Below are 130,909 nucleotides of genomic sequence, written 5' to 3'. Positions count from 1 at the left end.
AGTATGTGATGAATTGATTATAATTCTTACTAATTCTTCTTAAATTGATTAAATTCCCCCCCAATCTACACACAATACCCCATAATGGCAAAGCAGAAACAGGCTTTTAGAAATGTTTGCAAATGTAGAATTTTTTTTTTTTTTAATGAAATATACATTTACATTATTCAGACCCTTTACTCAGTACTTTGTTGAAGCACCTTTGGAAGTGATTACAATCTTGAGTCTTCTTGGGTATGATGCTACAATCTTGGCACACCTGTTTTTGGGGAGTTTCTCCCATTCTTCTCTGCAGATCCTCTCAAGCTCTGTCAGCTAATTTCAGGTCTCTCCAGAGATGTTCGATTGGGTTCAAGTCCGGGCTCGGTCTGGGCCACTCAAGGATATTCAGAGACTTGTCCTGAAGCCACTCCTGTGATGTCTTAGCTGTGTGTTTAGGGTAGTTGTTCTGTTGGAGATGAACGGATGGTGGCAGACATTTTTTTTGGTACCCTTCCCCAGACCTGTGACTCGACACAATCCTGTCTCGGAGCTATTATCCTCAGCATAAATGAAATATCTTATAGAATTCTATACAGCAATGTTGTTTGTGATTTACTGATTTTTTTACTATGTCAATGTTTTGACTGAATAGCTGAATAGGGCCATAAATTCACTCCGTTGTTTTTGTGTGACAGTGCTCTCTTTCCAGGGGCTGAAATTAAATTTAAATTCCATCAAGTCAGGAGATAAATTGAAATGTATGAATGAAAAGTGTCATTCCCTTTCAATGAGAAAGTTTTCCATTTTGGAACTAGAATTTAAATTTGCTTTCACCGGGTGTCATGGAGGACAGGTATGTTTGTCAGGAGGGGTGGAGGGGGTATTACTGAAATAGACCCCTGTAGTTAGTGGAAAAGTTTGTTGGTCAACGTGACTTCTGCAGGAGCTCTCCTCCCGGTGTAGTGATGACCTCATACTAGGGAAAATAACACAGCAGTGAAGAGTAGATATTGGATATTGAGACAGAAATCAGATTTACACAGATTAATTGAGCGCAGACACAGCAAATTCGCATAGACAAGTGAATCAAGCCCAGACAGGCAGACATGACAGACCGATAGACAGAGACCACAGACAGACAAGAAAAGAAAGACAGACTAAAAATAAAGACCTTGTGGAATTCAATGAGGTTGGCCAGTGACAAAGCTGTTCTGGTCAGCTTTCTCCAGAGACATCCACCAGGAAGTGTTTGAAGCCACAGGTGGTGCAGTAGCTCAGGGTGTAACCCATAGAGATTGATAGAGGACTCAACATAGATATTTATTTTGTTTTTATACTTAACCAGGCAAGTCAGTTAAGAACAAATTCTTATTTACAATGACAGCCTACCACAGGGAAACCTGGATGACACTGGGACAATTATGTGGTGCCCTATGGGACTCCCAATCACAGCCAGATGTGAAACAGCCTGGATTTGAACCAGGGACTGTAGTGATACCTCTTGCACCGAGATGCAGTGCCTTAGACCACTGCACCACTCAGGAGCCCTCACTTATAACTATTTTTTCGCATGGACATTGCCATTGAGGGCGTCCACCATTTTAAAGTAGTCAACTGGCAGGGGGTTCCTTCGGGTTGGGAGCAATCAGCCAATGACTTCCAATTTAAATTGGGTGCTATGGTTTGTAAATGGCTTTAAACTATATAACCACTATATAGTGGCCACAATAAATGAATGACACACAAGATTTGGTTTCAGGACTAAATCAGCAATATTAGCTTTACACTTTATTTAAACACAAAATAAGAAGAAAATTGATTACTTTAAAATTGAGATCGTGTCAATGGCGCTGCCCATGCTGTTGCATACGTTATAAGAGCAGGTATGCAAAGATGAGTCTTCTATCTATCTCTATGGTGTAACCCCAGATCTGCTCCCTGGTTCGAACCAGGAAGCATCTCTCTGAAGCATTCATCAGCAAAGACTCAGACTCCTGGCAAGAGATAATGCCTACAGAGAGAAAGAGAGCCAGCTATGACCTTATATCTGTAGTTATAGGGCCAGATTACAGTAATTTCCATGTGTATCTTCTTGGGAGTGTACTGTCAAGGGTGGGTATCAGTGCCTTTCAAAGTGGTCCTATATAGGCTAATTAAGAACTAGTAGGCCTACACTACACATATGCAAAAACGTACACAGACATACATGCACAAATATATGTTTGTCTGATGTCTAGTGATGGCAGAAGAGTAGGGCTCATGTGAATATTGTTGAGAACCAAGAGGTGTGTTCAGGAGATAGCAATGTTACAGAATGTTCTGAGAAAAAAAGTATAAAAAAAGAATATTCAGATTCAAATATTTTGTGTGGAGATACATGATTATCTTTCAGGTAGAATAGGGAATCATATTAGCTCTATCCATTACCGTTCTACCTGAAACATTCAAAACATTTCACCTCACTGAATAGACCCATGACTCCTTACCCAGTGGGCAAAACTGGTTCAAATTATGTCATAATGACGTCGAACCAAGAGAGAGGAAGGAAGGAGGAAGCTGGGAGATGTTGGTTCATAGGTGAATGGCAATATTGTGCTACATTTTTGTGATGTAGGAAATGCAGAAGGAAAACCATGTGGATTCATCGTACACCAATCATAGGAGTTAATCCATTTGTTATGATTAAGACATCATTCATTTTGTTTGTTTAGAATTGTCATGTCTACACCTGCTCTCTCCACCGGTCCTGGCAACCCATCTATATGCACATCTGTCAACCTTCATTACGCACAGCTGCGCCTCATCATTAGGCACACCTGGACATTATCACCTCCTTGATTATTTCCTATTTATCTAGTACTCCATTGTTACCACCCACCAGGCAATGTTGTTTATTTTTCCATGTTATACGCATCTCTTGTTTTGTACTGTGCGATGGTCTTAGTCAATAAACTCACTAACTGCACTTGCTTTCTGACTCCCTGCATCTATGTTACAAGCATTTAATCAGCCCAGATGTATCCTGGCAAACAAGCTTTCAAAATAATTTTTGGAATGTCATGAAAACACTTGTGCTCAGATTTAAGTTGTTTATACTGCTTGGTTATTATTTATTACTATAAGTGTAACATTTTATGTTATATAATATTAATCCAAACTTTTCCAAACCCACTTTTTTCTGAAATAAATTTTAAAATTCAAGCGTTGGCTCAACTGAATAAAAACGTCCTTCAAATAAGCAATTAAGTTCAACTAAATTATTTTTATGTATTTAATTATTCCTTTTTACCCATGTCTTATGTAATGTATCTTGGCCCTCTTTTATACATTCCTTACCGGTGTTGTATCTTGTCTTATCTTGTGGACACTATTATGCCTCTTTGGGGGTTTAATTTAACATGTTTATAACTTGAACGAGTATTGTAATAAGATCAAAATGAATAAAAACAAAAGTCATGTGACCTGTGACCTACCGATGAGGTGAATCCACCTGCTTGTCATGCTAATGTCGTGCGAATGACTGACAAAACATCACTTAAATTAAATGCACTAATCTTCTAAGCTTGTGAAATAGTCCACGTGACTCTGTGATAATGCGACACTTATAGCTCAGACACACTGGTAGGATTGTCAAACGTTTGCCTGCCCACAGTTCTTAGCACCTCTGAACAGTGTCAGCAGTCAATATCTTCTGTGTTCACACAGCAAAGACCTTGAATTCATCAGCCACCTTGTTAAAATACTCCAAACCAGAAGGTGGCAGTAGCATTGTATGGCAATGCATGTCTGTGTGTTTTGCTTATGGTTTAGATTGAGCTAATGTTGCTATTTTGTAGAAAGCCTTGTTTATACTAGCCAGATGGCCACAGATAGATAACTACCTAGCAAGATGATGAAGAAATAATTGAATTCAATCTCCATAATCCCATACTGCCAGTCCATAGCCGAATGTTTAGCTAGCTAGCTAGCTAGCTAACGTTAGCATATTCGCTAGCTATCACAACATAAATGACACCACTAACTTGGCATCTAACACAGGCAGCTGTTTCATGGAAACTAGCTAAATAATAGTGATGTAATTATAATGTCAATACTAGCCATAGTGGTTTGCTAGCTTGGAGGAAGTATTTAGTTCAGATTCAGTTTCAGAGTGTTTAATAGTCACATGCACATGGTTGCAGGTGTGATTGTAGGGTACAGTGATAATCTTAGGCTTCGATCTCTAAGTGGACTAAAATAATGAAAATTGTAATAAAAAACAGCAATAGAAATAACACTATATACATAACAACTGTGGCAGTGGTGAATGAATAAATGTCCTTTGGGGTGGAGGCAGAGTAAAGACTGTTGAGGGGGTGGGGGGGAATGTCCATAGTGGGAGTGTTGTGTGCATTGTGTCTGTGTCAACTTCCACAAGAAATATAATCCATAAAATATTTACAATCTTCATTATTTTATAGTCCTAGTTATATTCAATAAAGTTTTTTCATGATTATTGTATTTATTATTATTATTTGATTTAAGATTCTGTGTGTCCCTGATATCACTTCCCACCCTGTTAGTTTGTTGTTCTCCATTTAAGAAAACAACCCCTTCCTAAAATGACACCACATTCAGGAAGTGTCATAATTTATTTGGTGTGAAAACAATGGTGCAAAGCTAAATAAATACAAACCCTCAGTTTTATCTATTTGACCATGTTTCATGTTGTTTGTATGTCCCACTCATTCATTTCCACCCTGCTTGGCTAAAGTATAGATAAAATTAACAACATTTAAAAATGTTAAAATATGTTTGATAGAGAAATTAAAACGATGTTTTAGTGTTCACCATTATGCTAGCTCAATCTTGCCCATTCACAGAGCTACGGCTAATTTAGGCTCCAAATTTCCTGAGCTTGACCAATATGTTTTTCTGAGAGTCAAACATTACCTTTTTTTGATAGAATACTAAAAAATTTAAAAGTAATTAGGCAAAAAGCAGTGGTGGTAAAAGTACTCAATTGTCATACTAGAGTAAAAGCAAAGATACCTTAATAGAAAATGACTCACGTAAAAGTGAAATTCACCCAGTAAAATACTACTTGAGTAAATGTCTAAAAGTATTTGGTTTTAAATATACTTAAGTATCAAACGCAAATGTAATTGCTAAAATATAATTAAGTATCAAAAGTAAAAAATCATTTAAAATTCTTTACATTCAGCAAAACATACAGCACCATTTATTTTTTTGTTTACATTTACGGATCGCTATGGGGCACGCTCCAACACTCAGACATCATTTACTGCATGTGTTGAGTGAGTCCACCTATTCAGGGGCAGTAGGGTTGACCAGGAATGTTCTCTTGATAAGTGTGTGAATTAGACCATTTTCGTGTCCTGTAAAGGATTTAAAATATAACGAGTACTTTTGGATGTCAGGGAAAATGTATGGCGTAGAAAGTACATTATTGTCTTTAGGAATGTAGTGAAGTAAAAGTTGTCAAAAATATAAATAGTAAAGTACACATAGCCCCAAAAACTACTTAAGCAGTATTTTCAAATATTTTTACTTAAATACTTTACACAACTGGCAAAAAGCTACCATCCCATAGCCTACATTGCATATGAAGTGTGACTGGCTCATCCATTGATGTAGAAAATGCCCTATTTTTTTACTTTTTGTGTTGGCTCCCCCACGTCTGGGTTCGTGCTCTCTGATTGGCTCAAAGTCAAGTTGTTGGCGCCTATTCTACAAGTAGAATTGGTAGGTTTGTCGCTACGGGGGCGATTCGCAGCCGATACCGCTTTTGTTGTAGCAAGAGCCTAAACACTGCGATAAGAACCGAGTGATACCTAGTGATATTATAGGTGTGTTTAATGGTTTAAGTATTAAGGGTACTTCCAAAACATAAAGAATACACTACTAGGCTTTACAACACCTCAAATGGCCCCCATTTCTGGCACACACAATGCAACATGTGATCGATAATAGCTGTCAATAAAATGTGATTGATAGGGTCTCTAATCAATAGGGTTCAAATCCAGGTCGCATTACAACTCTTGTGAGGTGATAACTATCTTCAATTGATGTCATCTGGCTACTGGAAATGCATCAAAAAGGTTTACAAGTTCATATGATTTTGGAATCTTGTTCAACTTTAATCTAATGAATTCTACATACAAGTGAGGTGAGTAAATATAAAGTATACATATGCACATGTATCTGTGCATTTACCAAATCAATTTCTGCCATTTTTCTGTTCCAATAAATAACTAAATAGCCACATAAAACAAGTTTGCCCTCTTTTTATGTCACAATTACTATAGTTTGAATTAATAACAATTGTACTACTTGTGTGAGATTCAGTAAAACTTTTTTTAAATTATCTCAATTCCTGAATGTGTTTTATAAATGTTGTTTATGACTGACTTATTTACCATTGTGCCTATGTGACTCACCACCTGGATTCGGTCTTTATGTAGCAAAATTTGAAATTGTGTTTTTTACATGGGTTAAAAGAAGAGCTACAAAATGGTATATCATACACTACATTTGAGGAACAATGGGTAAGTGATTCTGCATTGAAAGTTGATCAACTTGCAAACTCACTTTTGAGAAATTGGCCTTGAATGTCTTTGTCTACACCCATTCAGCGTCGTTCACACCCATCTAGTTTCACTCTCGGAGCACACACTTGACGCTCTGGCGATTATTTGTTTACCTATGGATAACATGAACACAGCCTAACCGGCTCTGCTGGCAACAATTTCATTACATTTTTTTGCAGACGTTTACTGACACCGGCCATATTCAAAGGGTGTTGTACACACGTCACATAATATTAGCTAACGAGCCAGCCAGCTAACGTTAGCTAGTTAAACAACAATGCCACAGTGCTGGGCATTTAAAAATGTATTCTGATTGTGAATTCATTCAGATTCTGGAACACACAGATATTGATCCTCATTTTCAGTCGTAGAAAAACAAATTTTACTCAAGTATGACAATTGAGTAAACATATCTTAATAGAACATTTACTCAAGTAAAAGTCACCAAGTAAAATACTACTTGAGTAAAAGTCTAAACGTATCTGGTTTTAAATGTACTTAAGTACAGTGGAGTAAAAAGTACTCAATCATCATACTTTTGTAAAAGTAAAAATGTTATACATTTAATTCCTTATATTAAGCAGTGGTGGATGTACTTAAGTATCAAAAGTATGAAACGTTAGAGCCGGAAACACAAAAAGCAAAAAAGACAGACCTTTTATTCATTTTGAGCTTTTCTAAAGGTAACAGTTTTACTTATGGATGCCAGAGCTCAGATTTAAAAAAAAGGAAAGTGGATTCTCAAATAGGAAACACTTCAAAATACATCTCTTACAGACAAAATAGAATTATGCCTTAATAATGAAGGAATATAGCCAGTACACATAAGCACTTACAATCACTGACACTTTGCTTTACAAAAAAACATCCTATAATAGAACCCTATACATAAAAATAAAATGTTTAGCTCATCCAAAATACACACAACCTCACTGTAGGAATATGAGGACATCACCACTGATGGAACTGTATTAGAAATCAGTGTGTCAGGTCATGCCTTTAACAAGGACACCTATAACTTGTGAATTTTAAACATAAATTAACAAAACGCATAAGGCATCCGTGTCCGTGGGCTTGCTAGTGTTAAGCTGTCATTACTTGAAGAATTTACGGTTCATCTTCAGTAAAATATTGTTTTCAAAGTTTCTGGAATCCAACCTTGATCTCCTGGGGCTGAAAACAAGTCATGCAATGCCGAACAGCCTTTCACAGGCAGCTGATACAGGTAAGGGTGCGTTTAACCTCAGAGACAGCTTACAGACTGCCGGGAAGGACTTGAGCAACTCCATATGATCAGCTGAACAGGCCAGGTATCCGTCCAGCTGTTTGGAGCTTTCTTATGCTTGAGATGTTTTCATGGCAGAGAAGTCGTCCTCATCTGATGAACTGGTGCCATAACCTAGCTGCAGCAAGGGTTCTTCCAGGTGGTCCTTTATGTAGTCCATTCCTGAAATACAAGGAAGATGACAACGGAAATCATGCTGTTATGAGCCTACATTAATCCATCCCCATCTATATAAACCAGGCAACAGGGCTAAATAGGCTACCCATTGGACTGAACCACAAAGTCAGGAATTTAGTTTAAATGGGTGGTTCTCAAATCTATGAAGAGTCATTGTACACTATACACAGTTGTTTATGAATAATAAAATACTGTTAATTAACCACGTTGTCTTACCCATTCTAATGGTGGCGTCATCCTTTGTCCACGTTGTTTTGAATTTGGGGAGAAGGATTGCAGCTGGTATCAGCTCAGGGTCATGAAACATGTGGCCGAAGCGCTTCTTCTGTCCCAGTTCTAGTGCATTCACCAGAGGCTTACAGTACTTCAGGGACAACTTGAGTCGGTCAAGTTTTGTGATCAGCAGGTTGATAGTTGGAAGAAGCCACCCCATCTGGACATTGGTTTCAGCCTGCAGGATGTTGATGGCCTTTGCGACTGGGCTCATGGTGGCAGTATACTCTGTGAGGAAGGCGAGTTCAGCTGGATTGAACCTATGAAAAAATACACATATAATAATACTGTGTTTCCTAACCCTATACAAACAGGACCACTAACCATTTCACCTGATTTAACGACAGTAATCAATGGCTGGATGAGTAGTTGACTAAATGGATCGATGGTGGTGTATGGCTACAACATGTGAAACAGTTATTAGTCCCCAAGCAAAGGGTCAGGAAACACCAACAGATTTAAACAACATTCAAGATCTTAAATTATGACAAAAATAATACATAATCCTTACTTACATTGGAACCTCGAAGTCTTTGCAGAGTATACTGACGGCCGCCTCTCCTTTGTCTTTGACGATCCTCAGGAGTCTTTCTACAGTCATGAACCAGGAGTTCCACCTTGTAGCATTTAGGCGCAGCAGCTGGAGGTCGCTAGCATCTTCAACCTTTTCGGCTGCAGGTGTGGATCTTCCGCATTTGTTCCAAAGTGCTGGCACTTGCCAAATGTTGAACGGGACACTTTTTTGTAAGCCTCACTGGATGTTGCTTTCAGGGCATGGACTGTAGACACTAAGTTGAGTAGGTGGCAAGCACAGAGCTGGTGCTTCGGCAGCTGGTACTCAAAACCATCATCTTCATTCAGGATCATTGCCACATCAACAAACTCCACTTCTTCCTCTTCACCATCTTCCTGTCCTGGCTGAGCTGCTTCACCACACACTGCCTCGTTGTTTTCATTTTCTCCAAAAACTGGGAAAGCTTTCAAGAAGTTAGAGCCGTTGTCTGTTGTTCTCACAATCTTAACTCAGATTTCAAACTCAAAATAGATGTCATTTAGGGCACCTGCCAACACATCAAAGGTATGAAATCCTCTCAACCGTTTACAGGCCAGGGCTGCAGAGCATGTGTTGAGACTGTCAGGGTCTATCGTGTGGGCTGCAACACCAAAGAAACTCTGGCTTCTTGCAGACCAGCAGTTGGTGGTGGCGATTTGGTCAACTCCTCTCATGCCCTCAGTCACCTTCTTCTTCATTTCCTTGGAGGCTTCAATCCTGAAGCGCAGTGGGGGCCTTGATAAGATATTTGAGTTAGGCTGCAGATAATGGACAAACTCTCTTTATGGTTCGTGTTCTACAACATCGAATGGTTGGAGCCCTTGGACCACATACTTCACCACAGCTTTGTCGATGGATTCTTGTGACACTGTCTTCAGTAATGTGCTCTGCTTGATGGTGGAAGGAGTCTTAGGGGCATGTTCTCTCTTCAGTGTGTTTGCAGTCAGTTCTCTATACTTCTTAAGATTGTATACATGCTTTCTCTGAAATAAGAAAAGGAAAAAAGAGAGACAATTACTTAGCTAGATAACTACCATCACTGAACACTTAAGGTTTAGGAGCCTAATTTTAAAGCTATAAACAGTTAAGTGAGAGTTTGTGACCACCATTTAATATTACAATGAGAAAAAACGATGTTAATTGATTTAGCAAAGTAAGAACAACTTTATCAACTAACACAAGGAATAAAATGGCCAGCTAACTGGGTGTTAGCTAACATTCAAAAGCTAATATTAGTTAGCTAGCTAACTTGATCAGGTGTTTAGAGAAAATGTATTTGGCTAGACTAATGTTAACTGTTAAAAATGTGCCCAGATTCGGAAACTACCAGTTAGCTAGCTTGTTAACAAGTTAGCGCATGTCAGTGTAGTTAGATTGCGTTAGCTAGCAAAGCTTTCGAATCTGGTCACATTTTAGCCAGCTAAAGTAGGTAGCTACTAACTAACTAGTGATCTATTTAGGTATAGGTATAGGATTAGTTAGCATCAACTAACACTGCTTGTTGCATTAGCCAATGTGGATTAGTATGCACACGTTATTCTAGCTAGCTAGCAAGCTAACAGTAGACTTTAAAAAATATATATATAAAAAATTAACTAACAGTAGACTTAGCTCAATGTGTTTTGTAGGTTCGACGGCGAGTTCAACGCTAGTATTTCCTAAAATGTTGGTAAACATAACATACATGTTATCCGGTAGGATGAATCCTTCATTCCGATAAACTAAAACAACATTTATTGCAGATACAGCCAAGGGTGTTCGTTCTCATCAGGAGGTGGTGGTAGAGCGATGTCGGACACGCTTGGACAAAGTGCTGCTGAGAAAACATTTGTTGTAGATACAGTCAAGGGTGTTCGTCCTCACCAGGAGGTAGTGCTAGAGCCATGTCAGACATGATTGTGCGTTGATGGCTGTTTTGCAAGTGACAGGCTCCCGGTGGGTAGGGTTTACACTTTTAGGACCCTTGGATTTGCCAAACTGATGAGGATTGGATCAACTCTGCATGTCGTCGCCTGCTGCCTAGCAAAACAAGTTCACCCATTAGTGTGCCGACTCGCCGATGTTGCTTGCATCTTTTTTTCAACATTATTCGTTTTTTTCTTCCAGTTTCAGATTGATTTGATTTTGTTGCGAGTAACGTGTTTTTTATGTAGGAAAGTAAAGTAAAAGTCGACATAAATAGTAAAGTACAGATACAGCAAAAAACGACTTAAGTACAGTAACAAAGTATTTCAACTTCGTTAGTTTACACAACTGATTTTCATTTGTTTTCAATGAAATATATTTCAAACCATACTTTGCATACTGTACATGCGCTACACACAAAATGATAAAATCAAGATTACATGGTCTCGAAACAAGAAGGCACCATTCACACCTGTTAGCTGTTTTAATCTGTTTTATTGTCTCCTCCATTAAGTCAATGAGCTGTAAACGTATGGACAGTACCTGAAATAAAAAAACATTAATGATGCAATGATTGTGTTGAGGAGAGGGTGGGGTAAGTGTTAATTTTGTATGTGTGTCACATGGTTAAGGTGATTAGGCCAGGGGAGGGGGGAAGTGTGTTGCAAATGACCTCCTTGAGAGATGAAAATGTCTTGTCTTCCAAGGGAACACCACACCCCACTATTCCAACTTTCTCTTTAGAGTTTGGTATAAAAACGGCACTGCTGACCTCCAGTGTCAGAGCTCTATAGCAAGAAACATATCTTAGATCCACAAGTTATTCAGTCACAGAGACTGAGGACTAGACCAAGACTAGAGCAACCGACACAGAGCTAAACAACAGAAATGTCGATGGACTGCAGCATTGGTGAGGATAAAATCAATGGATTTTGGGCTTCTGGATTTAAGCTTTTTACTTTTAAGATCACAGTTGTGCTGTTTTTACCTACATTCTCTAAAAATTTTTTATAGTCTAGTTACAATCAGGTTTGCCTTGTTGCATGCATCTATGTGCAGCCTAGTGGTTAGAGTGTTGGACTTGTAACCAAAAAGTTGCAAGTTCAAATCCCCGAGCTGACACAGAGGTACAAATCTGTTGTTCTGCCCCTGAACAAGGCCGTGTTCCTAGGCCGTGTTCCTAGGCCGTGCTTGAAAAATAAGGATTTGTTCTTAACTGACTTGCCTAGTTAAATAAAGTAAAAAATGTCATTGGAAAGACTTTATTTGGCTAGTCTGTCTGTAGATGCTCTACAATCCAGCTCTACAATCTATCAGTAACATTTCTACTAACCCTAGCGCTAAACTTAACCCTTACCCTTATTCTAAACCTAATCGTAACCTTAGCAAGCAGTTGCTTATCAACAGATAGTTTGTTGACAGTATTCACACTATCCAAGTGTTTGTTTCTGTCTATTCGTAGTATTACATACTTAATATGTGAACTGTCCTCAGTGACTTGTATGTATCAACTGTCTCGACATGTTTTTCAATGTTTGATACTTACCACTGTTTGTCTTATACTTGTGATTCATTCATCCTTTACCTTTTGTCTGTATGTTTGTTTTGTTATCTCTTTGTACTGTTTGAAGTGTGCGTCTATACCAGTAGGAGATTGGGCAGTGAGGAAGAGGATATTTCCCTCCCTGATACACTTCCCTTTGTCCCATTGGCTCCCGCATTGATGTAATCATTGGGATGCCTGAGGTATTTAGAGATGTAGTGGCCGTTTCGTTCTATTATTCAAAATACAATATCTAAATCAATGTGAGTAACATTGGTACTGTTCTGCAGGTCAAGACAATGCCGCACAGACGGGTGCTAGGACCATGGGACGCAAGAAGAGAACTATCTTCGCCAAAGAGCACCTGAAGCTTCTGCGGGTGGATTTTGATGTTGATCCCTACCCAAGCATTGCCGTGAGGGAGCGCCTATCCCAGGCCACTGGCCTAACAGAATCCCGCATTCAGGTAAGTGGTTGCACACGCACACACCTTTCCCATTCAATTACGTTGTAAAAAGCACATTCTCATCTAGCTATCCCAATCTGTTTCAGGTGTGGTTTCAGAACAGGAGAGCCAGAACAATGACGCACAGGGAACACAAACTCTCCCCTCAGCCAGAGTTAGCTCACCATATCCCCAGTCCCTTTCTACCTACACAGTCTGTCTCCAAACTCCTCCATGGGATCAAAGATGTGACCCACCAGGTCGACATAGAGGAAGTCTCTTATTACCAGCCGCTGAGCCACAGCCAGATGCACGAGGAGGACTGCTTCTATGGTCCCTCATCTTGTCCCCCCACCTTCCCGCTCTCTCCAGGGGATGCCGGATACAGCAGTCCCTCATTCAGTGTGGGAGTGAGACAGTACCCAGGAACCTGTCATATCTCTCCAGGTGCTTTGCCAGAAGCTCAATGGTGCAACGTTGCCCAGGAGTTCACGTTCTGCTCCCAGGGGGAGGGCCAGGCCTTCCGCTACTCACCTCCATCTGGACTTCTTCATCCCCAGTACGCCCACGGTGGACTCCAGTCCGTTCGTGCCAGCAGCACCTTCGACCCGTTCTCCAGTTGCCCAGCCACACCGGACTCAGCCAGCTGGGACATAGGACTTGAGAACCCCTATCCCATCGACCGGGGTTTCCCGTACAGGGAAGTCTCCGATGAGTACTCAAGTCCTTCTGGGCTCTTTGATGCAATGCAAGAAGCCCCACTACCTGAACTGTCTTCCCAGTGTGTGGAAGACTTCTTTGAGCAGATGGAGTAGAGTTCAGTGGCAGGACCAGTAAACACCCCTACAATATTCTAAGTTGCCAACACTCCAGGTTTGAATAGGTCTAGCTCTTGTGAGAAGTAGTGGACGGTTTCAATGAAACAAATAATGAACATTTTAATTATGTCGATGGACTTATAATCAATCCCAAAATGAGTTCGGCAACATTAAGGCAGACCTGAATGTATTAGCCATGTACAATAGGACTGTTGCATGAATGAACATAGCTGCTGCGTTATGTAGGGAGGTACATTACTACTATAATATAGGGTTAATCTATTTATTTTTAAAACATGTATTTAACCAGGCGAGTCAGTTAAGAAAAACGCATATTTACTGGCTATAAAGGGTGTATAATATGAGTAGAATAATACATTGACAATTTATTTTACATAACGTATCACTATTTATTCCAAATAAACACCTACTTTGTGAACTGCTATTTTATTCTCTCATAATTGACAATAAAATAGGACTACCAGACCCGCAGTAATTTGAGTCAAGTGTCCGGTAAGTAGCATGTGACTCCCATCTAATTTAGGAGAAGGCTTTTAAATCACTCTTTGTCATTGATAGATATATTTTTGCAGATATTAGACGACAACCAAATGGCGGAACGTGTTAGGAGGCGGAACGTTTAAATTGGTGTGATGTTTCCTAGACGCCTGGAAATACAGATGGCCATCACTTCCGGATTCTCTGTACGCATGTGAGACAGTTGGAAACACGTTTGTTTTGCAACTCTTGTATTTGTCCAGATGAAGTAAACAAATGCACTTCATTAACTGACTGGAAATCAAGTCCTTTGACGTAGCTATCTCGCAGGTAATGTGGCTTTATTTCTCCCTGCCTTCATAAATTGCAATTAGCTTTGACAAGTACAGAAAACTGGTCTAAGAATATTTCGTATTATTCTGTATGTAAATCCGACACACTCCATGTATACTGAACAAAAATATAAACTCAACATTAAACTATTTCAACGATTTTACTGAGTTACAGTTCATATAAGGAAATCAGTCCATTTTAATTAGACCCTAATCAATGGTTTCACATTACTTGGCAGGGGCGCAGCCAGGGGTGGGCTTGGAATAGCATAGGCCTACCCACTTGGGAGCCAGGCCCAGCCAATCAGAATGAGTTTTAACCCCACGAAAGGGCTTTGTTACAGACAGAAATACTTCTGTTTCATCAGCTGTCCGGGTGGCTGGTCTCAGATCCCGCAGGTGAAGAGCCGCGTGTGGAGGTCCAGGGCTGGCGTGGTCACACGTGGTCTGCGGTTCTGAGGCCGGTTGAACGTACTGCCAAATTCTCAAAAATGACATTGGAGGCGGCTTATGGTAGAGAAATGAACATTCTCAATTACCTGGCAACAGCTCTGGTGGACATTGCTGCAGTCAGCATGCCAATTGCATGCTCCCCTAAAACTTGAGACTTCTGTGGCATTGTGTTATGTGACACAACTGCACATTTAAGAGTGGCCTTTTATTGGCCCCAGCGTTTATATTTTTATTCAGTGTATGTGTTACATTTCATATGTATTAATTTGTGAATGTCCATTTTGTATGATATATTACGAATTACAATTCGTATTATAGCTTACGAATTTGCTGAACTTACAACCTTCTAGGCTAGGGGTAAAGGTTAGGAGTTAGGTTAACATGCTAAATAGTTGCAAAGTAGCTAAAAAGTAGTAAGTAGTTGAAACATTGCTAAAATGCTGAAGTGGTCCATGATGAGATTGGTATCTATGGGTGAGCCATCCCTTAAGTAGACTGGAATTGTGCCCATTTTTTTCAATGGTGAACTACCTGAGTAAAACATCATTTATTCACCAGCTTTGCTTCAACTCCTTCAGAGTTGAGAGTAGCCCACCTGCCGGCTGATGGAGCTAATATTCCTTTTAGGTTGTTTTTCAACTGCATCCAACTGTAATCTATGCAGTCGGCTATTCACTTGTCATGTCCCCCGGTGACCGGCTCGTACATAAAACATCCTCCATTCAGGCTGCAAGGGTGTCGATTTCCTTCTTACGTAGCTTTAATGGCGAGCCGTAAAAAAAAGAGGTAAAATTGGCGTACTGTTAAAAAATAAAATAATTCCACCACCATGCTAGTCACTATTGCTACTTCCTGATTTGGAAAAGTGTAGCGATGACAATTACAACAATACTGAATGAACACTTATTTTAACTTAATATAATACATCAATAAAATCAATTTAGCCTCAAATAAATAATGAAATATGTTCAATTTGGTTTAAATAATGCAAAAACAGTGTTGGAGAAGAAAGTAAAAGTGCAATATGTGCCATGTAAGAAAGCTAACGTTTAAGTTCCTTGCTCAGAACATGAGAACATATGAAAGCTGGTGGTTCCTTTTAACATGAGTCTTCAATATTCCCAGGTAAGATGTTTTTAGGTTGTAGTTATTATAGGACGATTTCTCTCTATACGATTTGTATTTCATATACCTTTGACTATTGGATGTTCTTATAGGCACTTTAGTATTGCCAGTGTAACAGTATAGCTTCCGTCCCTCTCCTCGCTCCTACCTGGGCTCGAACCAGGAACACAACAACAGCCACCCTTGAAGCAGCGTTACCCATGCAGAGCAAGGGGAACAACTACTCCAAGTCTCAGAGCGAGTGACGTTTGAAACGCTATTAGTGCGCACCCCGCTAACTAGCTAGCCATTTCACATCGGTTACACCAGCCTAATCTCGGGAGTTGACAGGCTTGAAGTCATAAACAGCGCAATGCTTGAAGCATTGCGAAGAGCTGCTGGCAAAACGCACGAAAGTGCTGTTTGAACGAAGGCACCAGCAGGCTCGTAAGCATATCATCGCTCAGTCAGACTGCTCTATCAAATCAGACTTAATTATAACATAATAACACACAGAAATACGAGCCTTAGGTCATTAATATGGTTGAATCCGGAAACTATCACGTTTATTCTTTCAGTGAAATATGGAACCATTCCGTATTTTATCTAACGGGTGGCATCCATAAGTCTAAATATTCCTGTTACATTGCACAACCTTCAATGTAATGTCATAATTACGTAAAATTCTGGCAAATTAGTTCGCAACGAGCCAGGCGGCCCAAACTGTTACATATACCCTGACTCTGCGTGCAATGAACGCAAGAGAAGTGACACAATTTCACCTGGTTAATATTGCCTGCTAACCTGGATTTCTTTTAGCTAAATATGCAGGTTTAAAAAATATATACTTCTGTGTATTGATTTTAAGAAAGGCATTGATGTTTATGGTTAGGTACAGTCGTGCAACGATTGTGCTTTTTTCGCAAATGCGCTTTTGTTAAATCGTCCCCCGTTTGGCGAAGTTGGCTGTCTTTGTTAGGAAGAAATAGTCTTCACACAGTTCGCAACGAGCCAGGCGGCCCAAACTGCTGCATATACCCTGACTCTGTTACAGAGGTGACACATTTTCCCTAGTTAAAAGAAATTCATGTTAGCAGGCAATATTAACTAAATATGCAGTTTTAAAAATATATACTTGTGTATTGATTTTAAGAAAGAGATTGATGTTTATGGTTAGGTACAAGTTGGAGCAACGACCGTCCTTTTTCGCGAATGCGCACCGCATCGACTATATACAATGCAGGACAGGCTAGATAACTACACATGGTTGATGATATTACTAGTTTAACTACCGTAGATTCCGCACTATAAGCCACAACTTTTTTCCCAGCTTTGAACCTCGCGGCTTAAACAATGACGTGGCTAATATATGGATTTTTCCCGCTTTCTTTTCAAAAAAAAAACACATTCTGTGACGTGCTCAGTTTTTTGGCGGCATGAAGCTTTCATTAGACCAATGAAATTGCCGAACGGGCTAAGGTCAAACAACTTTTTTGTTTACTGTTTAGACTAAATCGAGCGCTCTCAAACTTCCCATCATTCTGATTACGGTAGTCATTTTGTCACCCTCATCATGGCAAAGACACGAAGAAATGCATATGATGCAGCTTTCAAGTTGAAGGCGATTGATCTGGCTGTTGGAAAAGGAAATAGAGCTGCTGCACGGGAGCTTGGTCTTAATGAGTCGATGATAAGACGTTGGAAACAGCAGCGTGAAGAATTGACTCAGTGCAAAAAGACAACTAAAGCTTACTGCTAATTTTTAATTTTTTGTTACAAGCCGTGTTTCGTTAAAGCCTGTGTAAAGTTCATTTGTTTCAATGTACCGGTAGGCACCTGCGGCTTATAGACATGTGCGGCTTATTTCTGTTCGAAATAATATATTTTTTTTAATTCAGTGGGTGCGGCTTATATTCAGGTGCGCTTAATAGTCCGGAAATTACGGTAGTGATAATGATTGATTGTTTTTTATAAGATAAGTTTAATGATAGCTAGGAACTTACCTTGGCTTCTTACTGAATTCGCGTAACAGGCAGGCTCCTCGTGGAGTGCAATGTAAAGCAGGTGGTTAGAGCGTTGGACTAGTTAACCGTAAGGTTGCAAGATTGAATCCCTGAGCTGACATGGTAAAAATCTGTCGTTCTGCCCCTGAACAAGGCAGTTAAACCACCGTTCCTAGGCCGTCATTGAAAATAAGAATGTGTTCTTAACTGACTTGCCTAGTTAAAAAATATTTATATATAAAAAAAAAACGGCAAATCGGTGGCCAAAAATACAGATTACCGATTGTTATGAGAACTTGAAATCGGCCCTAATTAAAATCGGTCGACCTCTACTCATTGGTTTTTAGGAGCATATACCTACGTGGGTGATTTGAAAGATGAACTGAGGTCCACACTCAGTTCATCTTTGTGGTAATGCACTGTAAAGTTGTTTGCCAACCGCCAAAGTCCAAAGAAGAAAAAGAATCCTGAAGGAAGGAGGAGAGATGACGAGAAACTAATTCGGCTTACCATTTTATCTGTGGATTAATTGTCGGAGTAGAGGACCTTGTTCATTCCATGTAAAATAACAACCCAATGTTGATATCCCAAGACAAAGTAGCTTGCAACAGCAAGCTAGCTAGCTAAATTGCCATAATTGTTTAATGCTTTTTGACCTGTCCCCAAATTCTATAATATAATTGGTTCAATGTGTTTTGATATTTCAACCTTTGTGTCCTGATCGCATGTGGCGTGGGTGAACAAAATCAACTTGCCCGCAATGGCGGACGGACGCACGGTTTGGTCAGCATGTAATGCCCAGTAATGGAAACGTATTATTAAGTTATCTGGCGTACAAACTGTAGCTTAGGTTGAAATGAGCTCCAAGCTAAATCTGTTTGCATGGTAGCTTGCTGGACATGCAGTTAGTGTATTAACAGTCAGGTTTTCTTTAAGAAGTACAAAAAGAGACTCCTCAACACTTGAGTAAATATTGTAATGCAAAGACGACTACTTAATGGTCGTCAAATGAGGCAAACAATTTATGATAATGTTGTTACATGTAGTTGATTGTAGGTAGTGGTGCTCACAAAACACCCACTCTCTTAGGGCCGGGACGATACCAGTATCTCAATCTTTTTTCCATGGCAAAAATGAAAACATGATGCTGGTTACTCTTTGGTCCTTTAAAAACCTGCTGTATGTAAAATAGTGTGCTATAGCTTGGAAAATACATAAATATGACTGGATGACTACATGTTTGTCTCCAACATTAGGACTGTTTTCCGAAACAAGTTAAATCGGCTTTGTTTTGTTTCCTTGCTACGATACTGAGTATTGCTATACTGGTATCGTTCTGGTCCTACTAGCTATGTTGTGAGCTGTGGAAAATGCTTGTACAATGTGTAGCATAGACCAAGTTGCTGCAGTTACTTTTATATTGTCAGACAAAGCCATCACCTCTTACTGATACTTATTTCAGATTTCCATGAGTTGAGTGACCCTGTTATTACTAGCGAAATAACTACAACCATTATGGGCAAGTTTCTTGAGATACTGTAGGTAGTTCACTCCCATACACGGAGGTAGTTGGAACTATCTAAGTGATTGTTACATGAAGCACCTAATTAAGTGGGATGTGTGTAAGGAAAAGCTACATTTGATCCTACAAGCTTCAGTTTCTGACCTGTGTGTGATTCTCAGAAAGGAGAAGATGGAGGGGAAGGAGCCAAAGAAGGAACAGAAGCGGCACCAGCAGAAGCACAGCGGGCCCAAGGCGGAGAGGAAGAAGAGTAGGAAGCAGCTGGGAACTCCAGCCGGAGATGATGAGCGCAAGAGGAACCCCAAAGCGTTTGCGGTCCAGTCAGCAGTGCGCATGGCCAAAACCTTCCACAGGTCAGCAGCATTCGTATACATGCCCCACTACACTACATGAAAAATCATCCCACCATCAGCTTTCATGTTTGCGTTTTTAGCATTTATTTTGTTTTGTTTCATACGGTTTACATAGTATATTGTTGTCATTTTAGTTACTGTGACACTAATCTGTGGTTTACAAGTTCATAGAAATAACCATAGGAGTGAATGCTGTTAACATGTATCTTGAGTGGTTCAGACAGAAGGACAGACATGGAGATTTAGAAAAGCATTGTAGAGGAGGCAGCACAAAAAGTGCAGACAGACACAGTTCAACATTGGAGGAAACTATAAACACTGTTCTTTCCCCCTCTCCCAGAGCCCAGGACCTAAAGGCCAAGAAACATCACATACCCCTGGTGGACCGCACCCCTTTAGAGCCTCCCCCGATAGTGGTGGTGGTGGTAGGACCCCCCAAGGTGGGCAAGAGCACCCTCATCCGCTGCCTGATCAAAAACTTCACACGGCAGAAACTAGGGGACATCTGCGGGCCTGTGACCATTGTCTCTGGTGAGCTGAGCTTGGATGTTTCTTACTGTATTACGATCAGTTAGGTCGTATTCATTAGTGCACACCATAGCAATGCAATTTGCAACCGAAAATGAAAACAAGCACTTCTTATTGGACAAGTTAAGGTAGTCCCTCCCCGTTTTCTCACGTTTGCTTCCATTTAGTTCCTAGTGAATACAACCTTGCGTGACCACAGAGCTGTCATTTAATGTGTTGTTTACCTTGTGTGCTAACGCCGCCACACCACCATCTTAATTTTCCTTTCAGGAAAGAAGAGGCGTCTTACCTTCATCGAGTGTAGCAATGACATCAATACAATGATTGACTTGGCAAAGGTTGCTGACCTGGTAAGTTCATTTGTGTATGGTGGTTAAAGCCAAAATGTTATCAATCCCTTTAAAATTCTGACAAGATAGAATTGTACTTATGATATTGGAGTGTGTACAGTGTCTGTTTTGATGCCTTATTGTTGGCTTTTAAGTATATTTTATCATGCTACAAAAATGCAATGTTGGCATAAACACTATTAGTGAGTCCCAAATGATATCCTATGCACTATCAAGTACACTACTTTTGACCAGGGCCCTTAATGCACTACTTTTGACCGGGGCCCATGGTGCACTACTTTTGACCAGGGCCCATAGGGCTCTGGTCAAATGTAGTGCACTATATAGCAAGTAGGGTGCCATTTGAGATGCACATATCTGAGACAATTGAATTGAACCCAGACTTCCCTACCAGACAAAAAATAGACTTGACGTGAGGCTATCAATGAGCTAAAGACTGACATCCCTGTGGTCCACCAGGTGCTGATGCTCATTGACGCCAGCTTCGGCTTTGAGATGGAGACCTTTGAGTTCCTCAACATCTGCCAGGTGCACGGCTTCCCGCGCATCATGGGCGTGCTCACCCACCTGGACTCGTTTCGCAATAACAAGGCCCTTCGCAAGACCAAGAAGCGGCTCAAGCATCGCTTCTGGACTGAGGTCTACCAGGTCAGAACCGAATTAGAATGAGAAACTTTTTATCTTTGGCCTCACACCATAAATCGTATTAGCAATTGTGTATAAGAGTGAGTGAGTCCGTGCAAATAGTCTCTTAAAATGCAGGTGAGTACAGGTAGATTGGTCTGTACAGGTAGACAGCTTAGGGTTAGCTGCTCAACAGTCTTATGGACTGGAGGTAGAAGCTGTCTCGGAACCTGTTAGTTCGAGACCTGATGCTCAGGTACCGCCTGCCGGAAGGTAGTGGAGAGAGCAGTCCGTGGCTGGAATCCTTGGCGATCTTCCGAGCTTCCTCAGAGACCGCCTGGTGTAGATGTCCTGCTGCCTAAATTACTGGGCAGTCTTCACCACCCTCTGTAGAGCCTTGTGGTTCAGGCCGGGTAGTTGCCGTACCAGGCGGTGATGCAGCCAGACAGAATGCTTTCAATGGTGCACCTGTAAAGGTCCCTGAGGATCTGAGGGGCCAAGCCAAACCTCTTCAGCCATCCTGTAGTCTACAATCATCTCCTTGGTTTTTCTGAGGTTGAGAGAGAGGTTATTGTCCTGGCACCACTCTGCCAGGGGTCTAACCACCTTTCTGTAGGCTTTCTCGTCATTGTCGGTGATCAGTCCTATCACCGTCGTGTCGTCAGCAAACTTGATGATGGAGTTGGTTTCACAGGTTTTTTTGTGAAGTATTTTTATTGGTTTTCACAAATATACTCAAACGGTACAGAGCATGGATAATACCAAAAGCAACAACAACTAAACACTATACTGTAACTAAATATATACAATCTATAGCTAGCACATTTCATGTTTCATTTCTTGGCAAGAGCTGAGATATTTCTGATGTGCTAGATAAACCTTGGAGGTAAATTAGGAGAGTTGGCCAGTCTGTGCCAACCCTGCACGTCCCCTTCATACATCCTGCAACTCAGCTTTGTTCTCTTGTGCTATCGAAGTGACAAGTTGACTTGTGATTTTCTTAGGTTTGTCTTGATAAGATGTTTAAAAAAGTGTACACTATCTGTCAGAGCTTGTAAATGTGTTATAGTTATAAAGGCTAACAATCTCATGAACATGGCATATGGTTATTCTCTGAACCTAATCCAACACAAGTCCCTTTCCTGAACAGTGTTCCACGTTCCCTCTTTGTTCCCACAGGGTGCCAAACTCTTCTACCTGTCCGGTATGGTGTACGGAGAGTACCAGACCCAGGAGGTCAAGAACCTGGGTCGCTTCATCTCCGTCATGAAGTTCCGCCCGCTGGTGTGGCAGCAATCTCATCCCTACGTCGTGGCCGACCGGTGAGTGTCCAGACCTTTTTAGAGCAATGTGTTTGTAATGGAACGTAGCCAGAACTGATTCAGAGTAGGGAAAGTGACATGGATCAAATCAGTTAACTACCAGGGAGAAGCAGTACCTGGACTTTGGGCAAATGGTGTGTACTGGATGTTGCTATTATTGTTTTGTAAATGCTATGCTGCTGTTGAATGATGTCATGTATGGTTATTGTGTGTAACAGAGCTGTTTTCTTATAGAAAGAATGTTTATGGTTTGTGCGGGCGCGTGTGTGTTGTGCACACTTGCGTGCCTGTGAACGATGGATCTTAGCACCCTGCTTCCGTTTTCAAATGTTCTTGTTGAACTGTACCCCTTCACTGTTCCTCGATCACACTCGCCATCTACACAGCATGGAGGATTTGACGGACCCCGAGATGGTGAGGGTGGACCCCAAGTGTGATCGTACTGTATCTCTCTATGGCTACCTGAGGGGGACATACTTGAAGAATAAAGGCCAGGTCCATATCCCTGGTAAGTATGCTCATTGGGTTAAAAGCAAATAAGAATCTGAGCCCTTTTGAGGAACATTAACTTGTAGAGAAGAGAATAATTTAATACTGCATCAATACTCTCAAACCTAGTACATATTGACATGCACTATTCACTTTCACCAATGTATTTTGCAAATAAACATAGCATGTGGTTACTGCGGTGGTGTGTTTGGGAAATGTTTCACTCCTACACAGTTGTACAAAAGTGGGGTTTTGAAAACATTGATTCTGAAAGCTATATTGTCTTAACATTGGTCAATTTGGTTTGAAACCTAACACATGATGGCACCCTCTGCAGGTGTGGGGGACTTTGCGGTGGCAGACATCAGCTTTCTGCCAGACCCCTGCGCTCTGCCTGAAGCGCAGAAGAAGAGGGCGCTGAACGAGAAGGAGCGGCTGCTCTACGCTCCCATGGCGGGGGTCGGGGGGGTCGTGTACGATAAGGACGCAGTGTACATCGACCTGCCCGGCGGCCACGTCAATCAAGAACAGGTCAGTTCCAACCCCTGGGCCATGTTCAGTAAGACACAGAAAAGGAAAATGCTTTGAAACATTTAACAAAAAATAAAAAAACTATGTATTTCTATTGGTCAAAGTCAGATAGTTGATGGATGTGATATGGAAGTCCTCCTGAATATAATTGACTCCTGTTCTATACAATGGCTTGAGACTGTTGTAATGAGTGTACTAAACCAAAAGTGTCATGGGCCACTGAAAATTCCCTCTCCCCTGAACCTAGATAATGTCCAGAGGATTTTGGTAATGTGTGCACACGCTCCTATAATCAGTTATTTCTGTCCCGTGTCCACTAGGAGGAGGTCCGTCCCACCACAGAGTTGGTCCAATCCCTCATCGGTACACACACCACCCTGGATGCCAAGATGGCCGCCAGCAAAGTGTCACTGTTCACAGGGGCGGCTGCCCTGACCCCCGGGGAAGTGGAGGAGGAGGAGAACGGGTGAGTGACGCTCACGCAACAACGTCTTGGTGATCTCAAATGACACCCTATTCCATATATTGTGCGCTACTTTTGAAAGCCACTATGGAATCATTTGAGACACAGCCTCATTGTTAAAATTGGTTAAAGACTAATTGTCAAGAGTCGCAGCCCTAAAATCTGTCAGTCCTTGCAATTTGAGAGTTGCTACATTTCTCGAGTCCTAATCCTCAGCTTTATAGCAAACCAAGTGGCTGCCGTTTTGTTCTTTTTATGAAATAAAAAGTGGACCCTTAAATAAAGGAATAAAGAAGATGATATACATTTTTGCCTCTGACTTGTGTTGGTCTCCATCTTGTCTTACAGGCTGATGTCAGGACCCCAGGAGAGCCGAGTCTGGGACCCTGAGACACAGAGAGAGAGGAGGAAGGCTGTCTTCACTGAAGAGGAAGATGATGACGATGACGACAGCGAGGGTAGCAGTGACGAAGAGGGGGATGAGGAAGGAGAGTCTGAAGAAGAGGATGAGGGGGGAAACAAAGGGGGGGAAGAAGAAGAAACTGTTTTGAAGAAAGAGGCAAAGGACAAAACGGAACCAAAAGAGAAGCAAGGAATAAAGACCGTCCCTCCGGTGAAGAGACAGAAGATGGAGGAAAGGAAAGAGGAGAAAGAGCCAGTGGTGGAGGTACCTGCCTTTGCAGACAGTGAGGATGAGCTGGAAATGAGTGAGGAGGAGGAAGAAGAAGGGGGGAAGGGAGAGCGTGAGAGTGAAGGAGAGGAAAGTGATTCGGAGGGGGAAGAAGATGAAGAAGACGGTGCAGTGGAAAAGGGTGATCTCAAACCAATAGACTCGGGTCATTGCTCGGAGGAGGAGGATGCGAGTGATTCAATAGAAGATGACTGTGAAATCAATATCTCGGGCAAAGAAAGCGAGAAGTCAAATGCCACCTCCAAAATGGAAGAGGAAGATGAGGAGAAGGAGGGAGGAGAGCTGTGCTATGAAAGTGCAGGTAATATTCTGTCTATTCAGCGCAGTTCCATTGTGGCCCCTCCCCCTTGTCTATAATACCTCTTCAGGGTCCACAGATTTTTGTTCAATAATGCTGCTCTGAATTGAATACCAAGTTGAGTACTTGAATCAGGTGTTAGTGGCAGGCTGGAACAAAAACCTGCACACACTGGTGTAAGCAATATTGTGATGGATGCACCTTACCCCAACAGTTGTCTGTTGAATTCAAAACCAACCTAGCCCTTACTCTCTAGGCACTCCTGTAGATCTGACAGGACTAGGTAGGTTTCTTGCCTTGTGATAGGATCATTTGACCTATCCAATCGTATTGAATTTACATGAGTGCCTAGGAGCTAAGGGTCGATTTAGCATTCAGAATGCGTGCTTCTGTCTGCCATATTGCTTTCACCTTGTGAATACTGATGGGGAGGGGAAGTGGTCAAATGGAACAAGAACTTAAGTTGGAATAAATAATTAATGACCTTTGACCCTAACCCACCTCATGTTTCTCAGGGGCACTGCGGTGGAAGGAGGGTCTGCAACAGAAAGCATCAGAGGCATTTCTACGGCAACAGCGCGCCGCCCCCAACCTGCGTAAACTGGTGTACGGCACAGGTAATGTCTCCTCCTGGGTTTCAGTAACAATATTATCATTTTTTGTTCTAAAGGAATATTTTTGCTATTAATTTTACTGACATTTTCCCTTTCATCCTAATGTCATGGCGGTCTTGTTTGTTGAGCACTAGTGTATTCATTAATGCACACTATAGCAAAACGTTTGGCAATGAAAATGATCATTTGTTATTGGACTATTTTGCCCCATTTGCTTCTGTTTGTGCCTAGCCTTGATTTCTGACTGACTACGCTTGTCTCCTTCAGTGGCAGAGGATGATGGTGATGGGGAGGAGGATGAGGAGCTGGGAGGGCTGTTTCGAGTCAGCCGCCCCGAGAAGGGCAAGAAGCATCGTGCGGACGGTGTGGATTGCTCCCGTTTTGACCCCGATGCCGCTCGCAATTGGGACCTGGAAGAGGTAAAATAAATCTACAAAACCATATTGTAGCGCCCCTTTCCTTTGTCCCATCTCTTTTACTACAGGGTTTATCTTCCTCTGGGACCCCAAGGGTTACACATTTTTGTTTTAACCCAGCACTAGCACACCTTATTTGGTACTGGACATTTTAAAATGTGGAAAGACCAACAGTTGGAAGAAAGGCATTAAGAAAGACTTTAGAAGGAGCTGCAGATGGAGGCATCCATACATTTCATATTCTTACCTGGGTTGGGGTCAATACAATTTCGTTTCCATCAATTCAAGAGATTAATTAAACTTATTGAGAATATTCTTTACTAATTGACATATATTGTTTCCTCAGATGCTGGACTCGATACGGGACTGTTTTGTGACGGGGAAATGGGAAGACGATCAAGATGCTGCTACATTGCTGAAAGAGGATGGTAAGGAGTTGCTGCTCGTTGCTCAATAATGTTGGGATTGTTTTCATGACTTTCTTGGTCTTTATAACTGCAATCTGTCCTATTTTAAATGCAATCTGTAAAGGTCGACTCCTGTGTTCACATCGAATATGGTAAACAGAGAGCAATTCAAATTCATTTTCCCCAATTCTAATTATTTTCAGGAGCTCCGGATATGGGCTCATATTCCTAACAGAGTAGTCCCAATCCATCAGGGCTATGTACTGTATATCAGAAGTCCACTGTTCATTATCACCCCCTTGCTAACTCACTCTTCTTTTCTCTTTTAGAGGAGCTGTATGGCGACTTTGAGGACTTGGAGACGGGGGCAGTGCACAAGGGGAAAGCTGGCAAGCAAAAGGACCAAGCCAAGGAAGAAAGTGATGATGAAGATGGGAGGAGGAGAAGCTGATGAAGGTGGACGACGAAACCCAGAAGAATAAGCGTTTGGAGAAGAAACGGCGGCTGAAGGAGCGTTTCGACACGGAGTACGACGACGGAGACGCCACCTACTTTGACGACCTCAAGGAGGAGATGCAAAAACAGGCAGAGGTGAGGGGTTATGGGGTCATAGGTAAACGTTTGTTATGACAGGAGGCAGAAGTCTCTGGCCCTCTTCGAGTACTTCAGAAATGCCTCCTTTGTCCTTTCTTGATGTGGGGGTTAGAGTCAGGTGGGAGAAACAGTGGGAAGGGTGGATGCAGGCAGTGTTCCCTAAAAAATGTAGTCACTGAGTGCAAACTTGAACCTTGAACTTCCGGTGCACGTTTACTGTGCACACTGAAGCTGTACCCGCTTTAAGTTTGTTTTAACAGTGGCCAAGTAGCCTACTGTAGCTATTTGATCATAATGTAGGCCATACAAAAATAATGGAGAAAAACGCATCCCAGAACATTTTAACATGGAAATAGCTGTTCTATCATTCAGCCTATAGTAGCAGCCAATATGTGGTGTTCCATGCCTACATTCCATTACTTTATAAAAAAAAATACTTTTGAAGTCGGAAGTTTACATACACCTTAACCAAATACATTTAAACTCAGTTTTTCACAATTCCTGACATTTAATTCTAGTAAAAATTCACTGTCTTAGGTCAGTTAGGATCACCACTTTATTTTAAGAATGTGAAATGTCAGAATAATAGTAGAGAATGATTTCTCAGTTTGTACTTCTTTCATCACATTCCCAGTGGGTCAGAAGTTTACATACATTCAATTAGAATTTGGTAACATTGCCTTTAAATTGTTTAACTTGGGTCAAATGTTTCAGGTAGCCTTCCACAAGCTTCCCACAATAAGTTGGGTGAGTTTTGGCCCATTCCTCCTGACAGAGCTGGTGTAACTGAGTCAGGTTCGTAGGCCTCCTTGATCGCACACGTTTTTTCAGTTCTGCCCACAAATTTTCTATAGTTTTGATGTCAGGGCTTTGTGATGGCCACTCCAATACCTTGACTTTGTTGTCCTTAAGCCATTTTGCCACAACTTTGGAAGTATGATTGGGGTCATTGTCCATTTGGAAGACCCATTTGCGACCAAGCTTTAACTTCCTGACTGATGTCTTGAGATGTTGCTTCAATATATCCACATAATTTTCCTCCCTCATGATGCCATCTATTTTGTGAAGTGCACCAGTCCCTCCTGCAGCAAAGCACCCCCACAACATGATGCTGCCACCCCTGTGCTTCACGGTTGGGATGGTGTTCTTCGGCTTGCAAGCCTCCCCCTTTTTCCTCCAAACATAACGATGGTCATTATAGCCAAACAGTTCCTTTTTGTTTCATCAGACCAGAGGACATTTCTCTAAAAAGTACGATCTTTGTCCCCATGTGCGTTGCAAGCCGTAGTCTGGCTTTTTTTATGGCGGTTTTGGAGCAGTGGCTTCTTCCTTGCTATTTAAAGGTACAGTCAACTTAGTATATGTAAACTTCTGACCCACTGGAATTGTGATACAGTGAAATAATCTGTCAATAAGCAATTGTTGGAAAAATTACTTGTGTCATGCACAAAGTAGATGTCATAACCGACTTGCCAAAACTATAGTTTGTTAACAAGACATTTGTGGAGTGGTTGAAAAACTAGTTTTAATGACTCCAACCTAAGTGTATGTAAACTTCCGACTTCAAATTTTTTTTTTACATGCAGGCTTGAAATGAACCTGTATCCAAGGAGGTGACTGAAAAATGTTGTTTGATGCAAGAAACCACTTTACAAAATAAAATTCATTATTATTCCCATACCATTATTACAGAGAATCAGACAAATTATGCTATTGGCTACTTATTCAAGACTGTCTCAAAATACACTTCCTCCTTAAGAGATTAAAAAGCTCAGTACCTGACTTGCTTTTCAAAGATGGCTAGAAATGTACACATTTTGTGCTCTTGTTGGAAGCAACCAATCCCCCATTGTTGACTAGAAATGAGCTATAACTGGGCTAATAACTCACTAAGTAGCCAAGAATATGAACAACTGAACACGTGGCAACATGCAGCTCTCACTTTGATCTCAAAACAAGCTCATCTACTCAAGACCGCTCATACTGTAGCCTAAACACTGTCCAGTTCAAAGTGAATGGCACAGATCCATATGGCTATTTGCATATAGGCCTACTGCAGCTCTGATTGGTTATGGTGCATCGGTCTGTGTAGAATACTGCGGAGTCATGCCTGTCAATGCAATAGAATCCTACTCCAAGAAAATCTCTTGCACGTTTAGTTTTGCATACGAAATCTTGCATAGTTAGTTTTGTTTCGGTACATTACATTGAAAGTGGCTAGTATTGCGTTGATGCGTTCATGATTGCCACAGTAGAGCGAAACGTTGATAGTGTTAACTAAAGGGGAAAACTGTAGAAAGTTGAGTGACGTTCAATCTCAAGCTTCTGGACGCACGTTCATATTTCTTCTGCACGGCTACACACACACACAGCTTAGAGGGAACATTGGATGCAAGGTATTGTTTCCAGTGGGGAGCTTCGCATATGTGACATGGCGGGAGTGTTACCACTCAACCACTGCGCGTAATCACAGATCTGAATTGACTGGATTGGGGCGTGAACAGGGTGGTAAACTTACTTGCACCTACCCAACCACCAGATCTGTGCTTATGTCTTAAGAAACAAGGAAGAATGCATTTGGAAATTATTCATACAGGGTCAAGGTAACATCTTATTATACCCAAAAGGAAACCAAAGTTGTCAGTGGCATTCCAATCAGACATTGGGTCATGTTCATCAGGCACAATGAGGGAAAATCAGTCTTAAAATGCAAGACAAAATTGTGCATGCTCTTTTTTTAAATCCACTTACAGGACTGTCAACCTTGGCACTGACACAAAGTATATTCAGTATGTGGCCCGTGTGGGTTTCAAACCAACAACCCTGATGTTGACAGCACCATGTTCTAACCCACTGAGCATTTCATTACACCACAATCTCTAAACCTTTCTCCTCTTCCTAGCTGAACCGGGCTGAGTTTGAGGACGTGGATGACGAGACACGGGTCCAGTACGAGGGCTTCCGGCCTGGCATGTATGTCCGTCTGGAGATCCCCTTCCTGCCCTGCGAGTTTGTCACCAACTTTGACCCCCACTATCCCATCATCCTCGGGGCTCTAGGTGCCAGCGAGGGGAATGTAGGCTACCTGCAGGTAAGTGAAGGGTTAACGAGTCAGGCTCCGTTTCATTTCAATTGAAATAGAGTGAATTGGACTTCCAGTTCAAGAACAAACTCCTTGGCTGGGTCTGAAATATCACCCTATGAAATACAGGGACGTCTCATTGAGACCAATGTCTCTTTTGCAAGGGAGCCCTGAGTCACAAAAACGCCTGACACAATTATAACAATCCAAGACGGGAGCATGAAACACACAAAAATACTATTTTGAAAAACACATGCATTCCTCTGTAAAAAGGTAATTTACCAATACCCTGAAATGTCTGAAAGGCAATGGTGCGTCCAATTGTAGGGTATGTTGAAATGTGTTCCATGTATGTGGCACGTAAAAACTAAAGGCTGTTTTACCTAAATCAGTAATGAGAACAGGAATTACTGTGAGCGAGTAAGGTATTTGTACGTCTGTAGGTCAGGAGCGATGTAGTATGGTAGTTTCTGCACGAGCGCTTTATAAATTAACAGAAGGCAATGCTCTCTGCGTTGCCAATGATGGCCAGCGTACTTCCTGATACAGATCACAGTAATGAAAAGTCAACTGAACTATTTATTCTATCAAGCGAAAGGCACAATCTGTTTCTGTAGAAGAAGCCCATCTTAATTCTGTTTCCTCGTTAGCTCATCTACATGTTTTAAATGACTACTTGTCATCGATCCAAATGCCAAGGTATTTATGAGTGGACTTGCTCCATTCAGCGTGCAGATATGTCTGAGCTCTAGAGAACAGAATATACGTTGTTTTATCTGCATTCAGTACCAGTTCGTGGTCAACAAGTGCTTTTTGTATGACATTTTAAAGCAGTCTGCAGATCAGCTATAGCCTGGTTTGAAGAGGAGGCAGAGAACAGCACAATGTCATCAGCATAAGTGTAGCTTACAGGTTTTCACTAAGGAACCAATATCGTTTATGTACAGGGGGAATAGTATTGGCTGTAAATCAGTGATATAGTGGTGCCTGGAGAAGTGGGTACATAGGCCTAAACTTGCTCTCACACTTTCTTTTAAACAGAATGTTTTAAGTCCACAACAATGCTTAAACCATATCAGGAGACCACTTTTGAGGTCTGGGGAAAAATCTAAGAAATGTTACATTTTGAGTGTAGTTACCATTTAATTCAACTGCAGGCATCTAGCACTGTTTGGTTAGCGGTGTTTCTGTATTGCACATGAGATGGAGTTTGCAAAACAAATGGCCACTGGATTGATATCATGATATCATTCTGCCGGGTAGGCATAGGCTACTTTGTAGCTAGTTAACATTTAATCTTCCATCTACCAGAAGATGGTTAGGCCCATCATTAGCGTCGCAAACTTTTTCCTGTTCCTTAATTGTTTGAAACCTTGAAGTTTTATTAAGTACCTTGCTTCAATGTCTCGTATAGCCAAAACATTGAAAAAAATTATTTTGCCTTTATTTAACTAGGCATGTCAGTTAAGAACAAATTCTTATTTACAATGATGGCCTACAACGGCCAAACCTGGGCCAATTGTGCGCCGCCCTATGGGACTACCAATCACGGCCGGTTGTGATACAGCCTGGATTCAAACCAGGGTGTCTGTAGTAATGCCTCTAGCACTGAGATGCAGTGCCTTAGACCGCTGTGTCACTCGGGAGCCCCAAACCCACTATAGAAACGTGGAGGTCATTATTTTAAAGACTTCGCTCTCCTGTGGTATTGGTTTTAAAATCAACTTTCTTTCATTGTTTAGTAGCCAAAAGCATTATCATAGTCATATTTGCAACCCCTGATAGTTGTTGCATATTTAGAGCTCCCCTCCTCCTAAATTTCTCATCCCTTCTGATAGTGCCTCTTTACTGCATCACATCGATGTAAAGAAGCTAACTAGCTACATGGAAGTAAGAGGGAGAGTAAACATCATTGTTTCTAGTTGAGGTTAGTGACAAATGAAGTGTCCTGGCTTCGCATCAGTTCAAAAGATTGACGAGTGACTGAAGAGACCACCTAAGAGCTGTGTGGGAGAGCCGCACAGATCAGCTCAGTCAGATTGCGCAACTGAAAGATGTAAATTCTGCTAATGAGAAGATGGCATAAAATATTCTGCAAGCATCCTTCTGATTGGACAAAAAAGATGAAAAGGAGCTTTGTCAAATTAAATGTCCTTTAGTCTCACATGGAATTCTCGTCTCGTCACATTTTTGTTGACTAAAATGAAAAATAACTTGTAATAATTATAGTTTTATATTAGGTTCTTGGTCACCACCCTGACAAAGGTCTTTCTTGCCTGGTTGCTCAGTTTGGTCGAACGTTCAGCTCTAAGCAGAGTAGTTCCATATTTTTTTCAATTTCCCAATGATGGAGGCCGCTGTGCTCCTGGAAACATTAAACACATTTAACAGTTTTATACCTTTCTCCAGATATAGTGCCTTCGGAAAGTATTCAGACCCCTTTACTTGTTCCACATTGTTACGTAAAAGAGCTCTTTTACGCCCTCTTCCAAATGGTAGCTATAAATGCAGAGGATGCGCACAGTGCAACAATATGATGAAGTGTGAATATCTCTGCCACCCCCACACAGGAAAACGGTTCCAAATAAATGACATTATTACGTGTTCCACCACCCATGTTATTTACATTATTAAATGTCCATGTGGGCTCTGCTATGTCGGTAAAACCTCTCGTTCTCTCAGACAATTAGTGAACATAAAAGTTCAATCAGGATAAACGACAGGGATTATCCAGTCGCAGTACATTTTAATGACCTAAAGCATGACATTTCTACCTTTCAGATTTTGTGGCATAGAGAAAGTTAAGATATCAGACAGGGGAGGTGATATTAATAATACTCTGAGTAAAAGAGAATGTTTTGGGATTTTCACCCTCCAGACATTATTTCCTAAAGGACTTAATGATGAAATGCCTATGTATGTTGTGAATTTGAACATGAATTATGTCCCTATTTAAGATTTTTCGTACGATGTACCCAATGATTAATGAAAACTTGCTATGTCCTAATTGTGATTCTACAGACGTGTTTTATACGTCTTATTTACACACTTTATTCTAATATTTATGAAATGCATATTGTTATATTTGGTAGCACTTATTTGTTTTTTCTTCGCCTCCAACCCCTTTCGATGCGTGGAATGGATGTGGCTAGGTCTACATTAGGGTGCTCATTTTAAGAAATTCACAAAAGCTCTGACGAAGGCCGATACGTAAGCTTATTAAAGATCAGTGATACTATCAAGAGCAGTGTGCGGTTTCCTTTTTCAACTGTTGCCATGCACCTGCAAAAATGATTGCTCAGATGTGCGACTGCCTTTTTGAATTTAGAATAAGGCTGTAACGTAACAACATTTGAAAAAAGGGTCTGAATACTTTCCGTAGGCACTGTATATGCCTCATCACACTTCTAAACACAGCAAAAAAAGAAACGTCCCATTTTCAGGACCCTGTCTTTCAAAGATAATTTGTAAAAATCCCAATAACTTAACAGATCTTTATTGTAAAGGGTTTAAACACTGTTTCCCATGCTTGTTCATTGAACCATAAACAATTAATAAACATGCACCTGTGGAATGGTCGTTAAGACACTAACAGCTTACAGACGGTAGGCCTTTCTACTGACTCTGAAAAACACAAGAAAGATGCACAGGGTCCCTGCTCATCTGAGTGAATGTGCCTTAGGCATGCTGGAAGGAGGCATGAGGACTGCAGATGTGGCCAGGGCAATAAATTGCGATGTCCGTACAGTGAGACGCTTAAGACAGCGCTACAGGAAGGACAGCTGATCGTCCTCGCAGTGTCAGACCACGTGTAATAACACCTGTACAGGATCGGTACATCCGAACATCACACATGCGGGACAGGTACAGGATGGCAACAACAACTGCCCGAGTTACACCAGGAACGCACAATCCCTCCATCAGTGCTCAGACTGTCCGCAATAGGCTGAGAGAGGCTGGACTGAGGGCTTGTAGGCCTGTTGTAAGGCAGGTCCTCACCAGACATCACCGGCAACAACGTCGCCTATGGCAAAAAGTGCTCTTCACTGACAAGTTGTGGTTTTGTCTCACCAGGGGTGATGATCGGATTCGCATTTATTGTCGAAGGAATGAGCATTACACCGAGGCCTGTACTCTGGAGCGGGATCGATTTGGAGGTGGAGGGTCCGTCATGGTCTGGGGCAGTGTGTCACAGCATCATCGGACTGAGCTTGTTGTCATTGCAGGCAATCTCAACGCTGTGCGTTACAGGGAAGACATCCTCCTCCCTCATGTGGTACCCTTCCTGCAGGCTCATCCTGACATGACCCTCCAGCATGACAATGCCACCAACCATACTGCTCGTTCTGTGCGTGATTTCCTGCAAGACAGGAATGTCAGTGTTCTGCCATGGCCAGCGAAGAGCCCGGATCTCAATCCTATTAAGCACGTCTGGGACCTGTTGGATCAGAGGGTGAGGGCTAGGGCCATTCCTCACAGAAATGTCCGGGAACTTGCAGGTGCCTTGGTGGAAGAGTAGGGTAACATCTCACAGCAAGAACTGGCAAATCTGGTGCAGTCCATGAGGAGGAGATGCACTGCAGTACTTAATGCAGCTGGTGGCTACACCAGATACTGAGTGTTAATTCTGATTTTGACCCCCTCCTTTGTTCAGGGACACATTATTCCATTTCTGTTAGTCACATGTCTGTGGAACTTGTTCAGTTCATGAATCTTATGTTCATACAAATATTTACACATGTTAAGTTTGCTGAAAATAAACGCAGTTGACAGTGAGAGGACATTTCTTTTTTTGCTGAGTTTATCACGGAGCTCTACGAAGAGTTCCTTGGACTTCATGGTATAGTTTCTGATCTGACATGCACTGTCAACTGTGGGAACTTATATAGACAGGTGTGATTCTAAATCATGTCCAAACAATTCAATTGGCCACAGGTGGACTGTTGTAGTGATATCTCAAGTATGATCAAAGGAATTTGGATGCACCTGGGCTACATTCAGGCAGAATTGTTTGGGGGGGATATGTCAAGGGGTATGAATATTTTCTGAAACCACGGTGACCATCTTAGCTAGCTTCTTTACATTGATTTGATGCAGTCAAGACGGGCACTACCAGATGGGATGATAGATGACCTATGGAATCTACAAGTTTATCTAACTAGCACCAGTCTGTATAGCCACTCTCTCCCTCCCATGTAAAACTCACCGACTCCTGCCCATCATACTGCTGCAATCAAGCGGCACCTAAGTCGTGCAGCAAGCTAGTTCCCAGGTTGAAACAATGTTATTAAAAAAAAAAAAAAAAAAAAAAGTGTACATGTATTTTGACAATTCAGATATTTGAAGAAATGTCATGATATTTGAATCGAGAAATTATTTAAAATTCCCATCCCTAGAATAAGGTGCATTTCGGACGCATCCCTTGTTTCCAACTCTTTTATTTGACTTAAGTAATCGTCTTCTGAATTTGAATGGACTTGACCCCAACACTGCAAATGGTGATGCAGTTCTTTTGAGAGCACTAAATGTAATGGAAGGTTTGTTTAATAGTAGATGTAAATCCCCTCAGATTATTTGGGGTCAGCTAAACTGCTTAACAGACTGGGCCTAAGTAATGGGCCAAGAACCACGCTTCGTCATGCATACTGAACTTTCCTATGTTCATAATTTGTCAGAAAGCAATATGGTGCAACACATCCCATTGTTGATTTATGATTAAAAAAAAATATTTGCATCTGTCCCATATAAATGAAGATCGAAACAAATGACAAACTATTGCTCAAAACTCTGAAAGTGTCATTGAGACTAATTGATAATGAGTAATTTGTATAGAACTTTTCCTAGTGCCTCAAGGTGATCTTACTCTTGTCCCAGATGCGGTTAAAGAAACATCGGTGGCACAACCGTATCCTGAAAACGCGCGACCCTCTCATCCTGTCCCTGGGCTGGCGTCGCTTCCAGACCATCCCCCTGTACCACATCGAGGACCACAACGGGCGCCACCGCCTGCTCAAGTACACACCGCAGCACATGCACTGTGGTGCCACCATCTGGGGTGAGAGCAGTTATGCGGCTGTAGTTTTAGTATCTGTTAGTTATTTGATTCAGGTGGCACCTTTTTCCTCCATTGCAACTATTCATCAGAGGGCTGTATCACATAGCAGGATCGCTACGTTAACCAGCTGAATTTGATGCACATTCAGATATAGCTTTTAATTACCTGGTTCCTTAAAGAAGACAAGTTGTAAAATGTTGACTGCGTCGATCCGGTTATACCATGCCTATAGAACTACATATCTCAATGAAGTCAGAAATATTAAGTTATTTCAGTTAACTTAATAAATGACATGCCCCCCTGGTCAGAATGACATGGATCCTAAATCAACTTACCTGTTAGAATATTGTCAAATAATGAATAAAATCTGAACCCGGTCCTTCTCTGCTGTGTTCCCAGGTCCCATCACACCTCAGGGCACTGGCTTCCTGGCTGTGCAGTCAGTCGCAGGAACTAAGGTAAGAATCACAGAGGCAGGCCACAAAGGAAATAATTACATGTAATCCTTTTACACTTGTGGGAATTGGGCTATATGTATAGGGCTAAATTGAAATGTTTCTTATAGAAGAAATATAAGATGCATATTGCATAACCATGGTAGAAATTGAAAGGGAACAGGTGGGAGATTGTGGAATGTATTAGACCAAAGGTGAGAACAACAGTTACCTGACACAAGACTGAATCCAAACATTACATTGTTGATACTGTTAGGTTCTAAATAAACAGAGTCAAAAAATTCATGGACACTCAGTAAAGCTCAAACCAAGTTTATTCACCCACTGGGTCATACAGCTGCATAAGACAAATAACATTCACACCGCACTGGTATATAACTCTTTCTCCTATGCTGAGCCCCTCCTTACACATATGAACAGCCAATACACCTCTGTTGCTATCCAGAAGATTGGTGATAGGTTCTTCCTCACTTCATCTAACCTGACCTCTGCCCAAATTCCTCACTCCTCCCCAACTCACGGCTGACATGTTGACTTGTACCAGACCGTGGCTCTTCTCCCATAGGATCTCTGATGGCTAACAATAACATATCCTGACAGAATGTAAACGTTCTACATTCCCCTCTCTCCTTGTGATACGGTTAAGGATATTTCATATTTTCAAGTTTAGAAGTCAGAACCCATCAATACTATGTTCATTTTACATGTACTGTACTTTTTACAGCATTTGTTGATAATGAAATATGAAAATACTCGGCATGCATTCAGTAACATAATAACCCAAATTTACCATGAATACTCTTATCAGCCACATACAGTGCATTCGGAAAGTATTCAGACCCTTTGACTTTTTCCACATATTATTATGTAAAATGCCCATCAATCTACACACAATACCCCATAATGACAAAAAAAATAAATGAAATGACACAATTACATAAGTATTCAGACTCTTTACTCAGTACTTTGTTAAAGCACCTTTAGCAGCAATTACAGCCTCAAGTCTTCTTGGATATGACGCTACAAGCTTGGAACACCTGTATTTGGGGAGTTTCTCCCATTTTTCTCTGCAGATCCTCTCAAGCTCTGTCAGGTTGGATGTGGAGCATTGCTGCACAGCTATTTTCAGGTTTCTCCAGAGATGTTCGATCGGGTTCAAGTCTGGGCTCTGGCTGGGCCACTCAAGGATATTCAGAGACTTGTCCCGAAGCCTCTCCTGCATTGTCTTGGCTGTGTGCTTAGGGTCGTTGTCCTGTTGGAAGGTGAACCTTCACCCCAGTCTGACATCCTGAGCAGGTTTTCATCAAGGATCTCTCTGTACTTTGCTCTGTTAATCTTTTCCTCAATCCTGACTAGTCTTCCAGTCCCTGCCACTGAAAAACATCCCCACAGCATGATGCTGCCACCACCATGCTTCACCTTAGCGATGGTGCCAGGTTTCCTCCAGACGTGACTCTTGGCATTCGGGCCAAAGAGTTGGTTTCATCAGATCAGAGAATCTTGTTTCTCATGGTCAGAGTCCAAGCGGCTGTCATGTGCCTTTTACTAAGTAGAGGCCTGATTGGTGGAGTGCTGCAGAGATGGTTGTCCTTCTGGAAGGTTCTCCCATCACCACAGAGGAACTCTGGAGCTCTGTCAGAGTAACCATCAGGTTCACCGGTACCATCACCTCCCTGACCAAAGCCCTTCTCCCCGATTGATCAGTTTGGCCAGGTGGCCAGCTCTAGGAAGAGTCTTGGTGGTTCCAAACTTCTTCCATTTAAGAATGATGGAGGCCACTGTTTTTTTGGTACTCTTCTCCAGATCTGTGCCTCGACACAATCCTGTCTTTGGGCTCTATGGACCATTCCGTCAACCTCATGGCTTGGTTTTTGCTCTGACATGCACTGTCAACTGTGGGACCTTATATAGACAGGTGTGTGCCTTTCCAAATCATGTCCAATCAATTGAATTTACCACAGGTAGACTCCTATCAAGTTGGAGAAACATCTCAAGGATGATCAATGGAAACAGGATGCACCTGAACTCAATTTCGAGTCTCATAGCAAACGGTCTGAATACTTGTGTAAATAAGGTATTAATGTTTTTTTTATATACATTTGCAAACATTTCTGATAACCTGTTCACTTTGTCATTATGGGTTATTGTATGTAGATTGAGTAATGTTTTGTTTACTCCATTTTAGAATGAGGCTGTAATGTAACAAAATTTGGAAAAAGTCAATGGGTCTGAATACTTTCTGAATGCACTGTTAGTCAAAACAATGACGAGGGTTTGAGTGAGAGGTGTAACTGGTGTCTCCAAGTGTCTACACACCTCTCCAAAGTGTGCACAGTTCCTAAGTCATTTCAATGCACTTTCATTACTCAAGGAAAGAGCCTTAGCGGAAGGCCTCGCCAATATTCATGGTAGCGCCTGGCGCGAAATACGAAAAACCCTAAATGCTATAATTTCAATTTCTCAAACATGACTATTTTACACCATTTGAAAGATAAGACTCTCCTTTATCTAACCACATTGTCCGATTTCAAAAAGGCTTTACAGCGAAAGCAAAACATTAGATTATGTCAGGAGAGGACCCAGCCAGAAATAATCACACACCCATTTTTCAAGCTAGCATATATGTCACAAAAACCAAAACCACAGCTAAATGCAGCACTAACCTTTGATGATCTTCATCAGATGACACTCCTAGGACATTATGTTATACAATACATGCATGTTTTGTTCAATCAAGTTCATATTTATATCAAAAACCAGCTTTTTACATTAGCATGTTTTGTTCAGAACTAGCATACCCACCGAAAACCTCCGGTGAATTTACTAAATTACTCACGATAAACGCTGACAAAAAACATAATTATTTTAAGAATTATAGATACAGAACTCCTTTATGCAATCGCAGTGTCCGATTTTAAAACAGCTTTTCAGTGAAAGCACATTTTGCAATATTCTGAGTAGATATCACGGCTAGCTATTTTGACACCCACCAAGTTTGGCCCTCACCGAACTCAGATTTACTATAAGAAAAATTGGATTACCTTTGTTCTTCGTCAGAATGCACTCCCAGGACTTCTACTTCAACAACAAATGTTGTTTTGGTTCGAAATAATCCATAGTTATATCCAAATAGCTCCGTTTTGTTCGTGCGTTCAGGTAACTATCCGAAGGGTGACGCGCCGGCGCGTTTCGTGACAAAAAATGGAAAATATTCCATTACCGTACTTCGAAGCATGTCAAACGCTGTTTAAAATCTATTTTTATGCGATTTTTCTCGTAAAATAGCGATAATATTCCAGCCGAGCGATGACGTATTCGTTCAAAGAGAGAAAGAAAAACATGGAGTCGTCACATGCATGCACGCGCCAGTGTCATTGTCCTCAGAAGGACCACTCTCCAAAACCCCTGCTGTTTTTCACCCAGAGACTGCAGAGCTATCATTCCACGTTCTGGCGCCTTCCTAGAGCCAATGAAAGCCTTAGAAAATGTCACGTTACAGCACAGAGGCTGTATTTTCGATAAAGAGGCTAAAGAAGGACAACAAATGGTCAGACAGGGCACTTCCCGTATAGAATCTTCTCAGGTTTTGGCCTGCCATATGAGTTCTGTTATACTCAGACACCATTCAAACAGTTTTAGAAAGTTTTCTATCCAAATCTACTAATTATATGCATATTCTAGTTACTGGGCAGGAGTAGTAACCAGATTAAATCGGGTACGTTTTTTATCCGGCCGTGAAAATACTGCCCCCTATCCCAAACAGGTTAAACTATTAGGTGCTTTTTTGAGCTCTCCTAGCTGTGCTGTTGAGGAAGTGAAGTAAGCACACTTGTAGTTTTTGTTTGGAACACCGCCTTGGATCCTAACCATCACACAATTACTGTTTACGCAGTCCAAAAATTGTCCATTTTATAAATCCCAATCTGAGTCTGCTGGGCATCATTTGAAAGCTTATTCTCTTGCCAACATGACTAGCTAAGATACGATCTCAGTTTTAGGCTTTCACAAGGCACTTCAGAGAAACAGTCATTTTGGTGCGTATAATGGAGTTGAGTGCGTGTTCTGCTGCAAATTTTCTTCACAATATGACAAACAAGCTCATTCTGTTCCAAACAACTCATGGTATTGATGCCTTGTCATTCTTGTAACTGTACATCAAAGATGGCGATCATTGACGTTTGTAATGTAAATTATGAGTTTTATAATATGGGAATGTGAAGTGCACATTTGGACTCACGGGAGTGTGATTGGCTTGTATGACATCAGTGTGGTATTTATTATAACCCTCAACGTCTTTTAGAACAGATAGAGTCCCCTTCATTTACAGTATCCTCACTCAGACAATTATTTTGTGTGCAAAAGTAGCCCAGTTAGCTGCAGGGACAGGGACATCTTGTTTCAGGTGGTGCTCAAGTTTAGAACATCTGTCAGGTGAATCCCGTAAAGCGGAGACCCTGAACTCTGACGTCATGTATAGCATATTACTGTACAGCCACTGTGTTACAATTAAGTCTTATCGGTGTCCAAATCTAAAATGTTATGACCCATATACGGGTAGAGGGTTATCATCCCTGACTTGGATGCACAACAGCAGTCAACCCCGAGGCTACGGCTGAGGACACAAACGCGTACAAGTAGTCCTGCTACGACCTCCGCAGAGCCATCAACTTGGCAAAAGGACAATATCGGGAACAGGGTGGAATCCTATTATACCAGCTCCAATACATGTGACAGGGGCTACAGTACATTAGACTACAAAGGAAGCCCTAGCCGTGATCTATCCAACGATGTCTTTCTACAAGACAAAGTCAATGCATTTTATACAGGCTTCAACAAAAACAACACAGAGCCCACACTAATCCAGAGGACTGGGTGATCTCTCTCTCGGGCTGACGTAAGGTTTTTAAACGGGTCAACACTCTTAAGGCCCTGGGCCAGACAGTATTCTGGGGCATGTCCTCAGGGCATGCGCAGACCAGCTAGCAGGCGTCTTCACTGACATTTTCATTCTCTCTTTGTCCCAGTCAGTAATTCCCACATGTTTCAAACCAACTGCCATCATTCATGTTCCCAAAAACTCTAAGGCATCTTGCCACAATGACTACCGCCCTGTAGCACTCACATCTGTAGTAATGAAGTACTTTGAAAGGCTGGTCATTGCACACATTAACTCAATCATCCCAGACACCCTGGACGCATTACAATTTGCATAGTGCCACAACAGATCCACTGACAACGCAATGTCAATTGCACTCCATTTTGCCCTCTCCCACCTAGAAAAAAGGAATGCATACTATGTGAGGACGCTGTTCATTGATTACAGCTCAGCGTTCAACACCATAGTGCCCTCCAAGCTCAGGACCTTGGAACTGAACACCCCCCTCTGCAATGAAGCGATGAGACAGCCTACAGGGAGGTGGTCAGAGACCTGTCCGTGTGGGACCAGGACAAGAACCTCTCCGTCAGCAAGACCAAGAGGCTGATCGTGGACTTCAGGAAGGAGGGGTGGGTGCAGATCCACATTGACGGGGCCGCAGTAGAGGGTCAAGAGCTCGGTGTCCACATCACTGAGGACTTAACTTGGTCCTCTCACACCAGCACAATAGTGGAGAATGAACGGCATTGCCTCTTCTCCCTCAGGAGGCTGAAATGATTTTGCAAGGCCCCTCAGATTCTTACCTTTTACAGCCGTTCCATGGAGAGCATCCTGACTGGTTGTATCACTCTGGTATGGCAACTGCACCGGCCTTGACCGGAAGGCCCTACAGTGGGTGGTGCGAAAGGCCCAGCGCATCACTGGAAGAACATGCATGCCTGGCAGTGTCTGAGAAAGGCCTGAAAAATTGCCAAAGACTCCAATCACCCGAGACATGGACTGTTCTCCATGCTCACGTCCGGTAGACAGTATCGATGAATTAAGGCTCAGACCAACAGACTTCTTAACAGCTTCTATATCCTGGCCATAAGACTGTTAAATGGCTAAACAACTACCCCCCCCCTCCCCCCGCTGTTCAATGATTATTGATTGCCACTACCTTTTATTTATTTTATCCTGCTACCGGTTACTATTACTCTTGTTTACATGTATATATTGCCACTAGTATATTACCATAAGTATTTATATATTCCTGCTACCAGGCACTTTTCAGCCCTGTTTACATGTACAGTGCGTTCAAAGTATTCACACTCCTTTACTTTTTCCACATTTTGTTGTTACAGCCTGAATTTAAAATTGATCAAATTTAGTTTTGTCATTGATCTATACACAATACCCCATAATGTCAAAGTGGAATCTTTGTAGCTGAAATGTTTTGAGTCAAAAAGTATTCAAACCCTTTTATGACAAGCCTAAATAAGTTCAGGAGTAAAAACGTGCGTAACAAATCTCATAAATTGCATGGGTTAACATGATTTTTGAATGACTACCCAATCTCTGTACAAAAAGCAGATGCTAAATATCAATTTGAGTATGGTGAAATTATTAATTATCATTTGGATGGTGTATCAATACTCCCAGTCACTACAAATATACAGGTGTCCTCCTAACTCAGTTGCAGGAGAGGAAGGAAACTGCTCAGGGATTGCATCATAAGCCCAATGGTGATTTTGAAACAGCGTAATGGTTGGGATATGAGAACTGAGGCTGGATCAACAACATTGGTAGTTACTCCACATTACTAAACTAAATGACAGAGTGAAAATAAAGGAAGCATGTACAGAAGAAAAAAAATATTCCAAAACATGCATCCTGTTTGCAGCTAGGCACTTAAGTAATACTGCAAAAAATGTGGCAAAGCAATTCATCACATTTTGCAAGCATGGTGGTGACTGAATCATGCTGTGTTGTATGCCTGTCATTGTTAAGGACTGGAGTTTTTCCGTATAAAAAAATGAACTGAATAGAGCTAAGCACAGGCAAAATCCTACAAGAAAACCTTGTTCAGTCTGTTTTACACCAGACACTGGGAGATTAATTCACCTTTCAGCAGGACAATAACCTAAACCACAAGGTCAAAATCTATACTGGAGTTGCTTTCCAAGAAGACTGGGAATGTTCCTGAGTGGCCGAGTTACATATTTGACTTAAATCTACTAGAATCTATTGCAAGACCTGAAAATGGTTGTCTAGCAATGATCAACAGCCAATTTGACAGCGCTTTGAAAAGAATAATGGGCAAATGTTGCACTATCCATGTGTGGAAAGCTTACCCAGAAAGCTTCTACAAAGTATTGACTTAGATGTGAATACTTATGCAAATGAGAGATTTCTGTATTGCATTGTCAATACATTTGCAGAAGTTTCAAAAAATGTTTTCAATTTGTCATTATAGGGTATTGTGTGTAGAAAATAAATATATTTAATCCATTTTGAGTTCAGGCTGTAACACAATTTTTTTTTTTTAATAAGTCAAGGGGTATGAATACTTTCTGAAGGCACTGCATGTCTCATTCCGAGACGCTGTGTGCTAATGCCTCAATTGGTCAACTCTGCTGTCTAAAGAAAAGAGCGGGTTGTAGGTTGATTCTGCTGCTACGATCGGGTCACATGTAGCTGTGCTCCGAATCAATAATTACTTGGGTGCTGCCAGCCACAAATCTCGGTTTTGGAAGATATTGACTTTCTACCACTTACACTTCAGTCAATTTTGCATCTAGTACAAGTCTTTACAACTCATATAGATGCAATATCTTTTTCAACCAGAGAAGTTGTTTTGAGTTCAGCTCCTCTTTAAAATGTTACCATATTATGTAAATACCCGGTAAATAGTGAACTGGATATTTGTATTCATTTATTAGCACAATACGTACGTACAGCTGTTACACCAAAGATGGCTCATTTGCATTTGTCAAGAGTAACCTACAACAATGCACCAGTACACAGTATCGGTTACTTCAAGTAGGATCTTTAAGTTTTCCATTCTCTCTTACAGACCAGTTTCCGCATCGCAGCTACAGGAGTTGTCCTTGACCTGGACAAATCTGTGACCATAGTCAAAAAGCTCAAGCTGATTGGCTACCCATACAAGATCTACAAGAACACATCCTTCATCAAGGTAGGATGCACCTCATAGCACTACTGACATACCGTAGTTCAGCGACAATATATTTACTTTTTGTGGTAGACATTTGTTAATTTGTTGTAGAACAGGATAACAGAAATAATCGAACACTATGGACCAACTGTGTGTAAGTAATGGTGTATTAATATATAATTATTATTATTATTATTATTATTATTATTATTGTCTGTCGGGATAGCTTTCCCTCCATCTTGGACATTTTGGAAAAACGTATTCTCATAAACCTTAAATCCAAATAACATCAAATGATGTATGTATGCCCATGGTACATCTCTTAACCAATCCCTTAGCTTTTCTCAAACTAAGTTAAGAAATGGCTGGGTTATTGATAAATTAGGAAATACTTTAAACATTTTATGTTCATTACCATGATGAACCATGTTAAGTTTGGAATTAGTTTCCTTATTTTTTTAAGATCTCATTTAACAATTAACTTTAACTATGCTTAATCATAAAAAATCTTAATGGACTAAAATCAGATTCACTCCAAATGTGGTCTTTGGACCGATCACAATAGTCCCTAAAGAATGAGAAAATAACGTTGATGCATTCAAAGATGGCCACACTATACCAGTAGATGCATATTAGCACTAATATACTAAAATACTTATTTTTTAATTTTCAATAATGACATTTTACGTGTCTATTTTAACCACTGTAAATCCACTCCGCAGTGGCCTATCAACTTGAAACTTGTAATCGCTATCATGGACTTCCCTAAGATGAAACACTGTATTTGGTATTGATATCTCAAAAAACAAGGAAGCTATTTACTTATTATTTGCATATGTAACGCTAATACTTAATCCCCTGCAATCATCTTCTCATGAACCATGCATCAGATTCACTCCAGATTTTGTATTTCGACTCATTACATCAGTCTTCAATGGGTTAGAATTTTTGTTGTTGCTGCATTCATATGGCTGCACTGTACCAATAAACACACGTTAGCACATATGCTAATGCTAAAAATACTTTACAAATCTTCTTATGAACCATAAATCAGATTGACTCCAGATTTGGTATATAGACGGGTTGGTTGCTATGGGGCAAAACAAACTGGGTTGGCTTAGATTGTCGACAACGTAAACTATATTTCTTCTCCAATGGTTAGTATCTCAAAAACATTGTTACAGTTGTTGGTTAGCTAGCTAGTCAATTTTAGCCATATTAGTATTGACTTGAAATCAGTCCAAATACCTCAAAACAAGACAGGGTATCAATAACAAGATTAAACTAGCTGAAACGAGTCACTTACGATTCCCCACATGGCAGTTTCTTGTCATTGTTGGTAGCTATCTGGCCATCCAGAATCACAACTCGGGCTTCTGCCCCATTGATGCGTGCACATAGTTTTCGTGACGTTGTCAGCTAACCCATCTAATGAATTAGCCTCTAATGAATTTGAGAATGATTAGTTGCTGCATTCAAAGTCGACCACACTACACCACTAAATGGCCCTTATAGCCCTGGTGTGATAACTGAACCGATGAACATTGGGCCATGAAATTTGGTATGTAAACCTTATGTATATGTCCTTATTAGTTGTGTGAATATAAAGTCAGATCAGCCCTACTACTCTGAGTATGAATGAGACTCGGGTCCACCCCAAAAAATTAAGAAAAACATGAGCTTTACACCTGTTTTGTTCCCAGGGGATGTTCAACACCGTGCTGGAGGTGGCGAAATTCGAAGGGGCTTCCATCCGAACTGTCAGTGGGGTCAGAGGTCAAATTAAGAAGGCCCTGTCAACGCCGGCGGGAGCCTACAGAGCCACGTTCGAAGACAGGCTGCTGATGAGTGGTGAGCAACTGGCACAGTCTAGAGCATTTCATAGTCCCAAAAACAACCCTTAGCCCCCTCACCCTACCCTCTATGTGCTTGTGGATATCTGAAGGCTTGGATAGGAGAAAGTAATATGGTGAAAATTCCAGGAGTAGTAGGATTTACACAATTTGACAAATTCATGTATTGCCTGCAGCAGATTGCTCCTACTGTTTTGGTTGAAGCATTTTATGGAAACTAATATGGACGTTACAGTAATTTGCACGGAATACTGCCTTTATATTCCTAGCTAGTACTTCTGGGTGTGTTTACACATTGCGTCCCTGTGCTCCTGGTACATGTTGTTCATTACTCTTGTGTAGATATTTAATTGTGTGTTTGTAGATATTGGTTACCTGTGCTCCTGGTATATGTTATTTAGGGCTGTCCCCGACTAAAAAAAAATATTGGTAGACCGAAAGTCGTCTGTTCTTTTCACCAATCGACTGGTCAAAATTTGAAACCGTGTATTTTTCCATATAGACACACCCTATGTGCTTTTAATAAAATCAACTATATATGCATTGAGCTTGTCTGATGCTTTAAACTCAGTTTGATGAAATAAGACACATGACTGAGGGAGCCAGAGATCAAGATAACCAGAAGAAAAAAACCTTAACCTGTCCTGACCATCCTCCTACTAGCTTTTACAGATTCTGCTGTTACTCATCTGAAGTTTCCGGTAATGGGCTGTAGGAGGAGTTAGCAAACTTTCTCATGTGGAATGCAACTTTATCTTACCATTTCTACTGATCTGCATGCCAGTTATGTTTTTTGTATGTACATTTTCATGGAACAGTTTCATTTTATTTATAATAATGTCTTTGTATCTCTAAATCATTGTCATGTGGTTAATCAAAATTCTATCCAACTGAAAATGATGAACCTAAAAAGTAACTTCTGCCATTGCCAATTATGTAAAAATAGCCTATGAAGCTAACAAATAAAAACCTTGCAGCCTGCAGGTAGAAAATATCCTGATAAAAAATAAATATCCTATAAATCACATTGGCTACACGTGGCCTTTCTGCAACGAATTTGAAGCATTGTATTAACTTAGGTCCGGCCCAGTGTTGCCAACTAATTTTCAGGGTAAGTTGCTAGAGCTAGAGGCAGGTTGATTTGTTGCTAAATGACGTTGTGATGTCATTGCGTGATAACGTAAAACTGCGTCATTACGTAGAATACACAATAACGTTACTCAAATTGCCTGGTCATCTCGGCAAAAAATATGATTTGACATTTTGTTCAGGTACAGACTTACACTCTTTTCTGTACAATGTTTATTGATGTTGTACGTTCTGTTCAAGATCAAACATTCGTGACCAACTATATTCATTAGGTTTGGCTCGTCGAACCCGTACTGCTGCTGCAGTCAGCCAACAATGATTTGCTGAAATTGCTGCTGGTTGTGCACGAGCTGAGCGCCTGCTGTTGACGTCACTCACAATGCACTTCTGCAGCCAGGCACGTGTGTTGTAACATAGAATCGTTTTTGTGTCATATAGAGAGAAAATGCGTGCATTTTAGCGTTTGAGTCACTTTTCAAAAGTTGCTAAAAAAAAAAATTAAGTAGCTACATTTGTTGCTAGGTGCTGTTTGAAAAAAAAGTTGCCAGGGTAGTCTGAAAAGTTGCTAAATTGGCATCACTGGGCCGGCCTGAAGCGCCTTGCAATTTTGTATAAAATATCTGGGCCCAGAGGCCGTGTCTAAACTGGACAGTTCACGCAGCTTTATTATTCTGATCAGAGTTCTGTTAACGGAATTCCGTACGCGTGCATCTACGCCTACATTTACAACGTGTCCGGATTCCCTATTCCCGCGCTATATTCAAATGCCAGTATGCATTCTACAAACGGTAGAATCGGCAAAATATGGTAGCAGCACAACTGATGGCAGTAGATAACTACTGTAGCTAAGTAGCCAGATAACCTCTAGCTAGCAAGTAACGCTAAAGGGATTGCAAACGGGTTAGCATAACTCTAGCCAAAACAAATTTATTTTTTTCAAATATTAGCTAGCTGGCTAGTATTTGAGGCCAGCAAACACGTTACTCACACACTAGGAACGTATTTACGCCAACGTTATAATGAAAAGGTGCCTCGGTCCCAGAACAGAAGTATTCTTGAGACTGTACCCACTGTATACGCTTTCCGTAGCCTGATTGCGTCCAGACTGAGGAGAAATCCGCACATAATGCAGCCTGACCACCTTCTGAAGTGGTCAGTTTGATCTGAACACAATCGGACCACAAAGCAACTTTTGTGCATCTAGACAGTTTTTTCAATGTGGTCTTTTGTATTCTGATAGCAGAAGTCACATGTAGTGTCAAGTGTAGACATGACCAGAGTTTCCTAGCCAGTGAGCTCTGCACAGGAATTGTCATTTTCAATGGATGTAAAAACAGACTGAGGTGAACAAAACATTACTTTGAGAAGCTCCACAGCTCATTGGTGGTGGTGCGTTAAGCCAATCAGAAATTCTATCAGATCCCCAAATGGGCACATTTATATGTCAACATTTGATCAGGCCAGGTAGCCAATATGCCTACTTCTATGTGTAATCAGGTGTGTGTCCTTACTCAACATTGACAGGAGAGCTCCAAACAAAAGAGTGACTAAATTGACAAAACTCATAAATGGAATGAAATAAACCAAAACTTGTTTCTCAAGTGTAGCAAAGGTTGTGCGTTCTGAAAACAGTGTTCACTCTGACAATGATTAGTCTCGGCCTCCAATGGATTAGTTCACTGAGAAATATCTATATTTGCTACTGTTCGACAACAACAAAAAATCGACCAGTCAAATAATTGGGGTCAGCCTAATGTTATTAATTACCCTTGTTCATGTGTGTAGACATTGTGTTCCTGCGCTCCTGGTACCCGGTGTCAGTCCCTCAGCTCTACAACCCCGTGACCTCCCTGCTGATGCCAGCGGGCCAGAAGGACAGTTGGTCGGGCATGAGGACGGTGGGCCAGCTGAAACACGACCTGGGGGTCCGCAACAAGCCCAACACAGACTCACTGTACAAGGTAAGGCCAGACCGAGGTGGCAGCCAGAATACATAGAGAAAAAAGGAATGTCCGCTCACTGTTTTGCTGCTCTCAAACATGACCCTAATTCTAAACCTAACCGTAACCCTAGCAAGCAGTTGCATATCAACAGATAGTCCCCTATCGATCATCTACAGATGGTCAAACTATCCAAATAGTGTGACCTGATCTTTTGATGAAGCTCAATTTATTAAATATGGAGGCAGTTAGACTATCAACCGTTTATTGTTCACAAAAGGGGTGTTTCTATTAGGTATTTGGGGTGAATAACGTAAGACATTTGATAAGTAAAAATGGCGCATAGCAAAACATACCACACAAATTCATTTATGGGTACATTACCTACTTCCTGCCAATTCGAGAAGCATCCAGCTGGGCACTGAAGGCGCCGGGTCTGCAAAAGTCATGTGCGTGCGTCTGATGGTGTTTTTGCATCTCAGATGGCATGTGCGCAGTGCATTAACACTCTGGACCAGAGCTATACTCTATCACTAGCTCTGGTCCAGGATGTTAGTGCACTGCACACACATCAGTCTGCACATTAGCTCTGGTCCAGGACGTTTGTGCGCCGCACGCATATCATCTGAGCCACTACGTATCGTGGCCGATGTTGGGAAAGTGTTCAGGATTAATTTTGTTTTGTAATACGTTTTAGATACAATGTTAATTTCCTACTTGTAGTGATTTTTCACCGAAAATGTACAACCAAGCAACCACTGTTGCTTGTGCGTTAGCTTCCACCTTGATATATTGGCTACGCTAGCTAGCTGACTACTTCCCTCGCTGTAAGGTTAAAGGATCGATGGGAAAGCTGTGCTCGGCAGGAAGGGGCGAAGGACACTGTCCTGGTGTTGTGAAACACCTGCTTGCCATGCGTGCTCTCCCCACTAGACTATCACGCGGTGACATCCAGGTGGTTACCAATATAAGTTATTTCTCATAAAGGCTGCTATCCTACTTGGAATAAAAGAACTTGGAGCAAAACATTTGGCTACGTTAGCTAACACCAGCAACACTGTGATACAGCTGCCCAGTAGGAGGCACCTCCGGTTGGCAGGCACCTCGATACAACACCGGTCATTCGGCACAGGCTTGTCATCGTGCATCCCAAGGCATGTCACTGTGACATCCATGGTGACCAATATTACAAGTTTATTTCTCACTCGCCCATTAGAATAAACATCTCTTTTAACTAGCGCCCATCATTTAATATCTGTTTTACGAATGTGAAACCGAAGGCAACTTTCCACATTGCGTGGACAGTAAAGTTTGTCTAAATCTAATTTCACCACCCGTGCTGTTGGTGGCGTTTACGCTCCATCTTCTCTGGCACCATTTGACATCCGTCCTCAGCTCCAATGTCACAGTGTCTGTAGTATGAAAAGGTATCTGCTGAAGCCAGACTATTGGCCTGATTTGGATTCTGAACCTCTGACCTAACCCTTGACCATTTCTCCCCCCATTGGCAGCCGGTTGTGCGAGCGCAGCGCCACTTCAACAAGCTGCACATCCCCAGGCAGCTGCAGAAGGCGTTGCCCTTCAAGAGCAAGCCCAAACAGGACCAGCCCAAGGGCAAGACGCCCAAGGACCTCCAGAGGCCCGCTGTCATACGGGAGCCCCACGAGAGGAAGGTATGGGTCTCCTTACGGAAACGATAATGAAAAATCCCATTGGATTCTGTGATGTTTGTCAGATTTACTCATTCTCTTTATCTCTGATGTACTAATATGCTGTGAAAGCGAAAAACATAAATCACCGTATTTTATCAGAAACTGGACTGGCCGAGGTGCAGGCTTTTGTTCTAGCCCAGCACTAACACATTTGATTCATCAAATGGTGGTCTAAATCTGTGTAAAAGCTGGGCTGTAACAAAAACCTACATACTGTCGCCTCCCCATAATGTGGTGGGCACGCACACACACCAATAACTGTATATTTGAATGGACAAAGCCATTGATCACGGGACGCCATTCATTCCTATGTGAAGACTCCATAGCACATTGAAGCCAAATTTAAGTCAGTTAAGTGACATTACAGGCTCAGTGCTGCTCCCTCATTGAAGGACGACCCAGGTACTGCAGGCTGCCATTAGCAACTAATTATCCTTAACTTCTGTGTGATATTTTAAAATGGTTTCAAGGACATACAACTGGTGTATTGAAGTAATTATTGGTACCATGTTTGTCTTAGAATTATTTTTTTTACAGTAAGATGAAGACTGCCATTTTTTTCATTCACTATAATGGAGGGTCCTGTTTTCTGCCAACAATGCCTGCAGTACCGCAGTCAGCCTTGAACATTTTGTGGCTTCAATGACTGCCCCTGACACACACACGACACTGCATTTGAAATCTGAGCATGTGCCCTCTCTTGTTCACCAGGTGGCGGCGCTGCTCAACGCACTGAGCACGGTGCACAACTACAAGAGCAAGAAAGCGCACGTGGCGCAGCACGCTAAGCACAAGGACTTCCTGCGGCAGCGGGACAAGGCGGAGGATGACAAGCTCAAGAGGCAGAAAGAGGCGAAGAAGAAGCTTTACCGTATGATGGGCCAGAAGGAGAAGAAGAGTCAGAGGTCCAGTCTGAAAGGGGCGCCGCAGGATGACTGATTTTTAAATCGATATGACTCTTAAAGACCAGCGTAATAACTTTTCGGCCTACCAATGGAATGGAATAATCCTCTGTTTAAGCATAATCTGTTGGGCTGCAGTGGAGTAGGGAGAAATTGCCCCTAGATGCTGATCTTGGGTCAATATTCCCCACTGATGGTTAAAGTGATACTTTGGGATTTTGGCAATTAAGCCTTTTGTCTACTTCCCTAGTCAGAGAAACTCATTCATGGATACCATTTTTATGTTTCTGCATCCAGTATGAAGGAAGGATTGGGGGAGGGGAAGCTGATCCTAGATCTGTACCTAGGGGAATCTTCACCCAGAGCGTCTTCAGTACTGGGGTAGGAGTGTAAATGCAAGGAATGAATGAACATCCTTCAGCTTCTGTAGCCTGGTTGTGTAATGTGGTTTTTCAAAGCCTGTTATTGACACCTCATTTCGAGTGGTTCCATAGAGGAACCAGAAAGAACTGTATATTAGTCATATCTCTACCACTCGTCTAGCTTCAATCTTGTGATGTTTTAATAAAAAATAAAGATATTACAAAAATAGTATGTTGTGAGTGCCTTAACTCTAAAAGAGCATACAAGTAAAGTAAGTGTAATTCTATAATATATTTTGATCGAGTAGAAGTTTCATAATGGCTAGGTTGTTACAAATGCATTGATAAGTGGAAGCACATGGCATTTCAGAAACTTTTGAAGTTGTGCCTGTCAGAGCGAACTCATCATGGATATAACCCGTTTTAGCATGGACATTGCCATTGAGGACTACCACCATTTTTAAAGTAGTCAACTGGGTGGGATACCTGAGTTGGGAGCATTCCGCCAATGAAGAAAAATGTACTACTTTAAAATGGAGATGGCCACTATTGCGCTGCCCATGCAGTCAGATGCTCTAGAGCCCCACAGCGGAGGTGTCATAATACCCTAATGGTCAAACAAGGTAATGGTAATCATTTGTCCACCATTCATTTTTCCCATACGGAATTTTAGAAACACTTAAAATAAGGGTTGTGTTTCGTGTAGGCTTAACCTGGTCGTACGTTTTGATATCATGCAAGGTGATTTATCAATATATTTGGCTCTATTTACTCTGATTCTAAAATGCTAATTAGACATCATGCAAGACTTCAAATCCCTGCAAGATCCTGCACGTCATCGCTAGCTGACACATTTGCTAACAGGTATTGTGTCAATTTAAAACTTGCACAAGACAGCTCACAGAAGTGTCAATTGTAAAGACATTTATTCATTACTAAATTTAGCTAACATTAGTCCAGAGATTCTTACCTTTGCCACTATTCGGCAGTCTCGTTCAGATCATCGTGACATTTGTAGTTCTTTATGATGGCCACATTAGCGTTTAATTCCTAGCGGTTAAATATAGGCGAATGTATTGATAAAAGCCACCTTGTCCTAGACTAGAGAAATGTACATGGTTATCAAAATGTCACTCCAGGATAAACCTACATGAAACACGTCCCTTATTATTTTCTAAAACCTCTATGGGGAAAAATGCATAGTCGAGATTGGAACCTTGTTTGACCGCTAGGTTTTATGGGTATGAAGACTCAACCTGTGGTACTTTAATATCAGATACAAAAAGGAGTCCTCTGTCTATGGCCTGTTGTCACACATCTGCCCTCTTTGGCTAGAATGGTCCCACCTGATCTCGCCTCCTCCCACCTGCCTTCCATCTTTGAGAACATGTATTTTCATTGTTAGTGGTCACTCGAATATAGATTAACACAGGCTAAGGAGATTTTATACGTTTTTGTTCTGAGATAGTTAACATGACCTTTATGAATGCCTTTTGTGCTTGTGATTACATGAATGCTTCAAAGTTCAAAAAGTGACGTTAGTGGATGAACATGATCTCATAGAATAAAACGTGTAAAATCGAAGCTTGTGTTTACCATAAACTGAAAAAGTCTCTCTAAAAAAAACTACAAAAAGACGCCATTACTATTGCGCTCTACAACAGCTGATCCAAAGGGGGTGTGGCAGATGTCAAACTGTTCTGCAGTAGGATACACTTGGGGACTCCCTAAAAATACGCCTCTTCGATGCAGGTTAGGAGAGCATTCTCACTAACCTTAACCCTTTCCCTAAACTTACTAGGTTAGGAGAATTAGGTTAAGGTCAGGAAAAGGGTTAGGGAAAATCCTCTCCTAACCTGCTACGAAAAGTCACTTTTGGTCGTAGCTGTATTGAGGTGGCGTTTTTAGGGGATCTCGTGTGCAACAGCTGATTACTATATGTCGCTAACTACAGTTATTTTGGCTGGATCTGACTCCAACACATCTGCTATGATGTGAAAATTCAAAATAGATGAAAGTACTATTGTGGGTCGCTATCATTGAGTTGCCTTCAACTATCCAGCACCTATTTTACATCCGTGCAGATAAAGCAAAGAGAAATACACTTCACACTTGATGCACTGTGGTACTACATTTTGGTTGTCTGTTAACTTGTCCCCATAGAGAAAGCATAGTGAATGGGTCATTCTTTGTGGTAAATAATATGGATACAATGGAAAAGATCATTAAAAGTTGTCAAATTATCTTATAAGCTATGCAGAACCAAAACACTGCAAGGTGGGAATCAAAAGTGCTTTATTAGTCTATCTGCAGATATTAAATTGGAGCTTAGTCACAAAACGTGGCAATTCCTTAAATTGTGTAGGCAACGCCATACACACTAACATAGAAAAAAAACTAAACGTCCCTTGTCTGTCACAAATGTTGAATAAAATGATATTTGAACTGCCGATTGTCTGTGGTGTTAGTCCACCAACTGGTCATTTTTTGTTGTTGTACATATCCACAGGAAAGTATTATTAAACCGATTTAAGTACATGCACGTGATGCATACTAACGGGTGTTTACATGGTTTTGTGTATATGGGTGATAGAAATGTCAACTTCAGTACCTGTGCTCTAAATAGTCGGGTAAACAACTTTCCAGTGGATATTGTCTAAAATTTCGAGCAGCTGAAGAACCAGCCGCACAGACAACCGCTAAAGTAAGTTCAAATGTAATTTAAAACATTCTAGCTTGTAAGGAAAACTTTTTCAGTGCATTGATTGTATACCAATAATTGGGCTCAAAGTCTGCCTAATAAATCAATCTTCTGCTCTCCTCCCAACAACACACAGCAAATCAGTTTTTCTGATCTACATCCCTTAATACAACCCAGTCCAATCAGCAGGTGATTGATGAGCCTAAATGGCAGAGGCTTAAGTCACCGTTTCAGTTTCCTCAGCACCTCTTTAGTCAGCTGCTTAGTGTATCTGTTGATCTTCCGGTGTCCTGGCATCCATCCCAGGAGAAAGCGATGGAAGTCTGTCCAGGCAAAGGCAAACATCTCCCTCCACTCTTTCTCCAGGGCAGCAAAGTCTACCTGCTTGGTCACTGATGCCCTCAGTTCTGTGAAGTAGTAGTCCAGCAGGCTGGGAACCTTCTTTTCAAGCTGTTTCTCCTCTATTTCCTCCAGGAGGTAGACGACATCCTTCATCCCACAGCCTCCGCCCACATACTGAAAGTCCACTGCCGCCACACCCTGCCCACTCCCAGAGAAGCAGAAGTTGGCTAGTTTGGCATCTCCGTGAACGATGGTCTTGAAGCGGCATTCATTGAGGATCCTGTCAATCTCCCCGGCAGCTGCTTTGAGCTGGGCGTCGTCCATGGCATTCAGCTCGTCAGGGCGTGTTTCCAGGTGCCAATAGGTACCTACGGGCCACAGCCCCTCTGGCACCACCCCCAGGAAGAGGCCATGGAAGTGGGCCAGCCAGCTGAGGCAGGCCCTCATCTCTGCATCCCTAACGCTGGTTCTTCTCTGGTCGAAGCCCACCACATCCAGGTCCTCCAGAACTATCAGCTGTTCGTCCCCGTATGAACAAGCAGCCAGACAGGCTGGCATTCGACAGCCATCATTGGTGGAGTAGTTCTGGTACCAGTGCGTCTCCACTTGGTAGGACCTCACCTTGCGCATGTGAGACAGGTCTGTGTTCCAGCCTCCAGGGTGCTCGGCCTCCTTTGGGAACATGACATGTTTGACAACGACAGAGGGGCGGTCACAGCCATCTAAATGGACCCTGGCAATCTGGCCATAGCCGCTCCACAGCGTCTGGATTTTGTCACCAACTCGCAGAGCCTTTGCACCACACTCCTGCAGAATAAGGTCCTGATATTCTTGTTTCATCCTGAAGTCTTTCACCAGACCGAAAAATAACAGATTAGGTTATGTCAAAATCTGTCAAAACTACAGCTTTTCACAAGATTGATACATTTAGGTAGAAAAGTGTTGACTGAAGGAACAACAAAGTAAGCATGCACACAGTTTGATTGAATAGGAAATGCAAGTCTATGCGTTTCACACACATGGAGGAAATTGAACTTCGACAAACTATTTAATTAAGGACAATCTTTCAAATCCACACACCGCCATCTCACGAGGGACACAGTCAAAACATTAGTTAACAACGCCAATGTGCGTAAAACTCACGATGGACATGTGTTGCAGTCGAGTTGTTTTGTATTACGCTTCGATCATGAATACCCTTCAATGTGGAATGAAGATTTACATCGATCAATGGCGCAATACTGCCACTAACTGGATTGGAGGGTAAAATCTCTCGTCATCGTTGGAGCTACCCGGAAGCTAAATCATGGAAATGACTTATGTTGTTGTTATCGGGCAGAAAGTAGCTCGTCTACTTGCTAGCTGTATATCATAATGTTATACGGATATTGTCAAGGTGGTTGTTTGCATTTCATTCATTTGGTAATCTTATTTTAAAAACCCATATTTTGGAACTGTAACTCATTGCTTTGATTTAGCTATCGGACGTTCTGTTAAGTTCGGCTTGCTAGCTAACCCAGCTAGCTAGTTAACGTTAGTTACGAATGACGGGGACAGTCATATTTTCCGGGCTGTATGAAGGCGTATGAAAAAACGCTAGAACAAAATGGATTGCACGGCACTGGAGCACGATGCAATTAAATTTGCTAAAACTGCTGTCATCTGCGATCAGAATGGAAAATACAACGAGGCTGTCTTCTATTATAAGGTAACGTTAAGGACTCTGAAATAGATGTTGTGGAATAATTTGCCGCACTCCACATTGGCTTTTACTTTCACCTGCATCTTATGGTCACCATTGTGGAATAGACTACTTGATCACTGATGCACTTTTAGCCTTTAGAAGTGGCATTCCAGTGTTTACACCTGTGTAACAAACGGTATGTATTCAGCCTTTAATAAGGGATATCCAGAAGCTCAAATAATATAGGGTTACTATCTTAGAGGTACTTGACCCATGGTTAAGACACGCTTGTATTTTGCTACATAAAAATACATTTGTCATTTTGAAAGCAATAATGTTGGTGTTGTATGTGATATTAGGAGGCGGCGCAAGCCCTGATCTATGCCGGCATGGCAGGGTCTAAACTGGAGGGCATCCAGGATAAAGTCAATGAGTACCTGGACCGAGTTCAGGCCCTGCACAATGCTGGTGAGTCCACCTCAACAGCGTAGGATAACTGGTGATCCTCCATAACCACTTCTGATCCAACTTCATTCACTCTCATACTCCATCCAGAATGAGTGGATCCATATTCATAAAGCATAGCAGTGAGTAGCCTACAGTGCATTCCTTAAGTATTCAGACCCCTTGACTTTTTCCACATTTTGTTACGGTACAGCCTTATTCTAAAATGAATTAAATTGTAATTCTTCTCAGCAATCTACACACTACCCTATAGTGACAAAGCAAAAACAGGTTTTTAGAAATGTTTGCAAATTTATTTGAAAAAACAACAGAAATAGCTTCTTTACGTAAGTATTCAGTCCCTTCGCAATGAGACTCGAAATTGAGCTCCAGTGCATCCTGTTTCCATTGATCATCCTTGAGATGTTTCTACAACTTGCTTGGAGTCCACCTGTGGTACATTCAATTGATTGGACATGATTTGGAAAGGCACACACACCTGTCTATATAAGGTCCCACAGTTGACACTGCATGTCAGAGCAAAAACCAGACATGATTGTGTCGAGGCACAGATCTGGGGAAGGGTATTAAAACATTTCTGCAGCATTGAAGGTCCCCAAGAACACAGTGGCCTCCATCATTCTGAAATGAAAGAAGTTTGTAACCACCAAGACTCTTCATAGAGCTGGCCGCAGGAGTGGCTTCGGGACAAGTCTCTGAATGTCCTTAAGTGAGCCATCTCTGGAGACACCTGAAAATAGCTGTGCAGCGACGCTCCCCATCCAACCTGACAGAGCTTGAGAGGATCTGCAGAGAAGAATGGGAGAAACTCCCCAAATACAGGTGTCCCAAGAAGACTTGAGGCTGTAATCGCTGCCAAAGGTGCTAAGACAAAGTACTGAGTAAAGGATCTGGATACTTATGTAAATGTCATTTCAGTTTTTATTTTTAATACATTTGCAAAAATGTCTAAAAACCTATTTGTGCTTCGTCTTTATGGGGTATTGTGTGTCGATTTGAGGGGAAAAAACAATTGAATACATTTTTGAATAAGGCTGTAACGTAACAAAATGTTGAAAAAGTAAAGGGGTCTGAATATTTTCTGAATGCACTGTATCTAGTCCTTAGCCTGTCTAATGTTGGTTCATAGTACTTACAGCGAGTTTCCTTCGGAGTCATTCTTTCCATGACCTACGGAACACCTTTCAGTTCACTTCATGTGTGTGTTTGTGCGATATTTGAGGGCCTTCGTTTGTGTTTATGAGTTTGAGTTTATTTTTATAGGGACAGTGCACATTAATCAACATTTCAGTAAAAGTGCCGGTTTTAGCCAGCCTGCAAATTTTCAACCGCAGTTCCTGGGCAGGTTATTAAAAACAATTACAATAACAATACAAACAATGAGCAGTGAGCACATGCGGAGCAACATAGGACAAGCAACACATAGCAGACAGAGCAATAGCACAAAAAGCAACAAAGTGTTAGTGGGTGTGTCCCGTTAAGTTGGAGAGTGGGTGTGACTCTGGTTCACACTGTACGGTGGCCCGGGCCTCGAAGTGTGTCAACATGGCATTGTGCCTCACCTCTTTTAATATCCCTGTCGATGTTGAGGGTCATGTTACTGTATTCAAGTTGATATGAGGCACAATGAAAGGAAACCCCTTTCATTGTTTCCAGCGTTTCTCAATGCTGTAGCTGGCAGTAGCTATCCTAACATATCCACATCACCTCAAATATATAACACCTATTTTTCCCTCATCCAGTTGTTATTTTCATAGTCAGCCTCTCATTGAGGATAGCCTAGCGGTTATAGCGTTGGGCCGGTAACCGAAAGGTTGCTGGTTTGAATACCTGTGCTGGCAAGGTGAAAAATTGGTTGGTGCCCTTGAGCAATGCACTTAACCCTTATTTGCTCCAGGGGTACCGTACTACTATGGCTGTAAAACAACATCTCACTGCACCTATCCAGTGTATTTGAAAATATATATTTTTAATGTTCCATTGTGTCCTATCCCATACAGTTCAAGCTCAAAGTAGCGACCCTCTGAAGAGCAAGCAGCAGGTGGATCTAGAGCGGGCCCACTTCCTGGTCACCCAGGCCTTTGAGGAGGATGAGAAGGGCAATGGGGACGAGGCTATCGAGCTCTACACACAGGCCGTGGAACTCTGCATCCAGACGGTAGGGGCTGCTCAGGAAAGGCCCAGGCTTCTTTTAGGCCTGCTGTGTGACTACAGGGGCAACTTTCACCACCAATGCTCTTGTATTGAGCAAATCAACAACAACAAAATGAGCTGTACTCTCTGCTATTCAGACCACTTTATCAAACATTATACAGGATGTCAATTCCTGGGTCATCACCAGGTCCAATGGAGGTGTAGTCAGGAATGAGTATAAGAACAGTTTATTTGGATTAGGACATGAACAGACTGATGCCCCACTAGTCTTCATTGTATCTATTGACATCCCTCTTGACCTAGTCTCTAGGGTACATAATGTGTGGCAGGTGTCAAGTGTAACTCCCCCCCACTCCTTTTCTCCGGCTTTCTTTTCTCACAGTCTCATGATACGACAGACCAGGGGCTGCAGGGCAAACTGAAACAGCTGGCTCGTCAGGCCCTCGATAGGTAAGGAGGTCACTCTCCCCTCCTCTCTATAGTGTAATATTTCTACATTTCTAGTGTTGTATACATTCGGAAAGTATTCAGACCCCTTGACTTTTTCCACATTTTGTTACGTAACAGCCTTATTTTTAAATGGATAAATAAATACAAATTCTCATCACAATACCCCATAATGACAAAGTGATTTTTCCAATGGATTAAAAAAACAGAAATACCTTATTTACATAAGTATTCAGAACCTTTGCTGTGAGACCTGAAATTGAGCTCAGGTGCATCCTGTTTCCATTGATCATCCTTGATGGTTCTATAACTTGATTGGAGTCCACCTGTGGTAAATTCAATTGATTGGACATGATTTGGAAAGGCACACACCTGTCTATATAAGGTCCCACAGTTGACAGTGCATGTCAGAGCAAAAACCAAGCCATGAGGTCGAAGGAATTATCCGTAGAGCTCCGAGACAGGATTGTGTTGAGGCACAGATCTGGGGAAGGGTACCAAAAAATGTCTGCAGCATTGAAGGTCTCCAAGAACACAGTGGCCTCCATCATTCTTAAATGGAAGAAGTTTGGAACCCCAAGACTCTTCCTAATGCTGTCCGTCCAGCCAAACGGAGAAATCGGGGGAGAAGGGCCTTGGTCAGGGAGGTGACCGAGAACCCGATGGTCACTCTGACAGAGCTCTAGAGTTCCTCTGTGGAGATGGGAGAACCTTCCAGAAGAACATCCATCTCTGTAGCACTCCACCAACCATGCCTTTATGGTAGAATGGCCAGACAGAAGCCACTCCTCAGTAAAAGGCACATGGAATTTGCAGCCAGCTTGGAATTTGCTAAAAGGCACCTACGGGGAAGCATGGTGGTGGCAGCATCATGCCGTGGGGATGTTTTTCAGTGGCAGGGACTGGGAGACAGGTCAGGATTGAGGGAAAGATGAACAGATCAAAGTACAGAGAGGTCCTTGATGAAAACCTGCTCCAGAGCGCTCATGACTTCAGACTGGGGCGAAGATTCACCTTCCAACAAGACAACGACCCTAAGCACACAGCCAAGACAACACAGGAGTGGCTTCGGGACAAATCTTTGAATGTCCTTGACTGGCCCAGCCAGAGCCCGGACTTGAACCTTGATCGAACATCTCTGGAGAGACCTGAAAATAGCTGTGCAGCGACGCTCCCCATCCAACCTGACAGAGCTTAAGAGGATCTGCAGAGAGGAATGGGAGAAACTCCTCAAATACAGATGTGCCAAGCTTGTAGCGTCATACCCAAGAAGACTTGAGGCTCTAATCGCTGCCAAATGTGCTTTGACAAAGTAGTGAGTTAAGGGTCTGAATACTTATGTAAATGTGATCATTTTTTTTTTTTTTTACTTTTAATACATTTGCAAAATTTCTAAACCTGTTTTTGCTTTGTCTTTATGGGGTATTGTGAGTAGATTGATAAGGATTTAAAAAAATATCTATATATTTTTAGAATAAAGCTGTATCTTAACAAAATCTGGAAAAAGTCAAGGGGTCTGTATACTTTCCGAATGCACTGTTGATCAAGGAACACCAACCCGACTGACCAACCAACCAAGCCCTTTGTTTCTCTCCAGGGCGGAGGGGCTGAAGGAGTCCCAGTCCGCCAGTCCCTTAGCCCAGTCGCCACAGGACAGGCCGGGGCCCTCAGGGGCCAAACCCAGTGGGGGGCCTTGCCCTGTCAGACAGTTCTTCCCCCTGGGGCCTGACTTCTCTCTCCAGGACCGCCCCCAGCCAGTCAGGCCAGTCCAGTCCAGTGAGCCTCAGGGTCAGCGCTACACCTCAGAAGAGATCGAGGTGCTCAGGTGAGCAGGCTGGGATCTATTTGGACTCTGGAGAATCATAGAACATAGTCAACACATTGAGTTTAGGCTCCCAAGAAGCAATGGTCTGTGGTTCCATAATAATCCCCATTTCCCTAGGAGCATAATGCCAGTGAGTGACTGGTTTTTCTAAAGGTTAGGCAGTAACACACCTTTGTTTGGTAAAGGTTCAGGTTTGACTCTCATCTACATTTTCACCTGCTAGGTAAGGTACACACGTTACATTTCTCCTGATTCTCCTCTCTGCTTTTCCACATAGGAGCACGTCCAAGATCAACGGCATACCCTTCGTCCCCTTCATGAGTGTGGACCTGAAGGAGAGATTTGCCTTTCCTGTTCCATTCTCGTAAGTCAGGATATTCTTGTTCCTTAGTAAGTGGGTGTGCGGATTGTAGAACACACACGTAATACATTTCTACCTGCAACCAGAAAGCAGATGGACTAGATAGTACTAGATGGAGTGCCACTTGATTGCATTACTTTTTAATTTGTGATAAACATCAGACTTTTTATTCTCTGTAATGTTTCCCAGGGACAAACTAGGCAAGCTGGCCCTGTCTCCCAAGCAGAAAACCATCTTCTCCCGCTGGGTTCGCCCTGACGAGATCTGCAATAACCCCACCATGATCTTATCTGTATCCAGCTTCAGCATCAAACAGGTCAGGCCACACACACAGCTGTCAATATTCAATATCAATAATCAAGACCAAAATGTCCCCAAATGTACCCTGTAAAATACAGAATTATTTAAGGTGTATTGGAATTGACTCATCATCAGATGGCGCCACTTGTACGTAGGTTTTATCAGTCAAAACATATCTGCTCTAAACTGAATACCTTTCAATGTGACGGATAAAACGGACAGATTTACCTCCCATCCTGGTGTTCGGATGTCAGTCTCATACTTATTGTTAATCACCTACTCTCTCCCGTTAGACGGTGGTGTCTGACTGCTCGTTCGTAGCGTCGTTAGCCATCAGCGCTGCCTATGAGCGACGCTACAACAAGAAGCTCATCACCAGCATCATCTACCCCCAGAACCGGCGCGGGGAGCCACAGTATAACCCCTGTGGGAAGTACATGGTGAAGCTTCACATCAACGGTGTGCCCAGGAAGGTAACGCACTGCAAAACCTGGGAGCTGGGTCCACTGGTGCTCAATGTCATTGTGAGATAAGCTAGCAAACCTTACTCTCTAAATGACTAGACTGTCACTGTAAAGCTGCCATGTCGCTGACAGAGTCTACCAATGGGTTGTATTGTTGTAAGTGCTCCCCCTCCTGTTCCCTGCAGGTCATTATAGACGACTTCCTGCCATGTGGTCAGAATGGAGAGCTGCTGTGTTCCTACTCCAGCAACAGGAACGAGCTGTGGGTCTCCCTCATAGAGAAGGCCTACATGAAGGTCATGGGAGGCTACGACTTCCCCGGCTCCAACTCGGTGAGGGAGGTCCCCCTGTGAAAGTACTAGTACTACCCCCTGTACTGGGCTCTGTCCAATAGCGAAGGTTTCACTTTGGAGAATGTTTCAGAGCTAACGAGTTCCCTCATTCACACCGTGTGCTAAATTCCACATTTCATCCATCGTGCGTGATTGGACAGTTGGTTCTGTTCGCCACCTTGTTATTGCTGTTCTCTAAAGTGTGATGTCTATTCTTTCTGTCTTATTGTATTGTAGAACATCGATCTGCACGCACTCACTGGCTGGATCCCAGAGCGTATCGCCATGCATTCAGACAATCAGTCATTCATCAAGGACGACACCTTCCGCATGCTCTACCAGAGGTGAGACACGCAGACACAAACACACACTCATTCATTCACCCATGCACACACTTAAGGGCCTACATAATCCATCTGCTCTGTAGAATTCACACTTAGAGCTATAGAACACAGATTCTTAGACAGTTTAAATACCTTATTTGAATCCACAAATCATATTACATTTGCAAAAAGATACACACACACACACACACACACACTGAGTAATGCCACTAATCCATCCTCCAGTCAGGTATTGATTTTTCATGATTACCTTTGCTGCCAGATGATAATAGTCATGGTTATCAATACCACAGAGATTTGTCTCCTAGCCAAGATAGCTGACCTACTACTCTCACATCCCCCTCCTCTGATGACAGGTTTCACCGGGGCGACGTCCTAATCACCACGGCAACGGGGGTGATGACAGAGGAGGAAGGCGAGAGGTGGGGCCTTGTGCCAACACATGCCTACGCTGTCCTGGATATCCGGGAGCACAAAGTAAGTGTTTGCGTTAACTTAGCATAACCACTCATAGTTGTTACAGTAGCTTGTTAGCATAACCAGTCATGGTTGTTACAGTAGCTTGTTAGCATAACCAGTCATGGTTGTTACAGTAGCTTGTTAGCATAACCACTCATGGTTGTTACAGTAGCTTGTTAGCATAACCACTCATGGTTGTTACAGTAGCTTGGTTAGCATAACCACTCATGGTTGTTACAGTAGCTTGTTAGCATAACCACTCATGGTTGTTACAGTAGCTTGTTAGCATAACCACTCATGGTTGTTACAGTAGCTTGTTAGCATAACCACTCAGTTGTTACAGTAGCTTGGTTAGCATAATCACCCATAGTATAGCATGCTGTGTTTTTATTTGTATCTCATCAATTCCATTTATGTCTTTGGTATTTTATAAGGATCCCCATTAGCTGTTGCAAAAGCAGCAGCTACTCTTCCTGGGGTCCACACAGAACATGAAACAACATAATACAGAACATTAATAGACAAGAACAGCTCAAGGACAGAACTACATATATATTTTTAAAGGCACACGTAGGCTACATATCAATACATACACACAAACTATCTAGGTCAAAAGAGAGGAGAGGCATTGTGCCGTGAGAGACTGGCATGTATAGTATTTATATCAGCCCCCCAAGGAAGAGCAAGACGTGCTGCTCTGTTCTGGGCCAGCTACAGTTTAACTAGGTCTTTCCTTGCAGCACTCGACCACACGACTTGACAATAATCAAGATAAGACAAAACTATAACTTTGTAACTTTGCGCATCATTCGTAGTGTTCTGCCTGCATGCTAAGCTTCTGTGCCATTTGATCTGGCTCTCAGGGGAAGCGGTTCCTGCAGCTGAAGAACCCGTGGAGCCACCTGAGGTGGAAAGGGCGCTTCAGTGAACGGGACGAGAAAAACTGGACCCCAGAACTTCTCAAATACCTCAACTTTGACCCCAAGACCGCACAGAAGTTTGATAACGGCGTGTTCTGGATCACGTTTGAGGACCTGTGCCAGTACTATGATGTCATCTACCTGAGCTGGAGCCCCGCCCTGTTTAGAGAGTCTTCTTGTATCCACAGGTCTGTCAACAACAGGCCTCTTATATCTCCCACAAGGGTCTGCTATACCTATAACTAACTATGATACAGTGCGCTCGGAAAGTATTCAGACCAACTTCACTTTTTCCACATTTTGTTACGTTTTGTTACGTGATTAAATCGTTTTTTTCCCTCATCAATCTACACACAATATCCCATAAAGACAAAGCAAAAACAGGTTTTTAGACATTTTTTCAAATTTAATACAAATAAAAACCAGATATCACATTTGCAGAAGTAATTGAGATCCTTTACTCAGTACTTTGTTGAAGCACCTTTGGTAGCTATTACAGCCTCGAGTCTTCTTGGGTATGACGCTACAAGGTTGGCACACCTGTATTTGGGGAGTTTCTCCCATTCTTCTCTGCAGATCCTCTCAAGCTCTGTCAGGTTGGGTGGGGAGCGTTGCTGCACAACTATTTTCAGGACTCTCCAGAGATGTTCGATCAGGTTCCGGCTCTGGCTGGGCCAGTCAAGGACATTCATTGACCAGTCCCGAAGCCACCATGCTTCACCGTAAGGATGGTGCCAAGTTTCCTCTAGGCGTGACGCTTGGCATTCAGGCCAAAGAGTTCAGTCTTTGTTTCATCAGACCAGAGAATCTTGTTTCTCATGGTCTGAGAGTACTTTAGGTGCCTTTTGGCAAACTCCAAGCGGGCTGTCAATGTGCCTGTTACTGAGAAGTGGCTTCCGTCTGGCCACTCTACCATAAAGGCCTGATTGGTGGAGTGCTGCAGAGATGATTGTCCTTCTGGAAGGTTCTCCCATCTCCACAGAAGGAACTCTGGAGCTTCTTGGTCACCTCCCTGACCAAGGCTCTTCTCCCCCGATTGCTCAGTTTGATTGGGCGGCGAGCTCTAGGAAGAGACTTGGTGTTTCCAAACTCAATCCATTAAAACCTCTTGAGGATATCCTAGGATAGGGGGCGCCAAAGCGCATTTTGAAAGAAATTCGTTCCCATTTTCAACGGCCTACTAATCAAACTCAGAAGCTAGGACATGCATATACTTATTATATATGGATAGAAAACACCCTAAAGTTTCTAAAACTGTTTGAATGGTGTCTGTGAGTATAACAGAACTCAAATGGCAGTCAAAACCCCGAGACCGATTGAACCAGGAAGTGGAATTCTGAATTGTGGACTCAACTTAACGTCATCGCCTAAAATTCACACCGTGAGATATCGTTTAGTGAGCACTTCCTATTGCTTCCACAAGATGTCGCCAGTCTTTACAAAGTGGTTTGAGCCTTCAACAGTCGAAACTCAGTGAATGAGACGCATTGGAAATTGGTCACAGCGGGAGGGCCATCACCATTATGACGCCGGCGGCCATGTCTACCCCCACCTTTGGAAACGGTTTGAAACACAATTAAATCATCCCCCTCGAATGTTATTGGCTCTCTTGGTGTTACAGGCCCTGAAGATTTATGTTATACAACGTTTGACATGTTTGAACAAACCTAAATGTGAAAAAAAGTACTATTTCGAAACCACTGTGGCGCGCAAGGCAGATTAGTTGGATATGCCCTTCGGACGCACTAACATCAGCAAGCTAATTGAACATAAACGATGGACTTTTTCGACCGAAAATACATCTGTTGTGGACCTGGGATTCCTGGAAGTGCTTTCTGATGAAGACAACTAAAGGTAATGGATTATTGACAATATTATACAACATTAGATGTGAAATGCGGTTGTTCCAAGATGGCGCAGAGCTGTATTTACTAGGTCAGTTTCTGAGTATCGCATCCCCTTTTATCGCTAAGTGTGATTACCCAGTAAAGTTATTTTTAAATCTGGTATGACAGGTGCCTTCAAGAGATATTCATCTATAAATCTTAGAATGACAATATTACATTTTAAACATGTTTTCGAATAGTAATTCAGTAAAATGTAGCCCTGTTTCCCTGGATGCATTTGACGGGAAAATAGTTAGTCAACGTTACGCACCGATGTAAAATGCTGTTTTCATATATATGAACTTTATTGAACAAAAGAATGCATGCATTGTGTAACATGATGTCCTAGGTGTGTCATCTGATGAAGTTTGTAAAAGGTTAGTGCTGCATTTAGCTGTTTTTTGGTTATTTGTGATGCATGTGGTTGGTCGGAAAATGGCTATGTTGCTGACATTTTACGATGGACTCCTCTAACATAATCTAATGATTTGCTTTTCCTGTTAAACCTTTTTGAAATCGGACGACGTGGGTCGATTCAGGAGAGGTGTATCTATAAAAAAAAATATATATATATAATTCTTTTTTTAGAAAAATTAATATTTTTTTAATGCTAATTGGCGATATGATTTTTCGCTGGATTTTGATCCCGCTGACGGGATGAGACGCTGTTAAAGAATGATGGAGGCCACTGTGTTCTTGGGGAACTTCAATGCTGCAGAATTTTTTTGCTAGCCTTCCCCAGATCTGTGCCTCAACACAATCCTGTCTCTGCGCTCTACGGACAATTCCTTTGACCTCATTACTTGGTTTTTGCTCTGACATGCACTGTCAACTGCGGGACCTTATATAGACAGGTGTGTGCCTTTCCAAATCATGTCCAATCAATTGAATTTACCACAGGTGGACTGAAATCAAGTTGTAGAAACATCTCAAGGATGATCAATGGAAACAGGATGCACCTGAGCTCAATTTCGAGTCTCACAGCAAAGGGTCTAAATACTTATGTAAATAAGGTATTTCATTTTTTTTGCCAAACGTTCTAAAAACCTGTTTTTGCTTTGTCATTATGGGCTATTGTGTGTAGATTGCAGATTTTTATTTATTTATTATGTTTTAGAATAAGGCTGTAACGTAACAAAATGTTATAGTCATGGGGTCTGAATACTTTCCGAATTCACTGTATGTGTATTAAAAAATACACGTGTTTGATATGTGAAGTATATTTCTGGTTGTGTGTGTCCCTGCAGTAGCTGGGATGGGAAGCAGGGCCCGGTGAAGGATGCCTACAGCCTGGCCAACAACCCTCAGTACCGGCTGGAGGTGACCTGTCCTGCAGGGGGCACCGCTGTCTGGGTGCTGCTGACCAGACACATCACTGACAAGGTGCACACCATCTGTCTGGCTGTTCACCACCACACAGTATCAGACAATGTCTCATTTTCTCCCATAGAAACAATAATCACTCTGTTTTTGTCCATTTGATGTTCAGGATGACTTTGCACAAAACAGGGAGTTCATCACCTTGGTGGTTTACAAGACGGAGGGAAAGAAAGTTTACTACCCTGGTGAGTTTCTCATGGAAATGTGTGTGTATCTGTGTGCATGTGTGTGTGTTTCCTCTGACTGTCTCGTTATGTTCCTCCTCAGCGGACCCTCCCCCCTACATAGATGGGATCAGGATCAACAGCCCCCACTACCTGACCAAGATGAGACTAACCAGCGCTGGAACACACACCTTCACACTGGTGGTGTCACAGTACGAGAAGCAGAACACCATCAACTACACCCTGAGGGTGAGACACACACACACACACACACACACACACACACACACACACATTGTGTCAGATACATCTCCTGAGTGTCAGATCTGTCGCTGGCAGGTAAACCCTGCAATCCTGTTGTTCTGCGGTGCAGAAGTGACCATATAGCATGCCTCAAGCATCTCACAATAGAGCGTGAGAAAAGAGAGGGATGGTGGGGGTGAAGAAGAAGAGGGAGTGGGGGAAGATGGAGTGAGGGCACATGAGATGAAGGAAAGAGGAGAAGAGAGAGAAGAGTCTTGTTCCACTTAATGAGTGTCAAGTGTACATACACTACAGTTCAAAAGGCCAGCCTCCCGGAGTCGTCTCCTCACTGTTGACGTTGAGACTGGTGTTTTGCGGGTATTATTTAATGAAGCTGCCTGTTGAGTACTTGTGAAGTGTCTGTTTCTCAAACTAGACACTCTAATTTACTTGTCCTCTTGCTCAGTTGTGCACTGGGGCCTCCCACTCCTCTTTCTATTCTGGTTAGAGCCAGTTTGTGCTGTTCTGTGAAGGGAGTAATACACATCATTGTACCAGATCTTCAGTTTCTTGCATGGAATAGCCTTCATTTCTCAGAACAAGAATAGACTGATGTGTTTAAGAAGACGTTATTTGTTTCTGGCCATTTTTTTGCCTGTAATCAAACCCACAAATGCTGATGATCCAGATACTCAACTAGTCTAAAGAAGGCCAGTTGAATGCTTCTTTAATGTGCACAACAGTTTTCAGCTGTGCTAACATAATTGCGAAAGGGTTTTCTAATGATCAATTAGCTTTTTAAAATGATAAACTTGCATTAGCTAACACAACGTGCCATTGGAACAAAGGAGTGATGGTTGCTGATAATGGGCCTCTGTACGCCTATGTAGATTTTCCATAAAAAATCTGCCGTTTCCAGCCACAATAATCATTTACAACATTAGCAATGTCTACACTGTATTTCGGATCAATTTAATGTTATTTTAATGGACAAAAAAAGCTTTTCTTTAAAAAACAAGGACATTTCTAAGTGACCCCAAACTTCTAAATGGTGGTGTCCATATACTGTACACACAAGGTATATTAAACTAGATCTGAGTTGTTTCAGAATGTAGAATTATACATGACGCAGCCTCCTTTGTCCTGTAGTCTGACTGTGTGTTCATATCCATGCAGATTGAGTCTTAAATGAAGTGTGCTAATTATTTAATTAGAAACAGCTCTGTATCAGAACCCAGTTGCAGAACTGTGAAATCAGTTGAAAGAGAGCTTGTGAGTTTGTCTGCAATGAATTGCTGTGTGTGAAAGAGAGATGGAGAGAGTGAGACTTTATTGGTTTGTATATGAATGAGTAAAAGGTTTTGTGTGTGAGTATGTGACCCAAACCTTTTTTTGGTCATTTATATTTCATAAACTCCCCTTACCAACTGAGCTGAAGTCTTTGAGGAGCTGTTATCTGAAGTCTCACAAAAACATGTTTGGCCTCCGTAGAAGAGAAGAAACCCTGAGAGTAGTTGCATGTGTGTCTTTCTGAGAATGAAAGAGAAAAGCCAATCGCCAGAGGAATATCTATAGCCTTGACTTAGCAAGCAGCAAACTGGCTGTGAAATCAATTCCTGCACTCTCACTTCCTTAAAAATCATCTGGAGAATTAGCGAATTGACGTTCAGTCTCATACTCGGAAGAGTTTTCGTGAGGTATGGATTGAACATGATTTCTTCCATCTGTATAAGAGCTGCCCAGTATTCTTCCTTGAGTTTCTTCCTGATGTTTCTATGTTGTGCTGATCACATCCCTGCTCATTCAGTTCCAACAGAGTAATAGACGTTTCCCTCCAACAGGTGTACTCTGGATGCAAGTTCTCCTTCTCCAAGATCCCAACGCCCTTCACTCATACCAAACGGGTAAAATTTACTTCCACTTGTCTCTTTGTTCACATTCTCTATTGGCATGATAACAAAATCACCATCTTACATTGTGAAAGCCCCCTCTCTCTCCCTGTGCAGATCAATGGCCAGTGGAAGGGGCCGAGTGCAGGGGGTTGTGGGAACTACAAGGACTCGTACAAGCACAACCCAATCTACCAGTTTAACCTGGAGCGCCCAGGACCCGTGCTCATAGAGCTACGAGGCTCCAGGTAAGACTCACTGAGGCCTGCATGGGCCCTCCACACCACTGGGGGCACTACACCCAGTGGGGACACTTTATGGCCCAATCACAATTGATGGATATAAAATGGGTTCCATTGAAATGAATGTCCTCTTGTAACACAGCACTTTTAATACTTGAGTGTTCATCCTGTCCGTCAAACCTTCTCTAATCCGAGGGGACTACAGAATGACAATGCAAAACTGAAATAGTATGCATGGTCTGCATTGTGTCTGACAGTCCGACTCCAATGAGACTTTGTCATGAAACGTCCAGAAGATTTGAGCCGTCACAGAATACGATTGCCAGGTGTAAATGTGACCAGACAGACTAACAGTCAGTTTCCAGTGTTAATACAGTCCCTTACGTCATCCTGTAGGGGTCATCTTTAATAGTTCATCTGGTGCTCCTAATTAAAACGAGATGACTCGCTCTCTCCCTCCACAGTCTGCAGTCATTAGCACTGCTAACTAAATACTCTCTCTGTCTCTGTCTGTAGGCAGTATAGCGCAGGTTCTGATTGCTTGTGTTGTTATTGTTGTTATCATGTCTCGGTCTCACCCTCTCTAGGCAGTACAGTGTGGGCTTTGAGATGGTGACCGTGTCCACTGTAGTAGAGCCAGGACCTGCAGGCGTCCCGAAGAAGAACAGTGGAGACTACAGGTACTTACTCAGGATACACAGGAGATCAGCTCATAGAGGTGTTGAGTTCCAGATGAGTTCAGAATCAATCCTAATATTAACCCTTCACACTCGTGGGAATTGGCCTATGTAGATAAGGCTAAATTGAAATATTTATTACAGAAGAGATATGGAAAGCATGTGCATAGCAATGGTAGCAATTAAAAGGGAACAGTTTGGAGATTATGGGGAAATGATTAGACTAAAGGTGAGGATATAACAGTTCATCTGACACGACTGAATTCAAACATTATACTGTTGATTTGATGTGCATTTTACATTCACTGTAATTTTACCGCATTTGTTGATAACAAAATCTGAAAATACTCATTCAGTAACATAACAATATTAATGGATTTGGGGTAGGTCCAACATAAGACAAAAAAATGAAGGGTTTGAGTGCGAGGTCAAACTGGTGTCTCCAAGTGTCTCCACACCTCTAAGTAACTTCAATGCACTTTTATGACTAAAAGACGAGTCTTCAACTACAAGGTGCTTATTCTGAGCTCTCCTAGCTGTGCCGAGCAAGCGTGCTGGTAGTTGTTTTGTTTGGAACACAGCCCTGCGTCCCCGCTATCACAAAATTACTGTTGTTGTTTACACAATCCAAAACGGTCCATTATAAATCCCAATCTGGCTCAGGTGGTCATCATTAAATGATAAAATCTGATTTTACAAGCCAATTCAGAGAAGATCGGAATTTTGGTGCGCATAGAATGGAGGCATGAGTGCATTCAAATGTGTGGTCTGCAGCCCCCCCCCTTAAAAATAAATCACAACACAACAAACAAGCTCATTCTGTTCAGGACATCCCGAGGTATAACTCCATGACATCTTGTAACTGTACATTAAACATAGTGATCATAAACGTTGACGCTGTATATCACATGAGTTTCATATGGTAATGAGAAGTGCACATTTGTGCTCACGGGTGTTTGGCTTGTATGACATCAGCGGTATTTATTATAATCCTCGACGTTTCATCTTTCAAAATACATCAAGTCCTCTTAACTTACAGCACTTTCCTCACTCCGACAACAAAATGTTTTGCCCAATTAGCGGATAGAATGGGGGCAACTTCTTGTCGCGTGCGGGGGCTCAAGGTCCAAACGGCTCAGTCAAAACCCATACAGAACTGTGAAGCGGAGACTCTGACCTCATGTTACTGTACAGCTACTGCGTTCCAATGTAGGCGCTTATCAGTGTCCAAATCGGCCACTTTCAACCCGTGTATGAGTGTAATTTTCCTACTGTGAAACTCTGAGCTTGTTTAACTCCAATGTTGGTAAACAAATGTAAACAAACACTATATAGCCTCAACATGGTTGAAACGATCATTTTGATATCTATGGTCAGTCCTTGCATTCATGGCTCAACTGACTAGGTATCCCCTTTCCGTCTATGAATTTGAAAGTGGTTACATTTCTCCAGGCCCATCCCTCAGCTTTTTACTAAAACAGAGGCGGGGTGACCACTTGAATGCATCCATCATAAAATGTTATGCACAGGTTAAAGTTCAGTGTTGGAACATATATTGGGGACACATGATTCTCCAAAGCCCTTGACCTGATGACATGCTGCCTAAATGTGGTGGCTACAGTCACAACACTGAGGGAACATTCTATACATTCCCCACAGGTCAAAAGGTCACATCTGAGGACCTCGTCTCTGACCTCTGGGATGTCTATGCTAATTGAGTTAGCCAGGTTCAAAGATTGAGGGTGTACTGAAATTAGCCTTACTGCACATTTGCATAAAGGAATGCCTTTTGAGTTAGATCTTTTGACTGTGTGTGTGTGTGTGTGTGTGTGTCTGAAATGATTTTTCAGAAATAATTGATTGAAGTAAAGATATTAATAACATTTTCCTCACATTTAGACCATGATTTTAGATTATCCTGTGGATGAGGTTAAAGCAGGTTAAATTTGTATTTAATATCAGATAATCTGCTCTGCTATTGAACACATTGTATGCATTTTTAGTGGGTTATGAAACAGAAAATGTCCAGGAATGGTGGTGGACTGCATTGTAACATGTTATGAAGGAATGGAGATTAGAAAGGGTGCTATTTGAGACTATTGAGACACAGCCATAGTGACCCCCTTCCTCTCTCTCTGTAGGTGTGGTTTCTGCTACATGGAGGCAGACCATGTCCCTGCTGGCATCTACAATGTCATTCCCACCACCTTCCTGCCCAAACAGGAAGGACCCTTCTTCCTGGACTTCAGCAGCGCCACGCCCCTAAAGGTCTCCCAGCTCCAGTAAGGAGAGGGGGGGGAAGGATTCAGGGGTGACACCAGGAATAACTTGCACACAGCATGGACACTCACTGTTTCCTAAACTCTGGGTGGAACTTGTTACGACTGCAGGAGGACCCAAAAGAGACTGATTACTTTATTGATCATTATCAAGGGTATTTGGAAAGGGACATGTTTTTGGTATGGAACATAGCCCTCTATGTGCTGAGGTGTGCAAGAACATGTACCAAAAAATGTAAACTGACTGAGTAATAACTATCAGAGCTAATGTTGGAGGTGCTTCCTTCTTCCTTTGCCATAATGACAGATACAGTAAATGATGTCACAACAACTATGGCCCTTCTGATTTTCAATGTTAAATTACTTGGCGCTTGTTGACCGCCAGTCTAGGTACTCAAGAGGCAGTGCTGGTATTTACCAAGAACGAAGTGTGACGTTCTCAACTGTCTTTCTCAGGAGACGGCACCACGACAGGGATCTCTCTGTTGCACAGGAATGAAGACTAATCTCTGGCATTTATAAGGATGTGTGACACAGGCATGCAGGACCTGTGTGTGTGGTTGCAAAATTCTAGTAACTTTCAATAAATTCCCTGGTTTTTCCAGATTCCTGGAATCATCCGACCAGGATTTAGGGAAAACCAAGTTATTTATTATAAGTTTCTGGAATTTTGCAACTGTGTGTGGGTACTCACGTGGAAAACAACATTTGAAACGTATCTGCAATCTTCAGTGTCTTGTTTACGCTTCAGCAAGGACTTGAACGCTTCACAGCGGTTTTCTCCTTCTCTGTTAACATTTTGTCAGAGGCAAGACTGCTAGTGGCTTTGCCATTTTCTGGACAATTACTGTAACGTGTCAATGCTATACAGTCTGGTGGACAAGACCCACTCCTCAAACATACTCTATTTTTACTAAGGAAAGTGTGGACTTGCTAGAAGAGCGGAGTCACCTGTACCACGTAGACTTATTTTGCATTAGCAAAATGGCTGCTCTTTGTCGTTTCATTCTTCTTTACATTACATACATTACATTTAGGTTTTCTTCCCCTTCCAGTGACTGTTAAAAGGCAACTATTGCTGCTGTTGCCACTTATGTCAAATGCAATAGTCTGGAATGATTTTGCTCAAATTTTGCACTAAATGTGGAATGATGTATTCAAACATAGCATTGATGGAAATCAGAAAATGTTTTGTCTGTGTTGGTGAAGATCTGGCCTGTCTGAGAGCATTTGAAAACAGAGCGTGTTGCGTTTGCAGCAGCTGGTCACAACCTCTAAGGAGAATCTCAGGGCAGAGAGAAACTACCAGGCCTGAGGGAGTGAGGGATCTGGAGAGGTAGAGGAGAAACAGACGTGCAGTAAAGAGAGGGAGAGAACAAAACAATTGTTTAGGTGAAAGGCAGGAATTTAACCCCAGAGGCAGATTTGACAAATACTGCTAAGTCAAGTGTCTGACAAACGACAGGAAAGCAAATATGACGAGAAATATGAAAACCAGTTCAACTTTTGTTATTGTGAACAAGATCCTATAATCTAGTTCTGTGCTGCCTTGACACCAAAGATCTTCACTTGGCTTAGGCTATCTGCAGCGATTAGACCAAGAACATATCAGTATAGCCCAGTTAGTCAGAATGGCTACAGGCTAGTCAATTACCGTATAGGGTTCTGACAGACATCTACAATTATTTGACTTGTTATTATAGAATAACTTTTAAATCTCTGCCTGGAATTTGGGTCAATGGGTCACTTACCAAATAAGATCTTGAGTTTGGTTGACCGATTAATTTCAGGCTAGTGAGGGGGAAAAGACAAAACGTTAGTTGATCTACATTGCAGTTAGATCTTAAGAAATGACCAAAGGCTTACTGAACATGACTTTAATGGATTCTTTTCAGAAAACAGGCACAAACTGTGGAGACACAATGGAAAATGACTCTAACATAACAAGACCCACTGGAGGAAGACGGCTATGAGACGGACTGTCATGGTTATATCCTTATATTCCACAGCGAAGGGTGACAGATAAACATCGATACAACATTACATTTGTACAGGTACAGTACATACATGGACTGGAGCAATCACAATAACAAATAGACTGCATAGTCTTGTGCAATAGCTTGCTTTTCTCATAACTCAGTGACCAAATATCTTTCCCATGTGGCCATGGAGCATAAGGAGACCAGGAGAGGAAGCCAATGTAACACTATTTGAGACAGACGACTAGACCTCAAACATCTGACAGTCTACTGTGTGCCACTTTAGCCAATATGGATCTACAACTTACAGTAGCTGATACTGTCCACCAGAAATCACAACACTATCAATTATTCTGTCAGTTTCCACAAAAGACCTCATCATTCTTCACCATCAGTTTCACTTTCTCTATTGGTCCAAGACAAAACCATCCTCAGATTCTGAGAATTACCTGGCTGGCAATTTTCATTCCGTTACAGGGAACTCTATGTGAAAGTGTCCATGGGCAGATATTGTTCTGTCCTTGCGCTATTGCTAAGTTCTTGGTGTTACCGTCCGTGGGTGGACATTGTCCCTCAGTACGGGGCCATTGGGGATGCCATGACAGGGAGATGGATGGAAGGAGGGCTAGGCTGGAGGGTATATCTACTGTAGCCTCACCCCACACAATTATTCTACTCTTGGAATCTAGATTCCAAGTCCAGCTTTATGCTACTGTCGGCGAGATGGATTCACAGTTGGATCACTGGGAAATGAGTTGTGCAATAGAATACAGTTCTTTTAAGTCCAATTCTGAAGACCCCTATTGGACAAATGCACGGGCGGTCCGAAGAGATGCCAGCCAGGGGCTGGTAGTGTGTGTTTGTTCTCAGTTGCCATAGGCTCTATACGCCGTGCACATTACATTACATAATAGTGAGAGTATTCAAAAATCAACTATCTGTGAGAGGATATAACAGAGTAATATTACAAGTCATGAGGGTTATTCACAAAACTTGAACTCCGTAAATGTACTTGTTCCTTTTTAGAAATCCTGACTTTAAATCGTGGCCTCATGCGTGCTCTTCGTTTACAAAAGTTTAACACAGATTTCTGTCAATTTATGTGTATTTTACTATTTTCTGTATTGGTAAAACAAGTGGCACATTCACTGTGACATCAAGTTTTATAAATAACACCCATTTCTAATAGTCGAAGCTAGGAGTGCATTCTTTCATTTACAAACAACAGAATCACGTCTTGTCTTGAAGTGCAGCTCCCTCTCAGGGAGTATATCACAGTAAAAAAACAATACTGTTTGTCCCATTTCCCCTCATACCATGGGCCCCCACCCTTAGGACGTTAGCCAGCACTGTCCTTAATGTGTGTGGAGTACAGTAGGGAATTATGGGAAGCCAATCTGACTGAGGAACCTATGGGTGTGAGGTCAAAAGGTGAAAGGTCCTTTCTATAGGAAGTGGTGGTTTCATGACATCACCAACCCTGGGTTGGGTCTTAAGTCTCTTCATCATCATGATCCATAGGAACTGTATATACACTGACCATTTAGTTCATAGTATCTCATACTGAGCCACTTTCTGTTCACTTAGCCAGTATTAGTTCATGGGGTAGAATGGAATGTGTGTTTGGTTACTGGCAATAGAGCATGTTGGCACACAAAGCCAGTGATGGGGTTAGCTTGTGGATTAGCTTTCTACTTCACAGCCCGTTGATCAGGACCACAGTTTGGGTGGGGGTCTGGGAACGGCTTTGACGTTCGCGCTTGGTGTTATTGGTGCTGTCGTTGCGCGAGCGTCGAAGAGACAGGAAGCTGAGGCGGACCTCCAGGCCCGTGGTCTTGTTGGTGTTTGGGACGGTGGTGCTGTTGTTGTTTACAGTATTGTCCAGCTCACCCTCTGCTCCCTCTGCTCGGTCACCTGAAACACACAGAGAGGTATGCTGTGTGAGCCTGGTGATTGAGATAGATAAAGTATATTGGGAGTGTTCCCCCCCCCCCCCCCAAAAAACCTCACGTAACCAGTCATGAATATCCTTTGTGTGTAGGAAGCCCTGCACACACACCCGTAGACTGTCATACCCAAGTCTTTTTCTAAAAGTTCTCACTGTTACCCTTTCTCACTGGTCCAAAACTTTCTGCAGGCTCTTAGGGACCCAGTGGAGATTAGGATATATCCCCCAGCAGGTCTGCTAACCTATGCCTCTGCACCTGCTCTGGTCTAAACACTAGGCTAGCTGTCACTATGACTAATAGGTCTCTCATCTGGCTCAGGTACAAGTCAGACAGGAAGCAGAAGACGATATGTCTTACTGAAAATAAACACACACACCATCAATCTCTCTTCTTTTTCACTTGTTTGCATATTTAAACACTACCTCACAGTATGCAAACACACTCTCTAAACCTAGCTCTCCTTTTTTACTTTTTTGGCCACACACACACACACACACACACCTCTCTCCAGGTCACACTCAGGTGATGACGCCCCGCTACACTCGCTGCGTGGTCCCAGGACAGGCGAGATGAGGCCAAAGTCAGACAGCGAGACTGGGCTGGGAAGGTCCAGACTGCAGGGGCGTGAGGAGGGAGCAGGGGAAGAGGAGGAGGAGGGAGCAGGGGAAGAGGAGCTGGCAGAGGGGCAGGGCGAGGGCAGGTCCTGGGGGCTGCAGGTGGAGCGGGTCTCTGAGTCCTCCTCTGACATGGCACTGCTGCTGCAGGTCTCATCCTCAAACGACTCGGACGTCACTGCAGTGACCGAGAGAGGGGAAGAGTGGTTGAAATGTAACAAGCCTTTACTGTACAACTGAGGAGTGTACATGCAGAGCATCAATGTGGCATCCACAAAATAAAAAAATACACAAAGAGAGAGAGAGAGAGAGAGAGAGACCGAGAAAGGGAGTAGGAAGAAAAAGCAAACGAGGGAGACAGACGGTGGGTAGAAGGGGGAGAGAGACTGCTTGAAATACTGCAGACACATACTTTACAGTGAAGGAGAGAGTGTAAAGACAGTACTTTACAGTGAAAGAGAGAGTGTGTAAAGACAGTACTTTACAGTGAAAGAGAGAGTGTGTAAAGACAGTACTTTACAGTGAAAGAGAGAGTGTAAAGACAGTACTTTACAGTGAAAGAGAGAGTGTAAAGACAGTACTTTACAGTGAAAGAGAGAGAGTGTAAAGACAGTACTTTACAGTGAAAGAGAGAGAGTGTAAAGACACAGTACTTTACAGTGAAAGAGAGAGAGTGTAAAGACACAGTACTTTACAGTGAAAGAGAGAGAGTGTAAAGACACAGTACTTTACAGTGAAAGAGAGAGAGTGTAAAGACACAGTACTTTACAGTGAAAGAGAGAGAGTGTAAAGACACAGTACTTTAAGACTAATATGAGATCCATTTTCTGTGTTGGGGTCAAAGTCCTCAAATTCCAACATGGATGGCGAATGAAGGAATGTTTTAATGACCTTGAACTATGGGCAATCGCTGATTCTTTTGTTTACTGCCATTGGACAGTTTGAAACAGACACACTTTATATCTACTAAAAGACAAATCACCAACTGTTGCATATTGCTGTTTATGTGGGTTAACGCGCAACAGCAATAACCTTAGCCAATGGCGGCGGAGTGGGTCAGCCAGCAGTAGGGCTCTGAGGTTGCCATGGAAACATCATCCCGCAGGACAATGGGAAGTGGATCAGTGAGTAACACGCACTGCTCTGAACATCCACTCTTTTCATCTGACTACAGTTGAGCCTCAATCTCATCACAGTGTGTATCTTCAGCACTTAACTGATTCGGGATCAGCTGTCATTACTCAAGTCCTAACCTTAACCATAGGAGCTTAAACAGTAAAACTGTCTCTAGGCTAGTTGTTATTAAGGCATGCATAGAATTTGGGTGCCATGAATGATGCCATGAAGGAAAGACCAAAACCATTCCTTCAGCATAAAAAAAGAGTTAAGTATCTCCTTCAAATGAAGCATTGTGATTCCAATGACCTTTCCAATGATCATGGGATCTTCTGCAAAGTCAATACAGGCATTTTAAATGAAACAGGAATTTCCTTTGAAAGAAAATTGAATGAACAGACTTCTTTCAAAGAGCACATTTAGCATGTATTGTACAGTATTTAGACACCACCGCAGGGCAATAAAGTCAACTCCAAACATTCTGTGCACTTTTAATGTTCCAACTCTAGGAAAACATTCCAAGAAAACAGGCAACCCTCTCAGGAGCCGGACACAATCTTAATGACTTTTCTTCGAAAACATCAAGACCTCCCTGCACAATGTCAATAATGACGTTTTCTAGGAATTCCTACAAAGGTTTTGAAGAACAAGTCAGAAGGAGTCAACAGGGTGTTTATGTGCTGTACCCAACTACTAGTGAAAAGTAGGCAAGGCTGGCTGTTTAGCCTCACTATGTAGGACAGCTGATCCAAGAACAGTTTCTGCAGTTTTCAAGCGCAGAAATGAAATGACCAGAACATCATGCCACTGTAAGTGTACTCACTGGAGATGCCATCCGACTCCATCTTGAAGCTGGAGATGTCATCCACGGAGGCACTGTCGCCATCGGCGCCCACGCCCCGCCCCCGGGGGCCCATGGCCGAGTTGCGTCGGCGTTCGTGGATCTCGTCTGAGATCACCTCCAGGTTTCTCAGAGCCGTCTTGTACCCTTCTTTGGCCTGGCTCAGCTTGGCCTGCAACTCATCCACGTTCTTCTTTAGGTGCTACAGACGAACAGAAAGGGAGTCATTGTTAGCATTAGCTTGGTATACACAGTTAAGTACACGCACGCACGCAAAGGCAGAAGAAGAAACCATCATTGCCATAAATGGTTTAGACCTGAGATGACATGGCAATATGTTCAAGGTCAAAGTTTATTGACCTAGGTCACATTAGTAAAGATCTAACCACAGAGCAGAGTCCACAATAACAAGACAGTAAGACTCCTTAAATCTAAAAGACCTTTACAGTGTAGTGTAGTGCACACATACCTCAAGCTGTAGGTAGTACTTTGCCTTCAACTCAAAGTAAGGTCTGCGGGAGGGAGGAGGGGAAAAAGAGGGAAGGAGAAAGATTAGAGGCGATGACAACAACTCGGAATAGCTCTGTGCATATCACCAAGGCAACGGGGTGCGATATAGAGCTATCACAGATGAGCTAACTGTGGAGAAAGGATTAGACAGAGAGCCGAGGCAACACAGAGCAAGACAGGCTCAGCCCCAACACTCTAAAACAAACTGTTTTCTCATCTCATCTGCATGACACTTAATAGGTAAGAGGACCGGCTAGGTTTCAACCATACTGATTACACATATCACGAAAGGAGACAAGGGAGCTTTTTAAGGCTGTATGGATTCACAACAGCCTCAGTATCTCAGTCACAGCGGGGAGCCCCCCTACTCTACACCTTACACTCCCTCCCCAAAACAGGCCTCCAGTCTATAGAGTTTTGTAAAAACCTGACAGCATATACTAACCAGCACACCACCACAATGTCTCTCTTTGTGATGGTCGGAATAAAAACAGCCACTACTTCATCATCAAAGGTCAAAAATGACTCCTGCAACCCACAGGAGGTTGGTGGCACCTTAATTGGGGAGGACATGCTCGTGTTAATGTCTGGAGCAGAATCAGTGGAATGGTATAAAAATACATTAAAAACATGGTGCCATTCCATTAGTTTCTTTCCAGACATTATTATGAGTCGTCCTCCCCTCAGCAGCCTCCACTGGTGCACGCACATTTACCTTTTGCACATTTATATTCATTTGTTTTGTTCATTGACCTTTTTCAAGCTACTGAAAAATCTACGTCATCAAAGATCAATGTCTTGGAAAAGGTCACTGTCAAATAAACATGGATGTGTGAATGTGTGCGTCGCAGATCATCTGGTAAACCATCCATGAAATAAACATGGATGTGTGAATGTGTGCGTCGCAGATCATCTGGTAAACCATCCATGAAATAAACATGGGTGTGTGAATGTGTGCGTCGCAGATCATCTGGTAAACCATCCATGAAATAAACATGGGTGTGTGAATGTGTGCGTCGCAGATCATCTGGTAAACCATCCATGAAATAAACATGGATGTGTGAATGTGTGAGTCGCAGATCATCTGGTAAACCATCCATTAACTACAGTGCGGTTGGGTTGTGGTCGCAACACAGTCATATGGGACTCACTTGGACTTGTTGATGGTGCGTTTGAGTTTCTTCTCCAGCTGTTTCATGCGGCCCATGGCTGCCGTGTACTTGGCTGCTGTCTCCTTGTGCACCAGCTCACTCCGCGTCTTTGTATGCTCCGCTTCCATCACCTGCAACAGCAAATCAGAACACAGAAATGTGACAACGTGACTTCCTAACTTGCGAAGCATCAATTTCCCTCCACATTATGCCTTTAACCTTTGAATAGTAACATTCAGGTGTCAAATGTAGGTCTGATAGACAGTCATGTTGCACTAATGCAATTCGCAGCACCCCATTCCCTCCTCCCCCTCCATGCAGTACGGTACTCACCCTCTGGGTGGCGTGGTTGAGCATCTCCTGCCAGGCTGAGTCAAACTGCCTGGTGTCCTCCTCCAGGAGCCTCTGCTCTGCCAGGGCGATGGTCTCCTTGGCCGCACGCAGCACCTCCGTGGCCCTCTGGAAGTCCTGGGTGGCTCTCTGGGCCTCCAGCTGAGCCTGGGCAATGGGTAGAGCGACAACATGTCAGATATGCACTGAGATCAGCCACAGAACCAGACCTTCACTGGGTCTCCTGCAGAATCATCTGCACAACAGATGGGATGAGACCCTACCAGACATACTTCATGACTGGGTCTCTAGCTGGGCCTGGGCAACGGGTAGCGTGACAGCCCGCCAGACGGGCACCTGAAGAGGCCATGACACTCTGCCGCCAGCCAAGTTCTCTGTCACCATAAAATATTATGCGGGCCATGTCTGGCCATAGGGGTTGAACCCCTGCCCCTCCTGGCAGCTGGCCAATGCCCATACTAGGCCAAATCCTTGATCTGTACACCTCAAGAGAACTCTTTCCTCTCGCAGGAAATTAACGATGGGCTCTTCAGTCAAGAAATGACAATATCCAGTGCCTCTATATAACTACAATGTAAGCACTTCTCCTCATAAAATGCTGTTTTTAAAAACAAGAGACACACAAAACCTTCAACTCAAACATTAACAGGAATAAACCAAATCAGCATGGAAAATAGCAACTAGGCATAATAACAAACAAGGCCACCAAAGGTCCTTGTGACTGACTATGGAAACACGCCAAACTGTCTTGTAGATAAGATGTTCCTAACATCAAAAGGACTAATTTCGGCGAAAACACAGAAAGGTCATGACGTATGGTTGTGTCTGTGTGTGTGGTCTGTCTGTGTGTGGGTGGGTGGGTGTGTAACAAGGCTCCACATCTTGTTTTCCTATTGGTATCTATTAGTTCTATCAGTAACATCCAGATTTGTTTTAAAACATCCCTCCCTACCCACTCTGAATGTTCTGTTATGAGGTCAACCAAAACATCGTAGACTGCTGCCAGAGAGAACATACAAGTATTACCCCTTTACTCTTGGTGCATATTTTAGCCCAACCGGGTCACTTAATAACGGATAAACTCCAAAACAGTTCCCTCATCCAGCCTCAGTTACGGTAAGGTACAGTACAAAGCGGAAGCTTAGACTTCTTGTTTGTGTTGCCATAGCTGCAAAGCTAATCCTTTTCTCATTTATCCACTTTTCCTCTCTAATCTGTCAGTCATAGCAATTGACAGAAACCCCCTGTAGCTAGCGCTAATACCCTAAGCCCCTCTCTGCTCTGTGGGTACTAGTAAAGCGTCAACTCAAGACTTTGCCCCAAACCCACCAATAGCGTGTCTAGGGAAGGTGATTTACTGTATCTGTGTGGGCACGAGTGTGTGTGCATTTCCTGTAGAGGTTAAATATCATTCCAACGTTTTACAGTAAGGAGGATAAAACATTACTGATCTGCCAAAAACGAAATCCCAACTGAACTATTGTTCAGTTAAAGTAGTCTGACTAGTTTGGGAGGAAGTGAAGGTAGATATACACTGACATGTCTCCTTGGCTGCAAGCAACTTATGATTAAGTCACAGCAGAGAAAAATGACCAACAGGATCTCATGTGACTAGGGATTCCTCTGACCTAATTTAAGTGAGGAACACATTGAGTCAACACAAAGAAAACAAACTTTAATGAAGTGATCGTGACCTATGGAGCAGTATGTGGTATACCTCAAGACCCTACTGCACAAGGATCTGCAAGCCAAGATATTCCATTTTTTAGACAACATCCCATTACCTTCTATGGTAATTTGATTAGCCTTCCAAATGCCAACTCAGCACGAACTAAACAACCTCTGCCTTGTGGTGATCACACAACCCATTCACAGACCTTGTCATGACATGGATGGGCATGGCGTGCACATAGAGAGTTGGGTCCAACCACATGCTAACCCATGTCTATCACTTCACTGTATGGACGAGTCATGAGTTTGAATGCCTAGGAATTAAACCGGGGCCTCTCTGTCACAAAATGGTTTGGCATGTTGTTCACAAGACTTACAACCTACGCATGCTCTCATTCGGACAACTCTCTCCCTCTTTCTCCCTCGCTCCGTAAGCACATTCAGTGATCTACTTTAAAATCACTCTGCATCATCGTTTTCCCACTAACCCCAACAAGCAGACTACATGCTAAGAAAACATGTCCCACTCCCAGGAACACACTATGTGCATCCAGTGTTGTCCCCTTAATCTAATGCAGAAGGAATCATCTCAGGAGAAAGGATTGTTCACCAGATGATAAAGTCTAATGGCTGACTCAGCTCATAGAAATAATACTGCATTGAAGCATAATACTGTACAGCACGATGTTCTTTGTGCATCTATCGCTGTCTTTAATTTACCACAGCAGGAATCACTCCTAGATAGCAGGCTATTCATAAGGAAGGCAACAGGACTAGTCTGCAGACTGGCAGATACAGAGGCTATTTAGCGGCACACTAACAGTGCATTCGTAAAGTATTCAGACCCCTTCCCTTTTTCCCAAAAATGTTACGTTACTTACTGCCTTATTCTAAAATGGATTAAATACATGTTTTCCCTCATCAATCTACACACAATACTCCATGTTAAAGCAAAACACTTTTTTTTAGAGATGTTTCAAAATGTATTAAAAATAAAAACAGAAATACCTTATTTGCATAAGTATTCAGTCCCTTTGCTATGAGACTCGAAATTGAGCTCAGGCCCATCTTGTTTCCATTGATCATCCTTAAGATGGTACTACAACTTGATTGGAGTCCACCTGTGGTAAATTAAATTGATTGGACATGATTTGGAAAGGCACACACCTGTCTATATAAGGTCCCACAGTTGACAGTGCATGTCAGAGCAAAAACCAAGCCATGAGGTCGAACGAATTGTCCGTATAGCTGGCTGCCCGGCCAAACTGAGCAATTGGGAGAGAAGGGCCCTAATCAGAGAGGTGACCAAGAACCCGATGGTCACTTTGACAGAGCTCTAGAGTTCCTCTGTGGAGATTGGAGAACCTTCCAGAAGGACAACCATCTCAGCAGCACTCCACCAAGGCCTTTATGGTAGAGTGTCCAGACAGAAGCCACTCCTCAGTAAAAGGCAAATGACAGCCCGCTTGGAGTTTGCTAAAAGGCACCTAAAGACTCTCAGACCATGAGAAACAAGATTCTCTGGTCTGATGAAACCAACTCTTTGGACTGAATGCCAAGCGTCACATCTGAAGGAAACCTGGCACCATCCCTACGGTGAAGCATGGTGGTGGCAGCATCATGCTTTGGGGATGTTTTTCAGCGGCAGGGACTGGGAGACCAGTCAGGATTGAGGGAAAGATGAATGGAGCAAAGTACAGAGAGATCCTTGATGAAAACCTGCTCAGGACCTCAGACTGGGGCGAAGGTTCACCTTCCAACAGGATAACGACCCTAAGCACACAGCCAAGACAACACAGGAGTGGTTTCGGAACAAGTCTCTGAATGTACCTGATCGAATATCTCTGGAGAGACCTGAAAAGAGCTGTGCAGCAACGCTCCCCATCCAAGCTGACAAAGCTTGAGAGGTCCTGCAGAGAAGAATGGGAGAAACTCCCCAAATACATCCCCAACGGTGCTTCAACAAAGTGCTGAGTAAAAGGTCTGAATACTTAGGTAAATGTGATGTCAATTTCTTATTTTTAATACATTTGCAAAATGTTCAAAAAATCTGTTTTTGCTTTGTCATTATGGGGTATTGTGTATAGATTAGAGGTCGACCGATTAATCGGAATGGCCGATTAATTAGGGCCGATTTCAAGTTTTCATAATCTGTAATCGGTATTTTTGGCCACCGATTTGTATTTTTTAATTTTTTTAATAATATTTTTTAACTAGGCAAGTCAGTTAAGAACACATTCTTATTTTCAATGACGGCCTAGGAACGGTGGGTTAACTGCCTTGTTCAGGGGCAGAACGACAGATTTTTACCTTGTCAGCTCAGGGATTCAATCTTGCAACCTTACGGTTAACTAGTCCAACGCTCTAACCACCTGCTTTACATTGCACTCCACGAGGAGCCTGCCTGTTACGCGAATGCAGTAAGAAGCCAAGGTAAGTTGCTAGCTAGCATTAAACTTATCTTATAAAAAACAAATCAATCAATCAATCACAATCACTAGTTAACTACACATGGTTGATGATATTACTAGTTTATCTAGCCTGTCCTGCGTTGCATATAATCGATGCGGTGCGCATTCGCAAAAAAGGACTGTCGTTGCTCTAACGTGTACCAAACCATAAACATCAATGTCTTTCTTAAAATCAATACACAAGTATATATTTTTAAACCTGCATATTTAGTTAATATTGCCTGCTAACATGAATTTCTTTTAACTAGGGAAAATGTGTCACCTCTGCAACAGAGTCAGGGTATATGCAGCAGTTTGGGCCGCCTGGCTTGTTGCGAACTGTGTGAATACTATTTCTTCCTAACAAAGACAGCCAACTTCGCCAAACGGGGGATGATTTAACAAAAGCGCATTTGCGAAAAAAGCACCATCGTTGCACGACTGTACCTAACCATAAACATCAATGCCTTTCTTAAAATCAATACACAGAAGTATATATTTTTAAACCTGCATATTTAGCTAAAAGAAATCCAGGTTAGCAGGCAATATTAACCAGGTGAAATTGTGTCACTTATCTTTCGTTCATTGCACGCAGAGTCAGGGTATATGCAACAGTTTGGGCTGCCTGGCTCGTTGCGAACTAATTTGCCAGAATTTTACATAATTATGACATAACATTGAAGGTTGTGCAATGTAACAGGAATATTTAGACTTAGGGATGCCACCCGTTAGATAAAATACGTAACGGTTCCGTATTTCACTGGAAGAATAAACGTTTTGTTTTCGAAATGATCGTTTCCGGATTCGACCATATTAATGACCTAAGGCTCGTATTTCTGTGTGTTTATTATATTATAATTAAGTCTATGATTTGATATTTGATAGAGCAGTCTGACTGAGCGGTGGTAGGCAGCAGCAGGCTCGTAAGCATTCATTCAAACAGCACTTTCGTGCGTTTTGCCAGCAGCCCTTCGCTGTGCTTCAAGCGTTGCGCTGTTTATGACTTCAAGCCTATCAACTCCCAAGATTAGGCTGGTGTAACCGATGTGAAATTGCTAGCTAGTTAGCGGGGTGCGCGCTAATAGCGTTTCAAACGTCACTCGCTCTGAGACTTGGAGTAGTTGTTCCCCTTGCTCTGCATGGGTAACGCTACTTCGAGGGTGGCTGTTGTCGATGTGTTCCTGGTTCGAGCCCCGGTAGGAGCGAGGAGAGGGACGGAAGCTATACTGTTACACTGGCAATACTAAAGTGCCTATAAGAACATCCAATAATCAAAGGTATATGAAATACAAATTGTATAGAGAGAAATAGTCCTATAATTCCTAAAACAACTACAACCTAAAACGTCTTACCTGGGAATATTGAAGACTCATGTTAAAAGGAACCACCAGCTTTCATATGTTCTCATGTTCTGAGCAAAGAACTTAAACGTTAGCTTTTTTACATGGCACATATTGCACTTTTACTTTCTTCTCCAACACACTATTTAATGTTTCATTATTTATTTGAGGCTAAATTGATAGTATTTATATTAAGTTAAAATAAGTGTTCATTCAGGATTGTTGTAATTGTCATTATTACAAATATATATAAAAATAAAAATTTAATCGGGCGATTAATCGGCACCGGCAATTTTTTTGGTCCGCCAATAATCGGTATTGGTATCGGCGTTGAAAAAAATCATAATCGGTCAACCTCTAGTATAGATGGATGGGGGGGGATTTAATACATATTAGAATAAGGCTGTAACGTAACAAAATGTGGAAAAAGTCAAGGGATCTGAATACTTTTCAAATGCACTGTATAAATATATAAGTATTAGTATTTAGTAGTGTTCTGTTCCTACTGTATACTGCAGATTAACAGAATTCCAACAGAGAGACTTCTCACAGCAGGCCTACTGCTGTACACCTGCTCCACTATAAATGATTGGCAACCCAGCCCTTCTCCTTAATCCATCTCTCCTCTGCCTACTCCTCTCCCCCATCACCAGTTCAGTCCTGCTGCCACCGTTATCCATCATTCTATTCTTTTCAGTTTACTCATCCCATCTTTACCCTTCATTTTCAGCTGCACAGTGATGGTGTACATTTGTTTTAGATCATAAGGTCTACTACTTCTCTCCATCACACAGATACTTCATAGGTCCTTGTAACAGGAATTTCCAGGTGAACAAAAAGGAGAGCAGACATTGATCAAATCAATCCGGTTTATTACAAGTAGCATCAGGGAGACACCTCCAGAATAGGAGCAGAGAAAATGTCTAACTATATTAATCACACAGCACCCAATGTTCTGTAAACACCAGGGGGCTTGTAGGAAGTCACAACATCGGATGCTACAGAATCACACAGTGTCACAGATCCATTATCAGTGTGTCCTCGAATCCTGTCTGGACTCAAACTTTACACAACATTCAACAATTGCAGACATTTGATAGTGGTCAAAAGGTAAGATCATCAGTACATAGTTACATCAGCAAATGATAGAGTAACAGGCGCCAAACTACTTCATTAAATATGGTACTTAAACATTCATGGTTAACTCCTTTTTCCCTTCCCCAAGGGAATGCTTCTGTCTGTCTCCCCACACATACAATCTACTGCAGCCCTCATCCTCCCCATACAATCTACTGCAGCCCTCATCCTCCCCATACAATCTACTGCAGCCCTCATCCTCCCCATACAATCTACTGCAGCCCTCATCCTCCACATTCAATCTACTGCAGCCCTCATCCTCCCCATACAATCTACTGCAGCCCTCATCCTCCCCATACAATCTACCGCAGCCCTCATCCTCCACATACAATCTACCGCAGCCCTCATCCTCCACATTCAATCTACCGCAGCCCTCATCCTCCACATACAATCTACTGCAGCCCTCATCCTCCACATACAATCTACTGCAGCCCTCATCCTCCACATACAATCTACTGCAGCCCTCATCCTCCACATACAATCTACTGCAGCCCTCATCCTCCACATACAATCTACCGCGGCCCTCATCCTCCACATACAATCTACCGTAGCCCTCATCCTCCACATACAATCTACCGCAGCCCTCATCCTCCACATACAATCTACTGCAGCCCTCATCCTCCACATTCAATCTACTGCAGCCCTCATCCTCCCCATACAATCTACTGCAGCCCTCATCCTCCACATACAATCTACTGCAGCCCTCATCCTCCACATACAATCTACTGCAGCCCTCATCCTCCACATACAATCATGTTTATTACATATCAATCCATATCCACAGTAACTCAAATACCCGAAAATGAATCAAATAATTTCCCATTACAGCCCTACTCATATTTTAAATCAAACAAGCACCAACGCGTGGACACTCAACTGTAAGTAAAGTAGAACTTTATAATAAGACCACGCTTTCTCTTTGTGCATAAGAAAATCGCATCCCGCTCTACACAGCCTTTAAATTATTCAGAGCTTGCGCTCTTCGGAGCCCTAACAGAGTATTCATTTGGTTAACCGGCACATGTTCAGATAAACATCTCTTTGCTACATATTCACGCTTGCCTCCATGGCTGCACGCATGTAAGAGAAGCTTTGAAATATAAAGCTTTCCTATAATCTTCACAGCATACATTCGACAAGACGTGCCAAGACTTCAAAGACCAGAGAGTTTCAGCTAAACATTTCTCAGCAGGCTATCAACACTGGAAAAGTATCAGCCTTCAAAGAGAACACAGACACAGCTATTTTCCACGAGAATTTACTGATTTAATCTATCTCCTCAGTTAAGCAGGGCAATTAATCTTGGTGTAAAGGGAGTGAAATTGAGTAAAAAGGGCCTTTTCAATTGGAGGTCAATGATTTACAGTGAGATAGTAAACATGCATCTCTGCAGTCAGTCACGCTTTGCTAGCCTTGGCCTTAATTGTGTCCCAATTGAGACTGTTCATTTTGCTGTGAGACACAAACAAATTGTGAGATATGTCAGAGTTAATCCTGGAGCGAGAGAGAGAGGGGGGGAGAGAGAGAGAGATATATTGAGTCATTTTTGGACGCCGATTATGGCCGATTACATTGCACTCCACAAGGAGACTGCGAGGTAAGTTGTTAGAAAAATAAACGTTTTGTTTTCGAAATGATTGTTTCCGGATTTGACCATATCAATGACCTAAGGCTCGTATTTCTGTGTGTTTTATTATATTATAATTAAGTCTATGATTTGATAGAGCAGTCTGACTGAGCGGTGGTAGGCAGCAGCAGGTTCGTAAGCATTTATTCAAACAGCACTTTCCTGCGTTTGCCAGCAGCTCTTCACAATGCTTGAAGCACAGCACTGTTTATGACTTCAAGCCTATCAACTCCCGAGATTAGGCTTGCAATACTATAGTGCCTATAAGAACATCCAATAGTCAAAGGTATATGAAATACAAATGGTATAGAGAGAAATAGTCCTATAATAACTACAACCTAAAACTTCTTACCTGGGAATATTGAAGACTCATGTTAAAAGGAACCACCAGCTTTCATATGTTCTCATGTTCTGAGGAAGGAACTTAAATGTTAGCTTTTTTACATGGCACATATTTTACTTTCTTCTCCAACACTGTGTTTTTGCGTTATTTAAACCAAATTGAACATGTTTCATTATTTATTTGAGACTACATTTATTGTTATTTATGTATTATATTAAGTTAAAATAAAAGTGTTCTTTCAGTACTGTGCAAATTGTCCTTATTACATATATAAATAAATCGTCCGATTAATCGGTATCGGCTTATTTTGGCCCTCCAATAATCGGTATCGGCGTTGGAAAATCATAATCAGTCGACCTCTACCCATGACCCTCATCCGCTCTGTGCTATAAGCCTGCCAAAACCTCTCTCCACAGGAGAGAAAGAGACAGGCCACAGATGGTCTCTTGACTTTTCAGGATTACAAAATGACACTAACCGTCTTAAACCAATCTCCATACCCTCAGGGATATACTAGCTGTTCTGTAATAAATGGAACTGAGTTACTGTGGCGGTAAAGGAGACTGTCTGGGACAAGGTTCCCTACTCTACCACAGCCAGTAACTTTCCAGGGCAAGACATGACAACATTCTTCTTGCACTGCAAGAATGCATGTTGGGATTGTAATAAAAAGAAATGATTACAGTATGACAAAAACTCAAGACCATATAAATTCCTACAAACTCTCTCCCAGTCCTTTTTCTTTATCCCAGACACTACGGTGACAGGTTGATGTATTAGAGGCCCCAGCCTCTGACAAAGATGTGCAGGGACCTATAGAGTCTCCTTTGTAACTGTGATCCATCTGCCCTTGACTCAGAGCCAGAGAACAATCTCATACATCAGCTAGAGACAGCTCTCTCCCCCCAGTCTGAATCTATTCCAGCTGTTTCAAATCTAACCAATCTACTGGATGATCTCCTCCAGGCCTGAAGGATTATCATTGCTTTCCTCCCCCAGCCAGCAACCACTAAGCCCCACATCTGTTCAATCTATGGCCATCATGGAGGTCAGTTCATAACTAATCTCACAGACATATCACAGTCTGTCTCCTCTGTTCTGGACCTCAGGCATCTCCCCTCCTCTCTCTCATTATCCGTCTCACCTTAGTTCTTCCCACCTCCAGACGCAATGCGGTTAGATAACTGAGGCAGCCAGGGGCTGAGACGATCTCGACTGTGCACTTCAGCTGCGTGGTAATCACTGTCGGTAACGGGCCGTGCAGGAGAGCGAGAGGGAGGGGGGCGAGATAGAGGGGGGAGGTAGACTGTGCCCAAACCTTGCACCAGCCACAACACATCACCACTCTCCTCCTCTCTATTGTTCCACCTTTCCTCCCACTAGCTGTACCTACTCTCTAGACAAGATTGGGCAGCTGAGGGGAAGGGGAATAGGACTTCAATGTTTGACCCCAACAATTCCAGTTAATTCAGAAAGTAAACCAAATCCCAATTCCAAATTTTGACTGGTCTACTTTTTGTCAAGCCACACTCTTCAAAGCTGAGGTTAACGAGAAGGAAACGATACATATTTCATGAGGTATAAGAAAAACACTTTTCATCATTTTACACTACCGGTGACTGCAGCAATCGAGGCACTCTGATTCAGCACTTTAAAAATGGGAGCTGTCAAAGAAAGTGCAGGGTACCCAAGCGATCCCTCAGGACACATACAGTAAAAAACTTTCTGGCCGAGTCAAGCGGTCTCTGATCCACTTACAAGCGCAGTCAACCATTAACTTGTGACACCTACTACCTCAGGATATACTAGCAAGTCTTCTCAACATCTAAGGTAAGTGACCATCTATTGTTTTGTTATGCAAAAGCCTGAGTTATGGTCAAGAGCATTTTTCCACAGCGCCGCCACTCCCTGTGTACCTGATCATTAGCCTTCTAAAGCAAATGATAATGTATTGCTCATGTAGGCTACTTCAACAAAACAGAGAGATAGAGAATTTCCACCCCTCTGGGCAAACAATGATTCAAGTTCAACATTGTGTACATGCTCACCCACTGAAAGAGAATGGAGATGCCCTTCAATAGAAGAGGAGGAAGACAGAGGAAGATAGAGTACAGAGGAATCGGAAGATAGGGAAAGAGAGGAAGAGTGTTTGTTGCATGATTGATTCAGGACTGCTGTGTTAAGAAGGGCTCTGCTCCAGTCACCACTGTGAGGTTGATTAACTCAAACCATGTTAGAGAGGCAGCCATTTACTGTACCACTGACTCATTTCAACCTCAACCGCTTTGTAATGCTCCCAACCACACCATCGAACGATGAGACCTGTGATGTGTGTGGTGTGTGAGACCAGTGCCCTAGAATCGTGCTATGCAGTCGGGTCCCACTGACTTCTTGTTGCAGAGCTCAGCATAGTATGACAGACAAGCGAGCCCTGCACTTGTTCATAATTAAGATCCCTGCCAACCTAGTCTGGAAATAAGAGCCATGGAGTTAAGTCTCAATCCTTCAAGTATGTGCCAAACTCTTATTGAACCCCTGAACACATCATGGCTTCATACCATTGCTTTCAGTGAAATAACTGGGCCAGTAGATGCAGGGGCGCAACTTTGGTTTTAGTGAGGGGGACATAACCTGGGCATCTGAAGCTAATTTTATGCATTTCTACTAGGGCTGTCACCGACAAAAAAAAGAGTAGAGAGTAGTCTTTTCTTTCGACCAATTGATTGGTTGACATTTTAAAATTTGTATTTTTCTATATATAGACACACCCTATATGTGTTTTGACAAAATCAGCTACAGTTGAAGTCTTATGTTTACATACAACTTAGCCAAATACATTTAAACTCAGTTTTTCACAATTCCTGACATTTAATCCTAGTAAAAATTCCCTGACTTAGGTCAGTTAGGATCACCACTTTATTTTAACAATGTGAAATGTCAGAATAATAGTAGAGATAAGGATTTATTTCAGCCTTTATTTCTTTCATCACATTCCCAGTGGGTCAGAAGTTTACATACACTTAATTAGTATTCGGAAGCATTGCCTTTAAATTGTTTAACTTGGGTCAACGTTTCGGGTAGCCTTTCACAAGCTTCCCACAATAAGTTGGGTGAATGTTGGCCCATGCCTCCTGACAGAGCTGGTGTAACTGAGTCAGGTTTGTATGCCTCCTTGCTCCCTCATGCTTTTTCAGTTCTGCCCACACATTTTCTATGGGATTGAGGTCAGGGCTTTGTGATGGCCACTCCAATACCTTGACTTTGTTGTCCTTAAGCTATTTTGCCACAACTTTGTAAGTATGCTTGGGGTCATTGTCCATTTGGAAGACCCATTTGCGACCAAGCTTTAACTTCCTGACTGATGTCTAGAAACGTTGCTTCAATATATACTCGTACTTTTCCTTCCACATGATGCCATCTATTTTGTGAAGTGCACCAGTCCCTCCTGCAGCAAAACACCACCACAACATGATGCTGCCACCCCCGTGCTTCACGGTTGGGATGGTGTTCTTCGGCTTGCAAGGCTCCCCCTTTTTCCTCCTAACATAACGATGGTCATTATGGTCAAACAGTTCTATTTTTGTTTCATCAGACCAGAGGACATTTCTCCAAAAAGTACAATCTTTGTCACTATGTGCAGTTGCAAACCGTAGTATGGCTTTTTTTAATGGCAGTTTTGGAGCAGTGGGTTCTTCCTTGCTGAGCTGCCTTTCAGGTTATGTCGATATAGGACTCGTTTTATTGTGGATACAGATACTTTTGTACCTGTTTCCTCCAGCATCTTCACAAGGTCCTTTGCTGTTGTTCTGAGATTGATTTGCACTTTTCGCACCAAAGTACGTTCATCTCTAGGAGACAGAACGTGTCTCCTTCCTGAGCGGTATGACGGCTAAGTGGTCCCATGGTGTTTATACTTGCGTACTAGTGTTTGTACAGATGAACATGGTACCTTCAGGCGTTTGGAAATTGCTCCCAATGATGAACCAGACTTGTGGAGGTCTACAATTTCTTTCTGAGGTCTTGGCTGATTTCTTTTGATTTTCCCATGATGTCAAGCAAAGAGGCACTGAGTTTGAAGATAGGCCTTGAAATACATCCACAGGTACACCTCCAATCGACTCAAATGATGTCAATTAGCCTAACAGATGCTTCTAAAGCCATGACATCATTTTCTGGAATTTTCCAAGCTGTTTAAAGGCACAGTCAATTTAGTGTATGTAAACTTCTGACCCACTGGAATTATGATACAGTGAATGATAAGTGAAATAATGTTTCTGTAAACAATTGTTGGAAAAATTACTTGTGTCATCCACAAAGTAGATGTCCTAACCAACTTGCCAAAACTATAGTTTGTTAACAAGAAATTTGTGGAGTGGTTGAAAAACGAGTTTTAATGACTCCAACTAAGTGTATGTAAACTTCTGACTTCAACTGTATATGTACTGAACTTGTTTGATGCTTTAAGCAGACTGTTTGATTAAATAATTAAGACACACAAATGACTCAAGAGAGAGCCAGAGATCAAGATTGCCTAGCCAGAAAAAAACAAAACAATTTATTTTCCCTGCTGCTCCCGCTTCGCAGAATTACACTCCTGAAGTTGCCGGTAATAGGCTACACCAGCACTCGGCAATCTTTTCCATTTGGAGGGCCAATTTATCTTACCCTTTCTACCAATCTGCGTGCTAGTTATGATTTTCATATGCACATTTTCATGGAACAGTTTAATTTCATTTACAAGTCTTTCAATGTCAAAATCATTGTCTGTGGTTAATCTACATTCTATCTAAATCTAAATGAAAATGATAAAAATCTAAAAGTTACTTTTATTGCCATTGCCAACTACGTAAAAATAGCGTACATAAAGCCAACACATAAAAACATTGCAGCCTGCAGGTAGAAAATATCCTGATAAAAATAAATATCCTATAAATCACATTGGCTATGCATGCCCTGTCTGCAACAAACTTGAAACATTGTATCAACTATCAACTGGGTCACCCAGAAACTCATGCTAGCAAACTTGAAACACTGTATAAAATATTCTGGGCCCTCAGAGTTTCCCGCACCAGTGAGCTCAGGACAGACACAGCTGTAGGCCATTTGTGCCATTTGTGCAAGTAATCAGGTATTTTACGACGTTTCCACTGGATCAAAGCTTTACATTTTTCACTTTCATGTCAAGTGTTTATTGAATGGGAGAGAGCTGGAAATATTGTTCAAATACTTTGAGGAACTTTTGTCATTCTCAATTGATTCCAAAAACAGACTTTGTTTACTTGCTGTTGAGGTGAAGAATAATTACTGGTAGAAGCTCCACAGCTCATTATAGGAACATTTATGAGCCTATATTTGTGTGTAGGCCAGGTAAATTAGTCCTACTTCTATATGCGTAATCAGGTGTGCATCCTTAGTTGACAGGAGCGTTTCAAACAAAAGACGATTAATACATTGACAAAACTCGTAAATGGAATGAAATAAAAACTTGTTTCTGACAAGTGTAGCATAGGTTGTGAGTTCACATATCCACTCCGAAAATAAGAACAATAAATGACTGCAATTAAAATATATTCAATGCCTTAACAGAAATTACCACAAACAAATATCGCAGATTAGAAATTATATGAATTAACGGTAAATGTAGTCTACTACTGGTGATATATGTAATGGGGAATCGATAAGACACTGCAAACATTGCACACAATGAAGTTATGAAACAATGAATACCCACGAAATGGCTGGAAGAGAGCGCATTCTGGAGAGAGACGTGCCTTGTGCATCTGAGCCACAATCCCCATATTCTTGGACCGTGCCATCCCCGCGGCCTCCTCAATGGATTAGTCCACTGAGACCGGCGCAAATCAGACCGGTGTCTCGTGTGCCAATGAAAAAAATAATCTATTTGCAACTGCTCGACTTAAAAATATCTTGGGTTTTCAATACAGACCCATTTTGTCATAAAGTATTCCATATAAGGCACCCAAACCTTATGAAAGTTGCACAGTGTACCCTTAATCTTGTAATAAATCAAATCTAGTGATGCATAACTTGACATTTATGCCATCCATTGTGACATTCTGGGAGGATAACCAACCTTCCAATTAGGGCTGCACATTTTGGGGAATATTCAGGGGTGGAAACCTTCCGTGGGAATTAACGGGAATATATGCGAATTTACAGGAATATATACAAATTAATATTAATACCATTTAAATGTAGATTTTTTTGCATTGGATATATTTACCTTATCATAAGTAGACATAATTGCAAATTATTAAATCCTTCCAATAGAAAAATCTATTTAGTTACGAATTGAACTTTAATTAAATGAGTTGACTTTTCACATGGGATGATTCCACTGAACAACAAAAGGGAATATTGAATGATCCCCAATGATCCATCGCATCTCCCAAAAACGTTTTCAACATACATCTGTAAAATTATAGTCTAGAAACTAAAGCTTTGGTTGTCTTCCTCTCAGGCTTCTCCCTGGACCACCTCTTGAAAATCAGACTCTGAGGCCTCATCTTCACTGTCACTTTCCAACCTTGTTGAGGATGGCTCGTTGTCAGGCTCAAAAAGCCTCAAATCTTCCCAGATGGCAACAAATGTATTGGTCTGCCTGTTGCGTGCTTTGGTGTGTGTGTTCCCAAACAAGGACCAGTTGCAACCTGAGGCGGCTGATATTGGTGGGATTTGGAGGATGATGGAGGCAACAGAGTAAAGAGCCTCAGATCCACAAAGTCCTTTCCACCAGGTGGTTGATGAGATATGTTGGCACGACTGCCATATTGCATCTCCATCCCAAAGCCCTTGCTTGGAAGTGTACTTTGCCAGACTGCCAAGATCCTTGCCCTCATCCAGGCCAAGGTGGTGAGACATGGTAGTGATGACACCATAGGCCTTGTTGATCTCTGTACCAGACAGGATGCTCTTGCCAGCATACTTGGGGTCCAACATGTATGCTGCGGCGTGTATGGGCTTCAGGTAGAAGTCTTTACGCTTTTTTATTTATTTCAGAACTGCAGTTTCCTCTGCTTGGAGCAACAATGAAGTGGGCAGGGCAGTACGGATTTCTTCTCTTACTTGGCTCCATATCGGCAGACTGTGATATGGCAATTTCTTGGAAAGACTCTGATGACAGCACCACCCCAACGGGTGTTGCTGGGCAGCTTCAATGTGGTGCTCTTATTCTTCTCACTTTGCTTGGTGAGGTAGATTCCTGCTATAACTTGATGACCCTTCACATACCAAACAATTTCCTTGGCTCTCTTGTAGAGTGTATCCATTGTTTTCAGTGTGATGATGTCCTTGAGGAGCAGATTTAATGCATGAGCAGCACAGCCAATGGGTGTGATGTGAGGGTAGGACTCCTCCACTTTAGACCAAGCAGCCTTCATGTTCGCAGCATTGTCTGTCACCAGTGAAAATACCTTCTGTGGTCCAAGGTCATTGATGACTGCCTTCAGCTCTTCTGCAATATAGAGACGGGTGTGTCTGTTGTCCCTTGTGTCTGTGCTCTTGTAGAATACTGGTTGAGGGGTGGAGATGATGTAGTTAATTATTACTTGCCCACGCAAATCCGACCACCCATCAGAGATGATTGCAATTCAGTCTGCTTTCTCTATGATTTGCTTGACCTTCAATTGAACTCTGTTGAACTCTGCATCCAGCAAATTAGTAAATAAAGCATGTCTGGGGTAGGGGTGTATGCTGGGCGAAGAACATTCAGAAATCTCTTCCAATACACATTGCCTGTGAGCATCAGAGGTGAACCAGTTGCATACACAGCTTGAACAAGACATTCATCAGCATTTCTCTGACTACATTCCTCCATTGAGTCAAAAAGACTTCTCATTCCAGGAGGATAATGAGCTGTTGCTATCAATAAGGTGTCTGATTCATCATTTTCACCTCGAATAGAAGTAGAGGGACTTTTGTCAGAGGTTGCTTGTTGTGAGCGCTGATGGAACTTTATGCACATCTTTGTTGCAATCTTCACATATGATTTGGCACAATATTTGCAAATGTACACAGATTTTCTTTCTACATTGGCTGCAGTGAAATGTCTCTACACGTCAGATAGTGCCTGTGGCATTTTCCTGTAAAGATTAGGAAAAAAATTGTAAAAAAAACCAAATACAATTCCATGTACAGATAAATAGTTAAGCAGTTAGATTAAACAACTCCTTTGTAAGATAAATGTTTTAAAATTAAACATGTATGGAAACAGGTGAATTAACACTCCTCAGTTAGCAGGCTCAAACAAGCTAAAACCCACATTGTAGCAAAAACTAACTAGCAGAAATTGTTAACAAGTTCGAAATGATTTAAACACACTTTTCTGTAGGCTACTACTTACTAGTTAACAAAAAATCATGTATGTCATATAAAATATATTCACCCCACCCAGTATTGTAATCAAAACTTACCAGAAAGCATGTAGTCCTTGGCTCAGACAGTGTAGTAGTGCGGGCTCAATAGCATCTCATTAATGTGCAAGATCTTGAGAATCAGCTGTACATGTGATGGAAGAGTGCACTGCACATGTGATGGAAGAATGCACTGTGCATGCAGAGGGTTGCAATTCTATTGAATTGGGGATAGTTTAACCAAAATATGCCACAAGACCTAGAATTGCCTTATGTGTATCCCACAAAAAAAGTTCACTGTTATAAGCCAACTTTTTTGATGAATTTAAGCAAAATTCCCCAAATTCCCAGGCTTAACTTCCCATGGAAAGATTCCGACCCTTTGCAACCCTACTTCCAATTAATAGCAATGCATTTCTTAGCCACTACAAATGCTAGGTTACACAGTTTCTTCTGATAACAGTCTCCAGTATCAACATTTCCACGCAAACAAAAACAGGGAGAAGGGAGAATATGTAGACATGCTGAGATAAAAGAACATACTCTTTGCCAGAATTCAGCCAGCCTTCACAAGATCATAACATATGCAAATATGTCCCCTTCTGTGTTTTTTTATATTTCAATGTGGGGGGGGGGGTTATGTCCCCCCCGTCCCCAATGAAAGTTGCGCCCCTGAGTAGATGTGCGAAAGGTAGACAGAGGAACTCATACTATCCAATATCCTCAAACTTAGAATAACTTCCTTTTTCCATAAGGGAACTTCATTTGTGTTGTCAGGGGCATTAACATAAATCACAACCTCACAAAGCTGCATTCTCATTAAGAAGCCATATAGAGGTTGCCTGAATGAGAGGAACAAAGCAGAGCCAAGAACACCACAGGGAACAAAATAAAAGAAGTGAAGAACGGTTGGCCTTTAAAAACCTTTTCACGTCTGGTTTGGTCCCAGCGATTCCTCTCTGACTGTTTACAGCTGCAGGGCTCTTATCTAGATGAGCAGGTGGAAGCAGATCTCCTCTAACAGTAACTACGGCTTTGCAGAATAAGGAACCAAGATCACAGCTTCACGCAGAGCCACTCCACCCCCGTGATTTAGAAATGTTGTGGTGGTCAACCTGGTATCAAAGAGTACGCAATGGTGCTGGTTTTAATGAATCCCAAAGAAACTAGGCAAACAGAATGCGAACTAGGCAAATAAAGCGGTTCCAATATACACTGCTCAAAAAAATAAAGGGAACACTTAAACAACACATCCTAGATCTGAATGAAATAAATAATCTTATTAAATACTTTTTTCTTTACATAGTTGAATGTGCTGACAACAAAATCACACAAAAATAATCAATGGAAATCCAATTTATCAACCCATGGAGGTCTGGATTTGGAGTCACACTCAAAATTAAAGTGGAAAACCACACTACAGGCTGATCCAACTTTGATGTAATGTCCTTAAAACAAGTCAAAATGAGGCTCAGTAGTGTGTGTGGCCTCCACGTGCCTGTATGACCTCCCTACAACGCCTGGGCATGCTCCTGATGAGGTGGCGGATGGTCTCCTGAGGGATCTCCTCCCAGACCTGGACTAAAGCATCCGCCAACTCCTGGACAGTCTGTGGTGCAACGTGGCGTTGGTGGATGGAGCGAGACATGATGTCCCATATGTGCTCAATTGGATTCAGGTCTGGAGAACGGGCAGGCCAGTCCATAGCATCAATGCCTTCCTCTTGCAGGAACTGCTGACACACTCCAGCCACATGAGGTCTAGCCTTGTCTTGCATTAGGAGGAACCCAGGGCCAACCGCACCAGCATATGGTCTCACAAGGGGTCTGAGGATCTCATCTCGGTACCTAATGGCAGTCAGGCCACCGCTGGCGAGCACATGGAGGGCTGTGCGGCCCCCCCAAAGAAATGCCACCCCACACCATGACTGACCCACCGCCAAACCGGTCATGCTGGAGGATGTTGCAGGCAGCAGAACGTTCTCCACGGCGTCTCCAGACTCTGTCACGTCTGTCACGTGCTCAGTGTGAACCTGCTTTCATCTGTGAAGAGCACAGGGCGCCAGTGGCGAATTTGCCAATCTTGGTGTTCTCTGGCAAATGCCAAACGTCCTGCACGGTGTTGGGCTGTAAGCACAACCCCCACCTGTGGACGTCGGACCCTCATACCACCCTCGTGGAGTCTGTTTCTGACCGTTTGAGCAGACACATCCACATTTGTGGCCTGCTGGAGGTCATTTTGCAGGGCTCTGGCAGTGCTTCTCCTGCTCCTCCTTGCACAAAGGCGGAGGTAGCGGTCCTGCTGCTGGGTTGTTGCCCTCCTACGGCCTCCTCCACGTCTCCTGATGTACTGGCCTGTCTCCTGGTAGCGCCTCCATGCTCTGGACACTACGCTGACAGACACAGCAAACCTTCTTGCCACAGCTCGCATTGATGTGCCATCCTGGATGAGCTGCACTACCTGAGCCACTTGTGTGGGTTGTAGACACCGTCTCATGCTACCACTAGAGTGAAAGCACCGCCAGCATTCAAAAGTGACCAAAACATCAGCCAGGAAGCATAGGAACTGAGAAGTGGTCTGTGGTCACCCCCTGCAGAACCACTCCTTTATTGGGGGTGTCTTGCTTATTGCCTATAATTTCCACCTGTTGTCTATTCCATTTGCACAACAGCATGTGAAATGTATTGTCAATCAGTGTTGCTTCCTAAGTGGACAGTTTGATTTCACAGAAGTGTGATTGACTTGGAGTTACATTGTGTTGTTTAAGTGTTCCCTTTATTTTTTTGAGCAGTATATAAAAGATTTTGGACTGTTTCTTAGATCAATATGAGCAGAGACCCCCAGCCCGTAGTCCCCCTGTCCACCCAGTGGTGTCTCACCTGTCTGGCCACTCTCCGGGCCTCCCAGTAGGGTTTGGACTCCTCCACCGCCTTCCCAATCTTCTTGACCAGCTCATCCAGCTTCACCGTGGCCTCAACCAGCACCGTGCGGAACTTCTGCCTGGCATCCTGGAGAGAAACAGGGAGAAAGGGTTAACTAGAACTGTAGTGAACTTCCAACACTTTGTTTGCTATGAATATTCACAAAGGTAATAGAAGACTCAACGCTCATCTCGATGTTAAGACGATGACATCATTACGTCATTGTTCTTAACCATTTAACCAACCGCTGTCACGCCCTGACCTGAGAGAGAGGGTTTGTTTCTCTATGTGGTTAGGTCAGGGTGTGGGGTGGGCATTCTATGTTTTGTATTTCTTTGTGTTGGGCCGGGTATGGTTCCTAACCAGAGGCAGCTGTCTATCGTTGTCTCTGATTAGGAACCATACTTAGTCAGCCTTTTTCCCACCTGTGTTTGTGGGATCTTATTTTTGTATTGCTTTGTGTGCCTACAGAACGTGACGGTCGTATTTTCTTTGTTCATTACTTTTTATCGTATTCTGAGTTAATAAATCACAAGATGAACATATTCCACGCTGCACCTTGGTCGACTCCTTTTGACGATCGTTACAACCGCAGTTAACAATTGACAGCAAATATTAAGTTAGACGCAACAGGATTTCACAAAACCAGAGTATTCAGTCAGACTCTTAAGGTAATTAAATTCATTTTGATGTACGAGTCGGGGCTCCCCCTCCTTCGATTCTAAGAATTGAAAAGGCCAGTGTCCTAAAATTGCATTAGTCTATTATCAAGTTAACATGGGCAGCTATGTCGATGTAACCTTCAGACAGAAGCAAACAGGCAATTAACAAATAAATGGCCATTTGAAAATTATCATAGGAAATAGCCTTTTATGCGACACACCATCAGCTACTGTTAATGTTTATGCATCGGTCATGGTGGTCAGATGTAAAAGCCCCCAGCTAAGCATGCTGATAAAGCCAATAACAGGCCTCCATTCAATCATATCAAACCTCATCTAATCTAGTCCAAAACATTAATTCGCCTTGCAACCGTTTTAGATAAGGCAGATGAGATTTTTCTGAGAACAAGCAAGTGGGGTCAAGTGTGACTTCCAGAAGGAGACATCATGGTGGACAGAAATCAAAAACAAGCATTAAAACAGATTCCTGGAGATGTCAGTGTGGAAAAAATATATTGCACTTATGCAATAAGTTTATTGGATTGTTTTCAATTCTTTGAAAGGTTAAATATGTAAAGAGACTTTATATGAATCTGCACCAGTGTTCTGGACTAAGATATCCTTCCTATTACCATTTCAAATCTGAGGGATAGAAGGCCAATTGTGAAAACGGGCAGGGACACACACTTCCTGAGAGATCATCAGTCATCCTGCAACAAGCTGGCATCTGAGGACAAACACCATGTCCGGAAGCAACCCCTAGCTCCTGAACCCTAGGCTCCTTCCCATTCAGTGTGTATGCAGATCAAGGAACCAAATACAGTGATGGCTCCACCACCGCTGTTTGCCATTTGCTACACTTTGTTACTTGCTGTTCTGCTGGCCCAACATGGTTGTTTACTGTACTCTGTCAGACTGGAATTCTGCCGCGGTTATCAGATACCTGCCATCCTGGAGAGAAAAACAGCCTTTACATGAACTCCCAACCTCCTGCATAGCAAGAGGCCACCGTCGGGGAGGCACCATGCATTATTTCAGTCTCAGAACAACAAGGGGGAGTTGTTGGGTATGAAAACTGTACAGCGTGTGTGAACAGGCCATGCAAACCATCTATTTCTCAATAGAAAAAATTCAGAGGATGGGGTCCCCCCTTGCTCCATCTCTCCTCATAATGCATTTCCTCCCCCACTCTCTCCCTCTACTCCGTCCCCTTTTTTTCTGTTCTCATTTCCACCATCTCCCTCTTTTTCTCCTCTAGCTGATACAGCAGCGGTTACAGTACAGTGCAGTCTCTCCGTCCCTCACACATCAGAGGTTACAGTACAGTGCAGTCTCTCCGTCCCTCACACCTCAGAGGTTACAGTACAGTGCAGTCTACAGCCATTGTTTTGCTTTTGCCCTTGTCATAAAAGCAGTCACACGTGCTCCTTGATCTTATCAATACAAGCACTACAGCCAATGGTCCATTACCAGGACATTATAATAGGCCTTCATCCACTGGGCTCTGCTGCTGACTACCATCACTCCATCAACACCAGAAGCTCTGCCAAATCTGCACTGAGCAGTAGTTAGGGGGTGCTGCAGCACCCTCAGCACCCCTACGTCCCTCGGGTATGTACTTGAGAAGTGGTTAGAGAAATGGTGAATCAGTACATCTGTGTGTTTATCCCCTTTAAAGTCAAATGCATTAAAAAAGTTGGACATCAACCCTTGCTCTCAGAAAAAATCCATACTGGATAATATTTTGTTTGTGTTTGTGTGTCTGATGCAGGGTTTCCACAGAGGCCTTTATCTGATATTTTAAGACATTCATTTTGTTTACAGATCGGTGGAGCCATCGGTAAGGACTCAAGTCCATGTCAAATAGACACGCTTCACCGATTGGCGCACCACTTAATCCAACGGCAGACAGCTGTGCACTGAGAGACCACATCAAACTGGGTCTACAAATAAACAGATTTGACCATGATCCGCTGACTCAACAACACAGAGGGGGTATATCTGAACTCGAAAAACAAGTAAGTATTCGACAAGCACTCATTGAACCTCAAGATCAATGGAAACATTGCACTTTAAGTTCTTTAAGCTTTATGCTGCTCAAGTCAGTGAGGATCCAGTAAACATTAGAAATGGCAGGTATTTTATAGACTGAATGCCTCCTTTGACCTCAACGGATGTGCTAAAGAGACTTTTACCTTAATACAGTTTCAAAAAGGTATATGACTGACAGAGCTGCGTGCCACTACTTTAGTGACATTTAACAGCATCCAAAGATCAACACCCTGCAACATAAACCACCTCAATGACCTGAACAAATCATCTTTCATATGCAGAGGTCAATGTCTAACGTTTGAAAGGAATTCTTTGATAGTGGGTCACCTTGTAATTGTCAATCAGTGTCTGCCATGTGGTGCAATTTGGAGGGAGAAAGTATGTCAAACTTTAAAGTGTGTGTGTGTGTACTGTTTTACCTCCAGTTGTGTCTCACATCTGTTGATGTCATCTGTAGACTGGTTGAGTTTCTCCAGTTCTCCCTGTAAGAAAGAGAGCAAAGGACAATATTGAGCAACACCAAGAGAAAGGAATGTAATACAGTATCTGGGAAGTGTGCAACATCTGGAATGTGTTACACTTGTATGAAATACTAGACTGGACAATAGAAGTTAGCCAGAGTGATGGTTTGAACAAACACAAGAATCAGCTACTCTTGATTTATGGATATATTAAATGCACATAGATTTTAAGGTTAAACAATGTTATTTTTCAACCAATTAATAGCCTAATACACAGCAGAAGGTATGAACAGATGAACATAGTATTTGAGTGCCAGGCCTTTACTCCCAAGCATTCCATTAAATCAGAAACAAGTTTGGCTAGCCCATCATTAACTTAACCAGTAGGCCTACATCGCAACTAAGTCAAGTACAATATAGACATTTTGTTCAAGGTAGACAGACACTCATGATAAATCAATACATTAATAAAATAAACAAATTAAATACCCCAAATCAGATAGACTTTCTGCCAGTGATAATACATACTCGTAAAATGTCCATTGAATAGTGAATGTATCAAATGCAGTTAAATTAATTGATTAGTTAGTCTCAATTGAAACAAAGCGCAATTGTTATTATAACGTACCTGAATTCTTGGGTCCACCTCCTCTTCTTCGTATTCCGAATCTTCGTCAGACCTATTTTCTTTCTCCAAATTGTCCATTCTGGATGATAAAGCAGACTGTGTGCTGTCGGAGCGAACAAAGCCAATTTCCAAGAGACGTTCTAACGGCGAAACGGGAATTTCTAGAACACTCTCAATCACACTGCAACGTTAGCAATGATACAAACGATTTTTGAAATATGTATATGTATATCAAAGCGATATACAGGAAACTGAAAGACAAAATACTGATATTCGTCTTATATGTCAATTGACAGAGCAGCGCTCTGTCTGCGTCCAATACCGAGCCACTGAGCCAGTGATGATGAAATGACTTGTGTACGGGTTTCTACAGCGTAACGTTACGCCCCTTCTACTCTCCAAACGGATGCATTTCTATATTTATGTACCATCAGAGACTACTTACTGTGTGGTAAAACAGTTATAACAAGCTGAATATACAATTGGGGAAACTCAATACCTTTTTATAAATGTCTTTAATATATATTTATTCCCAGAATAGAATGTTCCAGATTTCAGATAATAATGAATGAAATTGGTATTTAATGAATACCCTCAGATATTCATTTCCCCTACATTCCATAAAGGCAGGTTAGCCATACCCAACCAGATACCCTCTTTTTATTAGCCAACTCCAAAATACCAGATACTCTCTATTCTAGACTCACTTTTTCCAATGATCAGATACCATATACTGTATACTCATAACATAAGTAGCCCAGTAATGAGCATTGTAACACCATAAGAAATGCATGATACAGTGAATGAATGGGGGAAATCCTATAGATTAAACATGCTATTTTGGTCTGTTAGGTCTGGATTTAAATAGAGTTCAAGAACAATCTGAGGATGTATCATTCATAGAAATAGAATTATATTTCTATGGTATCATGCACATCAGTTGTGTACAGTAGGCCTATATTAGATAAATACTCACCCCAAGTAATATCAATATGGGAAATGGCCTATGTAATCAAAACCTTCTGTTATATTGATTTATAGCTTCCAGCTTTTTATAACAATTCCTTCAAGTTGAAATTATACCCAAAATGAGGCACATTTATGTTCAAAAATCATGTAAAAATGCATTATTTCCAGCCATACGATCTGTGTTTCAGAGGTTGAGATGCTGTTGTGTAAAACACACAGCAATCATGATAGCCATGACTCATTTGGGACTTTTTACATCTGAGTGGAACTGTCCCCTTTTTTCATAGACATTTTTGATCTAAATCTTTTTAAATCTCACTTTCTCTCAATCTAAGGTAATGGAATGCCTGGTATGTAAATGTAATGTGTCGGTGGTAATGTTATAAAGAGTTTGTGACCTATAAGTGCTATTGCTTGACATTAGAACATAAGGCTTGGTTATCATTCAACTTTAGAATGTTTTATTTCCAGTTATTTTACTGCAGTGCACTACGATGACAAGACAGACCTATCAATGCTATTGAGCCCATACAATCTAATCTTCCATTAGGTTCACTTCTTGTTAGCTGTGTTTGTCCCATCCTGATTCAGACACAATGTGACCCAGATATACTAAATATGATTAGATAGGCAAATAGCACATTCACATCATCAGTGAAGGACCCTTATCCTCAGACACAGTTCTGTTCAACAGCCCCTTTTGTTCATTAACCTCAGAATATAAGAGGTCCTTATCGGTGCTGCAGTGCGTGATTCGACAGCCGCGGATAGTAAGGTGAGCTACAGTACGTAAGTACAGGGAACTCAGACACGGCGCTGCCTTTAGGGCTGTTCCCATAGCTAGGACAGGAGGATAGCATCTCTGCAGTGTGGGACTAAACCCAGGTATTACACCCTCTTTTTCTCCCACACATACAAACACACACCACTTGGACTTGTATTCACACATGTACAGTCAACACAAACACATGTGCTTACTTACTCCTTCTTTCGCTCTCTCTTTTTCTCTCCCTCTCTCATACCCACATCCAGACACCCTTGTTTACATTCCCCATGCCCATCAGAGGGGAAAAGAGAGAAGCAGAGGATGGCTGGCAGGCAGACAGGCAGATTGAGGGGGGGTGATTTTTTTGACAGTTATGTAACTCAGACTGTCTGGCTGCTCACCTTAAAACCAGCGAACAGAGCAGCTAGAGCGGGCCTGTTAGAATCCCAGTTCGCTGACAGTGTCAATAATGAGACACGACGACGGGAGGAAGCAGATCAACCAGTCAGGAAAACCTCAATGACTTTTTCCACAGGGCTCCAATCTGATAGGGTCGTGTAGCGTTTGGAAAACCGTCTTGGAATACATCCGCTACCCATTCACAGACAGAGAATAACATGCCTCATTTAGGAGGAGAATCAAATATATTGTATACAGCCTTATGTAGGATGGCAGTGATCAGGCGGGGAATGGGAGTATGCAGTATATCAACAACCAATGTGAAATCAGGATTAGTATTTCAATAGGCATTCATAACTACATAGACTACAGTGTTTCTCCAATGCTTTTTTAAAACCATAAGCCCCAAAAAGCAACATCTAGGACTGTAAACACATGTATTTATTTATTTTACTGAAATCAATATAAGTCAATATCATTAAGGAAGGGATCCCTTCCTAGGTAATTATACAGGAAACAGTGTACTAGCCTTATCTCACAAGCCTATAGCTTCCCACATTACATCACTGCAACTACTATCAAAAGCACAAGGTAATCTACAGCAGTCAGCATGTCCTGTCCACCCAATGGAATTAGTCTGAATAACAGGATATGTCAAACCCCTCCAGATATAGAGTACTAGAAGGCTATGAGCTCTTGTGGAGCAGAGCTGACCTCAGCCTGAGCCTGTGCGAGAGTCTTTTCTACAGGAAGTGCCCTCTCTATAAAGGAAAAGACACAGCAATATAAGAGAGGAGGATCTTGGCATGGTCCTGTTTAGCAGGGCGGTACGTTCAGAACATTGAGGAGAGAGATGGATTGTGTAGAACGGACAACGCTGATAGATATGTACGATATTTGATCTCTGAGACACACTGAACATTCTTCCCAATTGAATAAGGAGAGAGTGAAAAAGAGAGGGGGGGGGGGGGGAATATGTAATCATACGCTGCAATCCCTCCTATAACATTCCTCTTATGCAATATCATCACACTCATGGGGGCTCCACTTCACAAAACATTCCAGGTGCCTATAGCATCTTCATATACAAAGGATCCTAAGGGCTGATAAGGATCAGAGTGCTGTAAATGTTTAGGGGAAAAGTGCTAAGTGCTATAGCAGTGAGTGAATGTGGACTGGGTTACATTAAGAGAACATTATTGCGGGTAGAGGCTCATAATAATGATTCCCCTGGACCATCAGTAAGACCACTCGGTCACGCGATAGAAAGACGGGTGCCACTTGTTTGTGTGTGTGTGTGTACAGGCCGGATCAGGGTGTGTACCTGTGTCACGAACGTTATAATGGTGACAGGTGATTAGCAATGAGTGATGATGGGGACCTTGAATAGGACTGGGAGCACCTGTGTACTCCCTCAACGACTCATTGTGTTGCTATAGACTTCCTATTGACAGGATATGGAAATGGCGGGTACTGTGCTTATTCACTATCCACTTGGGCACACACTGGTTGAACCAACGTTGTTTCCACGTCATTTCATTGAACGTGGAATAGACGTTGAATTGAGTTCTGTACCCAGTGGGTAGGGTCGGTCTGACATGGGCGCTGCACTGATTATCTGATCTATAAATCAGCCCCTTTTCTAAACAAATGATAGATCTCTGTCAGAGATGAATGTCAGTGAAACTGTGCAAAGCCTTTCTCAGACTAATCTCTTGTGGACAGATATTAACATGGGCTCCCGAGTAGCGCAGCGGTCTAAGGCACTGCATCTCAGTGCAAAAGGTGTCACTACAGTCCCTGGTTTGATTCCAGGCTGAATCCCATCCGGCTGTGATTGGGAGCCCCATAGGGCGGCGCACAATTGGCCCGGTGTAGACCGTCATTGTAAATAAGAATTTGTTCTTAACTGACTTGCCTAGTTAAATAAATGCAAGATTTTGGTTCTGGGTTGCCGAAATGATGCCCAGACCCACGTGAACCTACATGGTGATATAAAGAAGCCTTTTAAAACGGCAGTGCTTTGCCATCATCGACTGAATCAGTAAACCCAGAACAGGCTATAAAAAGCCAGAAGGGAGCTGGCCTTTGAGCCCCAAGTGTCAGCAGACAGTGTCTGGTGGGGTTGTGGCATTTCACTGAATGTCAGACTCCTCATGTACTGTGGATCCAGCTTCCCTCACGTTCCTGATGTGTGAGAGGAGTGACGCGTGTTCCCTTGTCTCATCTCCCAAAGGTGACATGGCACAAACCCACACTGACCCAGTCCACTGCTGGAAAGGGCAAACGCGTGGTGGGGTCAGTTCCACATGAAAAAATATACACACAAAAAACCTGCACGTGCACATACACAGAAACGTGCACACACACACACACACACACACACACACACACACACACACACAGGACAAGCACCTGTAGAGGTTTTTGAAAAGGTTACACGTGATTAAAATTTCAGTTGCTTGCTGCTGACTCATCCTACTACAGGGTCAAGGGTCACTTTGTGGTGTCACAGAAGGGTGGATTTGGAGGGGGGGAACAGAAAAAAGAGGTGGTCTCAAAAACTAATCCAGATGCTCGTTGTTCAGTGCCTAAAGACATAAAAGCAGAGGTATTCTCGTATGTAGTGGTAACTTAAAAATATCAGGAACTGTTACTGTTGCACTAAAAGAAATCCTGCCCACTCAAAATCATTAGGTGCATAATCTCGGACACCAAGAACTACAATCTTGCATAATTGTGTCAGATATGTTACATGCATCTGTCCACAAGAGATTAATAGGTGGATGACATCTACATTAAAACATCACTTTTACATTTTTAGAGGTCAACATGGGTTTGCCAACTATGCACATTGTGTATGAATGCTAGGTAAACATGATCACCTGGAAATATACAACTAATTGAGCAGGGTAAAAAATATGAGACAATATTTATTTCGACTGTAACCAAGGAGCACTTGATGTTACATATTTTTTTTACAGGTTTTGTTGCCCCCTTGTGGTAAATAAAATAATTGTATTACGTGATTGGAAAAGTTGGCAGAAAAAAATAGTATTGGAACTTTAACAACTCTGAAACTACACAACCAAACCATTCTCTCGAAGAAATTCTCCATCATATACACATATAGTTGTATCATTGGTGTAAAGTAACTAAGTACAAATACTTTGAAGTACTACTTAAGTAGTTTTTTGGGGTATTTGTACTTTCCAACTTACATTTTTTACAACTTTTACTTCTTCATTCCTAAATAAAATATGTACTTTTTACTCCTATACATTTTCCCTGAAAAAGTACTTGTTACATTTCAAATGCTTAGCATGATAGGAAAATTGTCAAATTTACATACTTATCAAGAGAACACACAGTCATCACTACTGCCTCTGATCTGGCAGACTTCACTAAACACAAATGCTTCGTTTGTAAATTATGTCTGTGTTGGAGTGTGTCCCTGGCTATCAGTAAATAAAACATAAATTGTGCTTTCTGGTTTGCTTAATATAAGGTATTTGAAATTATGTATAGAATTTACTTTTACTTTTGATACTTAAGTATATTTTAGCAATTACACTTACTTTTGATTTTACTATTTAAAACCACACAATTTTTGACTTTTACTCAAGTAGTATTTTAGTGGGTGACAGTTACTTGAGTCATTTTCTATTAAGGTATCTTTACATTTACTCAAGTATGACAATTGGGTACTTTTTCCACCAGTTTTATTGATAAAAAAGCATAATCAAACAAACGGCACTTAATCACCAATACGGCAGTGTAGGCGTTTGTCCAATGATATCCATTTATATATGAAGGTTTCAGTACATTTGTGCCTTTTAAAGGTTTCAAGCATTTGTTGAGGAAAGGGACTTCAGGAGCCCTGTAATTGGTCTGGCCTTCGGAACTTGCTTTGAAGGAACACCCTGGGCACACAAAGCCCCTCCTTCTTATTGACCGTTTCTCGTAGCACGTACTCATTGGTTACACTCTCGAACCCCACCACTCTGAACAGGTCTGCTAGGAGCTCTGAAACAGACAGTTCAGATTTGCTATTTTATTAGGATCCCCATTAGCTGTTGCAAAAGTAGCTGCTACTCTTCCTGGGGTCCACAAAACACAAAACATGACATAATACAGAACATTAATAGACAAGAACAACTCAAGGACAGAACTACATAAAAAAAAAATAAAGGCACACGTAGCCTAGATATCAATGCATACACACACACTAGGTCAAATAGGGGAAAGGTTGTTTTATCTGTTTTTTGAAACCAGGTTTGCTGTTAATTTGAGCAATATGAGATGAAACGGAGTTCCATGCAATAATGGCTCTAATAATACTGTACACTTTCTTGAATTTGTTCTGGATTTGGGGACTGTGAAAAGAACCCTGGTGGCATGTCTGGTGGGGTAAGTTGACTATGCAAATAATTTGGAATTTTCAATACATTTAATATTTCTTATAAAAAGAAGAAGTGATGCAGTCAGTCTCTCCACAACTCTTAGCCAAGAGAGACTGGCATGCATAGTATTTATATCAGCCCTCTGATTACAATGAAGAGCAAGACATTCTGCTCTGTTCTGGGCCAGCTGCTGTTTAACTAGGTCTTTCCTTGCACCACTGGACCACACGACTGGACAATAATCAAGATTAGACAATAATCAAGATTAAAAATGTATAAACAGAGAAAGAGTCCCATAGAAGAGACCAGACCGACTGCTTACTGCTTGTGCGTAATTCGAAAAGACAAAAAAGATAAAATAACTACTATGAGGGAAAATGTAGGAGAGGAAAGAGAAAGAGGAATGGACTGACCTTTGGAAAAGAAATAAGACCTGGTGCCATCTTGTCTGACGTAGAAGTTCTCTCCCAGTTTGTTTCCCGCCTTAAACCTCATCATGGCGTGGTCATACAGGCCATAGTCCCTGAACAGAATGATGCCCCCTGGCTTCAGAACCTGACACAGAGAACGTCAATTCAGTCACAAGTTATTTTGAGGGTGTTTAAAGTGTTTACTGCAGTTTCATCCTTTTCCTCAGCCCTGTCTCACCCTGTAAATGTTGTCCAGAGCCTGCTGCATCTTGTCTGGGTGGATGGCTGAGAGGACAAATATGAGCGTGGCCACATCCACACTGCCCACTGGGACATTACCCCTCAGGTCATCCTTTGTCAGGTCACACTGGAACGCACTGCAGCGCTCAGTGCAGTACAGGGAGTGTTCCTGAGGACAAAATGAAAATGACACCATATATCTGTGTTGTTTTATTAAAAGTCCCACTGGCTCTTGGTCATCAGTGGTACATCTTCTTACCTTCACAAACTCCACAGCTCGTGTTGAGAAGTCACAGGCATAGACAAAGATGTTGAGGTCTTCCTCCAGTAGTGGGAAGATGAAGTTCCCAACCCCACAGCCAGCTTCAAGCAGGACCAGCTTCTGGGCTTCAAACTGAGGGAGAGAAATGTATTGAGATACACCTCTAGTAGGGAACCGAACTTCCGACGCCATCTTCTTACCTCAAGGCACACTTTCAGTTCTTCAAACTCTCTGGTGGTCCAATGCCTATCCTTGAAAAAGTTTGTTGTGTTCCTTTTGTAAAACAAGTCCCAGTTTTTCTGTGCCTCCTTTTCCAACTTCATCTGCTTGAAGTCAGACACCAAAGTCTGGTCACCTGTCAGTTTCTCCATCTCTTTCTCATTCAAAGTCCTGCCAGTATATGTTTTTCTTTGGACAGGTGGGATAAGACATGGCAACCCGTCTTTGGGTTCCTCTCCAGAGAGTACAACATTAGCGGTGTCGTCTTGCTTTGATAGTGCCATAACTTGCACTACTGTAGTTAACGGTAGTAGCTAATAGCAGCACTTCCTTGACATCCTCAAATCTATTATTTCACCAATGCATATTAAATTATCCAGCTAATGTTAATGGATGGTACTAACACATTATTGTGATAGACTTAATGAAAATGCAGGGAATATTTCCACATACATTTTATATGAACGCAAACGTTCCAGAAATGTTCTACGATTTCTCGTGTGGCATGTAGTCTTCTTCATCCGTGTGGGAACAGTGTTTGGTTACGATGATTCTGGCCTGTTTATATCAGTCAGTAAAAACGTTGTACTTATTCGTATGAGGGAAATTCGTATTATTATACCACTAATAATACATTGTTACTAATTCTAATGTACTAAATATGCTGATTTGTGGGCGTTTATTTTGGGGTCAACCCAATTAGGGTGCTCAGATCTTATCGGTGACATTTCAGCACCGGAACAAAACAGGAAAAGGAGTGGTCATGTGACGTATGGATTGTTTCGCGAAACATCTTAGCTAGCTGCATAGCTAGCTAAAGTATCTAATCATCATTACATTTTATAACGCAGCATCATTTAAATAAATGTGAATATTAAACTTCCAGCAGAGTCATGAATGGGAGTACAAATCCGCTCTTGGACAAAGAAGAACATGTTTTGAAGCTCGGAGAGAGCTTTGAGAAGAGGCCAAAATCGTCATTTCACACCATCAGATGTTAGTAGCCAGACTATTTTTTAGAGATTAACGTATACATCACGCCTTTTGACAAATTGGAAAGTTCGATAACGCTAGCTAACGTTACCTAACAATGTAGCTTGTTACTGTTAGCTAGCTTGAGTACAAAAAACGAACGGTAATCAGGTACGGTACGTTACCAGCAAAAATATTGTAATCAGATTACAAATACTTTTGAAAACGTAGGTAGCGTAAATTAGCTAGGTGATTAATTTTAAATTCAGGAAGGATGTTTGCAAAAACATACATTAAGACCTTTCTGTTTTCTCAATGACATTCAATTCAATACTGAAAAAAGGCGCAAGTTTAAGGTTGTTCCACCTGAACTAGTCTGACCACTATGATGACACACCAAATGCGTTTGATGGGCCCTTTTTTTGTACTTCTTCTAATGCCTCTTAAGGGCAAAGTAATCAGATTACGTTATTGAGTTTGGGTAATTTTAAAGTTATGTTACTGATTACAGTTTGGACAGGTAATTAGTATTTCTGACCTTATAATTATCTTTCCCACTCTTTCATACTTGTAGATGATTTCAAACCAGCTTCAATTGACACAAGCTGCGAGGGAGAGTTGCAAGTCGGTAAAGGAGAGGAAGTCACCATCACATTACCTCACATTCCAGTAAGAGTGGGTGTTTTTTAGTCAACTGTGGTCTTTTGCCTGTGCTGTACAATGACAAAAGTTTTTTCTGATAACTCCACTGCAGAAAGATGAAAGCAAACGGTGTACTTGATTATGATACTTGTTATTGTGTTGTTCGTAGGGCTCTACACCACCCATGACAGTATTCAAAGGGAATAAGCGGCCATATCAGAAAGACTGTGTTCTTATCATCAATCATGACACTGGGGAGTACATGCTGGAGAAGTTGAGCAGCAGTATCCAGGTCAAGAAAACCAGGTGAGGGGTTAACCAAAACACTGTCTCAAAAATGCATAGTAACAATGAACCTTTAGGATAAATGTGTTTTGCAGATCATTTGTGACAGTAGATGTGCAGCTGTTGACTTTGTTTTTCAGAGCGGAGGGCAGCAGTAAAATCCAGGCCAGGATTGAGCAGCAGTCGGTGCGTGCCACTGCCACCCAGCCTCCAGCGCAGTTCCGTGCCCCCACTAAGCCTGGTGCAGGGGCCAAGTCCTCCCCCTCCAAGGACAATCCCTCCCCTGAGCCCCAACTAGATGACATCAAGAGAGGTGAGCCTCTTCATGTGTTGCCACCACTTTTACCAAGTGATCATTCTTGTTTCTCTATTGACTTTGTCTGTGTACTGACTCTGTTGCCTCTGTCGCCCCCTCCTGGCCTGGCACAGAGCTGCGAGCGGAGGTGGAGGTTATTGAACAAATGAGCAGCAGTAGCGGCAGCAGCTCATCTGACTCGGCCAGTGGCTCTGGTAGTGGGGATGACAGCTCCAGCAGTGATGGGGAGCATGACGCCCCTCACCCCCAACCTGTCCCACTCCCCCTCCCCCACATCCAGCCCTCCCCCAACCGTAACCCCATGGCCAACGGAGGAGCAGACAGGCAACAGGGCAGCAACCAGCTGATGAACACACTCAGTGAGTACCAGGGCTGGTAGGGTCAGTGTAGCACTCTACATTGGGGGGACTACTAATAATTTATCTCGCGATTGAAGTCTGTAGGTGGTGGTTGCAATGTAGCAATGTGTGTATTGGTGTTTCCACAGGGAATGACCTCCAGTTGAGCGAGTCAGGCAGCGACAGTGACGATGACTGAACTGCCCCCATCTACCTCTCATTATCACACCATCTTGCTCTCCTCTTTCTTCTCTTTGCCTGGTTCCGTTGTTTTGTTGCTGTGGTAACTGACCCAACTGTAAAGTCTGGTTTTATTGTATTTGTTATATCTCTTGAGAGACCGGCCAACCTAGAGATTTAATAGTGTATTTTTTGATTAGCTGTATATTTTGTTTTGTATTTAAGAATCCTTTTACATATGAAAACATGCTAAAGAATATATATTACAATGCATATACATATTTTCTGTAGTTAGAGCTCCTAGTTGTATCAACTTATATCACAAGTCTTTGTTGTTTTCTTGTTTCATCACAAGGGGAGGGGCTTATTTGGACAATATCACCCCCATCTTCCCTATTTATCTGGAAATCAAGAAGGCACTGAAAGCATTTCACCCATTCCATGTTTGTATCAGTATCATGACACTTTCAAAATCAGTCTTTTAAGAGGCCAGGATACAGCTCACATCGATCTAAGCTATAGAGGATACTAAAGGACATACTCATATTTTTCATGTAAAATCAGTTTCAATTGACCACTTACTTAAGGTTTTAGCTGGAATATTGACCTGTTCTGGTGAACAGGTAAATATCAGTAACAGGTAAATGGTAGTAAATGAGCCTGGGTCAATCCTTTACATGTCAAAGCACTTTAGTTTAATTGTAATATCATCACTTTCAGCAGTTTCCACCTAAAATATGTTGCATTGCTTTTAACAGCACCTTTCTGACCTAACAGTTAAATGCAACTAACAACCAGTACTTAGAGTTCATCATACCCTTTATAGCAAATATTCTACTATTTCCACTTCTATCATTTGACTTTCTGATTCTGTCTCACTCAATAACTAGGTTGCCATCCAATTGGTGACAGATTTTCATGCCAACATTCTAAAATCCGCATTAAAACAACATGTGCATATTCCCACCAGAGATGTTTCCATCAAATTGACTTGTTGCGGATAACAGTATGTGCGTGATGACGTAGTGCATATAAAAACAATTTGGGGGATTAAATTACCATTAAATACAAGTTAAATAGGTTTCCATCGCATTTTAAACTATACTAATGTTGCGTTATATTGCGAAGCTCTGGTCTTTGCACGTGCGCTCTAGCCAGCAGCTCGCAGGTAGGCTAGTCTACATGATGAGATTATTATGGATAAAGCGTGATTATTCTTTATTTGTCAAGCGGAAGCCAAGCATCGATCATCAAGTCACCAGAATAAGACCCTCGATATTTATTGGAAAGGCGCATCAAGCTCATCACCGTGCACTTTAACCACCATGTGAAGTTTATCATTTATTTCATATAGCCTAATGAGCTGCATGCTTTCCCGAGTCGTAGTGGGAGGACCACACAATATCATCACATGAATCCCAATTTACTGCTATATGATAGTTATTATATCAATATTTGCACATAAATGCGTTTCCACAGCCATTTCTCGCATGATTAATTTTACAGACACAAAAAGATCCCACCTTGTCTACTGTATTTTGTTTTGTCGAAATTTGGAAAGTTTACCAACAAAATGTGCTGTTTCCACCAGGCCCGTCGTGGCATTGTTTTATCCGACATGTACTTTACTCGCATAAAAAGGTTGGACGGAAACATGGTTACTGGCCCAACCGTATATCACTGTCCCAAATTCCCAACCATATATCAGTGTCCCAAGTTCCCAACCGTATATCAGTGTCCCAAGATCCCAACCATATATCAGTGTCCCAAGATCCCAACCATATATCAGTGTCCCAAGATCCCAACCATATATCAGTGGCCTAGTTTCAGACCAGTGTAGACATTTTCAAAAGGACCAAAGAAGCAAAAACAGGTAGTTTTTTAGAATAGAGACACCGAACTTCTATTTTTACTTACATATAAGTCTATTTTCACTAGATTTTGAGTTATTCATAAAATGTAAACGCTGATATAAATTGACCACATGTTTTTTCATCAGTTCCATAGATTCAACTGATTTGGAGTGATAGCAGTCACGTTTGATTACATCTTTTAATTTAGCAACGGTTTTGACAGTGAATATCATTTGATACTCTATATCATGTGCCCTATAACAAAACAATCCCTAATCCAAAATATCTTGATGTTTCCCCCATAGAGATGTGACGTGGCTGTATCCCTGCCATAGTATCCCACTGCGCAGTGGGCGCACCACGTAATTTCAACGTGGAAATGTGGGTAATATTTGGTTGAGACGTTGATCAATGAGATTTCAACCTTTATTCACCCACTCAAAAAGACAGCCAGAAGTTTGTTGAATTTCTGGTGTGTTATCACTATGCATTCAACCATCAAAATGCATAATCAAATTCCAATCGAAAAACGGTAATTTCTAGTTTAGTTTTAATCGAAATGTTATCACTGCGCTTTCAACCATTTTAAACCACAACAAGGTTCAAATGGGAATAAAATGTCAGATAATTAGTATTTATACAACAACTTGATGTGTTATCTATCACTGCATAATTTAATAGCACGAACAAATGACCTGGATTGCAACTGAGACTACATTAAAATCACATGGTGCAAAGTGATCAATAGTGTTCGAGATTCTGCGCAGATTATTATAGCAATTGTGAAGATCTCCACAGACCTGCGGTGTTTGAACATGCACGCGTTCTATTATTACATAAGACATTTATAGTTACTGTAGGCTAACCTCAACGTGTGGCCATGGATGTGTGTTACTCATTTTAAGGTTGAATCAATACTGTTACATTAGTTTGTAAAATAGCCTTAACTTTCGGCTATTTACTGTATTCCAAAAATCAGCCAAATATCAACATTTTAAAGGATATCTAACGCTTGGATGGTTTCATCTGAGCCACTGCCTTAATCCTATTCTTTAACTTTTATTGTTGGTTGTGTTGGAGACGTGTATCCAACATATAATTTGTTAACTTGTCGTCAAGTTAATAGGTTATTTACTGTATTGCAAAAGTGATATTGTGTTTGGTTGTCAACACAACCAAATATCAACATTTGAAGGAGATGTATCTTCTGATTGGATAGTTCCATCTGTGCCACTGACTTAGTCTGGCTTTAATTCCAGTTTGTCTACAAATTAATAATTGATATGTTGAATTAATGTCTCCATCTCAACCAAGAATCAAAATGAAAGAATATGACTAAATCAAATCAAAGTTTAAGTGCATTTAAAGTTAGATGTGAATTAGTCCTATTCTTTAACTTAGGTTTTTGGTTGAGATGGAGACATGAATCCAACATATCAATAATTAATTTGTAGACAAACTGGAATTAAAGCCAGACTCAGTGGCACAAATGGAACTATCCAATCAGAAGATACATCTCCTTCAAATGTTGATATTTGGTTGCGTTGACAACCAAATACAATTCAATATCCAGTTTGTCTACAAATTAATAATTGATATGTTGGATTTGCGTCTCCATCTCAACCAAACATCTAAGTTAAAGAATAGTACTAAATCTAGTCAAACTTTAAATGCACTTTACATAAACTTTGATGTAGTCCTATTCATTAACTTAGTGCTAGGCTACTCAGTGACAAATATCAAAGCTAAGCAGGGCTGGGCTTGGTTAAAACCCTGGATGGGAGACCAAATGAATAGCTGTATATAGATCAACTCTCCAACAGAAGGTGCTGCTGAGCCTATTGGTTTTTCTCTGATAGTGGATACGTAGTTGAAGATCTGCGTTGTTTCAAAGGTACAAATTCAACATATTTTATACAAGGCTTGTCTATGTTGAAAATTGGTTACAACAATGACATAATCCTGTGGTTGAAATTTCACCCTCAAAATAAGTTTACATTGATTACTTTTTTCAAATGTAATATATTTCCCACATAGATTCCATGTCACAATACATTGACAAATTTACGTTGAACCAATGTTGATTCAACCAGTTTGTGCCCAGTGGGATGTGTGTTCATAAGGTGCTTAAATGGTATTTAACTGGTGCTGTTGTGTGTCTGGGACATCAAGCAAGCGATGGGTATACAAATGTAATATAATGTTTTGTTTTCACTGCAGTTTGGATCCATGTACTTGGATGCTATTTCCAATTTGTGTCTCTCTGGCATCCAGTGTTATTTCTGACCCATACTGTTACTGTCCCAGTACAACCTCTCTTGCCACATTTATCGAGGTGGTTGATTTATTGCGTTTATCTCTAGGTTTTGTGCTTTGAGGTGTATTAAAGTGTGCACATGTATTTAAATTGAATTCACTTTTTTATGTGTTGACCTCACATCAGTCAACCAAAATAAAGGAAGAAAACAGTCAGAGATGAGTTTCATGGAAATGATATATTGCTGGTCTTAAATAATAACTTACAAGGTCAAGTGAAATGTACATCTCCAGGAACACCTTCAGTTTGAGAATCAACATACAGCAACCTGTACACTGAGCATTTAAACATACAGTACGTTTCTTCCCTGCCATGGTGCAACAACCAAGTCACATTTGGGCATTTCTCTTCACACAAGACACAATTACACAAACTAAACAACAAATACATAAATAGCTTTTTTTTCCCTTTAAATCATTTATAACGAAATTAGATTTATGATTCTGGCTCTTGCTACAACATATCAATTGATCGATATATAAATTAACAATATCAACAACAAACAAATAACAATAATAATAATAATACAAAAATCTATCTGTTTTTATACAAATCTTGTTAGTTTACAGTATAAAATAATCCTATGCGAGTGAGACCTGGGGGTTCAATATGTTCATTGTAGAGTTCATCCCTTATGCTGGCAGGGTGAACATGCTTGTTCAAGCTGCATTGGTTGGTTTCCTGGTTATGAATGTCTATGTGCTGCAACAGAGTGAAACACTGAGGCCATATTGGCTCAACACAGAGCCAGCCCCACCCTTTTCCTGAAGGTCCATGGCAGTCTGGATGAATGTCCCTTGAGGGTCCAGTAACTAAAGAAGCGTAGCCACAAAGGCTTTCCCAAAGGGTCTCTTCCTCTTTTAACTACAAGGGTGATGTTTCCCTCCAGATTCCTATCCCATTTGAATGACAACATGGGCGCCATCCTGTGGAAACACAAGGTAGTGCTGGACGAGTAAGAGCAGCCGACAGCGGAGTTTCAAACCCCAGTCTGTGATGGCCAGTATCTATCTCCCTCAGAGTGGACGAGGCCTCTACCTGACCTACCTGTCTTCTAAGAACCCTTTCAGTCCATTGTTGCCTGTCTGCACATCTATTCATCCCCCCCACACTCACCCCCATGTTCCCCCCACTCCTCACTCCCCCAGGTATGGACCCTGAGTGCTAGGCAGTGTTGGTTGTTTGGCCCTCTCAGCCCCCTTCCCCTGGGGCACTAGGGTCACCGGCCAGGGCAGGCTGTGGGCTTGATGCAGCGGCCCTGAAACAGCACCAGGTTGGCTGGGCAGTGGCAGCCGGCAACGCAGGGCTTGTGACAGGGACCGATCTCGTTCCAGTTGTCACAGGTCTTGGTGCAGCCCGGGCCACAGGTGTTGTACACCGCTCCGTGTTTACACTGGGTCGCTGAGAAGACGGGATTGGTTAGACAGAACTGCAAATCGCCTAACGTGAATGGATTTCAGAGATACGTTGATCAATTCTGTTGAGCAAATTTAATGTGGGGGGGAGTCCCCTGTTCCATGAAGTTTAGTGATAAGCTGTGTGTACTGTCACTCACCCATGCAGGCAGCCTCTGGCTTCCAGTAGACTGGGGCTCCCTCCCTCTCACAGGCCCGGCTGTAGGCGATGAAGGACTCACAGTAACAGTTCTTATGCACCGGACACTCACACATGTCTGTTACACAGGACCTTGAGAGAAACAGAGGGAGAAAGAGAGAGAGATAAGACAAATAAATGTTGAATTAAATTGAATGGACTGGGTTGACTGTATCTACATACTAAGTGGGTTCCATATCCAAAACAACATTGGACATTCTATGCACATCGGAGACAATCAAATATCACGTTTGATATATGAAGAAAATGTCACAAGAGCGTTGGAAATGTTGCAGATTCTAGGACAAATCTCATTACAAATGAAGCTCCCCAACGTTCCTGAGACACCCCAAGAACCACTGACCTATAGAAGGAGGCAAAGTCCACCACCCGGTGACACTTCTGGAACTCCCAGGACTTGAGCTTCTGACACTCCCTGTGAGCGCGGAACTTGACCTTTACACTGCCGGGACAGAGGTACGAGGTGGGCCTTCTGAGGGGCTGGGCACAAACCTCGTTCCCCTCCACGCGCCACGAATCTGCAAACTCATCCACCACGAACTTGAAGAGGCCGTCGCTGCCCATGGTGTCATCCCGCTTGTGTCCATTGTAGTTCCCACAGAGGCCGCAGAGACGACCACGCAGGTGAGGAGCAGCCACCACCTCCACGAAGCTGTCCCCGTCCCACGTGATCTCCAGACCTGAGGGAGGAGGGAGAAAGAGACAGAGAGTTATGCTTCAAAAAGGAGCTAAAATGCACTTTAGCAGTGTTCTTTAGGTTCCAATGAAGTTAACATGAAGCCTGTCTAACCTGCGATGGTGGTGAGTTTGAGCAGGTATCCATCCAGGTCGATGTGGACCCCAGGCCCATGGTAGGGCAGGGCGATGCGCGTGCCGTTCCTCCTCACCGTCAGGTGCTGGTGCAGGCTGAGACTCAGCCCTCCTATCCTCAGCTCCACTGACTGGGTCCAGGAGTAGGAGCGGGTTCGCCTCGCATCGTTCCTCACCACAACCGTGAAGCCAGAGTCAGAGCCGGCGCTGTTTCCAGCCCCGCCAGAGGGGGCGCCACCACAGTCTCGAGTCAGAACATACTGGCAGGTTCCTTGGAAGTTAAACGTGCGCCCGTCAAAGGTGTTGTAGTGGGGGTCGCCGAATACGGTGCACACACCTGGCTCTGGAAGGAGTGATAGGAGACAGAGAGAGAGGCAGGGAAGGAGTGATAGGAGAGAGAGAGAGAGAGAGGCAGGGAAGGAGTGATAGGAGAGAGAGAGAGAGGCAGGGAAGGAGTGATAGGAGAGAGAGAGAGAGAGACAGGGAAGGAGTGATAGGAGAGAGAGAGAGAGGCAGGGAAGGAGTGATAGGAGAGAGAGAGAGAGAGAGGCAGGGAAGGAGTGATAGGAGAGAGAGTGAGAGGCAGGGAAGGAGTGATAGGAGAGAGAGAGAGAGAGGCAGGGAAGGAGTGATAGGAGAGAGAGAGAGAGGCAGGGAAGATGTGATAGGAGAGAGAGAGAGAGAGGCAGGGAAGGAGGAGAAAGAGGGAGTGTTTAATTATGGGCATTCATTTGATCCATCCTGTTTTCCTGTATTTTGCATGACAAATCTGTGCTTAATACAACATGACTACATTTCAATTTGAGAGAAGACCAAGAACGAAACAACCGCCACAAAACTGGAAAACGCAACCCACAAAGGTGTGTGAGGACCCAGCAGAGGAAGAGGGGAGTAACTTACTCACTTTCAGTGCAAACCGGGCAGCAGCCTGTCCTGTTCAGGATCTTATTCTAGAAGAGACAGACTGACCGTTAGATACACAGACATAGAGAGAGATCAGCAGCCAGTCAGAGCGCAAGAGACAGACAGTCAACTGGACACATTAACATCCACACACATAGACACAGACAGACAAAGACAGATACAACCAGTCAAACGTGGACAGCCAGACACTGCTACAGACAACTGTTACTCTCTGCCTGGTGTATGTGTGTGTTTGCTAGAGAGATGGTGGGGGGTACATTTCATCTTCCATCAGAGGTGCACATTTGAGAACTCTATCCACCTCAACCCCCACTTAACTTTGCCCCAGGGCAGTCCTCATCCCTTACTCTCTCTCTCTCTCTCTCTCTCTCTCTCTCTCTCTCTCTCTCTCAATTTCAATTCATTTCAATTTAAGGGTTTTATTGGCATGGGAAACATATGTTAACATTGCCAAAGCAAGTGAAGTAGATAATATACAAAAGTGAAATAAACAATAAAAATGAACAGTAAACATTACACTCGCAGAAGTTCCAAAAGAATAAAGACATTACAAATGGCATATTATGTATATATACAGTGTTGTAACGATGTGCAAATGGTTAAAGTACAAAAGGGAAAATAAATAAAGATAATTATGGGTTGTATTTACAATGGTGTTTGTAAATGGTTGCCCTTTACTGGTTGCCCTTTTCTTGCAGCAACAGGTCACAAATCTTGCTGCTATGATGGCACACTGTGGTATTTCACCCAGTAGATATGGGAGTTTATCAAAATTGGGTTTGTTTTCGAATTCTTTGTGGATCTGTGTAATCTGAGGGAAATATGTGTCTCTAATATGGTCATACATTTGGCAGGAGGTTAGGAAGTGCAGCTCAGTTTCCACCTCATTTTGTGGGCAGTGTGCACATAGCCTGTCTTCTCTTGAGAGCCAGGTCTGCCTGCGGCGGCCTTTCTCAATAGCAAGGCTATGCTCACTGTCTGCTCATAGTCAAAGCTTTCCTTATGTTTGGGTCAGTCACAGTGGTCAGGTATTCTGCCACTGTGTACTTTCTGTTTAGGGCCAAATAGCTTTCTAGTTTAATTCTTTCCAATGTGTCAATTAATTCTCTTTTTGTTTTCTCATTATTTGGTTGGGTGTAATTGTGTTGCTGTCCTGGGGCTCTGTGGGGTCTGTTTGTGAACAGAGCCCCAGGACCAGCTTTCTTAGGGGACTCTTCTCCAGGTAGGTGATGGCTTTGTTATGGAAGGTTTGGGAATCGCTTCATTTTAGGTGTTTGTAGAATTTAATGGCTCTTTTCTGGATTTTGATAACTAGCAGGTATCTGCATGCATTATTTGGTGTTTTACATTGTACACAGAGGATATTTTTGCAGAATTCTGCATGCAGTCTCAATTTGGTGTTTGTCCCATTATGTGAATTCTTGGTTGGTGAGCGGACCCCAGACCTCACAACTATAAAGGGCAATGGGTTCTATAACTGATTCAAGTATTTTTAGCCAGATCCTAATTGGTATGTTGAATTTATGTTCCTTTTGATGGCATAGAATACCCTTCTTGCCTTTTCTCTCAGATCGTTCACAGCTTTGTGGAAGTTACCTGTGGTGCTGATGTTTAGGCCAAAGTATGTTTAGTTTTTTGTGTGCTCTAGTGCAACGGTTTGTAGATGGAATTTGTATTTGTGGTCCTGGCGACTGGACTTTTTTTGGAACACCATTATTTTGGTCTTACTGAGATTTTACTGTCAGGCCCCAGGTCTGGCAGAATCTGTGCAGAAGATCTAGGTGACAGAAGCACCAGATCATCAGCAAACAGTAGACATTTTACTTCAGATTCTCTCTCCCTCTCCCTCACACACGCACACACACACACACACACACACACACACACACACACACACACACACACACACACACACACACACACACACACACACACACACACACACACACACACACACACACACACACACACACACACACACACACACACACACACACACACACACACACACACACACACACACACACACACACACACACCCCTGGTCCCACCTGACCCCCATCACATCACTCTTTGAAGCTCTTTGAGAGATGGAGAGATTGGCTTTCAGGGTCTAAATATAGGGAAGCTCTTCTTTACTGTCACTCAAACATCACCCAGACAAAGACCTGACTGGAGACTGTGTGTCTCCTATGGGACGGAGGGGCAGACACATGGGTGACCGCACTGTGACCGCGTGACAGGTGAACTCTACATGACCACCAGGAAGGTATGATGAGTGGATGTTGTGATACTGTATGACAGGTGACCGCTAGGTGACCGTGTCTCAGTTGGCTGTTATGTGACTATTACGACAGATGACCATGACTCAGTGACCAAGACACAAACACAGATGGCCATTAGGGGATATACTACATGACTGTATAACAGGTGAATGCTGTGTGACCACTAGGAATCCATGACTGAGGCAGCCATATGTGACTGTAATTGTACTGTCTGACTAATGACCGTAGGACAGTTCATTATGCTACTATGTGACCATAACCTTCTCCATAACCATACGGGCGTGGTGTATATGTGATGGTGGTGGGGTGCTAGCTTAAAACAGAATGACAACGAGCCTTTAATGTCGACTACATGAACGCATCAGAGAACAGATGACCAGTACATTACCGCGCAACAAGCAACCGCTATGTGACCATAACAGGTGAACGCTGGTCACCGGCAGCGTGAATAAGTAACTGATCATTTGGTCGCTGGAATGCAAAGAATCTACTACATCACTCCAAGACAGGTGACCGCCGTGTGACCTGGGACCGTTACTCAGCCCCAGAAAAGTTGACCGCTGAAGGTATGGTTACTGTGGTAAGTTACCAGGGTTGTGCCTTGGCCCACTCACACTGTTCTGGCCCAGGTGAACCGGGTTTTTGACTCCTTACCGCTCCACCGTTAAATCAGCTTCCAGCCAGCTGCCTGCTGTGACACCAACACGTCACGCATGTGGATTTAACATGTGGCGGTTAGACACAGACAGTAACTCTGGACAGTAGACAGCCTCTGTCTGTCTCAGTGGGAGGGGGACCAGATAGATGGGGACGTGATGAAGTGTGAAAGGGACTGTCTCATGTTGATGATTCAGAGAGAACAAAGGGACCCCAGGGCCTTGTCCTATAGATATAGGCAGTGTTCATAACATAAGTGCATGTAAGTTGCAGATGGGAAATTGCTTAAAGCTGAAATCTGCATATGGTGAAACAGCGCCACTGTCCGCCCCAGCACATTTGTTCTAGTTTTTATTTTGTTGATGAAACGGAGGAGAGGAGCATTCAGCATCGTGGTAAAAAATGATTTGCAGGACATACTCTGCTGTTCTATCACGGGTCCAATGAAGAAAAAAAACTGGGTTTGAAGTAACTTCTTTGTTGTTGTAATATCGCAAACGGATGTGGCAGTTTCACCAAGTACGGATTCCAGCTTTAAGGTGATAGGTAAAGTGAGTGAGCACCTTTTTTAAAGTCTATTCTAATCGATGTTGTCATTCACATCACTTCATTGAAAGATTACTGGAATGAAAAGGCGCAACACAAGACAGTTTGTGATTGGGCCTTGAGCCTGTCACTCACCGAGGGGCAGCTGGTGATTGGCACACACTGCTTTGGCTGGCACTCGATGGCCCCCTTGACACAGGCACACAGGGTGCAGTTCACAGACGACCACATGTCTCCCTCCTGGAGCGGAGGAAGAAGCAGAGAGAGAACCAATCACCCACAACATCAATCAGCTTATCAAACAAGTATTAATGTCGGTATAAATATGCATATAAATGTCAGAATAAGGACAACTGTGGTGGATAAGTATCAGTGTTGAATGTTGAGGCAATGGTAACATTCTATTTTCCCAGTTGATATCAAGGATGCAGCATTAGGACTTGTTGTCCCAGACTGTCTCACCCGGTAGATCTTGTTCCTGACCCGGCAGTACTTCACTTCCGCTACCTCCACGAAGGATAGACACTCCCCACAGCACTGGTCACCATGGCAACTGCCCGGCCGAGAGCAGCGCTTCCTGCACACCACAGTGGAATTCTGGGAAGGTGGAGGGATACGAGGGAAGGAGAAGGGGTCAGTTATTGATGGTAACTTGGTGATATGGCACATAAGTTGAATAGAGTTCTGGTCCCTGGTTCCCTGGTTCCCTGGTCAGTTCTTACCTTGCAGGTACAGGTGGTGCAGTTGTCGTGCTTGAAGGAGATGCCATTCTCATAGACCTCACTGTGGAACAGACAACTCCCCATCGACAGGTCAAACACTTTCCTCTGACCTGACGGAGGGAGAGAGAAATAAAAAAGAGATCAGCTTGATGATAATTATTATGACTGTTACGATGTTTTAATGATGTGTGATGTTTTAATAATAATTGATGAAATATGAATATGTTCCCCAGACGTCTATCAGAGAGTCCTATGAGGTATTTGATGAGTGGGGTGTTACCGAGGCACTTCGGACAGCACTGTCCGGGCTGAGTGTGGCTCAGGTGGGCAGGGCATGAGAGGACAGGACACACATCCCTGACGCAGAGGGTCCGCCCTCCCTGAAAGAACACAGCATATCAAATCAAATCAAATCCAAATGTTATTTCTCACACGCGCCGAATACAGCAGGTGTAGACCTTACCGTGAAATGCTTACTTACAAGCCCTTAACCAACAATGCAGTTTTAACAAAATAGAGTTCAGAAAATATTTACTAAATAAACTAAAGTTAAACAAAATACCACAATAAAATAAGAAAGCTATATACATAGATGTTAAAACAATGCTGCATTCATCTTCTCTTATGCATTACTCAACTTATCTCCACTTAATGACTGTTTCCATTACACAATACCATTTGCCCCTTTGTCTGCACCTGTGAAACCCGGATTGCTACCTTTAACAGCTCACAAACACAACTACTCTAGATGCCAGACGGCTGTAACAGTCCCCCCTGGCCTTGTAGCAGTGTGCCCTCATTAACGGCTGGTACAGGGCACAGTGTACACTAGTCCCACTGAGGCATTAATGTGTTGACAGACTCAACTCACATTAATGTGTTTACTCACTCACCTCCCCTGCTTGTTTACTAAGGGGAGGAGGAGGGGGGAAGGGGAGCGTTACCACTGTGAGTCCCCTGAGAGCCAAGACAAACTCATTTGGACCACAGAGGGGCCAGTCACTGTACTGTGGGGACTGGAGACATGCATGTCTATACAGTGTATACTCACAGTGCAGGTGCATTTAATACAGGGTTTTCCCTCAGGGTGAAACTCTTCCCTCTCTTTGTACAGACGGCCCTCCAAGATACAGCCTGGAACAGAAGAGACACACAGGTTAGCTTTATTATCGATGTATTCCTTTCTTCACACACACACACAGTCACTCACTCGGGCATGTTGGACAGCACTTCTTGGGGTGAATCTTGGGGTTCCTGCAGTGGACGACACATTGTACTTCCGCTTCAGTTACGACACCTTCCTGTCAAAACCAGGAAGCAATTAAAACAGTGATCTATTTATCATTGTTCGAACAAATTTACTATGACAAATTCTCGGGAGCATCCCTGTCCAGTCCTAGGCTACGTACATTAGTGAATATTCTGCTGCATACCTCTCATTCCTGTATTAAACAAACTTGTCTCTCTGTTGCTTAGCGATTCGAATCCCGTTTCAGTTATGTAAGGCATGTACCATGTAAGCAGGATATTAGATAGGGACATACCGTTAGATAGGGACATACCATTAGATAGTAACATTCCATTCTGCATCTCAGACATGCATGCATCTATTCTACACACTGGGACACCCCTGATCACTCACTGAAAATGTACCTGAAAAAAATATGTGGTCCCTAGTTAGGAGTGTTAGAACTAGAAGTGTTAGAACTAGGAGTGTTAGAACTAGGAGTAGAACTAGGAGTGTTAGAACTAGGAGTGTTAGAACTAGGAGTAGAACTAGGAGTAGAACTAGGAGTGTTAGAACTAGAAGTGTTAGAACTAGGAGTGTTAGAACTAGGAGTGTTAGAACTAGGAGTAGAACTAGGAGTAGAACTAGGAGTGTTAGAACTAGAAGTGTTAGAACTAGGAGTGTTAGAACTAGGAGTGTTAGAACTAGAAGTGTTAGAACTAGGAGTGTTAGAACTAGGAGTGTTAGAACTAGAAGTGTTAGAACTAGGAGTGTTAGAACTAGAAGTGTTAGAACTAGGAGTAGAACTAGGAGTGTTAGAACTAGGAGTGTTAGAACTAGAAGTGTTAGAACTAGGAGTGTTAGAACTAGGAGTGTTAGAACTAGGAGTAGAACTAGGAGTGTTAGAACTAGAAGTGTTAGAACTAGGAGTGTTAGAACTAGGAGTGTTAGAACTAGGAGTAGAACTAGGAGTGTTAGAACTAGAAGTGTTAGAACTAGAAGTGTTAGAACTAGGAGTGTTAGAACTAGGAGTAGAACTAGGAGTGTTAGAACTAGGAGTGTTAGAACTAGGAGTGTTAGAACTAGAAGTGTTAGAACTAGAAGTGTTAGAACTAGGAGTAGAACTAGGAGTGTTAGAACTAGGAGTGTTAGAACTAGAAGTGTTAGAACTAG

The 130,909-nt window shown here is 42.3% G+C and overlaps 8 protein-coding genes across 11 annotated transcripts in view; 3 read left to right on the top strand and 5 right to left on the bottom strand.

Moving 5' to 3' along the window:
* Positions 1-7,204: 7,204 nt before the first annotated feature.
* Positions 7,205-10,795, bottom strand: LOC106605357 (uncharacterized). Of its 3 annotated transcripts, none has more exons than XM_014200878.2 (5): positions 10,461-10,795; positions 9,695-9,843; positions 8,823-9,595; positions 8,251-8,567; positions 7,205-8,019 (listed from the first exon to the last, which is right to left on the bottom strand). In XM_014200878.2, the coding sequence occupies exons 3-5, from the start codon at positions 8,906-8,908 to the stop codon at positions 7,910-7,912; spliced, it is 513 nt and encodes a 170-aa protein (XP_014056353.1). In that variant the 5' UTR covers positions 8,909-9,595; positions 9,695-9,843; positions 10,461-10,795; the 3' UTR covers positions 7,205-7,909. The 3 variants fall into 3 exon arrangements, with proteins under 3 accessions (XP_014056353.1, XP_045574423.1, XP_014056354.1); XM_045718467.1 differs by having other exon boundaries at positions 10,545-10,795; XM_014200879.2 differs by having other exon boundaries at positions 8,823-9,843; positions 10,545-10,795.
* A 3,437-nt stretch (positions 10,796-14,232) lies between these two features.
* LOC106605356 (ribosome biogenesis protein BMS1 homolog) lies at positions 14,233-52,875 on the top strand. The gene is given in 23 exon segments (XM_014200877.2): positions 14,233-14,399; positions 19,645-19,836; positions 20,177-20,367; positions 20,635-20,714; positions 21,174-21,362; positions 22,518-22,660; positions 23,047-23,168; positions 23,487-23,680; positions 24,001-24,146; positions 24,492-25,135; positions 25,648-25,749; positions 26,014-26,165; positions 26,509-26,590; positions 26,899-27,000; positions 27,003-27,160; positions 30,066-30,254; positions 36,120-36,300; positions 36,700-36,758; positions 44,687-44,809; positions 46,492-46,639; positions 49,516-49,691; positions 51,182-51,343; positions 52,094-52,875. Coding segments are annotated over 22 exon segments (3,753 nt in total). The 5' UTR covers positions 14,233-14,399; positions 19,645-19,654; the 3' UTR covers positions 52,322-52,875.
* A 2,049-nt stretch (positions 52,876-54,924) lies between these two features.
* On the bottom strand, positions 54,925-56,952 carry pkdc (protein kinase-like domain containing). Its single transcript, XM_014200876.2, has 2 exons — positions 56,833-56,952; positions 54,925-56,537 (listed from the first exon to the last, which is right to left on the bottom strand). The coding sequence occupies exon 2, from the start codon at positions 56,527-56,529 to the stop codon at positions 55,570-55,572; it is 960 nt and encodes a 319-aa protein (XP_014056351.1). The 5' UTR covers positions 56,530-56,537; positions 56,833-56,952; the 3' UTR covers positions 54,925-55,569.
* Positions 56,953-57,028: 76 nt separating this feature from the next.
* On the top strand, positions 57,029-75,370 carry can7 (Calpain-7). Its single transcript, NM_001173603.1, is given in 19 exon segments — positions 57,029-57,397; positions 57,733-57,841; positions 59,839-59,996; positions 60,375-60,442; positions 62,037-62,264; positions 62,542-62,628; positions 62,815-62,941; positions 63,219-63,398; positions 63,575-63,721; positions 63,959-64,065; positions 64,422-64,542; positions 65,388-65,632; positions 68,578-68,713; positions 68,820-68,895; positions 68,978-69,123; positions 70,959-71,021; positions 71,124-71,254; positions 71,836-71,928; positions 74,067-75,370. Coding segments are annotated over 19 exon segments (2,469 nt in total). The 5' UTR covers positions 57,029-57,295; the 3' UTR covers positions 74,212-75,370.
* Positions 75,371-76,066: 696 nt separating this feature from the next.
* Positions 76,067-106,735, bottom strand: LOC106605354 (SH3 domain-binding protein 5). The gene is made up of 9 exons (XM_014200875.2): positions 106,380-106,735; positions 105,710-105,772; positions 102,535-102,663; positions 82,698-82,862; positions 82,365-82,495; positions 81,173-81,215; positions 80,686-80,905; positions 78,634-78,924; positions 76,067-78,097 (listed from the first exon to the last, which is right to left on the bottom strand). The coding sequence occupies exons 1-9, from the start codon at positions 106,455-106,457 to the stop codon at positions 77,880-77,882; spliced, it is 1,338 nt and encodes a 445-aa protein (XP_014056350.2). The 5' UTR covers positions 106,458-106,735; the 3' UTR covers positions 76,067-77,879.
* Positions 106,736-112,226: 5,491 nt separating this feature from the next.
* On the bottom strand, positions 112,227-114,546 carry metl6 (Methyltransferase-like protein 6). Its single transcript, NM_001140719.1, has 5 exons — positions 114,029-114,546; positions 113,826-113,960; positions 113,565-113,735; positions 113,330-113,471; positions 112,227-112,539 (listed from the first exon to the last, which is right to left on the bottom strand). Exons 1-5 carry the CDS (start codon positions 114,329-114,331, stop codon positions 112,385-112,387), a joined length of 906 nt encoding a protein of 301 aa, NP_001134191.1. The 5' UTR covers positions 114,332-114,546; the 3' UTR covers positions 112,227-112,384.
* A 250-nt stretch (positions 114,547-114,796) lies between these two features.
* LOC106605353 (ELL-associated factor 1) lies at positions 114,797-117,749 on the top strand. Of its 2 annotated transcripts, none has more exons than XM_014200874.2 (7): positions 114,797-114,817; positions 114,937-115,043; positions 115,594-115,688; positions 115,831-115,967; positions 116,087-116,259; positions 116,376-116,621; positions 116,750-117,749. In XM_014200874.2, the coding sequence occupies exons 2-7, from the start codon at positions 114,941-114,943 to the stop codon at positions 116,797-116,799; spliced, it is 804 nt and encodes a 267-aa protein (XP_014056349.1). In that variant the 5' UTR covers positions 114,797-114,817; positions 114,937-114,940; the 3' UTR covers positions 116,800-117,749. The 2 variants fall into 2 exon arrangements, with proteins under 2 accessions (XP_014056349.1, XP_014056348.1); XM_014200873.2 differs by having other exon boundaries at positions 114,808-114,817; positions 115,594-115,694.
* A 3,360-nt stretch (positions 117,750-121,109) lies between these two features.
* Positions 121,110-130,909, bottom strand: part of LOC106605352 (BMP-binding endothelial regulator protein) — a 28,316-nt gene continuing 18,516 nt past the window's right edge. The window contains exons 5-15 of the mRNA XM_014200872.2: positions 129,719-129,809; positions 129,560-129,642; positions 128,789-128,888; positions 128,509-128,618; positions 128,249-128,383; positions 127,922-128,026; positions 124,279-124,324; positions 123,355-123,717; positions 122,908-123,244; positions 122,506-122,636; positions 121,110-122,351 (exon numbers count right to left, since the gene is read on the bottom strand). Of these exons, the coding sequence (XP_014056347.2) occupies positions 122,170-122,351; positions 122,506-122,636; positions 122,908-123,244; positions 123,355-123,717; positions 124,279-124,324; positions 127,922-128,026; positions 128,249-128,383; positions 128,509-128,618; positions 128,789-128,888; positions 129,560-129,642; positions 129,719-129,809 (1,683 nt within the window). The 3' untranslated portion in view covers positions 121,110-122,169. The remainder of the gene's footprint in view (positions 122,352-122,505; positions 122,637-122,907; positions 123,245-123,354; positions 123,718-124,278; positions 124,325-127,921; positions 128,027-128,248; positions 128,384-128,508; positions 128,619-128,788; positions 128,889-129,559; positions 129,643-129,718; positions 129,810-130,909) is intronic.

This window comes from Salmo salar, chromosome ssa05 (assembly GCF_905237065.1).
Source record: "Salmo salar chromosome ssa05, Ssal_v3.1, whole genome shotgun sequence".
Taxonomy (NCBI): Eukaryota; Metazoa; Chordata; class Actinopteri; order Salmoniformes; family Salmonidae; genus Salmo; species Salmo salar.
Note: the sequence above shows the minus strand (reverse complement) of the source record. Positions and strands in the feature narration are given on the sequence as shown.

Excerpts from the sequence above, each read along its gene's own strand:
- LOC106605357 (XM_014200878.2), bottom strand. The coding sequence starts at position 8,908 with ATGACTGTAGAAAGACTCCTGAGGATCGTCAAAGACAAAGGAGAGGCG. Across the intron at positions 8,568-8,822 it reads AAAGACTTCGAGGTTCCAAT|GTTCAATCCAGCTGAACTCG; the intron begins GTAAGTAAGGAT and ends ATTTTTTCATAG. Across the intron at positions 8,020-8,250 it reads TGACGCCACCATTAGAATGG|GAATGGACTACATAAAGGAC; the intron begins GTAAGACAACGT and ends CTTGTATTTCAG.
- pkdc (XM_014200876.2), bottom strand. The coding sequence starts at position 56,529 with ATGAAACAAGAATATCAGGACCTTATTCTGCAGGAGTGTGGTGCAAAG.
- LOC106605354 (XM_014200875.2), bottom strand. The coding sequence starts at position 106,457 with ATGGACAATTTGGAGAAAGAAAATAGGTCTGACGAAGATTCGGAATAC. Across the intron at positions 81,216-82,364 it reads CGCACCATCAACAAGTCCAA|ACCTTACTTTGAGTTGAAGG; the intron begins GTGAGTCCCATA and ends TCCCTCCCGCAG. Across the intron at positions 78,098-78,633 it reads TGAGTGTGACCTGGAGAGAG|GTGACCGAGCAGAGGGAGCA; the intron begins GTGTGTGTGTGT and ends TGTGTGTTTCAG.
- metl6 (NM_001140719.1), bottom strand. The coding sequence starts at position 114,331 with ATGGCACTATCAAAGCAAGACGACACCGCTAATGTTGTACTCTCTGGA. Across the intron at positions 113,736-113,825 it reads GAGCTGTGGAGTTTGTGAAG|GAACACTCCCTGTACTGCAC; the intron begins GTAAGAAGATGT and ends TTTTGTCCTCAG. Across the intron at positions 113,472-113,564 it reads CTCTGGACAACATTTACAGG|GTTCTGAAGCCAGGGGGCAT; the intron begins GTGAGACAGGGC and ends TCTCTGTGTCAG.
- LOC106605353 (XM_014200873.2), top strand. The coding sequence starts at position 114,941 with ATGAATGGGAGTACAAATCCGCTCTTGGACAAAGAAGAACATGTTTTG. Across the intron at positions 115,968-116,086 it reads ATCCAGGTCAAGAAAACCAG|AGCGGAGGGCAGCAGTAAAA; the intron begins GTGAGGGGTTAA and ends TTTGTTTTTCAG. Across the intron at positions 116,260-116,375 it reads ACTAGATGACATCAAGAGAG|AGCTGCGAGCGGAGGTGGAG; the intron begins GTGAGCCTCTTC and ends GGCCTGGCACAG.